Source organism: Gymnodraco acuticeps, unplaced genomic scaffold, assembly GCF_902827175.1.
Source record: "Gymnodraco acuticeps unplaced genomic scaffold, fGymAcu1.1, whole genome shotgun sequence".
NCBI classification, from domain to species: Eukaryota; Metazoa; Chordata; class Actinopteri; order Perciformes; family Bathydraconidae; genus Gymnodraco; species Gymnodraco acuticeps.
The window spans coordinates 2,531,067-2,672,068 of NW_022990023.1; the positions used below are offsets into that span (position 1 = coordinate 2,531,067).

General features: G+C 40.9%; 11 protein-coding genes across 30 annotated transcripts; 6 read left to right on the forward strand and 5 right to left on the reverse strand.

Moving 5' to 3' along the window:
* The first annotated feature begins 6,038 nt into the window (after positions 1-6,038).
* On the forward strand, positions 6,039-32,968 carry LOC117545005 (double C2-like domain-containing protein alpha). Of its 2 annotated transcripts, none has more exons than XM_034214644.1 (11): positions 6,039-6,710; positions 16,352-16,689; positions 17,416-17,495; positions 18,290-18,364; positions 18,578-18,687; positions 21,980-22,106; positions 23,886-23,945; positions 27,480-27,679; positions 30,093-30,174; positions 30,440-30,536; positions 31,601-32,968. In XM_034214644.1, exons 2-11 carry the CDS (start codon positions 16,356-16,358, stop codon positions 31,735-31,737), a joined length of 1,302 nt encoding a protein of 433 aa, XP_034070535.1. In that variant the 5' UTR covers positions 6,039-6,710; positions 16,352-16,355; the 3' UTR covers positions 31,738-32,968. The 2 variants fall into 2 exon arrangements, with proteins under 2 accessions (XP_034070535.1, XP_034070534.1); XM_034214643.1 differs by lacking the exon at positions 6,039-6,710 and adding an exon at positions 11,815-12,123.
* Positions 32,969-38,284: 5,316 nt separating this feature from the next.
* On the reverse strand, positions 38,285-45,908 carry prrt2 (proline-rich transmembrane protein 2). 3 transcript variants are annotated; one of them, XM_034214677.1, is made up of 5 exons: positions 45,428-45,908; positions 42,894-43,193; positions 41,892-42,199; positions 41,680-41,809; positions 38,285-39,960 (listed from the first exon to the last, which is right to left on the reverse strand). In XM_034214677.1, exons 2-5 carry the CDS (start codon positions 43,165-43,167, stop codon positions 39,944-39,946), a joined length of 729 nt encoding a protein of 242 aa, XP_034070568.1. In that variant the 5' UTR covers positions 43,168-43,193; positions 45,428-45,908; the 3' UTR covers positions 38,285-39,943. The 3 variants fall into 3 exon arrangements, with proteins under 3 accessions (XP_034070568.1, XP_034070567.1, XP_034070566.1); XM_034214676.1 differs by lacking the exon at positions 38,285-39,960 and having other exon boundaries at positions 41,393-41,809; positions 41,892-42,193; XM_034214675.1 differs by lacking the exon at positions 38,285-39,960 and having other exon boundaries at positions 41,393-41,809.
* A 109-nt stretch (positions 45,909-46,017) lies between these two features.
* kif22 (kinesin family member 22) lies at positions 46,018-55,488 on the reverse strand. Of its 5 annotated transcripts, XR_004568748.1 has the most exons (14): positions 55,198-55,488; positions 54,695-54,889; positions 54,485-54,609; positions 54,049-54,200; positions 53,707-53,916; positions 52,780-53,176; positions 50,893-51,013; positions 50,444-50,546; positions 50,064-50,244; positions 49,336-49,439; positions 48,902-49,102; positions 48,447-48,608; positions 46,949-47,008; positions 46,018-46,202 (listed from the first exon to the last, which is right to left on the reverse strand). XR_004568748.1 is itself a non-coding variant. In XM_034214615.1 (13 exons), exons 2-13 carry the CDS (start codon positions 54,880-54,882, stop codon positions 46,173-46,175), a joined length of 1,857 nt encoding a protein of 618 aa, XP_034070506.1. In that variant the 5' UTR covers positions 54,883-54,889; positions 55,198-55,488; the 3' UTR covers positions 46,018-46,172. The 5 variants fall into 5 exon arrangements, 4 of the variants coding, with proteins under 4 accessions (XP_034070506.1, XP_034070505.1, XP_034070503.1 ...); XM_034214615.1 differs by lacking the exon at positions 48,447-48,608 and having other exon boundaries at positions 49,336-49,424; XM_034214614.1 differs by lacking the exon at positions 48,447-48,608.
* A 186-nt stretch (positions 55,489-55,674) lies between these two features.
* On the forward strand, positions 55,675-57,927 carry pagr1 (PAXIP1 associated glutamate-rich protein 1). Of its 4 annotated transcripts, none has more exons than XM_034214670.1 (5): positions 55,675-55,866; positions 56,159-56,356; positions 56,897-57,227; positions 57,319-57,401; positions 57,550-57,927. In XM_034214670.1, the coding sequence occupies exons 2-5, from the start codon at positions 56,197-56,199 to the stop codon at positions 57,783-57,785; spliced, it is 810 nt and encodes a 269-aa protein (XP_034070561.1). In that variant the 5' UTR covers positions 55,675-55,866; positions 56,159-56,196; the 3' UTR covers positions 57,786-57,927. The 4 variants fall into 4 exon arrangements, with proteins under 4 accessions (XP_034070561.1, XP_034070564.1, XP_034070563.1 ...); XM_034214673.1 differs by having other exon boundaries at positions 55,681-55,882; positions 56,156-56,356; XM_034214672.1 differs by having other exon boundaries at positions 55,699-55,866; positions 56,156-56,356.
* Positions 57,928-58,771: 844 nt separating this feature from the next.
* tlcd3bb (TLC domain containing 3Bb) lies at positions 58,772-66,053 on the reverse strand. Its single transcript, XM_034214669.1, has 7 exons — positions 65,600-66,053; positions 64,012-64,213; positions 63,647-63,730; positions 63,058-63,283; positions 62,325-62,420; positions 60,958-61,067; positions 58,772-60,813 (listed from the first exon to the last, which is right to left on the reverse strand). The coding sequence occupies exons 2-7, from the start codon at positions 64,134-64,136 to the stop codon at positions 60,555-60,557; spliced, it is 900 nt and encodes a 299-aa protein (XP_034070560.1). The 5' UTR covers positions 64,137-64,213; positions 65,600-66,053; the 3' UTR covers positions 58,772-60,554.
* A 1,442-nt stretch (positions 66,054-67,495) lies between these two features.
* On the reverse strand, positions 67,496-76,067 carry maz (MYC associated zinc finger protein). Of its 5 annotated transcripts, none has more exons than XM_034214636.1 (7): positions 75,146-76,067; positions 74,818-74,968; positions 73,402-73,808; positions 72,664-72,911; positions 71,391-71,463; positions 70,884-71,055; positions 67,496-70,502 (listed from the first exon to the last, which is right to left on the reverse strand). In XM_034214636.1, exons 1-7 carry the CDS (start codon positions 75,176-75,178, stop codon positions 70,159-70,161), a joined length of 1,428 nt encoding a protein of 475 aa, XP_034070527.1. In that variant the 5' UTR covers positions 75,179-76,067; the 3' UTR covers positions 67,496-70,158. The 5 variants fall into 5 exon arrangements, with proteins under 5 accessions (XP_034070527.1, XP_034070525.1, XP_034070528.1 ...); XM_034214634.1 differs by having other exon boundaries at positions 74,773-74,968; positions 75,146-76,066; XM_034214637.1 differs by having other exon boundaries at positions 71,400-71,463; positions 75,146-76,064.
* A 939-nt stretch (positions 76,068-77,006) lies between these two features.
* taok2b (TAO kinase 2b) lies at positions 77,007-105,180 on the reverse strand. Of its 4 annotated transcripts, none has more exons than XM_034214583.1 (21): positions 104,622-105,179; positions 102,956-102,994; positions 102,069-102,209; positions 101,076-101,147; positions 100,879-100,980; positions 98,473-98,518; positions 98,250-98,346; positions 97,870-97,983; positions 96,884-96,975; positions 96,684-96,777; positions 96,269-96,350; positions 94,675-94,842; positions 93,300-93,506; positions 91,547-91,761; positions 91,077-91,254; positions 90,811-90,939; positions 90,081-90,305; positions 89,129-89,368; positions 84,095-84,307; positions 80,991-81,173; positions 77,007-80,456 (listed from the first exon to the last, which is right to left on the reverse strand). In XM_034214583.1, exons 2-21 carry the CDS (start codon positions 102,956-102,958, stop codon positions 79,467-79,469), a joined length of 3,591 nt encoding a protein of 1,196 aa, XP_034070474.1. In that variant the 5' UTR covers positions 102,959-102,994; positions 104,622-105,179; the 3' UTR covers positions 77,007-79,466. The 4 variants fall into 4 exon arrangements, with proteins under 4 accessions (XP_034070474.1, XP_034070475.1, XP_034070472.1 ...); XM_034214584.1 differs by having other exon boundaries at positions 79,467-80,456; positions 90,102-90,305; XM_034214581.1 differs by lacking the exons at positions 77,007-80,456; positions 80,991-81,173; positions 84,095-84,307 and having other exon boundaries at positions 85,405-89,368; positions 104,622-105,180.
* A 2,993-nt stretch (positions 105,181-108,173) lies between these two features.
* Positions 108,174-109,915, forward strand: cabp5a (calcium binding protein 5a). The gene is made up of 7 exons (XM_034214682.1): positions 108,174-108,328; positions 108,641-108,690; positions 108,932-108,962; positions 109,063-109,206; positions 109,345-109,454; positions 109,594-109,741; positions 109,825-109,915. The coding sequence occupies exons 2-7, from the start codon at positions 108,643-108,645 to the stop codon at positions 109,851-109,853; spliced, it is 510 nt and encodes a 169-aa protein (XP_034070573.1). The 5' UTR covers positions 108,174-108,328; positions 108,641-108,642; the 3' UTR covers positions 109,854-109,915.
* A 4,562-nt stretch (positions 109,916-114,477) lies between these two features.
* nif3l1 (NIF3 NGG1 interacting factor 3-like 1 (S. cerevisiae)) lies at positions 114,478-118,026 on the forward strand. 2 transcript variants are annotated; one of them, XM_034214647.1, is made up of 7 exons: positions 114,478-114,601; positions 114,958-115,526; positions 115,676-115,832; positions 116,727-116,850; positions 117,129-117,267; positions 117,562-117,645; positions 117,760-118,026. In XM_034214647.1, the coding sequence occupies exons 2-7, from the start codon at positions 114,968-114,970 to the stop codon at positions 117,942-117,944; spliced, it is 1,248 nt and encodes a 415-aa protein (XP_034070538.1). In that variant the 5' UTR covers positions 114,478-114,601; positions 114,958-114,967; the 3' UTR covers positions 117,945-118,026. The 2 variants fall into 2 exon arrangements, with proteins under 2 accessions (XP_034070538.1, XP_034070539.1); XM_034214648.1 differs by having other exon boundaries at positions 114,491-114,591.
* Positions 118,027-121,673: 3,647 nt separating this feature from the next.
* Positions 121,674-125,696, forward strand: tbx6 (T-box transcription factor 6). Its single transcript, XM_034214611.1, is given in 9 exon segments — positions 121,674-121,743; positions 122,338-122,548; positions 122,661-122,928; positions 123,033-123,176; positions 123,387-123,457; positions 123,541-123,599; positions 123,705-123,981; positions 124,325-125,414; positions 125,416-125,696. Coding segments are annotated over 9 exon segments (2,241 nt in total). The 3' UTR covers positions 125,467-125,696.
* Positions 125,697-131,665: 5,969 nt separating this feature from the next.
* prodh2 (proline dehydrogenase 2) lies at positions 131,666-138,212 on the forward strand. 2 transcript variants are annotated; one of them, XM_034214641.1, is made up of 11 exons: positions 131,666-131,748; positions 132,079-132,314; positions 132,964-133,154; positions 133,595-133,721; positions 134,088-134,159; positions 134,266-134,346; positions 134,462-134,605; positions 134,704-134,870; positions 135,444-135,554; positions 136,014-136,102; positions 137,559-138,212. In XM_034214641.1, exons 2-11 carry the CDS (start codon positions 132,081-132,083, stop codon positions 137,735-137,737), a joined length of 1,395 nt encoding a protein of 464 aa, XP_034070532.1. In that variant the 5' UTR covers positions 131,666-131,748; positions 132,079-132,080; the 3' UTR covers positions 137,738-138,212. The 2 variants fall into 2 exon arrangements, with proteins under 2 accessions (XP_034070532.1, XP_034070533.1); XM_034214642.1 differs by lacking the exon at positions 131,666-131,748 and having other exon boundaries at positions 132,079-132,321.
* The last annotated feature ends 2,790 nt before the right edge of the window (positions 138,213-141,002 follow it).

Genomic DNA, 141,002 nt, shown 5'->3' on the forward strand with positions numbered 1-141,002 from the left:
TTGTTTTCTACAAATTAAACAAACAAGATATTCAGTACAACTCAGTATGCTTTGGATGGATTTTGGACAGAGCTAGGCTAACTTTCTCCCTTCTTTGTGCTAAGCTAAAATAGACTAAGCTAAAATAAGCTAGGCCAAGATATGCTAAGCTAAACTCAGCTAAACTGCTGCTTAGGGGTGCATACCGGTTCCCGGTATTACCGAAATACCGGTAACTGGCAGCTACGGTATACCGTACCGAAATCAGATGCGTTTTTTTTAAATATAAAGGTACGCGTAATATCCTTAAACTCACGCCCAACCGTCAGCCAATCAGATTGCACGTCTTGCAACGGCTTCGGTGATTGGCTTGATTGCCAAGCAACACCCTTCACCTTCCTCCCGAACGTCTGAGCCTTTCGGTTAGCTTAGGTTTTTTCATTAGCTCGATGTCGGCACGAAAGCCATATGCATATGACTGCCAGTCTGAATGGTGGGGTCTGTAACCACTGCAAGAAGTTTATTTCTGGGAAAGGCGGCAACACATCCAACCTCTCAAAACATTTGCTACTGTCACATCAAATCAAAGTACAGGAATGTACAATCTTCAAGCCTGTGTTGTCAAACGTGTTTTTCATTGTTTGTTCAGTACTAAAAGGTTGAAGTCCCACAATTAATTGTAATATTCATTTGACATTTTAACTATATCATAAAGCGCTTCAATGTTTCCCTTATGCATGAAAGTATCACGATATGTATCGGTCGAGTATCGGTATCGTTCAGTGGTATCGGTATCCTAAGAAAGTCAACGATATGCATCCCTACTGCTGCTGCAGCTTTATGTTTGAAAGACAGGTGTAAGACTGATATCAATCATATTAAATGTTCTCGTTTAAATCTCTAGCAGAACGTTTATTTCCCAAAATGTTGAACTACATCCCAGTCTTTCCGGTCATCAAACCAGCCAGAAAACTTTTCTTTCCCAGGTCTTCCAACTTTCATTTAATGCGGACATAAATCTTAATGTATTTTTAATTTATGTCAGTCTTGCTCAGAAATGTGTCCTGTGAGCTTTGCATAAGTGCACCGCAGGATAATGAAAGGTTGCTCTTGAAGTTAATGTTGTAGGAATCACTCGACTTGGTTGTAACCTGACCGATTAATACATTTTCTTTTGAAGCATCCTTACTCCTCAGGCTGAACAATTCTGATTGAAAAGCTCCACTGGAATAGATAGTCTTTTGCTTAATGTTACTCGTCTTATTTGTCTTTTTCGACACTTAAACTTTGGTTTTACACATGGTTAATAATACATTAGGGTTGGTTGTAAATGGCGAGATAGCCTACTGATTGTGTACAAATGGTTTCAATGGAGATTTTGAAGACGTTGTTTGAAAGGAACATATTTTTTTGATGGCTGGATTGTCATGTGTAAATGTCTTTATAAAGAAAATTGCTCCACAGTACACTAAATAAGTGTCTCTCCACAACAAAAGGCACTCTTATTTTTATTTTTTCCAATAAATAATGAATCCCTGAGGACTTTCAAAAGTGTTAGGAGAGTGAAGAAGGTGTCCCTGAAATGTTAAATCAATATCTCAACAGAGCCGGAATAATTTCAGTCTCTACGGTGAAGCGTTTTCTAGATGATTAGATTATTTGACTGTTTTCCTGAAGAAGGCCTCCCTTGTTCATATAACTAGTCTTTCAGATATTTTCAGGGAGATAAAAAAAAAACATTTAAATTATTTGAAATGATCACAGCTTCTCCCGGCTACGGAAAGATTAATCTGACAGCTCATCTCTTCTTCTTCCCATCCTGTCATGTCCGTCATTCCTCCTTTCTGTTCCCTCTTTTTTTAGTCTCCATTCCTTTCTGCTGCTCAAACTTATTATTATCTCAAAACACTTCAACAGGCTTTCTGATTAAACAGCTGCAGCTTACGTCATGTAAAAAGGCAGCGAGATGATTAGGAAAAAAACGTTGCCTCTAATGTCAAGTAACATTTTGTTAATGTTTACCAATCAGGTTTTACATAATGAGGACCTTGTTTGGTATGCGTTATACTGCTGCCTGTCAATTAACATCGTATTTCCATAAAACAATATTCCTCTCATCACATGTCACCCACTGATTAGATCCGGTAAAATCCTCTGAATCCCTGTTATCTCAATGCATACACATGAAGGCCGGCATTCAATCTCCAGATAAAACAAGTATGCCAGATAATAATTGAAGCCTGTCTTGTCAAAGCCATTTAAGATACCATACTGCCTATATGTGGTGAAGTATTTCCACACTGCTGAAAGGTTTACAACAGCTTTGTTCGATTAGGGACACGTTTAAGGTTTTAATCAACTTTCTCTTTCAGTTGCCTGTGAAATAATATATCAAGGAGTGCAATATATCAACTAAGAGTGCAGACTGCTTCAGTTTCAGAGGCTTTTCCAGCACAAGGACAAAAACCAATTCAATAAAGAAATGTTCTTATTCAGCAGGGCACTCTTACTGAACAATGACTATATAAAGACTGCAAACCAAAATCATACAAAAACAGATTTTCAGATGCCCTTTCAAGCCTTTTTGCATATCAATGAAGTTGTAATAGAAATGTGTGAGTGGCTGGCTGCAAATCACCTGAGGCTGTATGTATGCAGGGAAAAAAGGAAGCAAGTCAATGCCATGCTGCCTTTGTAAGGAAACATTTAACAACTTTATACCTTAGCTCAGATTTAGAGATTGCTGAGGAAAAAGCTTGTCATCTCAAGATGTACGAAAAAGTTCAAGTGCTGAATAAATACAAAAACATTTACCGTGTTTTATAAAATCAACTGGGACTAAATTAGATTTAAACATAGCATGCAATGACACCACAAACGGCTGCCTGAGGCTTTCTGTGATGAATAAATAATGTATGCATGGCATTAAACCAGCTTTTAGCATTAATTCTTATTTTATTTCTATTGAAAAAAAAAAAAAGGTTGTATGGATAGTTTTTATTAGATATTTTTTAAGCCTTGAAGGCAAAAACTTTCCAGTGATTCATTTATTGGAAAAACAAGTCAGAAGGGTTCAGCACAAAATTAACATTGAATAGGCTAACTAGGCTAACTAATGTGCACTCTCCGAATGGGTCCTTTCGCAATGATGATGTTAATCAGGAACAGGCAGCTTAATTGCTAACAGTTCACAGGTAATACAAAGCCCGCTTTCTTTGTTCATTGGCTCCTAATAGGATCAAGTATAACATGCTCTGCTTGGTCGTGCATTTGAGAAGTCGACAGCGCCTCTCCTACCACACGCTTACTCTCTAATGTCAGTAAACATCTACGAAGAGGGTATCATTTAAAAGACTAGTTTTTACAGATACGACCAAAACAGATTTTCTTCTCTTGGGAAAACAAAACATTTTTAATTTATTGTTTTTATATACTGACATCTCAGGTGTTCTTGTGACCCCTTTTCATTGGGAACAGCTTAGTAGTAGAAAACTGATCCCATGTCAACAGTTTCTAGTAAACCTGGTTCCTATGTAGTGTTTTTGCACCACGCGTATGCTGATAGATAAAGATTTGAATCCAAGAGTCGGACTAAAGGCACGGACACACCAAGCCGATTATCGGCGTCGGTGGGCGTCACGGCCCGTCCACACAGCGGCATGCGTTGTTGCTTGCCGACAGGCATGTCTGAAGCTAGACCAACAACCAATCACCTGAATCTCCCTCCCCGGACACACAAGCAACGGTTTGATTGGCTAGAGCTTGTACTGGCATATGATTTGATTGGCTGACGCTTCCGTCGAAGCTTCAAAAGTTGAACATTGCTAAACTTTTGCAGCGAGCACCGCGAGAAAAGCTACGCTTTGCTCCCACAATGCAGTTCGGCGAAGCGTGTTGTCACCCCATTCAAAGTGAATGGGCAGAAGCGTTGAAACTTCAACGCACGCCGCTGTGTGGCCGGGCCGTTAGGCCGACGATGAGCGTCGACACGCCCTACTCAGATTGGTGTGTCCCGCACCGTCGGGTCTTTTCAGCCGGGCCGACGCCTTTTCGGCCGAAAATCGGCGGGCAGTCGGCCAAAGGCAGTCGGCAAAAGAAATCCCTCTGATTGGCGGTTCAGCTAGCGAATCAGTGCATGAGAAGGTTATCACGCAGTCTGTCTTCCAGTTGTTGCCTCTTTTGAATGACGAATACACTGGTAAGGAGAGTTATTCAGAGCAGTTCGTACGTGCTTCTTGGCCGTCGGCTGAAGTCTTTGCGGTGTGTTCCAGTGTGACATGTGGCCAAAACGCAGAGACGCGAGGCGACGCAACAGTTGGGGTCTGTCTGTGTCAGTTCTTTGTTGTCAGATTGGTGTGCCTTAAGAAAGGTTGCAGTAATTTGAGGAAGGTGAGAAGTCATTACTGTCTAATCAGGCTGGGCAAAGGCGAAAATCTTTAATAGCTGCCTCCCCTGAGTGATTTCCTCCTCAAGTTCAATAGAGAAATTAGCGAGCTGAAACCAGCTGTGAAGTTGTATTCATCCCTGCTTTTTTCAAGTTGATCACCGCCTGCGGGCTTGCTTTTATTACACATCTCCATGGAATTGATTTTTGTGCAATATAGCGCTTTATCTAATAAGGTATTTCCTAGCAAACAATATATTCATGATTGTATAAACTGTCCGCTGTATTCCTCTCGGTTGGAAGAACTACTGTCCTGCATACATTTTACTTTACCATGAGCAAATGTAAGACACATAAAACATGCACATTGTGCTGGAGGGTCCATTAACGTCTGCGCACTCATCTGCACAGGTCACAGTTGGTCATACACTCATGTAAACTTGTCCTCTGACCTTTGTTACTGCTCCTCCAGCCACTCGCTGAATCACTCCCAAACATATCTTAAGTGTCTCTCTGTATATCCTCACGCAACATGTGCGGGAGAATTCCTTCGAGGACAACAGCTTTAAGATGTGTTTTATGTTTTTTCTTCCAGCAAACAAATCTACACCTGCATGAGTGGACTCATAATATCTGCCTTAGTCAGAGACTCCCTGCCTTTGGATGTATAGCGCCATAGGGGATGAGGTGGAAAAATAGACAAGGTAACAAGGACAGCACGCCGGATGATTTGCAGATGTTCAGTACAAAGATGCACACGCTTCAGGCTAATACTTCCAATTATTGCTTCACACTTTCTCATCTGGACTTATGAAGTCATATCATCAAAGCGTGTATTTTGGTATGCCTACAGCAGGTGCTTTCCCTAAAGATTAGTATGGATTATCCAATCATGAGATGAGAGAGAAACACTGCGAAGACAGTTCGTTAGGTAGTCTGGACTTCTCTCTGAATGATGTGCTGTTTATACTTCATCTTATTGGATATTGACTCAATCGCCTCAAGTGTGTGGTTGAATAATATTAATCACCTGGATCAAGATAGGAGACTTTACATTGTCCTAAACCTTATTTGATTTTTGGGAGGTAAGTGTCAGCCATGACTGCATACAAATGACATCTGCAGTTATTGGATCTGAATGTTTTAAATGTCTTGTTTCTCTCCTATAACTTGTTGAGAGATTCATAGTATGAAGTGAATACTTAAAACGAAAGTTAATTATAAATCATATATGATCAATTATATTCTTGTATGAACCCATAATGAGAATGCTTCATATTTTAGGTTTTTCTATATTTACAGCATAAACAAAACAAAGTGGTTTGTTTAGGTTGAGTGTGTAAGGTCTATGATTTATGGGTGTCACTGATAAGGAAGAGGGCAGTTTCTTCCCCTTTTTTCTCACAGCAGATCACAGGGAGGGGGGCTCCTGCCTTAAAGGAGAAACACATTGAGGCCTCAAAAAGGTTGTTATGTCATAGCCGAGAATAATATTTTTCAAGTCCTACAGGGGTCATGTCCTTTTTACACACACATGGGAAGGTGTGTCTTAGGCCATAGCCAATAGAAGATGTTGGTTGGGAATAGAGGAGGTGTTTTTTGGGGTTTCGATCCGGTTTTTTGAGCATAAAGAGACTGGTTTTTTGAGAAAGCGAGAGAGAGAGGGGGAAACCCCTGGTATACTCTCTCCCGGTAGGCTCTGGCCCTCAGAGCTGGGTAAATAGCTCTCGGTAAGGTTGCCTGGAATGCGGGATTATTACGTACAGGATCTTAGAACTAATAACTCTAGTTAGACCTACCTGGAATGCGTGATTATTACGTACAGGATCTTAGAACTAATAGTTCTAGTTAGACCTACCTGGATTGCGTTATTTATACGTACAGGACCTTAGGACTAATAGCTCTAGTTAGACCTACCTGGAATGCGTGATTATTACGTACAGGATCTTAGAACTAATAGTTCTAGTTAGACCTACCTGGAATGCGTTATTTATACGTACAGGACCTTAGGACTAATAGCTCTAGTTAGACCTACCTGGAATGCGTGATTATTACGTACAGGATCTTAGAACTAATAGTTCTAGTTAGACCTACCTGGAATGCGTTATTTATACGTACAGGACCTTAGGACTAATAGCTCTAGTTAGACCTTGGAAAGATGAGAAATATGAATTAAGGTTTTAGATAAAAATATAACCCCAGCATGATATGTTTCGTATGATTATAATGTGTTAAAAGGTAAAAACCCTGTATTAGTTTGGACCTATTTTTCTTCAAATAAACTGATCTCACCTGTTGGATTGGGACAACTAAAAGAAAATCTGTGCTCTCCTCTCCTGCTTCAAAGGTAAGACTGCACCCTGCCACACTCACACTTAGGTAGGAACACACTCCATTTACTGATATCAAAATCCTTCGGGATCCCTTAAACAGATTAAAAAAGAGTTGTCTGAATTGAAACAGCAGTCTTCGGGGAGTTAATAGAGGTGAGATCTTGCTGACGTTGGTGGATCTGAGCCAAGCAGTAAACTTACATAGACTCAATAACTTCAGTCAGGTCAATTAGTAGGTCAGAGTAATTTACCGGAATAAATTATCAGGACCTCGCCGACTCTAAACAAACTTTGTTCTCAGTTATTTGGATGCAATTTCCTCTCCTGTCACCCTCCTGGCAGAACAACAGCGCCGGCATTTCTTTACAAAATGTTGCCATGAGACTTTTCATCCACTTTCATTGAAAGCATTTCTATTTCACACATTTATGGGCCAGTGACTCATGCAATACATCCGAGTATCTCATCTCAATGAGGGACAAAGCGGAAGGAGCACTGGGGCTGAACGCCGTGAGAAGCTCCAGTCCTTTTCTTTCCGATCAGTACACAGCGACCTTGCTGCCGCACGGCGCCAAGTCAGAGAAAAGACGACCTTGGTGTTTTCAGATTGTTTCTTTTATTCTGCCCGCCTCTGTTTGAACCTATTCATTATCTGAGCAAGTGCAGATGCCCCTATAAAAATCTATAGGAAACACATACTGCATGTTGTGAAGCAGTCAATATGTCGCTCTGTTTGGGAAGAGGTATTTTGTATTATGTCTAACATAACTTTTATTATACAGTATTTTGTTTGTGGCAAACATAGATTATAGCACAAACTATATTTGCTATCAATAGTTATCTTCTTGATGATTTTTCAGTAACAATAGATAAGACTGATTTTCATCTTCCAATTGTATCCGTCTTATGGTCTTAGATTTAAGTCTTCTTCAATTTAACTTGATCTTTATTTTAAAACACGGTAGGGCTACTTCAAGATGTATATTTCGAGCCACATTAACCACAGGAACTTCAACCATTTCTTTGAGTTTACGGTTTATTAAAGGTCACCTGTTATGCACTTTTTCATGTCTTTTATACACAAATATGTGTCCCATCTGTTTTCAGAGAGGAACAAATATTCTCTCTCTTTTTGTCCTGAGACATTTATATGAAAACCTGTCTGAAAATGAGCTGATCAGATTTTGGCCACTTTATGATGTCATAACGATTTTTTGGCTTGTGTAACCATTAGCCAATCACCAACCAAGGTAACACCCACGACCTTATCACCTGAATCTCCTCCTAGAGCACCATTGTGTTTCTTTGAACCAATCACTCTGCAGAGGGGCGTGGCCAGCAGCAGCTCATTAGCATTTAAAGCTACAGAATCAGAACTTTTGGAAAAGGGCTGAAACAGAGGGGTTTACGGCATGCTACAATGCATGATGAGGGACTGTGGATGGAAATTAGCTCAAAGCTAAATCTGGCTGTTACTCTTGATACATTTGAATGTTTTAAGTGTTCATTACTGTGCATTGTCCCTGCCAAATAAACGATTAAATAAAAAGAAATAAAATAAATAAATGATCTGTTTGGTATTTCGAGCCAAAGACCTATAATATATTGTTAAAAAATAGTATAATGGGGGACCTTTCAACATTGCGATCTTTTTCAGTGAAAAAAAATGCTTAAGCTGACTTAAGTAAACATACATCAAACATTTGAACTCAAGAAAAAACATTGCCCAGAACATTAAATCCCTGGAAAGGTCTCATTAATGAGTCATGTTAGGACTCGAAGCTATCCGCTCGCTGCCATTGCTACTGCGCTCAACCATTTGCTAGCTTTTGGCAAGACTAGCTGAGCCACTGCCTTATTAATGTAGTAAGGTATTGAAGCTCCAAAATGTATGATTACAAATTCTAGGGAACAAATACAAATGGATAAGTTAGCTTCAGCTAAAGACATCTGACAGCTGACTAAACTGAAACTAAAACCCCTGTTGTTTTAATTGAAATACTGTTACACTGTACATTCTGATTATGGTTTTAATAACATTTAAACAAACATGTAATTAGTATATGTCTTCAGGGTCTTTCTCTGTTTGTATTTCTAAACCGGTTCATTGGTTCAAGAACATTTGGCCACAGGGATGACATTGTGCCTGCTGGCTAACACTTGCATAATTACAGAAATGTGGATTTAATGTGCAATATCCTCATGAATAAAGAATATCAAATGAAATAGATTGAATATATACGGGGTCCTAAACACTTATTTAAAACAAGAAGTATAATTAATTAATGTTCTGTAAAAAATTGCGTATAATTATGTAAAAGAATATTCAACATTGTATTGTTTGTATAAAATGCATAAATGCCTAGTTGTGTCTCCCTTTTTCCCAGACACAAACAGAGCAGGTGTTGATCATTTTCTGCTATTTGGTGCTTTATGAAATGTACCTCAATGCAATAAATCATATTGAATTGAAACCATTCCCGTCTGTGTTAGTCGTCTGTGTATAACGCGGGCCGACTGATGTCATTTGTTCTTGTCAGAGCCATTGTTGACTCCGTTGTGGTCAGCTGTTTTTCACTGAAGCACCAGCACCCATCCCTGACATAATTGATGTGGAAAGAGCACGTAACGACTATGCATTTTTAATGAGGAGACTTTCAATCCTCATAAACAAGAGGCAGGAGAGTGGAGATATGACAAAGAGGAGGGAGGGAAGTGGGGAAAAAGCCCAAAAAGATAAGGGCTTAATTTATTCAGAAATACTGTGAGGGTATTTTTGACAGAGGTGGCAGGCTGTCTGTTCTTCATTGCGCTCTGTGTGTGTGTGTTGTGTGTGTGTGTGTGTGTGTGTGTGTGTGTGTGTGTGTGTGTGTGTGTGTGTGTGTGTGTGTGTGTGTGTGTGTGTGTGTGTGTGTGTGTGTGTGTGTGTGTGTGTGTGTGTCTTTGTGAGATTGTGTAAACGTGTGTGGCATGAGCTGTTTGCATGAAGGAGTGGGAGTCATGCATCTCTGGAGGCTTATGCATTATATTGCTATGTTAATGCATTCATGCATGTCTCTGCCATGGTGTCAATTGAATACAGTAGTAGGACCATAACGTGTGTGTGTGTGTGTGTGTGTGTGTGTGTGTGTGTGTGTGTGTGTGTGTGTGTGTGTGTGTGTGTGTGTGTGTGTGTGTGTGTGTGTGTGTGTGTGTGTGTGTGTGTGTGTGTGTGTGTGTGTGTGTGTGTGTGAAAGAGTAACTGGAAACTGGAGTGGGGGAGTATAAGATAATAAAGGAGAGAGACTCGATGAAAACTGAACAAAGGCATCAAGCATGTTTTGAAGATAACACAAAAACGCAGTACGTCTATTGAACAGCGAGTGCTGTGACAGCTTCTTCGTTCCTCTTTTTGTTAGACAGGGACTCTCAGAGAGTGTGGACTCGAAACTGAAGGAAAGAAGAACAAGTCATATAAAAAGAGACAGAGAAAGCACCAATTGTGCTCCTTCAATAGCCACAAGGGAGGAAATAGCATGTATCCTCTTGTCTATCAGTGACTCAAGAACCATTAGCTTAATTATATGGAGGATCTGAGACTGGAGAGACTGTGTTTGTTTGAAGCAGAAGAGACAGAGTGTATTAGTTTGGATAACAAGGACAGAAAGATGGAGAGATTTTACTTTGTGTCCCTCTCTACCTCAAACTAATACAAAGCCTGCATTTAATAAGAGGTGCTGTCTGTGTGTGAGTGAATGGATTAGTTTAGCATAAAGAGTGGAAGCAGGGGATTCAGTTTGGCTGGTTCTGTTCAAAATTGGAAAAACATTCACACAGTAGCTTGTTTGTTAAATCCATAAAACAATAACATATCAGAAGGCTGTTAGAGCTTTCTGCCCGACTGCTTGACAGGAATGTCAATATGGAAAGATTCTAATTAATGCCAACATTTCCACATTTGAGCTTTCTTCAAATGTTTTTTTTTATTTTGTTATTTTTGCATCCTTAAAAATTACCTTCCAAAACAACCATGCATTGTCAATTACAATTTGAAGTGTACCTTCCTGGATTAATTTAGATTTTGACACATTCAAAATAGGTTTTGAATCAAAGTCCACTTAGGCAGGAGGTCATGGTGGGTCAAACAAACGCATGTCCCATATGAAACATGATTTTTTATTTTTTTTTAAAAAGGTACAACTGTTAGTTAAATCATTTAACAAACATACTTATTTTAAGCCAAACAATTATATTTCATTCAAACATAATCAAGTTGTTTTGTTGCCAATGCAATCGTATGGAAATGTAATGTGTAGCAGACACGGTTAGCTGTACGGATTAGACTAGGATAAAATCACTGCTACGGTTCATGTAGAGTTTACGTTGAATTGCACTTTGAATTGCCTTGTGTTGAAAAGTGCTATATAAATAAACGTGCCTTGCCTTGCCTTGCCTTACGTTAGATATTTGATGGTTGATCTAGGTTGGATGAATAATTTGGTTACGGTCAATTAAAAAGGTAAACATGAATTAAAATAGCAGGCTATAACGCTATCTCCGATCTCCTGCTTGGATATTTGACATGCTACACACTCCCTACTTCCTGCATCACTACCTATAGAGGGCACTGAAGGTTTTCATTGGACTATGGTCAGAGCAGTCATTGTTCCTACAAATAAAGAGGTTTCATTCTGCATTCAAGCGACCCTAGCAGATAGTAAGACTGCATTACTCTAAGATGGTACTAGAACACTGCCAGCCTGATATTTTACTATTTAAAAACAACAAATTAGGATTCCTTTTAAATAAATATTGGATTTTATATGGGAAAATGTAGAATAACACCTGCCTTATCCTTTATGGTTAGTTGTAGTCTTCAAGGAATGTATGCAAGTCAATGCAATGTCCCCCCCAAGTGTTAAACACATTAAGTGAGTGTGTGTGTGTGTGTGTGTGTGTGTGTGTGTGTGTGTGTGTGTGTGTGTGTGTGTGTGTGTGTGTGTGTGTGTGTGTGTGTGTGTGTGTGTGTGTGTGTGTGTGTGTGTGTGTGTGTGTGTGTGTGATGGTGGGGGGTTGCAGGAGGGAGTGAGGTGAAACAGCCACATGCACAACAGACTGTCAAGTAATAACTCCCCGCTGCCTCTCTCTCTTCCTCTCTTCCTTTTGACTCCATCCTCCTCCTCCTCCAGGACTCCACTCTCCTCTCCCCCCTTCAGCTCCTCGCTTTTTCTTTACATCAACTTGAACTACTCTTGCATTTAATTCCTTATGATACACAAAGAGCTCCCTATCTCTCTCTCCCCCTCTCTCTCTCGTATTGTCTCCCCCCTCCTCTTCCCCTTTGTTTCGGCTCCTCTCTTCGCCACCTGTTAGTTAGTCTCCCTCTCCGCTCCGCACTGGAATCCCCTGTTTTTTTATGAGGAGTTTGACGCTCGCACTACCAGTGAGGTAAGTCAATATCTTTATGATTATCTTCTGGCGTTAATATTGTGATAAATGTGTTTTTTTCACTTAATTTCTCTGCGGGAAATTCACATTTATGTTTCTCATATCGTCTTGAAAAACACGTTTTCCTTCATCCTCTATAACTATAATTAAATCTACACTTGTACTTGTCTGCTTTGTCATGTATGTAAGAGAATTACAGCTAATGCAGTAGAGACCAGGCTTACAGATGTTTTATTCTGCATCATTATCACACAGCAGGCAGGTGCAACATGTGGTCTGTTTTAGTCTCTTTTTACCTGCTCCTTCACCTCTTTCCCACCTTCATACACACACACACACACACACACACACACACACACACACACACACACACACACACACACACACACACACACACACACACACACACACACACACACACACACACACACCACACACACACACACACACACACACACTTGTCACTGGCACATTTGAAGTTTACTCATCCCTGGCAGCCTGAAAATAACTTGGCTCTAATTGACAAGTGCTCACTGTCACGTGGTTAGCTATAAATTATGTGAGAAGAAGACGAGAACCAACAGCGAGAGAATCTCACATACCTACAGGTGGAATAACGCCGTCTGAGAAAGTCTTCACAGGTGAGGTAATGACATAAAGATGGGAGACGAGAGATGAAATGGATCATAAAAGGTGGAGATGAAGAGGTAGAAGATGGGGGTTGAGGGTTCATGCCTGATATATGACTCTAATTTAAAGTGAAGGAGCTAAAAGAGGAAGGGGGGGAAGAGGTCGCATGTTGCACAAAGATATTCTTGTCTTCTTCATTCCTCCATCTCGAACCTATGTAACATCAGGAATAAATGGGGGCCAAGCTTGAAATGCATGACTGTGTGCGGTTGCATAACCAACCGCCAAAGGGGCTAATGTACGTGACAAACAAGTCAGGCCATTATTATAGTGTCGCTTATAGGAATTATGTTAAGAAGTTAAACCATGTGCTCGGAGGCTAAAAGAGTCGTATGTAAATGAGCTTCAGCGCGTACGGAAAAAAATAAAAAACCCTGAGAAGTGTGAGGTGTAATCTGAGCCTTGTTATTTTAGAGGGTGACATTTCTCAGCAACAAGATGATGATGAAAAGGGAAGATGAGAGAGGGATTCCAGCTGGCAGCATGAGGGCGATCAATTATGAGCTCCTGCTTCCCCACCAGCTCTACTTGTGCTGCTGGAGCTGCTGGTGTTCAGGCAGCTCACGGCCACATCTGCCAGGACTGGGAGGCGACTGACTGCGCACATTATATCAACAGACACTCGCTCACAGGCCTGCAACAGCTGCATAGTGTGTGTGTGTGTGTGTGTGTGTGTGTGTGGGGAGAGAGATGAATTAATGATCTGACGGAAGTTATCATGCCTGTACGTCTGATGGCCTGCCTTTGTGAATGTATTTGCGTCTGCTTTGAGGGATTATACATTAGTCATTATAACAATTATTATTATCCACTGATGCAAATAAATGCATCTTTTAATCAACTCTGGCTACAATAATCATCTCCATTGCAGGGAGTTTCATTCATTTGTTTTCATCTTTTCCTTCTTCTCAATGTCGTGCAATCATCGGCTTAATTTAAGATAATTTCAATGTTGTGCCAGACTTTAAATCGCTTTCGGAAGCTGTGTTATTTTAAGATTAAGAATCAAATGTATGTGTGCAAAAGGCAGAAATGTCTTCCATGCACATCAGGGTGCCATTACACATGGTACATTAAACATATCACACCCAGACAGGACACATTCAAGCTCATTTACATAAACGACAATCAAAGCACCTCCTCCCTAAGTGCAGGAGAATCAACGTTATCTGTGCGCTGTTTAATTGAGCAGCGATGAATTCTGACCCTTTGGCGGCGCCTCAGAAGTCATCAATTCCCCTGGTTTGACCTTTGTGGCACCAAAATGGCTGCTGCTGATTTTCAAAAGGAAAGATGTCCATCATGGTCTGTCAAAGTCCTCTCAGTCAACAGTGGAGGAAGTTTGAAGGCTGACACACTTCATGGTGTATCAAACAGTTTGTTTCATCTGCAGCCAAGACAGAGCTGGATGTGTGTCACCCACTGTTGCTCTCAGCAGAAACTGGACAAACATGAGAAATGATCCTCGCTGCCTGTATCTCTGCTGAAGGTCAACAGTCAGAGGCAAACATTTCAGAGGAACTTTCCGCCAGGGCACCATCGGTCACATTGACTTAATCATGGCCAGTGAAGGGTCTGTATTTATTCTGTTTACTGGTCTGGACCATAGATAGACTGTATACATGTATGTAGTGTCCAAGACTTTACTAACAGGTTTCTGAAGAGCTGTGATACTTAAACTGTCAACTGCAGTTTCTATCATGGCAGTGAGTCCACCCTCTAAAGAGCGGTGTTTTACTGACATATTTTATTTAGTAGAACAAAACTCCTCAACTAGTGTTTACCACGTTCAGTCGTCCAACGAAAAACATGTTGACTTTGAAACAAAGGAACTGGAAGTTGTAAAATGCTAACTAATTTCCAGGTTTAAGGACTGTCTGAACAAAATCAACCTCCACGTCTTCTAAAGCTGACTAAATACCATGTTGATAACATTTAATGTGAATAAGAACCAAAGTGTTAACACTAGGGTTGTCACAATTCCCCAAGACCAGACTTTGATTTGAAGCTCTATGTTACAGTAGGTCACGCTTTGTCTTTAGATTCATCTAAAAAGGGAAATGAAGTCTTGTTTTGTAAAATTCAACAGATGATTGGTTTTATTCCCTCTCGTTTACATTTAAAACGACATATATGATAAAATGTTCTAATAAAACATATATTTGGGAAATGATAAACACTAAGGCCATATGGTCACAATTAAGATGGTAGAAGGGTATTGTACAGTAACAGCTTGAGTTTGAACAGCTACTTTCTCATTGCAATGTTATTAATTCACCACCAACTCTGGAGCACAGACAATCAATGCCTTCTGCATTTCCCAATCAACTCTGTCCTCCATATCTTTTTGGTCTCTATTCGTTTTTCGTTGCAAATGAGCACACACACAACTTTAGCTTCTCACGAACATCCAATATTGGAAGAACGTGATTCTTGTACGTGATCTGGGTCTTTACCCGTATCTCTTTTCGCATGTGCTTTGTTAACTGAACATACACTGTAGTTTTAATATGAGACAGAGGGATTCTTCCTAGTGTGAAGCCTGACCCCCCTTGTCAATGATCACTAGTGTCATGTGCAAACCACAACAACCCCATAGCACGTTATAAAACAGACAGTTTGGTTCTGGGAGTACAGTAATCTGTCAGAGTCGTATCGTGCGTAGGTGTCGTTGCAGACAACACAGAGGAAGTGCAAATATTCACATCTCAGTTTCAATCGATTGATGCGGAGAGAGCAGAAGGTAGTCCAGAGAGGGGGGGGGGGGGACTGTATTGAGGACAGAACGCCCCCTCAAGGCCTGCTGGCTTTAGAAAACAAAAGCTGTGTGAGATTTGCAATCCACCCCCCTCCTTTTTATTTTGGGAAGAGAGCAGACACATCAGCCTGGTGGTCAACTCCTCTCCCTGCTCACACACACTTTATATAATCACCGGGAGTCTTCCCACCACCCGAGTGGAGCATCCCAGACTCCATCCTGTAATTACCTGTCGTTCTACGGAGGATTGTTAAGCACTTAAGAGAACATGTGTGCCTCGGTGGCTCACGCACACACTTCTATTTATTCGAGGATGTAATCCTGTATTCTCGCTGATAGGCTTCATCATCATCATCATCATCTTTATTTAAAGAGACTCTTGGTCCATTATTACAAGACATACAAGCTACTCAAATATAAGATTTGAGTGTCAGATTATTCAGACAGATTCAATTGAAATGCAAATGTGTGTATATCTCTTCTGTACTTATTCATCTTTTAAGTAATGTCTTTCTTTTAGAGAGTTCTAATTATGTTGAAAGATGTTTCAGTGCAAGAGCAATTTCATATAAATGCTCCCCATTATAAGTTGTGTTCTTCTTGACTATATGGCATATGAAAACGTCCTATTAGTTGAGAGGATATTGAAATGAACCAAATTCCTGACTAAGCTCACCTTGATGAAATTGATAAAAGCAGCTCATGTCTGTGGATCAATATCTTCCCGTCTTTGTTGGGATTTATCTCTTCCTCCATCTTTCTCTGTCTCTTTCCCTGCAGCCCTATGGCTGTGCGAAAAGGAAAAACGTTAGCCGTCTCCATCCAGGAGCACATGGCCATCGATGTTTGCCCGGGCCCTATACGCCCTATCCGTCAAATCTCTGCCTACTTCCCCCGCTTATCGCCCACTTCCTCCTTCTCCGAGCCGCTCTCGCCCAATCAGGTAGCAGCTCCCACATCGCTCAGCCCGAGCAGCGCAGAAAAAGGTGGAGGAGCAGTGGGACGAGGGAGCAGCAGCCTGTTGTTACCAGGTGCGGCGGGCGGTGGGGGCTCGCTGTCAGCCATGAGTAGCATGGACACCTCCATCGAGATCGACAGCTGTGACAGCGATGATAACAGTGAGTCACCTGAAAGTCACAACCTGGTTTCACTAAAGCTGCTGGAGTCCAATAATAGCAGGTCACTCAGCGCAGATGTGGATTTAGAACAAAAGGCCTTGAAGAAATAACATTTGAGCCTTAGCTAAAGTGGTGTTGCTACACCTGTCAAGTTTGTGTTCTCACACAGTACATTTACTGTTTACAGTCATGACGGTAGCATCATAATTCACATGAACAATGACTCTTTGATTTCACACAAAAGGAAACTAAATCAGCCTTCTCATTTATAGAAAACAACATTAGACTTTGTCAACTATCCCAAGCAGATGTTTCCAGCTGAATCTAGAATGAGCTAATGCTTAAACTTTTTTATTTAGTTAAAAACACAAGCTAATTTGAAATGTTTCAATTGTATTTGGTTCAAAAGGAGACCTCTCTAAAGGTATCTTAAAATAATACAGTACAACATTCTGGGACCTGTAATTGTTTTCTTGTTGAGAGTTGGATGAGAAGATCAATACGGCTCTCGTGTTGCAAGTTGAATATGAAGCTACAGCCATTAGCCACAGGTTAGCTTACTAGGCCTTTATAAATGGAAGAGGATAAGGTTATTTTGAAAACATTTCTAAATGTGAATATCTTTCCGAGTGTCTACATTGCTTCAGACCATTATTTTCTAATGAAAAGAAAAGCACTTAAGCAATAACCAGAGTAACTAAAACATCTTCATCCACTGTCTTACAGCCGCCTTGGGGACGTTGGAGTTTGAGCTTCTGTACGAGAGAGCCACCAGCTCCTTACACTGCACAGTCATAAAAGCCAAGGTAAATACTCTGAAACTCAACCAGAGCCATCACAGGTACTTTATCTTGTGACAATAACATGTAAAAGTTACATTTGTGTCAGTTCAGTATTTCCAACAGGATTTTATGACAGTATAGTGGTTGCATAGTACCTTATACTGTATATGTTGTGCATATATCATGCAGTTTGTATGTGTACAATTGGGTAGTAAACATGACACTCACTCTTCTCTATTCACCTCATCTAGCATGTTGACACCACTTTGGTCCCACAGATTGCTGTCTTATTGCCAGCTGTCGCTTTAAAGTGGTGTTATGTCATTTAGATTTAGAGAACGTTTTTGTCAAATTTACCAGGGTTTGGCAACATTGGTGGCCTTAAAGCTGGATACATGATTGTCTCAACTCAGATTTTGGTTTCAGTCTTGCTCCTGACCAGGCTTAAGATTTAAACCCGGTCTTAACGAGAAGATGAATCAAGTCTAGATGGTTGAAGGGTCGGTCTTAGAACGACGAGTTATGAGTAACTTTGGTAAACAAGCTTCATATCAGGACAACAGGACCCTGAAGTTCCAAAGACTCGAGATACATGCATCTCTTATCAGTATGTAGCAGAAGATTCAGTTGTCACGGCTCCCTGGTCAACTGAATCTGTAAAATGATTGCTCCCTCACCTTCTCTCTAGCACTGTGCTTCAGATTCAATAAGTAAAGTCATTCTTCACCCCTCAGTAATCATTTAACAACGTACTACCGGTGTTCACGGCCAATTATTTTACATCCCTCTGTTAAATCTTTTCTCCATGTCTCCATCAGGGTCTGAAGCCGATGGATTTCAATGGTTTGTCTGATCCTTATGTGAAGCTGCACCTGCTGCCGGGAGCCTGCAAGGTCTGATTTCTATTTGCCTCATCCTTGTGCTTTTGTGAAAAGATATGCAGGATTTTGGAGTGCACTTAGTCTAGCTACAATTTCAAGCTGCATTATGAAAGTGCAGATCTATAAACACGCTCTGAAGAAAATGACATTGAAGCCAGTTCAAATGTGTTTTCCTGTTGAGTTTCTGTGCTACTAGCAGCTCTGAGATGACTGTTTTCTGCACAGGCCAACAAATTGAAAACCAAGACGGTGCGCAACACGCTGAACCCGGTGTGGAACGAGACCCTCACCTACTGTGGAATCACCGAGGAAGATATGTACCGCAAAACTCTCCGGTAAATGTTTGCTTCATGGCTATTTTCGGCCTCTCTGCTTTGTCTTGCCCGTCTGTAAGCTGCCTCTTGCTTACAAAGGATTTCTTATCGTCCATCTCCATCACAGAGGCTTTTATCCTTTCTCTCTGCTACCTCTGCTGATCCCCGTCTGTCACCTCACCTTCCTTCCTTTAGTGCCCACATCTCTCCTGTCCACTAGGATCAGGAAAGATCTCCCCTCACTTCTTCTGAAGCATCCTTCTCTCTTTGTCTTTCCTTTACGTCTGTCTCCCTTCCTTTCTCTCTTCCCAAGTTGCAGTGACAGATTGAGGTCAGAGAAAGCACCACGGGGTGTTTTAATTTCATTGACCCCCTCCAGAGGTGACGAAAGCTGCGAATTGTTTCTGCCTGTGACTAAAACTTTGCCAAAGCGTTATGTGGGAGTGGGATTTAAATAGGACCGACGGTTAATCTCTCGGGGGAAATTAGCGAAGCCGGCCTTGCTACCATCATACGACACTGTGTTAATTCAGCCGACGCGTTGAAAGATCTGCAGACAGGAAGTTTAACCTACCGAGTCATGAACACATGTTGACATCGCAGATACCAATGCACTGAAACTGTCTACAAAGTGACAGGTTGTAGTAATAAAACTGGATAATGTAATAGATATAATTAAACGGGGGAACATTTCTAAGGATTAAACCAACTCTTAACACATCTACTGTAGATATCCTTGCAATTTTACCTCTATTTTGTTGCGCTTTACTAAGCACAGTGTAAAAGTGAAAATCTATGGCTTTCTTCCAGTGTGTCTCTACGGACTTAACCAGCAGGGTTTCCTTCCAGAAAGAAAGAAATCCATCACAGAAAAGGGTAGTTTTTCAATGTCTCTACCAACAGCAGCTTTATTCGACCAGGACTCAATGCAACCACAGGATATGGCTCTGTTTGAAAAAGGGCAAAACTATTTTCTACTTATTTTTCTAAAGTGGAAAAAACGCAGCTCCGTTATGGAGTCTGCTTCCAACCAGAAAGTGCTGCAAGATTCTAAAGCCCCCTGTGTTACTTCCTGATATGTGGCTATATAAATAACATTTGATTAAGAATACAGTTTCACAAAAATTGCAATTGTGCATTTATATGATGTCATTAAGTGATGAATTACAATCCTTTTCATTTATTATTCATCTGTAGGCCAAATAACTTTAGCAAAATAAGAATCAGAGGCTATGGAAGTTTGCTCCTGTCAAGTGAAGAGAAGAAAAGATATAAACAAGTTAAGAATGATACAAATAAACATACTTAAAAATATCTATGAAATAGTAATGTATTGTATTTATCGTCTTATTTACAAAACTATGAGACAAAAGATCACAGTTATTAGAAATTAAGTCAATATTCAGTTTTATTATCTCATAAATTTGCCTTGAAAAGTAATACTTTTGAGCTATTCAGGCTAAATAGCTCTCACCATAAGCATTTCTATCATATCTATCTTTTAATCTATTTTCCCGGCAGCAACGACGCTCCATAAGAGCCGGATTAAAAACTGTCATTATTGATTCATGACTGAACTAATACCCATGCACTGGGACACTTCAAAAAGGACTGTGATATGATGAATTGGAAATGGGGGACCCTGATGTAAACAAGACGAAAGTCTTTCTCTGGTCTGCATCCCCTTAACAATTGTATGTTTTGAGCTGTACTGTACTGTACCCAATATACAAGCTGTTAATAAACTTTTCAATCAATCAATCAAAACTGTAAAGTATACAATCTTTAGTTGAACGTTTAAGATGGACATTTAAGGTGTTGATTCTATTATCGACCTGCTTTAACAACATGAGGTCTTTTTGATGCAGTAGGAAATGTAGCAACAGTAAACACATGCCGTCTCACATCATAACGGCTCTTGACTCTTTCACCTATCGTACTCTCACTCGCCACTCTTCGTCCTCAAGCCCTCTTCATCACAGCGGTCCTTCGCTCGTACATCTGACACACCATCTTCACCTCTCAGCTCTGATTCATCCTCCCGTTTCCTGTCTTTTCCTTTCCTCCTTTTGCCATTTGATTCTGTGACCCTCATAAGCTTCCAGATCCTGTGCATCATACCAGCGTCCCCAGGCAACTGAACTCTTGCACCTTCTTCAATTCTGCATTACCGTGTTTTATTACGGCAACTTGAAGGCAGCAGGTGATTGCTACGTGTTTTTGTTTATTTTCTGTGGTCATGAATTTGACTTAGAAGTTGAATAAATCCAAGAGCGAAGAGGCGTCACGTTCACATGTGGACTTCTCTGACAGATTGCATGTTTAGTTTGCTTCTTCCCATTGTCTTTCATTCACATTCACACACAGCAACGGAAAAGCCATCATTCTGGAAGTCAGTTATCCCGTAGAATACCGATTTTCACTTTTGCCCATAGACATGTACATTTGCATTAGGGATGCCAGCGATTATTCGAATATTCGTTACAGTCTCCATAATCGAAAATTATTTTTAAAATTCGATTTTATTTATAATTTTTTATTATTATTTATGTTTTTTTTTTTTTTCCTGGTTTAGTTTCAACCAAAATATAGACTAATGCTAATAATAGTAATAGTATTAATAATTGTAAATGGCCATTGGTCACATCACCAGTTTGTTTTACTGTAAACTTGGAGGAAGCCAGCAGCAGATTTTGATCATGGTCAGTTTCTGGCATCCCTAATTTGCATGCATAAATGAGTCCCATCTCACACACATACAGATTTAAACACAGTCTTCCATTTTTATCTCTCTTCCTCACCCACATCACTTCATCCCTCACTTGCTAGCTTTTGATTTCACATACAGCCTCACTTCTTCTCCTTCACTCCTCACCGCTTCTCATTTCTGGTGACATAATGGCAGGTGTGAACGTTTTCCAGTCGCATAAATACGGATTGACCTAACTTTGCATGATGCACTTTCGCACTATCTAATCCCCACAGGGGGGGGATATGTAATTACTTGAACAATGTGCATATAGAGATGCTGGATTTATGCGTAGGATCTTCTTAAATTCAGGTCAGGTTCATGTCACCAATTTCCTTTTCTCATTATAATGTTGCCACAGCATTAAGAATAATTAAATGAGTCATAATTTGCAATGTTGTTTAACTAACTCCACCACCCGTTCCTCACACATCTGTCAAGCTCTCTGTCCTATAATTAGCTTCTCGTATTCATGTTCTCCTCTTCTCCCCATCTTACCCTGTTTGAATTATGACCCCCCCCCACCCCCTCCTCCTCCCTCCCTCTCCTGTCTCTCACTCCCAGGGTGTCGGTGTGCGACGAAGACAAGCTGACACATAATGAGTTCATCGGGGAGTCGCGGGTGGCCCTGCGTCGCGTGAAGCTGGACCAGACCAAACGCTTTAACATCTGTCTGGAGCATCCACCTCCTGTGAGAAGAGCAGAGGGGGGGCAGAAGGAATAAAAAGGGAGGAAAGCGGGATGTGTAGTGTGTATGAGGGAGATAAATGCCTTTCTGGCACCGTAATATTCAAACTATTAGGGCTTCCTGTGTGACTCACAACCTCATCTTTTAAAGTGAAAACGTTGACAGGAGGAGGGAATTGAGGTGAAGAGGGAAGGCAGGAAATTGTTTACGTGCCAACGGGGATGCAACACTAAAATGTCAATATTTTTTAGATGCATGGGAAATACACTCCTGGGTCTCAGAATATATGAAATGGCAAGCATCTGTACAAATTAAAATTGGAAAAACAACACTAATAGGCCCACACAGATACATAATATGCAGCTACTTGGAATGAAATGCGCAGAAACTTCAGCATAACATCTAGATATGATTGTTGATTATATTATTCCACAATCTTAAAAAACCTTTGTTGCTTATATGCTCTATAACAGCTTCCTTGGAAGAAGGAGTTGTGTGGCTGGGATGCGCCCCTTTCCCACCGGACAAAAACACACACTAACATCTGGCTTTAGTGGAGAAGGATGCAATCAGCATTCACTCCCAGGACAATTGACTCAGCAGTAGTGGCTGCCCAAGCACCGAGGAGTTAATCGACAGGGATATAGACAATTAATATATTGTATTGACCTGCAACATGTCCTCAAAGCCAACAGGCTCCATGTAAAGAAACATCAATATCATTGATTAACTTGACGGAAACAAAAAAAAACTCAACAACATCTTTGTTAAGTCTTAAACAATCACATACTGTGGTGAGATAGTTTGAAAGAGCGATAAATAACGGATATAAAAGACTCGTTACCGCCAAAATTGAAACTAAGCATCCAACCTGATTCAACAAACAAAAAAAGAAAGGCACATTTGACTGATAGCACCTGGAAATTGCATGTTTTTAGCTGGTTTTCTAACATTAAAAACCTGTACATACAAAATAGTGAGCAAAGTAGTCAGATTCATACATTTCTTTGAGTACCGTTTGTTCATGACGGCTTTACAATGTCAGACATCAAAGAGACTTCCTGTTCACCAAGACAATCTTTGTATGATGAGTAGCATAAACGTATCACTTGATCTGAGCTAAAGGAGACAAACCAAGAGAAACAGACGGAAACTATCCCAACAACAGTGAAGCTTACATAGACGTTTAGCCATACAGGATATTGTGCATTGAGCCAATGTCAGCCGACATCAGTGCGAATAAAAATACAATATCTAAAAACAAATCTCAGGTAAACAGAGGACAGAGTTTCCTGTCTGTTCTCATAGCTCACAGACAGCTTTTTGTGCAGGCTAAATGTCAGCCGGATTATTTGTTGGAAAAGGGTACATAGAGAGAGTGGGGGAATAAAGGCTAGAGGAGATGGGGGGTTGCATGGTGGAGTGTCAATGGTGAGAGAGAGCAAGTGAGAGAGGTGAGAAACAAATGGATTAGAAAATAAAAGTGGCTGAGAGAAGGGGGCATGTGTTTGTTAAAGGGACGGGAGGCTGCTGTGTTTTTGTTCTCGGAGTTAGAAAGGGCTGCTGGTAATAGATTGGTCCTCTGAGGCCGATGGCCACTCTGCGATCAAACGCTGAAGCCCCCCCGTCATCCTGCGAACCAGACACTGTGTCGGGCCTGTCATTTTCAGAGTGGCTTCACCGTCTATTCCCGTTTAACCTTAGCTGCTCTAACCTGCTTGTACAGCTTTTCTGTCATTCATACCCTCCTAATTATTCATCTCTTCTACTCTTTGCCTCCAGCTGCCTTCACCGACGGCGATGAGCACGGCCCTTAGAGGAATCTCCTGCTACCTGAGAGAGGTGACCACACGACTCCTGTTATTTTTACATGAAAACATCACGAGCTTCTAGTGTCATCAGCTCATTAAATGGGCGATGTCACTTGTCATCAGGACGACAGAGTTGAGTTTGTAAGGCCTTCCTCTACTTCCTAATTGGCTCAGTTGGTTGTTATCATCTATTCATTAGGTGGATCTATGCAGGGAGGTTCAAAATGGCAGCCATCTATATTAGCCATAATATTTATGATGGAAGAAAAAAGGGAAGTCAGGCGAAATAGCATAAATGGCAAAAGTCAGCTTTGAGCGTGCCGGGGTGGATGGACAGATAAACCGAACAAAGAACATTGTTTGTTGACTCGTTTTAATTGTGTAACTTATACTACAGGGCCCCATCATGTTCATTCTCAGGTTCATATCTGTATTTAGTGTCTCTACTGTGACCGGTTTAAATGCTTTAATGTTCAAAAAGCTCTTTATTTTTCTCCTACTCCCTGTGCTGCAGCACCTCTTTTCACCCTCTGTCTGAAACCAGAGCCCAGTCTGCTCTGATTGGTTAGCTGGCCATCTCTGTTGTGATTGGTCAACCGCTTAGAGATGTCCTGCCCCTTTAGCCTATCATGTACAATGTGTTGGAGATCACAAGTGTGACAGTGATATCATTATGTTACAGAAGTTAACAAAGGAGTCCAATGGACGTGTTTCAGGCAGGGGGGGAGGGGGATGTGTGGGAGAGAAACCCCTTCTGGAGGGGACGTTGGGATTTTAGCCTTTGCAGACCATTTACATGCACCAAAAGAACCCTAGAGGAAAGGGAAAACCCACCCAAAAGCATAATACGCCCTCTTAATCCAAACTCTAATGTTGTCCTGAACCTAACCAAGCTGTTTTGTTTTAATTAAACAACATTAACTACATTTTAAACTGCAACCGTTTTACTGCATGAGGGTGCAGTTCGCTTCGTATTATAATGGTAATCATAACAACTAATAACGGCCATTTAATGGGCTGTAGCAGCAAAAACCCTGAGTATACTTTGGGTGTCTTTTTTATTGCCTATGAAATGAATTATATTATTTTGCTGATGTAAGCCAAGAACAACTTGCATGTGATTTACAGTAAAGGAGGAAAACTTCCCACACACAGGTCTGATTCTATAACTAGCAAGCCAATATCTTAAGAAATAACCTAATGTATTATTTTTGTAGACGCACAGCAGATTTGAGAGCCTTCTCATCACATATGGAGTAAAAGAAGTGTAGTCCTTTCACTTCATTAAAATAACTGGAGTTAAGCAGCTGCGTGTGTGTTACTCATCACATTCAAGGTTGTTTAATGTGATCGTCTTGCCAGTTCCATCCCTTGCAGACCCACCCACGTATTTATCTCTGTCCCATTCGTCTGTCGCTGTGTGTGGCTGGCTTCACATTGATGCCTGTTTTTTTCGACCTCCCTAATGAGTTGCTCTCCATCGATCTGTGAAGGTCTGAGCTGTTCTATCAGCAGATACCTGCTGCAAATTATCCTCACTAATTGCGAGTTTTAAAGTAGTCTACTCTGTCACGGCAGATGGCGAACTGGCTGTTGGCAGTAATGATGAGTCCCAAAGTAAAATAGGAACAAGGAGAAGGGGGAAAAATAGGAAAGAGATTAAGTTAAAAGAGAAAGGAGCGTTTGGCATATTGATCGTCCTGCCTGTGTCCACCTCTCGCCTCAAGATAAGACTTAATGAGAGATGGAAATGGATAAAAAAAGATAAAATAGATATTAAGAGATGGAACCCATTTTATATGATAGGCAATAAAACGGAGCCTTTTCTGTGGAGAATCAGAAAAGATAACCCGAAAAAGATGCACCTGCCGAGATGAAAACGGCTAATCCTATAAATACCACACATGTGTTGGTGCTGTCGGCCATGAGTGTGCGTCACCGTGCTGTGAGAACATCGTCTTCAGTTGTTTGCTTCAGGGATGTAAGTTATTGGATTTGTGTCAACGTGCTGAAATGTTCCAGCTCGTTGTGACAATTTCGAAACCGCTACTGTTGCAGACACCTACTGTTTACCACTCAATTGCAGAGGACATCTAGTCTCCTCTGTAGCGGAATTCACATATTATTCTTCCTACTGCCAAAAAAAAAGTAAATGTCTTTATGCAAAATATAGATATCAGCCTGTCATATCAGGACACGTTTATTTTTGGATGCTGAGATTTCATTATAAAGCCTTTATCTGCCAATACTGATGACGTGACGATGTTATCATGCATTCCTAGTTTGCTAGAAGGAAATTAGATGGTTTACATTACAGCAAAGGACACTTATACATTTTGAAGCAAGACTGTTTAACTCTATAGAGAAGAACATATTGTACTTCCCACCTTCTAAATAAATTAATCCATAAACAATACAACTCACCCTTCTCAGTTCAATGCACTCAGGGGTGTGCTGCTACAGCCTTGCATGTTCATTTATGGACTAAATAAAATAAACATAAACTTTAATCGATTTGTTTTGGGTCTCCTAAAGACATTGTGGGTGTTTTACGATCTTCTAGACATTTACTATTACACTGTGTTGAAGCTTTTATCCGGTCACCTGTAGCAACAGCGGTCACTGTTCAGTAAAAGTTACATACGCTTGCTTTTATTTCTGTTGCACTGACGCAGGATGAACTGTACTGTACTGCCAGGGTTTGTTTACTGACTGCAGCTTTAAACCTGCATACATTCATTTTTTTTGGCCTCAGTAAACACAAAACTGACATATTATTCAGTTGATATTTGAAGCGTGTTTGCAACCAGCTATGGTTTATCTACACATCTAACAGACACAAAGCCACATTAGCATTCATTTGAAGTTGTGTTTGAGTCCACAAGTGTAGTATTCACTCTACTTTAAGCTATGTTGATCTTTTTACCTAAACCTGAGGGAAATATCTCGCTTTTCAAAGCAATCATTTCAAAGGCTATTTTTCACTGAATTTAAATTCAAATTCAGAGGTACAGCTAGCTATAGCTTAGTTGTTTGCAATGGAAATCCTGAGTCCCAGGCTGCCTTCAACAATGCAACAAACAATATACTTAAGAATAAATGACTAAAGTAAAAAAGTGCACAAAAGAAAAACCCAGAGGGAACACGACAATCATTTGGCTTACTGAAGAATGCCAATACATTGCCTTATTACAAACTGGATGACCAGTGATCATCAGCGGAAAGAGAGATCTTGGAGATTGTTATTGTTTAACTGTTGAATGCTTCAATATTTCACAATAGAATAGAGTTTTTATGAGAGCAGTAAGAGTAAAACAGTAAAGTAGGCAGTAAAACAAATACAAATGACCTGGAAGTCAGTAAACCACATAATTCACTGATTCAAGTGACCCCTTTTACATTATAAAAAGTCATTTAATCTAGAAAAAAATAATGAGGACCGAAGCTAGAACAACTTGAATATTGTTGCCCGTTTCATCAGCAGGTCAAGGCTTGCTTTTAGCTCTGAACCTTTAGCCAAACCTTTTTTTCAATACACTCTTGTATCCCCTCTTTATCTCTACAGTGGGAGACTGAGCAGATGAGAAGTCTAGAGGAGAGAGGCCGTTTGCTGCTCTGCCTGCAGTACTTCCCCCCCTCCAGTGATGGCGATGTGAAGGGTGAGGCCAAGGAGAGGGCTCGTGGCGGGTTGTGTGTCGGCGTCAAGCGCTGCGCCCACCTGGCAGCCATGGACGTCAACGGCTTCTCAGACCCCTACGTTAAAACGTATGGACGATATCGAACCACTAACTGCATGCCAGGGTGTATTGGATTAGACAAGATGGAGACATGTTGCTTCCTGTGCGATTAATAATGAATGTACATGATGGATTGACATTTCATGACCCTGATTCCAGAACAATTTCCAAATGACCTATCCAGCACCAATCTCCCTCTCCATCTTGTTACCTGTGTTTGGCTTTTACTGGCCGCTCATATTGACCCCATGAATCACGTTTTGTCGCTCTCATGAGTGATGGCTGGAGTTAACCCTGTACAAGGTAATAGTGACAAACGAGGGCAGCTCTCACACAAGCGCAAGCCGTTGTGAAATATTTATGAGTCACTCACCGAGATAATGGTAACAGTTTGTGTTTACTGACAGCCATCACAATTGATTGAAAGGCAGTGACATGATCAATAGTTATGGGCGTTCTGTATCACTGAGGAGGGAGCTTGTGTTTGTGTCATAGAGGCCCTTCTGAGTTTCATAACTCACTGATGAAAGAAAAGCAATACTGTGTGTGCGTGCGTGCGTGCGTGCGTGCGTGGCTGTGTTTGGAGAGGGCAGGAGGGTCCCTGGTCTGAATGACGCTCGCTGACAGCAAGTGGTCAAATGAGGTTTTAAAATCGTCCTCTTCTTCACTGGGTGATCTCCTGAGAGTTCTGGTTTTAAAGTTCATTCTTGGAGGAGTAAAACCCATAACAACCTCCCATCACACACACATGAAGCTCAGCATGCCACCACTCTTCAGTAAACAACAATCTCCTTTCCCGTCACGAATTAAACTCTCCCTCCTTCTTTACATCCACCGAACCTACGCACACAGCCCTCACGCATCCACCATGCAGCTTGTTTCATTTTGGATGCGTGATCGCATCTTTGCCCTTTGGCAGGACATTTTCCCCAGATGCTTTGTTGTGTCTGAGAGCGTGTGGGAACATACGCTCTCAGAGCTGTGGGTGGTGGGTGGAAAGCAAATGTGAATAGAGATGTTGCCATGCTCCTTCCAGCTGGCTTAAAAATATCCTGAGAATTTTAGTGACACCTCTTGAAGGGATGATGAGCTTTTTCACTCAGTGCTGTGTTGGTTATCATTTCTCACATATGGTTAGTTTCACAAATAATGTATTAAACCTTAGAGGGAATAGCATGACATTGTGCGAAATAAACTGAATTCACTTTCCTGCTGAGAACCAGATGGATACAGCCAGCAGCTGGTTAACTTTGCCAAAAGCACTGAAACAGAGGACACAGCCAGCCTGGCTCTGTACAAAAGTACAATCAGTACAAGAAAAGTCAATACGAATATTTCCTTAAATGTCAAACTGTACTTTTATCCAGAGTACTTGAATATGTCACCCAATTACAAGCAGGCCTACTGTTTCATTAAAGACACTTCACTCTAGTTAAAGTACAGTCACTTTTTAAAGCTGCAACCCTAAAACAGCCAACAGAAGATAATCTCCAATGTATTGATTAGCATATCGATTAATGTTAAGCAAATGTGTCATTCACACACCTCAACAAAGTCTGTTTCCCTGCAGGAAGAGTGTGTTGTTGTTCACACCTGTCTGAAAGTCATTCAGGGAGTTTTGAGCCTCACGTTGTCCTGCAGCATCTGCTCCAGGTTTATCTTCTGTTGTCGTTCATTTTCAAAGCATTATTTATGCTGTCCACTCCCAGTAGCGGCATTGTCACAAACAGAAGAAAGCCCTCACACACCTCACTGAAGGTAAAAGTTATTCAGAGAAGGCCGAATCCATCCACCATGAGACATGTTAGCATTTAGCATGTTAGCCGGTCAGACCTAGCATGCACCTGTTGAGGTGTGCTTGATTTGCGCCACTCACGTGCCCACCGGGTGGTATAAACTGTTTATCCCTACGGTTAAATATACCGTCTTCTTCGTTTTTAACATTAAAATGACAAAAAATGACACATAGGCCTTCACAAAAAAGACTGTTAAAGTTATTATTTGCCCTCTTGTCTTACTGTTTGATTCTCTGTTGTATTTGCTTCCCGGGTGTGTTGCCTTTACTTTGCCTTGAATTTAGAAAGGTAGGCCTACTTAATAAGCAATTGTATTATTATAAAAAGGGCCTATGAATACTTTCAATGTTGCCTTCAAGATAATGCTTCTTTCTGAATCATCCATTAATGAAGAAGTCACTAAGAATATAGTAAGAGTGACATGTCAGGGGGAAAAAACATAATCTATCCATCATTGACAAATATTCCTCAGTGAACATAATGGTTTTCTGTATGAACCTGCTCTGCCTCTGACCTTTACATAGTTATCAGTGGTATTTGCAGTCCCCATTAGTGCTGTATTATTCCCTCCAGCATTACAATGACCTACCTGCAAATTATAATGTCCAGACTCTTATATGATGGTGTCTCATGTCTCTGCCTCAGGTACCTCAAGCCAGACGTTCAGAAGAAATCCAAGCACAAAACAGCGGTCATAAAGAAGACTCTCAACCCGGAGTTTAATGAGGTAAACCTCACTTTGTGAATGTAAATCGCTGTGGGAGTGTGAAGCACATTTTCAATGGTTGATGTAAATAAAACAGCTTAATTAAATCTAAATACTCCTCGGAGACGCTTCACTGCATGCAAAGTGTCTGCAGCCAATTACAGGTTTTACATTAATAGCTGTTGCCTCATTAGGGAGTATTTTAGAGATTTGCATGCTCATCAGGTGTAACCTTTTGACCTTTGCTCATGTCCACTGACCCCTTTTCTTCTTTGTTTTCACCCAGGAGTTCTTCTATGAAATCACCTTCTCAGAGTTAGCCACTAAGACGCTGGAGGTCACAGTGTGGGACTACGACCTAGGGAAGTCCAACGATTTCATAGGTAACTGCACATACAGCCAACAATTCACATGTATTACCAATTTAAATGTATGAATGTTGCATATTTAATCATATTTTTAGTAGACTTTTGCTTTTGCCATAGAACGAAAAGGACGTTTCCACCTCTATAGGTTTTACATTTTTTAAATAACTGCACAAACAATAAGGGGAAAAAGACAATAACAAAAAAATGTGATTAAGGCATACTAAACAGAATTATTTTTGGATAATCATTAGCTGCATGGCTTATGATTATCGGTCCACTAATGTTGTATCCATGGCAGATGTTACCAAAGATATTTTAAGCTGCGCTATTATCTTCCACTGAGTGCAGCACTGTGTGTAATTTGCAGGGTTAGGGTGTCAAAAGGGTGTCAGTGACATTTGGCTGCAAATTAGCATTAAACTATCATCTATAAATGGGAGAAATTACATTATATGTATCTCTATTTGTCCTAAAGAAGTTACAGAGCTTTTTATCCATCAATCATGTCACATTTTCCACACTGTTCAGCGAAAAGGAAAACAAGTGAAAACATATTACATGTGATGCACATTTGGAATTGCAATCAAGTATTAATACAGAATTGCTGCACCTATCATGAAGATGTTATACGTTTGAATACTGAAAATGTAAGCCTATTGGTAAATAAGTATATTTTTGCTTTTGGCATAGGGGAAAAAAAACCTTTCCAGCTTCTTGGGTCTCAATTTTTTAAATATTAAAACGCAGTTACTGCAAAAGCAATGAGGCTAAAACAGACAACAACATATGCAATTAGTGCTATTTAGCAGTACAGTAGAAAACAAGTCAACCCTATAACACAATGACGATTTTTATAGATCAAAAAGGGTAGGTTAAAGCTAAAGCTAATTACACCTACTCTTCCTACAATACCAATATAAGGAAAGATATTACAAAATTGCATTCTGATAATTCATTAGTATTGGTTCATTTTAAAAACCCTTGTTATCAAAACATACATTCAGCTCTTGAACTTAAATCCCCAAACATGAACTTTCTTTTGAGCCCCTCTCACTTGTTTTTGTCTCTGCTCTGGTTAGGCGGCGTGTCTTTAGGGTGTCACTCGCAGGGCGATCCTCTGCAGCACTGGATAGACTGTCTGAAGAACAAGGGCACGAAAGTGGAGCGCTGGCACACGCTGACCAACGAGCTGCCTGGATCCACGCTGCAGGAATGAACTGATCCTCTTTCACTGACACCGGAGAGACTGCCTAAAGAGAGACGTTTCACCGCATGCTCTGAGGATGTTCTGCATGCCTATGAAGGATTCACGTCCTGCTTACTGTGTGTCAAACGAAACATGAGATCATCATTCATGACAACATACCCAAGGGAGGTCACACTCAGAGATCAATACTGTAATGGAAGACCTAAATAGACCCAATGCAAATCTGAGAAGCCACTGCAAAGCTAACATCATGAGCATTTCCCTAATCATATTCATAGAGCTCCGTGTCCCTTTTGTGGATTTAATGTCAATCGTAATGCTTCAATTAACTAGAAAAATTGAAATCGTGCAAGAAAATATAATGAAGGAGAAGGCTGAATTATTCTGCATTATTCTTGCTCTTATTACATTCGGCTTGTTATTTTCATTCACTCACAGCGCACATACCTCTCCCTCGCAATAATGGTTTGCCAAATGCTTCCGAAAGACCTCCAAGGTGGTCTTAATACTGTCTGACACTTTGTATCAATCGATTATGATTGCCATTGGATTGCCTGCAGAAAACACGAGAGGCTGTTGGTTTCTTCCATGTTTGATGGTTTTGTGTCAGTGATTTGCATGTTTGGTGTTGATGGAGCAAACTAAAAGTCAAATATGTGCCAGGCTCTGCTGCAGGACGTTCATCATTGTGTTGCTCCCAATTCTCCTGAGGTGTGTTGCTCTGATTAACTAAAGAGTTGTTTTTCATTAAATTCAAGGGTAACCGATTGTGTTCTATGCTGTTCAGTTGTTTAATGTGTCAGCTCTAATATCAGAGTTTCTTGTTGGTGACACGTTGATGTTGACCTAGATTTGCTTCACAGTCTGTAATTTGAGGAGAAGAGTGTTGTAATTAACAGGAACATTGCAGAGCTGATTGGTTTTATGGAGAGCTGTGCATGGTCATACTCTGACACACCGTCGATACAAATGTCAGCTTCTGTTTGATATCTAAATTACAAATATGAATGGTGTTTAGAGCACAGTGTCGTCTGATGATATCTCTCCATGACTGCTGCTTTACTAGAGAGCAGGACTTTATCTGGGTCTCATGTGGTTACAGAGGCATGCTGATATTACCAGTGGTGTTCATATGTAAATATAAACTGTGATTCACTTGCTTTGGATGTTTGTCTTTTGGAACTTGAAGTGCGCATGATTGTTTCTTCTTTTTTTCATAAAAATGTTCATATTGACTTTATGTGCATTCCTGAATTTCTATTATATTTGTTCCAAAGTGGCCTCTTTGAATCTCTAATGTTTACGTGCAGCTCAGTGGAGATTCAGTAAAGCCGATACTGCCATCTAGCCTTCAGGATCTGCTGTTACAGCCTCTTCAATAACATCAAGTTATGTGAGAATAAGTTATCAGATCAGAGGCCCATCACAGTTTAAAAGCAATTAACAAAAGCCTCAGTGTTGCTTTAACACTCTTGTGCAAAGAAACACAACATGTATGATACTATGACTTCTTATGATTAGTCAGAAGAAATATATAAAACTATATATAGGAGGCGTGTGGGGCGCAGTGGATAGAGCCTTGGGCTGCAGTCGAATAGTCCATTTAGTTTAGGAACCTTCCTAACTGAGTGAAATGACCCGGAAGTCCCTCAGTGGCAGCCATGATAAGAGCCGTTCGAATTCTCTAGAATGAAAGGAAAGGAGGTTTCAAACTTCCTTTATAACCTCTTAGGAACCACTGGACCTCCCTCACCAAAAGGAGAGGAGAAAATGCTGCCCCACAATGCCTTGCAGCCGCAGCATTTGCGTCACACAACAGTCGGCCGTTCACGGAAACAACCGATTATGACGGAGAAATTATATCATGAAAGTTACGGTGCTTATTAAGCTTTTTAAAACGTATGTGGTAAGTTGACAAAGTGCTTTGTTTTGAACGTTCATCCGTATTATAATCAAAAAGAGAAATATGAACGTTAGTTTTTACTGAAATGATCAAATAAAGTCAACATTTCACTGAGCTGTGTGGGGTTTGTTCAACTTTTAAAATACGTTTGAATGGTGATATACACAGTGATAGATGTTAAAGACTAACGTTTATAATAAATACATTTGTATTGATTTTAAGATATTTTCATAGTTCATACAATCATACGTATTGGGATCATTTGTATTAATGTGGACCGGAGGGAGAGGGTGATGAGCTAAGTTTCACTTTTTTATTTCAATTCCAACTTTGGTCATGAAGAATATGTTTCTCTGTTGTTCATAAAGCATTTGCAACAGCATCAGAGCACGGTGCAGAGTCTCTAGATGAGTCCCTCGTTCTTATTATACATCCATGTTTGTAGTCCGCTGTATAGAAAACTGTAGTTTCCATAGTTTCCCCACAGCAGCAGACGCACATTCATGACGTCCGCTGGCGCATCATAAACACGTCGGATAGTGAAAGTGCATTCGGATTATCTAAAGTACCGCGGTCTCTTCTCCTAAATCCTTTTGAATTCTCCTATCCACTATCCCTTAACCCCGTGACGTTTCACTCAGAGGTCAAGGAATAGGAGATAGGGTTAGAATTTAGGAGCTGATTTTTAAACTATCCGAAAGCAACCTTGGTGTTCGGATCAGGGGGTCACAGGTTCAAACCCCACTGCAGTCAGCATGTCGTTGTGTCCCTGGGCAAGACACTTCACCTCAAATTGCTCCTGTGGGGATTGCCCACAGTAAATCGCTTTGGATAAAAAGCGTCTAACAAGTAACATGTAATGTATATAGAGGCCAGTAATAGTCATATTATTTAGAACCGCTACTAAAAACGTGATTAAAAGGGTATAGCTACTGAAATTACAGCATTGCAATGTTTGAAAACCCTCTATCTGAATACCTATGGTTGAAATTATAATATAGCATTTGCAAATACTGGATAAGTAAATCAGACACAAACCTCAAGTATCCAAAACAGACCAAAAAATAGTATTAAAACCAAAGCTATATTCTATTTACTGGGATGTAATTAGTTAAAAAATCATGTTAAGACACACCAAGATTGGATTGTTTAATTCAGATGCCATCTGTGTATCTATATATCTATCTATCTATCTATCTAGAGGTCAACATCAATGCATTAGGATGTTTTTGATAAACAAAATCTAACTCAGACACTCAAGTCTCAATGCATCATGGGATGCATTGAGACTTGAGTGTCTGAGTTAGACCCAGAGTAATGGACTTTGGGACAGATACAAAGCTCTCTGCCTCTGCAGTTTCTGATTATTGTGCATTTTCTCATTTATCCTGGAAACACTTTTGAAATTTGAGTAGGCTATTTCTGTTTCATCTTAGTCACAGTTTGTTCCTCAGTGTGCGCTCAGCCTGACAAACACCAGAGACACCTGTCCTCTGCAGATTCTCTCACACACTCTCCTAATGTTACTGATTAACCAATAACACACTTTTAAATGAGTGCTTGCTGAAACTGGGCCACACACACAATGAAGTCATTTGAAAGAACTTTGAGTAAACACAGATACTGAACATTGCAATACTCCAAGTCCAGATATAATAAAAACATGAATGAGTCTGCAGATAAAAGAGATAGTATCTTAAATGTGTTAGTAAACTGGGTGGACTGGACTTCTGTTTTACTTTCATGATCTAAACTGAGATTATTGTACAAAAAAAAAGAAATATGAGGGGACCTTTGAGGACAGTACACGTCACATATTAATCTAAAACAACACCAGAGATGCCGCCCTAGTGATAGGGATGTTTAATTGTATTTCAAATACACAGGCAAAAAAAAGACTTCACTTATAACATCCCAACAACTAATTTTAGTAATGGAGACAAGCTCTAATAATGCAGTTAAATAAGAGTTATTTTTGCACAGGGATTACATTTAAAATCCAGTGGTTTGGCAGATTTTTATTTTTTCATTTATTTAAAACCAAGCTGTGTCCTCTGCGGGGACAAGCACAGCCTTACTGCTGATGAAAAACACATAACAGATAACCATAAGAGCTTCTAGCAGCACATTACATCACAGAACAGTGTATTTCAACACCAAACACCCGGCTGTCTGGTGCTCTGTACTGGTTTGGATTTTTAATAAAAATCACATAATTGTTTTGGTTTGTGAGAAAGGCATGTTTAGAATTATTCAGCCCATGTTATTGAATAATTATTATAACTTTAAAATATTTCCTCCAGTTGAAGTAAGCTCATCATGGTCGTCTCATTTCAATAAAACTGACATCATGATGAACAAGTCATTATCTGGAAAGGCTGCTGCTGAAATAAAGAGAAAGTAAGAATAACGACGCCACCAGATGAAGACAAACAGAGAGCCTTCATAGAAATATTATAGTGATATTTCCACTCTGTGATGATAAGTGGTTTTCATTAAAGAGCCAATAATGAGCACATCAACGTCACCTAGCCAGGGTCGTGATGAAGAGTGAGGATGTGGCACAGTAATAACGAGTGGAATATGAGCCAACACATTTCAATTTAGCTTAATGTGTATTATAAAGCTACTACAACACAGTTCATGAGCGCATTTACATGGGTATTTACATTTCCTGACCCCTTTGACTCTCGAGTACATTATTTTAATAGATTTACTTTGTTACATTTCACCACTTTCAAAATGTACGTCAGTTTATTACGTTAGCTTCACAGTTTGGACAGATAAAAGTAATTTTCACTAAAGGACTAATAGAAACTGATATGAATAATTCATTGTGTTGACACTAACTGTGTCAGCTGGATAAAGTAGAATAAGTCCCTGTCTAAGTGAGATAAGTATTCTTTGGTGTGAAGCTGTGTCATATTTTAACAAGAAATCTAATATTTGTTTAACTTTTCCAAGTAGAAAATCAACAACAATCCTCCGGAGCATTAATTCACACTCATTTTTGTTCAGCCTCAGTTCTCTTAAATCTCTGTAAATTAGTCTGGCATTCAGTAACATGTAATAAAAGCTACAAACAGTAACAGAGGAGCATCGCCACAGGTCAGTTTATCTCATTATTGCCTCTGCTGGCGGACAGCGTGATCACGCTGCCAAGCTGACTCACAGCCTCAGTGTTTATGTGACCCAGCGGAATAATCCCTGACCCACTTACTGCATCTGGATCTGCCTCTGCCTGCTGCTGCTGATCCTGAACTGTATTTACCTAATGCGAAATTAGCTGAGCACAGAGAAAAATACCTTCTGCTGTCAAAATGTTAACATTGGCGTGGGGGAATGTGCTACTGTCAGACATTATGAATGCTTTCTGCAAATCTAGGTGAAACATATTTGACCTTAGTTCTTTTATATTCTGAATACAGTCAGGTTTAGTTTGTAAGTACAATTGTGTTTTATGTTCTTTATTACAACAAAGCACTTCAACAGGATCTATGCATCTCTTTCCCTTTGACAACATTATCTTAACAAATATCAGCCACAAAATGTAGAACAGACATTCATGGTTCTCAGAGGATGAACCCTTCTTATTTTGGCGATCATCTGACTTTTTTTCTGGGGGGAGAAGGGAAATGGTTGGACAATCATCGATGATATGATTTCATGATGCTGTCGTCAGCACGGGCCTCTCGTCCATTAGTGGATGGATTGTGTGTTGATGGTTGCCAGCAATTTACAAACCCTTGCAAGAAAGTTAAGGAAGGCATTGACCTTAAATGGTTAACGTTAGCATAGGTCGTCAGACACTGTGTCTTGTGAGAGCTTTCACAAATTGAGGGTTACCATTTAGACACAACCTATAGGAGCTTGCTTCCTTCTGAACGGGGATATGGTTAGTGGTTGTTGTTTGAAAGAAGGAATATATTTCCTACATGGAACTGCTTTCAACAAGTTATGTGGATTTGTTGAGTAACTGAGTCGTGATATCTGGAAAGCAGCATTACTGTCGAGTTCTCAAATGTATTTTTAGGTGCTTTGGCTAAGTGCCATCTACTGCCAATGTGAAGAACATCCAGCATCTCATACCAAAAATCGAGATTGAAAAATAGGACTGCAGGAAAGTCAACTGCTAATGTTTTGATGCAGAGAATTCTACACTGATAAATGTTCATCACTGTCAGATTGGGTGACAATAATTATTACAAACTATTTAAATACTACTCTAAGATATTCCCAACAAAAAAGTAATTTCACTGTGTTTGTTATGAATGATCAAGGAAGTGACATACTTAAGCAGCCAACAGTAATAGCTCTTTTTAAAGGGTTTTAAAACCTCAAAGATAATAATGAGGGATATTTGGCTTTGATTTGGTTCAAGTCATCTGAGGCTTTAGCTTTCACAACAGTCTTCTTCCTGGGCTCCGGGCCTCTCCCTTCAGCATTTGCTCTTCCTGCTGCTTCTGCTCCACTGCCTGACAACAGCAGGAGCTTACACACCATCGCAAACGGACAACTGCATTAATACTTCAACGTTTTTTGTAGTTGTAGTCAGCTAAGCTCTCCGGATATCACTCCCTTTTTGACATTCATTCTCCACAAGAACAACATATCGTTAATCTCCCCCGCTGCAAAACAACAATGAAAAACACGTTTCATGCATTGTGTCTTTATTATGAATGTGCTGCAGGAGTATACTATTCCAAGTGCTAGCGTAATCTTTGTAATTTACAACTTCTTTCATCAAATATTAGCAAAAATCCAAAGCATGCCAATAACCACAAAGATTGTAGAAGCCCGGTGGTAACACAATGTCAGTAACTGCGCCTATGTTAGATCAAAACTACTTAAACTCATATTAACTAGAGAGTTATCACAATATTGAGATTTATATCGGCAGAATACATCACTGTCGATTACAATTAAATGTACATTTTAAGTGGTAATAGAGGGAAAAAACTGCCGCATTAAATCATTACAGAAAGTTGTCTGCATGTGTGAGTATCTGTACATGATTCAAAATCCAGAGTTTTATAGATCATCGATGAAGCCCAGGTGCTTCAGATCACAGTGAGTAGATTAAAGGTTAGTTAAGAATATAAGAAGAATAAGATAGAATAATAAAGACAACCAAATGGGCAAATAATTATGGTTCTCATTGCCGTTGAGGTTTTTTAAAGGGGACAAAAAGCCACAATCTGTCTTGTTTGCGAGTATGGGCTACCTGTGGCTGCAGACTGAGGCTGGAGCCTTTGGCTGCAATAACAAGCAATTTCATTTGTTAACCAAATACAGATGCCCATATGCATACAACTATACCACCAACTGTCAACCGCGGCACAGCACTTCAAGAGCATCACTTATGCTTATGAAATTCAGTTTCAAAGTGATCTTTTACAAACATTATCAAAAGATATATTGATGATAATCATTAGTATAGTAGATGCTACAGTGTTTTTTGTTGAGTACCCTTCCCAGGCTCACAGTGGTCAGTGGTGTTGAGCGGATATACAAACAGTAGAGTTGCAGCAGAGTAAAAAAAACATGTTTCGTCTCTACAACAACTCTGTGTTTAGAGTCGGCTCTTCTTTTTGGCACATATATTTCCTTCCAGTGATGACTGTGCCTCCTGTGTGAGACTTTCCATAATCCCTTGCAGTTTAGCACCCGTAGCTAGTCCTTGGTAAGCCTCTTGTTCATCCTCTTTTGCCACCCGTACACATGATGTATGGGCGGGAGTCATGAGAACCACAGAGAAGAGTCAGAAACCAGAGGACACACAGAGATGCAAAGTGTTTCTCCTCTTCCAGGACTAATATCTGCTCTGCGATTCCAATGCAGCCAAACCAAATCCCAGAGCTTCTCCATGTTTGAGAGGATAATTGACGGCAAACAGATGTGTCCTGTCATCGGGTGCAGTGAAGGGCGGACATTTTGTTGCATGTGGCGCTGAAACTGGGAGGCAGTCCTTGATGGTTCACGGTCTGAAACCACCTCCACCCAATTTTCTGGTCCAGCTTGTTTGAGTCACTTCTCGAAGAGTTTCTCAAGAATCGTTCTGAATGACCAGAATACGAAGCGGCTGATTAGACTTTCTTCTCCCTTCCTCTGACTCAGAACAGCAGCATTTGCATATTTTATTTTCTTCCATTAGCAAAAAGGGATTTATATAGATTACAGAAATACAAGTACGCACTGTATATCGGGTGCATATTTGTCACACATCCAGGTAATGACTAGGCGGTAAAGACGGTGGTGCAGGTGCTGGCCGGACGGTCAGTTGCCTTATCCAGTTTCATCCTGGGATGAAACTCAGGTTTTCACATTTACTGAAGAAAAGAAAAGGAAGCGTATTAGTTTTAGAGAGTTATATTGTGAAACGACTTGATATGGATGGATAAACTTCACAGACCACAGAGGACAAGTTATGTAATGAGAAAAACACGGGTTGTCCCTGAGCCCTTAAAGTTGTGTGCTCTTCTAGTCATTAAGTTAATTAGAACATGTCTCGGCTTAATGAGACCCAACAGGCAGCATCAAAAACAAAGTACAGATGAGTATCTGCTTGACTGAAGGGGAAAGGCAAAGAGTCTTTTAACTGACCATACATGTATACATTTAATCATGATGTACAGAGGCGAAAAAAATATTACTCCATTTCTCATACACGGGTCAGTTACTGCAGGGGGGTTCCCATTATATTGTACTTATATATGTTTTTAAATGGTTTTCTAATGTCAAAAAACTACAGTAATATGAATCCAACATTCTTTTAGCAACAACATTTTTTTTATACACAACACTGAGGATAATCTAACCTACAAATGAATGTGCAACCATGTGAGCTAGCTTACCTGTGCTAAACATTGTTGCCTATCCATAACAGCAACCTAGTTAGCTAAAGCCATATATTATTGTAATTGTTTAGTATCGCATTCACTTAAAAAAAGTATAGTAAAGTATTTTGTATCCCTGGCTTAATAAGCAACTCCATTTTCTAAATTAAGGAGCCATTGTACTTTTAGGACACCTCTGATGATCAATTATAGTCACTGCTCTGTTATCATATCTCTTTATTCAGTACATTAAATGTACACGTTGACACATGATATGAAGACACACAGGGACAGAGAGCCTTCACATTATGTACCAGCAAACAGGGCGAGACATACATCTGACAGCCGACTGCACATATCACCACAGAGACACACACAGCTGGAGGCAGGAGGCTGCCGGGCCGATAAACAAACATGTCAGCAAATGTGTGTTTGAGTCTCATGTGATTAATGTGCTCTGATCGCTGTATAGCAATGACATGGTTCCTAAAGTGCCGCCCTGAGTCGTGCAGGCATTGTAACTGAGCGCGGTATATTGCCAACAAGGGTAATACTATCAGTGATTACAGTCAGATTATGCTAACGAAGGTTAATTTTATAATGTGTCGGGATAAACAGGGACAGCAGCACGGACAGGAAAATCAGTGTTAGCAAGGCTATTGATACAAATCAGGGGGATTCATCACTGCACACAGAGGGGTAACAAGGTGAGGTAAGGGTTTAGAGCAGCAACAACTCAAATAACAGAAAAAAAACAAGATTAATTTGTATTATAGCCCCATTTATATATCATGGTCTTGCAATTACCTTTAATGTAAATCTTAGTCTGTACGTATTTACAAGTGTTTATTATTATAGTCCTATTTCCCCTATGGTTATTGTCTATGTGATGTATTTGGAATGTATCAGTTTAATAACTGTTTCGTGCATTTCTTTTTCTTTATTCTCGTTTTCAGATTCAAGGCAGGTATATTTTGTATTTTCTTTATACTGTATGAACAACAGAGTACATGGATTGGTATAATAAGTTGTGATATTTAATACAGAATGTCAGAAAATGCTGTTTTCATGCATCCAAAGACATCATTTTAGGCTTTGAGAAACAGGGATGAAAATGTTTCACTATTTTACAGACCAAATGATTAATCGAATATACAAATAATAATTATTGCCGCTCTTTTAAGGTTCAAAGGTCAGATCTTGGAGACTCACTGGCCAGGTTGACGATGCAGGCGATGATAATGAGCGTCCCTCCAACTAGAGACACTATGGAGAGCATCTTGGCCACTCGTCCCAAACGCACAGCGCCGTCCAGGTTTCCCTGCTCGAGGCTGTTCTTGGACTGAAGGAGAAGGAAGAACCATCTGTTAACTTGAGACATGTTTATAATTTTTTAAAACACAGCTAAAAGATCCTGTTCTCACCATGATAGAGTAGACAAATCCCACAATGTTGATGGGCCACACGGGGCAGAAGCAGGCCAGCACGGACAGGAAGAGGTAGTCTTTGACCTTGGTGCGGTCCAGCGGAGGGTTGGTGGCGATGCTGGAGTGGCGGGAGATGGACGGCCTGGGCGAGAAGGCGGTGTAGCCGACGGAGCTCGCCCTGCTGCCCTTCCTCGTCTTGTTGTGGTGGGGGTGGGGGTAGGAGATGGAGTGTTGTCTTCTGGGAGGAGAGCAGATGACCGGAGAGGGGCTCTCTGCGGGTGCCGAGTGGATCCCGTTACCTACACATGAGGGACAGAAAAGGACGAGGAAATGTTAAAACACTGGAGGAGATAAATGTGTGAACTGCCTTTTAAAACTAAAATACCAACACTTTCAAGTTATCTAAACCAGAAGAGAGAATTGAGAAGTGTAAAGAATTCCCATACAACCATAGGAATTTATGTATATTATTTTACGAGCTGTTACTTTTGATTGGATGATTTGATCTTGATTATTTTATTGCTAGCTCCAGTCTGCTGCTGATGTGAAAAGCAAGCCGGCAATAAGCATATACGACTTGGTGATAGATGTATTTCAGATAGTCAAAGATTCTTAATTCTGTAAATGAAACACTAAATTATGTTGAAAATTAAGCATTGCCGTTTGATTGAGTACATTTGAAGGTTGCTTAAAATCAAGCATGTTCCAGGAGACTTTGGAAAGCCGGGTGGATTCTCTTAGCACCACAGTTGTTGATATTCTTCATATCCTTCACATCTTTCCTTAAACCCATGGTCTTTTTCACTGAGGTTTAGTAAAGGTGGTTAGATATAGGACCTGATATTTTCTTCTATTTAACCTGCTGCCCTTGACTCCTCCACTGAAACTTGACTTTGCCTGAGTAAGCTGACTAAGCAGCTGTTAAGCGCCCTCCTCCTCCTCCTCCTCCTCCTCCTCCTCCACCCGCTGCCTCAACACAGGTCAAACTCTGTCACTTACTGTTCTTCAGCTTCTCGTTGATGACAATGACCAGCTCGCCTTTGGACTTGCTGCGGGGGGGGCTCGTGATGACCGGGCTGCTGCTGCTGCTGCTGCTGAGGATGAGAGGCTCAGCTCTGACCCCCGGACATGGCACAGAGACGGGGGCTTGGCTCGACACCGAGTCCTCCTGGTCCAGCAGCGACGGCTGGTCCTCCCCGGCCCAAATGGCAGGAGCTGGCGTCATGTTCACAGCCATGCTGTCAGAGAGTGAAGCCTCTTGTTTGTGGTCCATTTCTGTGTGTGCTGCCAGTAGTTCACCTAGGGGTCAGAACATGGGTTTAAGCATATTTGTAAACAGAAGGTGCTACACCCCCCCATCTGCTTAGGGAGTGTCCACAAATCATTGTGGTGTTGTTTTTGCTGAAAATGTGTACTATTTCCTTTTTAAAATAGCAGTGTTTTGTCACCCTAAAATAACATTATATTTCATTTCAACAACAAAAAATTGTATATTCACATAAAAAAGATTAAACACTAGTATTAATGGTACATTTTGCAATACAACAACAATGCTCTCTCTGTATCAGGGGCTTGGAAAGCTAATCAAAAACCACCGAAGGATAAGATCAATGGAGGCTCAAGAACCAAAATAAAGGGATCTATTACATTTCTACGGAGCACATTGATATATTTGGCCAAGAGTAGCTCCTTCTCACCCGAGAGCAGATCTGAACCCTTTCACTCATAGAGGCTACTACAGTGGACAGCTTTTCAAAAGGTCTTTTCTTGTATGCATTGATTTTTTTTGCATAGTTGCACTATCAGCCACTACATAGGTGGAAAGTCAGTGTAAGTGCATGATACATTTTTCTAAACCAAGATGGACGACAGAAAGCCAGATGGACCGAATCACTCCTCGATATCTTGCCAATCCTTTTATGGAAAGCGCCCCCTGCAGGTATAACAATGTTGGTGACATCAAGTAACAACTAAGGAATCAAATAATTCATAAATTGTCAAAGTATTGATTTTATGTTTGTAGGAAATTATGATTAATCACCCGTCGTGTGTGGACGTCATGCATCACTGGCTATATTTAAACTACAATTCATACTGTTACTGTTGTTCTTGAAAACACTTCATTTGCAATATCTTTTTGGGCCGTAAATCAATATACTTATGTTATTATAATGTAATTTTAAGTTATGTCTTTAGTTCAAACGTTAGCACATATTGTCTACCTGAGTGGACACATAAATAAATGTTTTCTAAATTTGAAAAAACTAGATAAAAACAACCTAAAGTTAAAATCTTGTTTTTCCATGCCCCAAGAGCAATACAAATACTTGGTAAAAAATCCTGACTGAGGTTTTCATAATTCATGCATGAAAGGGTTAATATAACTTATAAATGTTTCGACAGTGACTGTCTCTACAGTAGGTACCAGAATAAAGAATGGCTTGAATATTTGTTAAAAAGGTTGTGTGATAATTTGGACAAGAGCTAATATAAAAGGTTTTCAATACCACAAATAGAATCATTAGTCTGTTTACAGGTCTTGGGGGAATAACACTATTTGTATAAACATTTGCAAACCCAATTTTTGTGGATTCCAGAGGGAGCTGTGAGGAATCTGCATTAGCTGCTGCTAGAAAAACAACAAACCAGATCTCCAATCAATCTGATGGCAGCCCACTAGCATTGTGGGTAATGTATGACACGTCTTGAAAAAGGCAAATTAGTGAACACAAAAAAAACTAAGTACAATGCTAAATCAGTGGATCACTTTTAAATAAAACATCTTAAATGTTTCTATGAAATGTTGTTTATTCAGATATTGAGGAGGCTGCTTCATTTTGTAAGTCAAAGATGCAAATAAAAAAATGATGCTTGGAAAGGTCAAACGTGTTAAAATAGTGAATAACATTCTTCCCATCAGTCTCCCTCCAAATACTTTCATACAGTCCCTAAAGTATGATTTAGCTTTAGCTTATTTAGTTTGGATCCTGGCTAAATATCATTATAAGGCTTTTTAAAATCCACCTATAGACTTCAGATAAAATGCTCGATCATGTTTTACTTTCAAATAAATACCAGGTAAACACAAAATACACGCATGTCCACCTGTAAATCAGGCCTTATATAATAAAGCAGACTATGTTCTTCAAGTAACAATGAAAGCAGGTCACAATGACACGAGCTGCACAAAGGCAGCAGCAGGGCTCTCCGTGCAGGTGTGTACATAACATTATTATTTCATCATGTATACACAGGCGCTAAAAGGTATATGGTTGCCGGTTGTTGGTACCAAACAAAAGGTAAAATAGCAAAAGAGGATGAGGACAAAGGAGAAAGACTCGGATAGAGTAAAGGAGGAAGAGGAGGGGGGATTCATTAGCCTGATGCCCGTCTTTGAATTCACTGGCTAAATTGCCATAAGCAGAAAAAACAAAACATGCAGCGTGCATCGGATTTCTGCATTCAGACTTACTTAGTAAGCGTTTTACACCTACACACAAACGGGGGAGGAAAAGTGAACATAAATCACTGACCTTTTTAATCCAATCTCAAAACAGCCGGAGCGTGCAGGGTTTACGCATTGTTGTTGTCATGTGTAAAAATCGTCAGACGCGGAAAAAACACATCTTTTAACCACGATGTGTGCGCAAAGGTGGGCCGTTTGTGTAAAATCCGATATATTATGTGTGCAAGCAGGAGAAGCGGTGGTGAGAAGCGGTGGTGTGGAGCCTGGATCCAGCGCAGTGTGCGGGAAAGATGGATGGACGGCGGGCTGGAGGAGGGTGTGTGTTTGTGTGTGCGTGTAAGTGAGTGCGTGTGTGTAATGAAAAGTGAAATCTGACAGGCGACGTGCTGTGGGAGAAGGAGGCGGAGGCTACATCATCCTCCTAATCTCACAAAAGATTAAACTACTGTTTGAGTGAGTATTTATGCCCTGGTGCTGGGATCACATCCGATGATAAAAACTGGTCTTCCAGTCAAAAATTAGCACTATTATGTCATCAAACCGGAAATAGGAGCCAACTACTTACAGCAAATGATCCGAGAAAAAACAGGGTACATTAGGTCATATGTGAGAGTGACCTTCTGATTTATTGATGATCATGAAATAAACACTCAAATATTCAGAGTCACGTGATGGGTTTATTTAATAGCAGGAGTGCGCCATCAGCTGGAACACTGTAGTAACTACAAAAATATCACACAAAAAAAACGCCAGATAAAGGATTATATACAATAGACAAGGATATATCATTTAAAATAAAAAACAGTTGAAAATCAATATCCCATGACACTCAAAATGTTTGCCTGGAAAGAAAAAGAGAAATGAATATTAGAACAGACAAAAAACAAGATCATCCCTAAAAAATCTGCCCAAGCATTCATCTCCAATGATTAGCAGATACAATATTCACCATCTCAGAACGCCAACATTTGCATTACCTTTATTGTTTTAAGTCAAAACACACTTTAAAAATGTGTTTCAGTTACATAGTAGTATTCGTTTATTTGTCCCCGAGGGGAAAATGGGTTGCAGCACATCACAAAGGCATTTAAAAAAGATACAGACACAGATTAAAAGGACAGACATAAAAAACAGATATCGGCAGACATCTTTGAGAGAGAGGGGGGGGGGAATAGTGCGTCCTAGCCATCAATTAATTATACAATTAAGTTAACCGTTTTAAAAACAGACAAGATTTATTTAGGCCTTGTTATGCCACAGTGAGAAAGGAAATTTAGAGGAAACATGACTTGCAGCAATTGGTCCGGCCAAAAGATCACCACGTTAGCATCAATGTGTTTAGAGCCCTATCCACTCTGCTTTGGGATAACCCAATATTTTTATTTCTTACAAAATGTATTATAAAAGCAAAACAATTGCATTTCATGGGTTGAAAATGGCTCCACAAGGCAACTACTGACTTCAATAAGCCCTGGCAAGGCAAATACTGACAGAGTTGACCTGTTGGGACTTAGTCATGAAATGTATATGTATTTTAAAAAGAAACATGTTATAAACATTTAAATATTGCACTGAAGACTTGGCTTACCTTCATGAAAGAGGGATATCTCTTTCCTGTCATACCCTCAACTTGTATCAAATCGTCCAACTGCAAAAAAAACGTACATAAAGTCAACACATAAAAGCTGAAATCAGAAGAAATACTTAAGGGGACCTATCATGCAAAATGCACTCTTCATGTCTTTTATACATGAATGTGTGTCCCCGGTGTGTCAGAAAACACAACCCTCTCTTTTCCTCCATACCCAAATCTCTAAAAACGGGGCTGCAACGGATCTGATACAGATTTGAAATATCTCTGACGTCAGAAACGAGGAGCTCCGCCCATTGCCGTTCGAAAGCGCTGGAGACGCTGTAGTACATATGCCAGGCCTGTAGGTGGCGCTGTAGTCTGCCACAAAAGCAGCAAAGACTTCTCACAGATTCAGCCCTTGCTAAAACAGGGCTAAAAAAGAGCAAATAGAGCGAAATGAGGCATGGCTAAAATGCATGATCTGTTTGGTATTTTGAAAAAAAAACTTCGCAGACATGTTTTATGGCCCTACAATATATTGTTCAAATATAGCATGATAGGTCCACTTTAAAGAACCCGTGAAGTGTGATGATCTGTTATGCCAATACGTATAGTAATGACCAAAATTGTCCATTGGAACCCATATCAAAAGATGTTGGAATAGCAACGAATTTGACGAGTTTTGAATTTGCCGCAGGGAAATCCGCAGTTGACCTCCGCCTTCGTGGGCGTGGCTTGCGATCTACTGCGTGACGTCACGAGATGGTTGCCGCCGAAGTGTTTACATTCATCACAGTTTATTGTTTCTCTGTTTCAAAGCCGAATTTATCAATGTTTTTGAGCGAGTATTTTACTGGAAAGTGTGTCGGAGTCGACTGGAAGTGATTGCCAATCGAGAAAACCTGACAGTGAAGAAAAAGGGAGGAAAAACACACGGGAAGCGATGCATTGCCACTGGCTGTATTAATGTCAAGTCTGCCGAAGCGATGTTTCTGTTCCCAAAAGATGAAGGTGAGCCTGGCTGGTGTCGAAGCGATGTTTCTGTTCCCAAAAGATGAAGGTGAGCCTGGCTGGTGTCATTGTTTCGTTGATTGTTCATGACAAATAAAGGCCACTGGTCGATTCGAGAGAGAGAGAGAGAGAGAGAGAGAGAGAGAGTTACAGGGTTGTTGTTAGCATCTGGTGCTAGCTCGGAGCTAACGGAGATTAGCTGTTTCAACAATAAGGAGAGGGAGAGTCCTCTCCTGTGGGACTGAGAGAGATAACGTCAGCTCAGGGAGGTAAAGGACTCTGAGTGATTAGATTGTAAACTGTAGCCTAAGTTATCTCAGTGGGTTTAATAATTTAATAGTTTAATAATACTCTAGCACATGACATGTACATAAGCTAATTATTTCCCAGAGGCTGAGCCCAAGCAGAGATTTTAAACAAGGCAAAGGACCCTTCAGTCTTCACGCCCCCCCCCCTATTTTCCAATCGACAGTGACAGCACAGTCACTGCTAACCTGCTAACCATTCAGTGTTCTGTAGCCGGTCAATGTCTTCCCCATCGTCCATGTCGTCGCCATCATCCTCCCCACTTGACGTCCCTGACGGCTCAAATCTGTAGGGTTCAATGATGTCCTGCGCTTCCTCATCATCACTTCCATCTTCTGTGCCACTTTCCTCATCTATCCTGTCAAAATCAATCATTTCTCTCGCACTTGTATCACTTTCCAAAGTCTCCGCCATGTTTACAATCACAACAGGGCCCATCTTGTGACGTCACAGCCGCTATCGTCTGCAACTTCCGGTAGGCTTAGACGGCCGATATTATTAAAATTAATAATGAATTAAAAATTATTTTAGCCATGAACAGGCACAATGATATGTAAGGAATGAAACTGCCATTTCATTTTGGCGCAAAAACATGCACTTCACGGCACTTTAAGTATGAGGTATTGTAGTACCAGTTGTAGCTCCACAAACCTTTTTGAATTGACCATGGATCTCCCTCCAGCCCAGGATGAGCTTGGCCTTCTTGTCTCCGATCAGTTGCAGACCCTTCAGCTCTTTGAGCGAGCCGCTGTTCAGAATCTGCAGGATTTTATGTTTGGAGATATCCAGCACAGATGTGTTGATTTGGGACTCCCAGCCTGTCTCTATGAAGTTCTCCTTACCCTCTGGAGGCTGAAGGACAAGAGATAAATAAAGTATTAGTTATTTTGAACAATTGGCATTTTAAATAATCGTAAAAAAAATAGAAATATCTTTCTAACGTTAATTTAATACATTGGAGATCTTGTAATGTCGGTCCAGGCAGAAAACAAATTGAACCTAATGCGCTACTACGTCAGCTTGTTGCTGATGTCTGCAGATGTGTCAGGATAATAAGCGCAGCAGAGTCACGCTCGGATGCTGACCTCAACCTGGTGGAAGAGCTTCTTCTCTTTCTTCTTGGCACAGACGGACTGTTTTTTGACGACTGCATGCGTCTGAAGTGGCAGGATCACTGATAGGGAGGAAACTACAAGAAATTAATTAAAGTTACACAATTATCTGTAAACAGTGAAAGAAGAAACACTTTTCCAACAATGTTGGCTTTAAAACTGTTAAAAGTTAATGTTCGTTCGGGGACTACTGCCATTTAGGAGCCAAAGCTGTGAGACGGGCATCACCGTATCCATCTCACTTCCCAAGCTGCTGAGGGGTTTAAAAAGAACTCCTCCTCATCGTCATTGGATACGTTTTCTGGCTTGAATATTGTAGACGGAGCTCTTGTGTCACGTTACAGCTCACCAATAACTCCAGTGATTCAACATTAGTGAGTGACTCTTGAAACAGAAAGATGCCAAAACCTGAGAATAGATTTTACAAAGTCATTTCTCGAGCAAAACCTCATTGAAGGGTATTACAAAAAAAGATACGTCACCCCTTAAATTAGCATTAATGTGTAACCTTTAAAAATGATATGCATCTGGTCATTTTGGAGGAGAAGTGTTCCTTAAAAGAATGTAGTATTTGATACAGCTATAGTCTTAACATGTTGACTTTTTGCATTCATCCCAATTAGATTACACTTTTATTATACTTCCTACTACTCTTATAAGTGTGGCAACAGGTAATTCCCCCCCCAGGAGCTCCCTCTGACCTTGTAGGGGCTGGACCACGGCCTGCTGCTTGATGCCGCGAGAGGCAGTCGACTGTTTGCTCTGCAGAGGAGCCAAGCTGTTCTTGAAGGCAGACTCCTGTTTGACTGCGGATCTTTCATCAAGCACCTGATTGTACAGCCTGGCCTTGCTCTCCAACTCCCTCTGCTTCTCTTTGAGCTCCTGCAAAAACAACAGTTGGCTATCAAATATCCCTGAAGAAGAGTCAACTGATCAGTATAAAGGTCTGACAGCATCAGCATCTGATGAACCACATACAGAGAGAAGACTAGGTGCAGATATGGGTCATTTAAAGCCATTTTATGCAGGGTAACACGACACCCAGGGTGATAAACTCAAGTTTTGGTGTAGATGAGCTCACCTGGATCTCCTCGCGAGAATCGTCGGGTTTATCTTTGTCTCCGCCGTTCATCACCCGCTTCTCCAGAGCCAACAGTCTGTCCATCACTGACGGTTCTGACGGACTGAAAGGAAGAAGCACACAAACAAATAAGAGGGAACAAAGGAAGACCATTAGGGGGATTTAAAAGCAATCACAAGTCAAAAGCTCAAGCAATACATGTTGACGATATTCACAAACAAAGGCAGCTTCATAAACCTATAAACAGGCAGGTAGACACGGCAGATGTTGCCAAAGGGAGAGCTGCAGAGAGTTGCTTTCAGGACAAGCTGTGAATCTTTGAACACCTTTTTTTTCAGTTGGTGTTTTTCAGATTTGATTTAGTATTTGAAATGTTCTGCATAGTCAAAGTGCCCTGCTCCCAAGGCTGATTGCTTTAAACAAATAGGTTTGCTTGGGCGATCTCTAACCTGTGTAAATGGGCTAAAATCGGGGAACCATCCTGTTTGGTTTTCTTCTCGTCCCTCTGCCTCTTCTTCTGTGGCTCGGTGGCAGACCTCCCCGCCTCCTGTCCGTCTCTGGCCCGCTTCACTGGAGACGAACGCAGAAGGGAAATGAAAAGTTTAGTATTCAGTACACTTGAGCAACACTGTTTGGGGGGTTCTCCAGAGGGCAAAGCAATTCAGATGAAACGGCATCAGTCAGGGATGCAGTGCCACGATTAAAGCCAGGAGAAAGACCATCAGGAATGCATTTAAAAATAAACTACAAAAAAACGTTTAGAAGGAATAAAAAACACTGTTTAAGCTTAGTTACCATCCTCTGGGATGTAACACGGATGCCCCCTATTGGCTTTGGATGACATTCCGTCAGTGCTTCCTCTTTAAAGGCCTATAACAACCCTCTATACCAGGGGTGCCCAACCAGTCGATCGCGAGATGTGTCTAAAAATAGAACAATATTCTGTTTTATCGTTAATGTCCTATAACATAATCTTCCTGTGCCAGAATAATGCACCTGAATGCATCAAAGCTTTGTGATTGGCCGGCGTGACCCCATGTGTCGGAGCATGGCTGGTGGGCAGGGCACTTTTTCGCTGACTTTGTCCGTGTCAACAGGAGTGACAGTCCGCACACACACAAGACCGCAATTATGGCAGAAACAAAAAAGCCCAAACTATATAATTTTCACTCCGAGTGGGAGGAGGATTATTTTTGTATCTATTCCAATTCAAAGTCCATCTGTCTCATCTGCAATGCGAGCGTGGCTTTATCGAAGAAGGGTAATTTAGGAGCGGCATTTCAAAACAGTGCACAAACGCTACGAGACGGAATTCCCTCCTAATTCTGCCCTACGCTCCAAAAGGGGAGGGGCCTGAGAGGACAGCTAAATGCACAGCAGTCCATTTTCACCAGGCCCAACAACAAGAGCAAGGCTGCTACCAGAGCATCTTATCGTGTCAGTCACGTTCTTGCGAAACACATGAAGTCTTTCAAAGACCGCGAAGTTGTGAAAGAAGCATTCATGAAGGCTGCGACGCGCTTTTTGGGGACAGTAAAAACAACAGTAGCATCAACAGGTTTTTGATATAATAAAAACTCAAGTTAGATACCGTTGTTAATCAGCTGTAAGTTTTAGTTTGTTTGAACTTATTCATTATAATTATTGTACAAAATGGTATAAGAATGCAAACTTAAATTGATTATAGTCTATTATCAATTCAGGTTAAGAAACTAGTGTTGCTTTCATCCTATTTTAAAGGCATTTCTTTTTATACTCTACTAAAATGCAACAAAAAAAAGGTTTGATTCTATTAATTTTGTCTTTTTTATTGCACTTTGGCAGCAGATTCCTGTGTAGCTTCAGATCCGAGTTGTCTTATTAGTAAGCCTAATTTATACTTTTGTAGCAACACTATTTTTATATAATGGCAAAGAAAGGGTTCAGAGTCTTTTCTTGTTTTCCTGTGTCATATGTGGCAGCACTGTTCAATGTTTCTTGAAAACATTACCCACTGTAGTGACGTGTGAATAAACTCCAACTCTGTATCAACAACACTGTTGTGTAGCTTCAGTTAAATACTTGTATGTGTGTAGATTAGAAAGAGGTAAGATAAAGGATCTGCAGTATGGAGTATTGATCGTACAAAGATCAGTTTTATACAAGTAGAAGTGTGTATTTACCTGGCAGTAGGCTGTCAGTAATGGCTACGCCTCTCTATTTGGACTGGTAGATCTCGGCAGACTGGCAACTTTAAAAGTAGCTCTCGGTTCAAAAAAGGTTGGGCACCCCTGCTCTATACCAACAAGCAATTAGAATTTTAAAAAGTCAAGGCATTCACACTGAGTTTTACTCACCTGGCAGCGCAGGCACAGCCACAGTTTCACAGATGAAGGGCTTATTGACAATGAGTTTAGATTTGGAGGCGAAATTGAGTGCACCAAAAGTATCAAAGTAGAACTTGTACTCCGGTGCAATGTTGGTGATCATGACAGAGTGCGCAGAGCCGCCCAGAGAGTCCTGCAGCAGCCGGGTCAGTTTACTGTCTCTGTATGGCACACGGACGACGGTGCTGGAGTTAAGAGAGTCCACCACCTTGCTGAGCGTGAAGAGGGAGAGGTTGATGGCCCCGCTCTCCTTCAGGCGGATTCCCTGGTTGCCGGTGCGCCGGTTGTCCTCAGACCCAGCCAAGTCTATCAGGTACAGCTTCCCTGCCTGTTGTCTGTGAGGTGGCGCATGCTGAGTTCGCACAACCTAAATAATTGTAAAGACCAAGATTAGAAGGGGTAAAGACACAGAGGTCAGACAGGATAACTACAGGGGAGCAGAGGGAAGTCCATGATGTGAAGATGGGCCTTTTGGATAAATGTGACACATTGGCCCAGTCAAATAGTCTTGTTGTCCAAGGAAGGTTGCTAATGCTAACGGAGTTAATTAATATGGACTATACAATCAGTTTCAACAATTATGAGCTGGTTTAATTTTCTAATTGCTGAGGAAAGGTGCTTGATGCTTACTTTCCCCCCCCATCTCATTTAGCAGGGTTTAGACTGGGACATCCTTTAAATGAAAATGAATATTGTAGTCCCTCAATTCCACGAGTTAGCAACATGCAAACGACACACCAATTGCACCCGACATCAGACAATTATATGGGCTTATCTAAGTGTTATCGCATGCTCTTAAAACCCTATGATCCACTGGATTCTTATTCGCAGGTCAGTTCAACAAAGAAAACAGCAACTCGTCAAGAGAATTATAAATGATCAGAGTTGAACCCAAACCTTGAGGAGGAGGACAGCATGGCTGCGGCTGGAGCGCTGGTTTATTTTGGTAGAAGCTGTTGTGCGATTAAGGCTGGCAGGTACAAAGTGTTTGTGAAAGTCTGAGAAGGAGGTGATGGTTGTGTGAGTGAGGCCAGGGATAAGGATGTTTTTGTCCTTGTCCTCTCTGATGGGTAAATCCTGGGAGCCTGGCGATAGAAGATCTAGCACCTGAGAAGATTGATAGATTGTTCAGTGTAAACTTTAAAAAAAATAAAAGCACTCGACTAAACAACCACAACAAAGAATAGGATAGGAGAGTTATAAGCGTATAAGGTGAAACTTACTGCCAAAAATGCATACCTTCTCATTGTAAATTTCCAAATAAGACATGCTAATGCTGTAGACCCAGCCTTCATCCTCATTCTTGGCGTTCACCATTTTAAAGACCTCACGAACGGCTCGAGGGATTACGCCCGGCTGATTCAAAGTGCCCATCATAGTGTGAGTCTTGCCTATGAAAGAGGAAGAAAGGAGGAACCACACAAAACATTATTTTTTAAGAAATGTAGATACAAAAAGTAGTGACTGTTAACATATTGTCTCCAAAAAACATTATAAATCAAAGCCGTTTCGCTGGTAATTTAATAATATTTAGTTGTAGCTCACCCATTCCCAACTATAACCCTACAGTTAATGATATCACATACTTTTATATCATTATCAATGGGACACTGGCTGTGATTCTTTTCAAGTTAACAAAGCAACAGTTAATAAGTGCATTAATGTGTTAACAAACCAGCTCCTGTTGGTCCATAGGCGAAGACACTGGCATTTTGTCCGGTCAGTATGTGTGGTAGAATGGGTTTCACTGAGAGGAAAACTTCTTGCTGTGTCGTTTGCTCACCATGAAAAACGTCAAAACTGTTGGACAATATTTAAAAACATTAACAAGACAATCTATAGAAAAAGAAAACATTAAAAGAGCCAAGATGCTGAGTACAATGACCTGTATTTGACTGTTTCTGTAGCATTTCTCCAGTTGATTATTTCCAGGTTCTTTGAGTCCAGGCCTCTCACACACGATCCCTCGTCTTTCTCATCTTGTGTGCCCATGTAGGGTCGAAGACGAACCACAACCCGAACCCTGGAAACCTTCTTGTTTGCTCCATCTGATACTGCCACACGCTGCGCCATGTCTGAACTGCTCAAAGATAAAAAGGCCCAACATTAGACAATAACATTTTAGCCCCTGTGTAAAAGGACAGTATGCTAATGCAAATTGTCTCAAAATGTTCTTACAGGTAGGTTTAAAGTGTATCGGATTTGCCCTTAAATAAAGCAATATCAAGCGTTTTACCACAGTAATGATAGCTTCAATTTGCTAATAACAAGCTAACATTAGCTAGCATCACATCACAGTTGTTTCTCAACACGAAGGTTACTTGGACGTTAACGTTACGGTTAGTCGCTACTTTAACTACTGTTTTACTCATGTTTCGTTAAGCTCACCGATTTGATATGTGGAATCCTTGTTCTAAAAGCGTGTTAATCAAAAAGTATCACTATGAGAAACATTGCGGACGCCGTGTTTGAACAATTGCGAACGAGACCCCAAAATATCTAACCGAAGCCTTTTTTAAATCAGGAGCGCTGCAACCGGAAACTACTGTCAACCAATCAGAACTCGACCAAAGACTGGCGCCTATTTAAAGCCGAGCGACCTTATTTATGAGATGTAATCGTGCATCAAATGTATTATTCATCGGGATGATATATAAACACACATATATAGCTTTTAAAATAATGTATTAATTTGAATAGTGAAGCAAAATACGTGTTTTACAATTTCGGCTGACGTGTTTGCAGCCCTGTTTGCGATTGCGCGCTGCACAGGAAGTCGCACCAAAGGTAGATCTACAAAACACACATATAAACTGCTGCCTGCTATTCACGCTGCTGATTGGACCATCCAAATGATGTTTTAATCAGCGGCGATACTGCGCAGTAAGGAACCCCACAGCCCTTCTAGTCCAAAATGGCGCTATGTTTACGTCTCTGCATAATCGTGTATTATCTCTAGCAAGTCTCATGGAGAACTTAGTGGATTTTATTGACTGGAAAAGATAATTTGACCGAACGTTTAGCTACAAGAGTGACCTACGACAAACCGGACATTCGGTAATGTTCATTTAAGGCACGTTTTTTTTATTGCACTTTGCTGTTAAGAAATAGCTAGGAAATAGCTATAGCTAGGTTCGCTAGCTACCTAAGTCAAATAAGAATATATTACTACTTAATGTGTTGCTTTGTTGACTACCTATCAGTCAGCAAAGTTAACAGCTATCAGTAGGTTGTTAGTTCAACTTTAAGGGCTTGATTGACTGCAAGCTCTCTTTCAGGAACTCTTACCCGACACATCTGAAGTAACTTTCTGTTGCACTGTACTAACATGCATGTTTCTGTTCAGCAGATCTGTGGCTACAAGGTTGACCAGCAGCAGTACGGAGGATGCAGGCGGAGGCCACGGACTCTGCCCTGAGGGAGGGCATAGAGACCCTGGGTGTGAAGGACACAGAAAAACCTGCAGAAAAAGAAGACAACACAGAGAAACAGGGCACAGAGATGACAGCTGTCCCAGGGGAGGTTTCAACGATCAAGGAGGAAAAAGGTAACTTCATTAAGAAAACACATGACAAAAAGACTGAGGGTTGTATAGTATCTGCAGATACAATAACCTTCAAGGCAAACAAAGCTGGAAATAACTTTATTAAGGAATATTAAATAACTATTAAGGAGAATGGATCACATTACCCCATGTGTTACCTTTATAAAAATAGATATATATACTTGGGAATAAAGCTTTAAATGACCTTGTTCCTTCCTACATAATTTTTATTTTATATGTCAGTCAGATCAACCAATGTATTCTTTAAAATGCATCTTATATGGCTCTGGATTTAAGGATGGCAAGCTCTTTTGGTAGTTTGAAAGGAATTTAAAGGCTGCATCTTTTTTTAGCTGGGTTGTTTTTTTGTTTTTTTTAAACCTTTGTTTTCCTTTCCATTATTTTCCCAAGTTGACTAAGAGCTTGAACCTGTGCCTGATATGTAAAAAATGTAGCACTGTGTTGAGTTGTACATGCAATAACTTGTTAGTGCTATAATTGTGGATGTGTTAAACTGATTTTCTACGCATGTTTGCCTTTCAGGTGATACAGATGCAATGGAAGTAGATCAACACTGTGAGGCGCTTCAGGCAGACACGGGGGTGGAGGCTGAAAAGAAAGCGCAGGCTGTTGGAGGGGATAATGAATGGGAAGTTGCGTACAGTGATGAGGAAATTGAGGACCCCAAAAACTGGATGCCCCCTACTACTGAGATCAAAAGACTCTATGAGCTTCTCTCTAAAGGGGAGATGCTGGAACTGAACTTTGAGCCCCTTCCCAGGAGGCCGCCCACTCCTGAACGCACCCCCTCCCCAGAAAGAGAGGACGAGGACGAGTCAGCAAAGGAAAGAGAAAGGGAGGAGAGTCAACACAGGTCAGTAAACCTACTCCTCATCATGTCATCTTTAAGGATTTAGATTTATTTACAGGCATTTAAAGCTTTTTGGAATTTTTCTTTTTTCCAGGCTTATAACTCCGACTGAGTTTGACTTTGATGAAACGCAAGCCACACCAAAAAATGCCTTCATGAACAGACGCAGAACACCAGGTAAAAACCGTTGAGATGTGGTCTTTTAAAACCCTGACAGTATAAGTTAATGAATGAAAGGTGATTGTCTTATGGAAGCACAGTCAAATAGATAGTTAAGTAGTTTGTTTTAGGGACATCCAGTTGACTTTTTTCCCTTTTTTCCCAGGATCTTCAGCTCGCTCCTCTGTGAAAAGGGAAGCTCGGCTGGACAAAGTACTGTCAGACATGAAGCGCCATCGCAAAATTGAGGAGCACATCATGCGTACGGGTCGAGATCTGTTCAAGAGTGAAAAGAAGAAGGAGGAGGCTCTGTCTCCAAACAGCCAGAAGGAGCGTGAGAAGGAAAAGGAACGAGACAGCAACCCAAACACCATCTTCTCCCCGAGACAGAGGAGATACTAAAGTATTCAGAGGAGATGAGGACTTGCCCACAGGCAAATAAGGCCAAGAGCTTTTTAAGGCTTTTGTATGTAACGAGTTTTGTATGTTTTCTATGTGTGTTTTGTATGTTGGCAATAAACATTTGAACCCTGGAGAATGTCAATGGTTGTAGTGAGGGTTGGTGATGTGGATAAAAGTCCTCTGCAATGGTATGTCATTCTGATCACAGTATACAAAGTGTATGAACTTTATGGATAACGAAAACCAGGGTTAATAAGGTTAATGATCACATTTATGCAAAAATAGAATAAAAAAAACATACAATGTTGCAATAATGTAGTTCTGCTCATTAACCTACAATGCCTGCTGTGGCCTAATACACCAAGATAGGATTATGGAGGTTTATCACTATAAATGTAAAATCCTAATTGTGTGAAATTCCTCCTATCAGCCAATTCAAAGTGTCTTTGAGTGTAGTTCCCAACTTTTCCCTAAAAGGAGCCTTTTTCTATCCCCGAGTACAATTATGACCCCGAAATAGCATTAAGATATCTCATAATTTAAGCATAAGAATAACATTGAAAATTGGTTTCTTTAGTTACAGTTCATACAATTTACACTGCATTGTTTTTATTTTACCAATCGTACTTTGTTGATTTAGGTGAGAAGAACCTAATATAGAAGCTTTTGTTTGGGTCACAAATTGTGTCTTTCCTTTGGAGATTTTAAACAAGTTTATATATTAAAAATTAATATAAAATGCAACAACGTTGTCTCATACCTATGTAATACCCAGAATGAACCCATGTAGAGCTGTGGCATCCTTGAAGGACACCTCCACTTTTAGATGTTTGAAATTGAATTGCTAGTAAAGCAGTCATTAGATAGATACATGAAGTGTGGCGCCCTCTAGTGGCTCACACTTGTCTGAAGTTCAACTAGGTTGACTAGATTATTTATAATTTAACAGTCTAAAAAGCTTGTGAAAAAAGAAGACTGGAGGCAGGTTCAGGACAGAGAAGTATATTTTAGCTAGGTTTGAGTAACAATACAGCCTTCACATAAGGCTCAGAAGCATATAGTATAATATGTATGCATAAATATGCATTCAAAACCACAAACCAAATAAATTAATAAATTAATACTTACAAATAAATAACAAGCATTTGTGGAATATACAGTACATCAGTTGAATGGTCAGTATTGTCAAGAAGCAGTACCTTATGAGTTCATGGAACGGGAATGGATGTTCTGTGTTCAACATGCCACAGTGGTCCAGATGTTTTTGCACACGCTGCCCTGTCTAGATGCTTTCGGAGTTGTGTTTTTTTTATTTACCCATTTTGCGGACAGTGAAGCTGCTTCAAACAGAAATGATAAAACTAGCCTGTTTGATCACAGGAGGTTCATAGAACCGGTGGCTCAAAGAAACGGCTAAGTGACTGAAGCAATGCACGAGGTGTAAAAAGCTTTAAACAATTTGACTTAATGGTTAAAACAAAACCAAATGAGAAACATAAGTTGCCATGGACAAATGTGCTGCGTGTCTATCACAAGGGAATGCTTCCCTCCAAGATTTTTCACTTGTTTCCCTTCAAACCTGCAACATCGCAAGTCCCCTGACAAAGATATAAATACTCAAATGTTATGGATCCCTTACTGACTTATTCCAGCCAATCAAATGGATATTTTGAGCATTATAACAACAAACAAACAAAAACACTCATTTCAAAGTGGCTGCTACTGTGCATCACTTCCTTGTATTAAAAAAACAAACACTTTGTCATACCAGTAAATGGAATGAAGTCATATCTACACTAAAACGAGAAGCACTGCCATAACGTCTGTGGGAGATCTGCCAACACTAAGCTGTGAAATGTTTTGTTTTAATGCTGACATGTAATTGTTTAGAAAACGTCTGTGGTAACAGCAGATGTAGAAATGAGACAAAACCTAAAAAGAATCAAATAAAAATTGAAAACCAACATTGAACTAATACTGACATGGAAATCAGGACAATTTTACACTGGCTATGTACACCGGTCACATTTTTCTGTCTGGAGCCTCTTCCTCCTCCTCCTCCTCCTCCCAGGATAAAAATAAATAAAAACCTAAACTGCAAAGAATGGGGAAAAGGGATAAGGCAGCAGAAAACAGTCTTATGAGATTATCTCCCTTCTAAAGATGAGTCAGTCTGCAGGTTGGTTACATTTTGTTAGAGTGACAGTGACTACATAGAGGATACAGATATTAAACACTAACAAGTCAAAATACTGCTTAGCCGGGATTTTTTTCTTTTTTGGAGGTCCTCTTCATTACTAAACTGAATTAGGCCTTCCATCTACAGCAAATGTACTAACATACAATATAATACATTCCTATGTTCCTGCTCTTCCTATACCGTGAGGCAGAGAGGACTCAATTTGATCTACGTGAGGGAAATAGCCACCTATGCTCGCTATACATCCAGGCAGATTCCTCTCAGGTCAGTGCATGTTTCTATCTGTCACAGTGCCGGATGACATCTTTAAATACTGAGAACACTAACACTCCACTAGTTTCCTACAACCTGAGACGCTGAAGTGCTTGAAGGCCGGCCACCAAATCATTTCTCTGTCAAGACTTTGAGTGCAGGCCGCAAACACTTCAGCGCCTTTGAGGCCATTGTCTGTAGCTTTCTTCATATTGCTACTTGTTCCAAGTCTTCCTTTCCCCCTCACAGCTTTCCTCCATTGACATACTCATTGGTACATTCGCCTTCCTTCCCTCCCTCCCTCCCATTCACTCTTCTCAGTGAGAGGACAGATCAGGGTCTGAGGAGCGAGCGCTGTAGCCGTTGGCCGGCTGCGGCAGTGCGTTGCCATCAGTCTGCCTCTCCTTGGCGACACCGCGGGATCTCTGAGAGCGGGAGGAGCCCGTGAAAAGTCGCAGGGCTCCCCTGCAAATGAGGGAGAACCAATAGAGCTGCGGGGCCATGAGCAGAGCGGCGCCGAGGTTACAGTGCCAGGGCACCGACAGGGGGACCATGTGGAAGGGAATGGACGCGTACCTGGATCCAAAGACATAAAGAGTTGTAAACGCGCGCTCTGAGAGTTTCATCCATCAGATAGAGATCATGAGGCTGAGCAGGTTACCGACCCAAGCTGAGCGAGGTAGCAGAACATGAGAAACAGAGATGGAGAGACAGACATACCTTCCATAGGCGTAGTAGAGGTAAGGGAAGAGGAGGACTCGACAGATGAAAAAAGTGATCAGCATAAGAGCCCCATTCACTTTGTGCAGGATAGTGTGTTGCTGTTTGTACTGAGAGCAGAGAAAAAGGTTGAGAGAGAGGGAAAAAGAAGAGCAAGCAGCACAGTTTGGTGAAACCTGACTGTGTTAATGTATTCTCCTTTGCATTGTTTTTATCGTAACATTGTTAATTCTATCTTCATGGACTGACATGTGGTGATGGAGGGCACGCTATGCCATGCTGCAGGTTGGACTGGAGAGTGTTTGTCAGTGAAGCAGTCCTTTTGTTTTTACATTCTCATGTGTTTACTATACTTTTATCTCCAACCGTCCACCTGCTTCAGTGAGAGAACACTGAGGACACGCTTATGACTCATTTGCACTGCACGGTACGGCACGGCTCTACTTATATCCACTATGCTCGTTTGGTTATCTTTAGGCAAATATTGTAACAAGTACTTTTTTGGTAGCACTTTAAAAAAGGTCTCAAGCAAGCTGAAATGATCCTCACTAGCAAGACACCGCGTATCCTCCATTCTTGAATTTATAGACAATCTGCTGTCAATACAGAACCTGATTTTAAAAATGGCCGCCCACAAAGCTTGACATTTAAAAGAAATGCAGGATTTCCATTTGTTTGGTTGCCAATAAAAAAATGATTTAAAGCGTTAAAGATGTTTTTAATGCAATTTATTCTGGCAGCGCTACCACCGAGTCGAGCTAACCAGCAGAGACATTACACAACTTTCAATAAAGAATTTAAAAAAGTTTCACTCATAACTAATTTGAGTCTCATATCCTAGAATAAAATGGCATCACTATTGATCATTTACAATTGTTTTGGTACAATAGTGCACAGCTTTTGTTTATCAAACAGCCACATGCACTGTTGTCAGGGACAGGGGGGGTGCTGAGTGATAGAGGGCAGAAGGACACGCTGATATTGTATCTGCCGAATATCCAGCCTGAATACTAGGGGCTATATTAACAGCTGTGGGAGCCTCAGATCAAGCGGAGCGCATGGAGGTAAAAACCTTCACCCGTCACTGAAACACCGCACACACATCCACACTAACCTAAAACAAATACTGAGGGGGGTGCAGCTCCTCGTATGTGTATCCAAGCAAACTGTGTTACCAATGGTGTTTCTGACAGTGATGTTCATGTAAGACACAGCCAACAGGCACCGATGGGGATGACTGGAAATATATTCTCCATTTAATGAAAAGCAGATAAAAAGACATGGAGAGTGAAGAAGAACTTTAGTGTGACACATGCGCATGCAACAGTGCACCAATATCTTCTTTGAGTACGAACCCGGATGCTTACCTGGATGAGTATTTTTCCTAAGCAGACAGAGGGAGTGCTGAGCTCAGCCATGAACAGAATACCCTGGAAATAATCTCCCTTTCCTTGTCTCCAGAACTACAGAAAGAAAAGGAGGAGGATTATTTGTCTAGAATGAAAACACAGCGTTGTTCCTTTGATGGATTTGCAATAAATACCACTTTGTAAAGAGATATCTAGATTCAAGGAAAACAAAAACAATTCTATGTAATTTGTACTTTTCAATAATCAGAGGGGGCTTCTTAATGTCTCTACTCGTGATACTACTAATCTTACGATTTAGAGCTGCACTGGTCGATCGATTCATCGTTTCTATAGCAAAGAAATGACAGCATTATTTTCCCAAAAGGGGGTTTTTGTTTTGCTTTTCGTGGCCTCAACAGTATACATAACTCAACATCTTTAGGCCTTCTGAAGTGTTACACACCACACCCCTAATTAAGACAACTAATACACGATTCGGCAGATAAACCAATGATAAAAATAGCAGTCGGCTGCAGGCCTCAGTAATAATGCTAAGGCAATTAGCACGATGTTCTACAAAAGGCCTCTTTTAGTTTGTCTCAACATAGAAAACATTTAACAGTCTACCCTAAACATATGATAAAGTTACCTGAGAGAAGTACTATTGAAGTTACAGATAATTCAATAGTACATTTCTCCCTTTCCTCACTCGAATCTCAGGCCAACAGAAAGAGCAACGTGTGACAGTTACCACAGAGACGGGGAAGCAGACGGTGACCATGACAACGTGGTGCAGCACCATGAGGAACTCGCGACGCAAATAGCTGGTCAGGGCTGTGCTCATGTGCTGGGGCGCTGCCGAGGCCTCCTCGTGCCCTTTGACTCGCAGCTTGTACCAGTAGCACATGAACATGGCGTAGACGTCGAACACGAAGTAGGGAACAGCGAACATGATGTAAGAGCTGGTCAGCCAATGCCTGTGCAGAGAGGAAGAGAAGGCGGGTTTTAAAACAGGAAAAGGAAAATATATGAATCAAACAGTTCAGGGAAAGATTTCCCTCAAGTGTCGCGGTTTTAATGAGAAAATAAAAAGCTCTTAAAACTGCGACTTCACCTTTACACACAACGTGACATTTACTGCTTTGTGTCAAGGCTTCAACATCAAGTTAAATGTTTGGTTTACATTCATAGCTGATATACGACCCAAATACCTAGCATGGCACATTTTAAAGCCTTTGAAATAGACCTTTCCGACAGCTGATTTGTTACATGCATTAAAAAGACAGGACAGACTGGTTGAGAGGGGTGGAATATATTGTCATGAGCATTTCTCCACTCACTGGTCCTCGAGAATGTCCTCGCAGGAAGAAGCAATGATGTAGCCAGCTGAAGAGGCCATGACTGCCTGAACCGACGAAACCAACCTGAGAGCAAAGAATGGCAAGTTAACAATGAATAATATAATGTTCATTAGCTAAGGATTTAGACTGTCTAGTTATGGTCAGAAAGTAGAGCCTTTATGCTTTTATGCAAAAATGTGCTGCTAAATTGTCTTGACATACGAATGCAGCTGCAAAAACCTGTCACACTCGAGTCTTGCAATAAGCAAACCTGCACATGAACTTTAAACTATTGGTATGGCACTGCAGTGAAGTTTTGAGGGGCCCATTGTGTAAAAAAAAAAAAAAGTTTAAGGAAGTCTCACCTGGCAGAGACAATGACTGCATCTCCTTCGCTCCATCTCAGTGCTGGGATTGACTTTAGACATTGTTTTGAAAGTAGGAAAAGGCCTGGAAAGAACATAGACCCAGCAGCTAGAATGGTCAGCATGGTCTCTGGTGATCTGTCTGAGAGGCAAAGAGTTTTGGGGTAGTCTGGTCTTTGAGATCCGTTGCTCTTTCCCCTCTCTGAAACACACACATGATCAGACAGTGAATAAACAGTCCATATTGATCTGACGGGTGGCTACTCCTTGTGTTTACATTTGGCTGTACTTACAGAAATAACAGACAAAGCACACTATCAAAGTCCAACATATGTGTCAATGTATAGTTCTAGCTTTTCTGGTCTTGCTATATGCAAAGTAAAGAGGAAGTGGGGTTAACAGATGGGGTGTCAAAGAGAGCTCAGAGACAATGTGGAAGATAGGTTAATAATTAATGTAAGGTGTCCAGAGGACGGATTTATAAATGCAAGTACAGTTGCTGAATATCAGCTGGTAGGCCCTTTAGTGCCACATGCTGCTCTATCCATCTGATCACACTCTACGCACACATATTTTATATATATATATATATATAAGGGCAACCATGTGTGTCAGTTCCATGCAGTCTTACAGTTTGTTTGCGTAAAGTCAATTAGCTGACTCCTTAAAAAGTTGATGTCCATTAGCAAAATACGCAATGCGTTTGTTTTAATATGGCTAAAAGTCGAAAATATCGACATAAGCATGGGAAGTCGGTGCTCTTAGTTCCGGGCAACAACATAAGCTAATGTGACCTTTGTGAAAAACGAACTACCAGCAAAGCTCTGACAGTTATCTCAGCTAAACACGTAGGGCATTTGACACCGACTGCAGGGTGACATGTAACCGTTATTGTGGCTCTTCAGTCAAATGGCTAACCATTAATGTAACACTTACTCGCTAAACTTAGCCAACATTATGCAAAGTTAAGTCCAAGAACACACGTTGCATTTTGTTGGTAACTTACTGAATAAGGGCTAACTTGGCACACTGAATGCTTTACATAAAAAACACCGGCTTGTTGAGATAACATGGAAACCAAATAGTAACTCAGTGTTGTTATTTGGTTTTCAAATTGTTAGCATGAGTAACTGGGTCAGCCTGAATGCATGCATGCAGATGTAGTGAACAGAGACGATATGGCTAACAATAAATGTCCTCCTTCGCTGTGATGAGCATGGCCAACTGTCTGAGCTGTTGAACCGCCTGCTAACAATGACGCTAGGAACCGTTAGCTCAGGCTAGCATCTCCCTAAATATGGCTGAGGTTGTCACCGCTGTCTACCATTCCGCTTTGACTAAATTCATAAAAATATATTTAGCAAGTTGATAACACTAATTAAATATACTTGATACTTGAATGCCCAATTGTACATGTTATGTCACACACCCATAGTAACGTCAACTATTTTGTCAGCTTGTTATTTGTTTGTAGCCAGTTAGCAGTAGCTAACTAAGCTAACCGACACCGTGGATGCTAATGGTGGCTGGCAGATTGGAGTTTACACATGTTTTAGAATAAATGGAAAGATATTAAAGCTGCATTTACACAAAGACTTTGCAGAGTCCAGTCAGCGGCTGGTTGAAACTCGTGTCCAGCAGAAAGCGTTAAACGTTAGAGATGTCCCAGGGGTCTCCGCCTCGATGATCCGCATGTTTGTGTGGCCACTTCAATGTCTGGAGGGTAGCAGCAGCGAGCTAACGATAGCTTGCAGCAAGTTAGATCGACATCTATGTGCGGGCTGCTCTTTAGGAGCATTGAAGATTGGCCTGCGTCTGGCAAGCTTTAGCAAATAGCTTTTGAAAAACGACAATCCGACGACAAATAAGACAATGACACAATCTGATCCGGGTGTTAGGGTGGTGTTAGCTCGTCCATCCGCTATGTCATTTCATCTGTCTCGGAGCAGCAGACCAGAGAAGCTGCTGTCTGTCTCGCAGATGCAACGTTGACTCGACGCTATGGGCTGCTGCGCCAGCTACTTCCTACAGGTCCAGGCAGCAGCTCATGTCATGACGAGAACATTTTTGCACCAGTCACTGCACTGACTTTCTGTAAATGTTTTTTTTGTCGTTTTATATGCTGGCAAATGGATGGATTCTCCATAAAGAGTGCATACATTCAAGCTGCATTCATGGTTTACAATTATCCAATCTGTCCACTGGGAGATTTCATTCACATAAAAGGACTGGCCTGAATTCATTTAATTCTTAAAACCAGTGAAAATATGTTTAAAATAATTAAAGATTGCCACATAATGTGCTTACTATGTTGTCTGTATCTTTGACAGGATAGTAATTTGACCTTTGAATAAACCAGCATTTGCAAATACACTGATGAATTATAAGTGCTTATCTGCATGAGCGGATTATGAGACAATGGCCCATATCACCTTTAATAGGAGCAAAACACAGAGTGTAAGTGGTTTAGCCTCTTTTTGTCATTGTTTTGTGTCTGTGTTGTCACTGCTCATCTCTGTGGTTTTGTGTGTCTTTGTGGGCGTGTTGTTTCTCTTTAATAGCTGTTATTTTTATGCTTGTGTAGCAATGTTGTGTCTCTCAGTTGTTGTTTACCCCTTTTCATAGGGGGCTTTCTGTGGTCTCTTTGTAGCTGTTTTGCATCTCTTTGTAGGGGTTGTGGTCTTTTTGAAGCCTTTTGGTAGTTGTTTAATGTTTTTTGTGGTTATTTTAGAGATTGTCCTGGCTGGGCCCCTGGGCCTTTTTAGTTATCCATTGATGCTTGTCTCAGTATATGTTTGTAGGCTCATACACCTGACATTTTGTAGGCATGCAAACCTTGCAACACATGCTGTCCCTAAGTATTAGTTTCCTTAGTGTATGCAAGGAGAGCACATACTGTATATGCCACACACAGGTATGTTCAGGTGAAATAAGTACACAGATATGAATATGTGCCAACATTTAAAAGCATCAAATCATAAATTAAGAATAAAAACTCAGGAAAATATGTTTGATAACAAGTATGCAGAAGGAGAACTTTAAAAAGAAAGTTTGCAAAGCATTTGACCTTCAACCTTTTCCACCACTGGGCCTGATAGGCTAGAAATGTTAATGAACATTTTAGAGATCGTACGAAATGTTTACACTATAAAGATGTAATCTAAAAGTCAAACCAGAAGCCTGTAAGACAAATTGAGTAGGCTACAATGTTACAGTTTTAGTCACAAAACATACAGAATAGGAGCAGTCTTGTCTCAAGTGTCAAATGTATTAAACACTTGCCTTAAATAAAAAGACCACACACATTTAGTTTCCGATTTAGTAGCTAAGAAAGATCCCAGCTTTATAACGTAATTGTTTAAGTTGATTCCATTAGATATTTTGGACCTTATTCGTGTCCGCTTCTCTATACAGTATTGCTGAGTCACACTTTGTAACGAAACAGATTGGTATAACACATAAGTTACAAAAATCACATCCTGTATTCTGTCAACTAATTTAATAGCCATGTAACAACTTTGTCAGGAATTTCTTGACGGAAAATATTGAATGCATTTATCACACGTTGATGATGATGATGATGATGATGGTGATGATGAGGAGAGGCAGACACCTTCCAGTTAATATAAACTTTTTTGTTTGTATTGCTGGGAAACATTCTGTTGAGTTATGTTTACGTGAAGTCACATTTTCCACATTTGGGAAGTTAACAATAGGAAACATTTCCACTGAAACAGTCAGTATGCTAATGTTATGCTAAAGCTGTGTTCTGTAAGTGTTACGGATGACGCTTCAGGTATAAATGTCAGAGCAGTAGGTGAAAAGATCAAACACACAACACAAAGCCCGTTTACTCTTTTTACTTTAAATTGTCCAAATAACAAAATAATAACATGGTCTCTACTTCATCTACAAAATAACATAATATCTATGACTGTATTAAGCATCGTCGTTTTTTTTGCTCTAACAACCTTTTAGACATGCATACTGTTGAGAAATATAAAAATATAAATATAAATACATCCCATTAATATTCTTAATGAATTCATGACTAAGATTTGAAATATTTCATCATAAAATAATTAAAATGCAGTTGAGTACGATAAGGCATTAAGATGTATAACAATAGCTGTACAGAATCTAGGGTAGAGGTATTATTTTTTTCTTAGTGTTATGGAGGAAAATCTAAAATTAACTTTTTAATCAATCAATACTTTTTCTCAACAGGAACAACACATTTCCAAAAGAAAACAAAAAGGAAGAAAGAAACAACTCTACGAATTTTAAGGTAACATAATAACACAAAACTGAGAAAGCACTCCAGTACAAAACCAGGAAATGTTTACAGCATACCAAGTGGTGTTATCGAACTCGCGTTGTACTTCTGACTTTATAAGCCCTTTCCTCAACACCACGTCACTCACAATACAACTGAAAGCAACCAAAGATATCCAACGGGACAAATTACCATTCTTTACGTGATTAATGTAGAACGAATGACTTGCGTTCAGAGCGTTATGTGCTATACAGAGTTAAATGACTAAATCTAATGCATAAGTTTCACTCATTGGACTGATACATAGAGAAAACAAAGACGGACTATGGCAATGACAGTTACAATCAAATGAATGGCCGACAATGTTAAAATGTTCTGAATAAAAATCAACACTTTTATAAATATTATTGTTTTACAGCCAACTAGGTGGAACTGCAAAACTGTTTATTTTGTCATGACAGCTCCCTAATAATTAGCATGACTGAGCTAGCTTATTCTCATGCAAACGGTAGTTTTCTGGTGCAAGAATTGCCATGTCAGAAGCTGAAGTGTTGGTTAGCATTTATGTTTCTTTTTTTGTCTTTTTTTTTTTTTAAATGGCCAGACCGAGAGAGGAAGACTCAAGAGCAAGAAAAATCCAATAAATCTCAAACCCATTTTGATCCTCGCTGAATCAAACAATAACGATTTAAGGTGCTTGACACTCCTGAACGCAAACCCTATTCCTATTTCTGTACCTTTAGAAACAAATGAACAAGTACATCCCATAATTCCATACCCACCGCAACACGTATGGCCTCCTGTCCTGATCAAACAGCCCTCGAGAGACTTAATAATCTGCCATTGCAGCTTTGCAAAATCAAATGTTGATTTTTTTAGTTTTTGTGAACAAACAAGCTAACATGCTAGACGAACCCTGACTTACACACGCACACCCAAACACACAACTTTCCTTTCTACTGGTTTGTTTGTTACGAGAGCTATTCTCTCCATACTACTTCTTAACGCAAGCCATTTGGATTCTTGGTAAGTGAGCTGCAAAATGGAGGTAAGATCAGAGCTGGTGTGAGATATACAGTACTTGGTGCACTTGTAGAGAGCAGCCAATGCCAGGGTTTAGGGAAAGGGGACAAAGAGAGAGGGGGGGCAGAGAGGAGAGAGTAATACAGTAGATGCTCACAATGCCACAGTTTCATTGGAGTCTCAAAAGCACAAGAGCACCCAGGAATATTTGGACAACACATCAGTGTTTCCCCTACCATTGTCTTGGAGGGGGGCTGCACCCCGCCAACGGAGCCCCACGCCCCCCCTGAAATTCAAGGTGTTTTAAAAAAAAAAAGTATACATTTCTTTTTTTTATATATATAGCACCAAATTGCAACTAATCTATATCTACCGTCACTTTTCACATTGAACATGTGCTCTTTTATTAAATAAACTGAACGCTTTCCTTTTAAGTTGTGAGTTTAGTGTTTTTGACCCTAAGAAACACTGATGCATTAATCAATAACAATAATCCACAGCTCCTCTCTCGGCTCCGGAGGATTTTAAAAAATCCCCCCCACGCTCAGACAGCACCCCCCCCCAAAGCAGTAAACCTAGGGGAAACACTGCACATCCATGTTTGTCGTTAGTGTCAATGAACCTTGCTACTGCCACAAAGGTATATTTTTTTCGTGAATTCATTGCTATTAATACCGTCCACTTTCCTCCGATGCTCTGCAGCTCTGAGGTGATACTGCCCTTGACTGGACTTAATCCCCCCCACCTTTTAATCCTTACCTATAAGTGGGGACATTACAAACATCTACCTGTAACTTTGACCTTTTCTAACCCTGCCCTCTGTTAAAGGTTTGAGGTTATTATTGCTGCTAACTGTGGGACTGTGGCGCTGCGATGCTCGAGCAGTCTGTGACAAGCAGGTCCACCACCGTGTTGCCTGTGACATAAACAGTTGGCACCGTCACCATGTTGCCAAGGGAGACGGAGCTGCTGGCAGCCACATTGGAGGTGATGGGGCTCGGGACACCCTGGTTGTTGCCATGGGTGCCCATGTGCCCCTGGAGCTGGGTGGGCGTCTTGCAGTGGATGCCGCACAAGTGGCAGACGAGAATGCCGCCGGAGGCCGAGCCACCGAAGCCCCCCGGACTATCCTTCCACTCCTGGCCGTGGTGCTTCTGGGCGTGGACACGAAGGTAGGTCAGCGTGGTGAAGCCTGATGGAGGAGAGCGGAGGCAGAAGGAAAAAGTTAATAAGAAAGTTTAATATCATTAAGGCCCTTTCACCCTTTGTCTTCTACCAACTCCTGAGGGAAATATTTCGCTCTTTAGCTGCTGAGTGCTCCACTATATTCAGCAGTTAGTTTCTAAATGTGTCTGCGTGCTTAGTGCTGGGAAGATAGCATGCAGTGTGTTTATCAAAGCGAGAACAGCTACATGCTATGGCTGGAAATTTAAAAAATGTAGAGCAGAAAACCATAGAGAATCTGTTTTAATGCTCCACAGAGTTCAGGATAACATCTTTGGATTTATCATGTGTAGTCATGTTAACATTAAATATGAAAATAACGATGTTAGACTCTTTTGTACAAACTTACTGCGGTTACAGAGGTGGCAAGCGTGATGCTGGGACTGGTTATGCACCCTCATGTGATCTGTGATGTATGCAGCGGACAGCAGCTTCCCACAGATGTGGCAGGGGACCTTCTCCTCGTGGCGAATCATGTGCGCACGCAAACGATCCTTCGTGGCAAAACTGGACTCACAAGTCTGACATTTTTTTGGAAAAAGGAAAGTGATTATCGAGACATTTTTAAACCAAAAACTTAAATACACCAATGTGTTCTTAGTTTGAAAATATGTGCCAATAGCTAATGCTTTACAACTCTTATTTGAAAAATAACCTCATATACTTTATATGTTCTGAGAATGTATACAGTATGTTATCTACTTGTAAATATCTGGCAGTGAGCTGCTGCGGTTAAAGATATTGGTAATAGTAATACTGTTTAAAAGAGGCTTTCACTTTATCCAAATCATTTTCCATAGTAATTGGAAAGCACGTTTTTAGCTGTTTGGAATTTAATAATGAGCACGGTGTATACCTGACTCACCGGGCATTTGAAGGGTCGCTCCGACGAGTGCACCTGTCTGACGTGACTGTTCAGATGGTCAGGCCTACGGAAAGAAAGAGTCAACATATTAGAATAGGTAGAGCTTTATATTTTTTTAGAATAAAGAACACTTTTTCTCTAGGGGACTAGGACCAAAAACTGATTGTGACCAATTGTGACCACGTATCAGCTGATGAAAACAAGGACAGACATCCTGTCTGAAGTGGGATTCTGTTTTATACTTTCAAATGTACCTTTTTAAAAAGTAATGGCACATCTTAAAATGTAGAGAATATTATTTCCTGAGCACTTTTATTAAGGAATAGTTCAATATTCTGGGAAATAGGCTTATTTGCTTTATAGAGTGGCGAAGTCACGCCCATCTACTTCCGCCCCATGGGACCTTATTTCTGAAAAATTATGTATTGAAGTCAATGGAGAGAGAAAACGTATCTTTCGATCCCGTTTGAATTGTGCCATGAATTACACATATGATGTTTGTCAATCTTAAAAAATAATTTCCATGTCAAAAAAGTCACAGTTTGTCGTAAAACTGTTGAAATATAAGACTATGAAAAATACGCAACTAGAAAGACTACAAATCCCAGAGTCGCGTACATTACACATTACTCGTGTTACTCACCAAAACCTTGTAAAGCCGGTCCCGCATACTGGCTCTTACGGAACCGACTAACTCCCCTTGTGTGTACGTACAGTTCTCAACATGGCCAGACTTGTAGTGATTTTCACCTATTTTAATACGTTTCACTTCATTCTGAAAGAAAGAGGTGAAATGTGCTAACGTGACGGCCATCTTGGTGTTGGTGACGTATGCAAGACCAGAGTTGTAGTTCATTGAGCGCTTCACACAAACAAATGTGTTACTTCACAATTTTACGACACATTTTAATTTTTTTGACTTGCAAAATTATCTTTTAAATTGACAAACATCATATGTGTAATTCGTGGCACAATTCAAACGGGATCAAAAGATAATCTTTCTCTCTCCATTGACTTCAATACATGATTTTTCCAAAATAAGGTCCTATGGAGGTCCACCGGAAGGGGAGGGACTTCGCCACTCTATATAAGATTGATAGCATTCTCATGTCTGTATGTTCAATCTAAAGCTACATTGTCATTGTTTACATCTTGTTTTTGTACGTATTAAAGGAGTGAGACCTAACAAATAAAAAAGTTTCTTCCTCCTCAACTTACTCAATCATCACAGTTTATGTTTTATAGACTTTAACCACAGTGTTACCTGGAGAAAGCTTTGCCACAGTGGGGGCAGACGTAGGGTTTCTCCACGCCTCCCTGGTGGGATCGCACATGGTGGCTCATGCGGTCCTTCCTCTTGAAGCGCTGCTGGCAGATGTGACAGGAGAACGGCTTCTCGTCAGAGTGGGACAGGCGGTGGCGGTTGAGGTGGTAAACGTCACGGAAAGCCTTCCCGCACGTCTCGCAGGCATGGTTTTTCCTTACTGGGTTTGGGTTGGGATTTGAGGGTCGCTGAGCCAAAACAGACAAGCAGAAAAACACACAGTTATTTACAGAATTAGTTATGTACACAAGAAGGAAAACAATCAGTGGTTTGTTGAAAACCATGCAGAAACTCACAGATATATCTTTGTTGCACATGTGCCAAATATTACTGACAGTTAATTCGGATGTTAGATTAACTACTTCCTGCTGGATTTTAAGAATCTGCTTTCACACGGTTTGTGTTACAGAGAACATGCAGGGGAGCGTGGGGGGGCTTCTAGCACGTTGTTCTCTCAAACTGGGGACCAGTGCCAAATACTGGGGTGGAATTCACTGGTCCCTGAGCTGGTTACTGGACATGGACAGTTTTGTATTGAACACACGGGTGAAATTCAGTCAAATACGAAGCGGGGGGGAGGGGGGGGACTTATCCATCCCTGTGGCCAGGCAGCTTAAGAAACAACATGCTTGAAGGTTTGGGGTTGACGACAGCCATCTCCACAAGGCCCTGACCCACCTGTACTGTCGCCCCTGTGGCCATGACGACAGCAGCAGGAGGCGGAGCGTGGGGGTTAACACTAGCCATTACGTTAGCCATGGCCCCCCCTTCACCATCCTGACTACCCAGAGGGATCTGCAGGGACCACGCCAGCACGCCGGGAGGGGCGAGAGGGGGAGGAGCGGAGAGGTGTAGCAGGGAGAGGGGAACAGTGGTCCTCTCCACCCTCCCTCCGGCCCCCCCCGCCATCGCCGACGGGGCCGCGGCGCCCTCCTTTGCCCCCTCCGCCTGCTCTCTGGCCCTGTCCTTCATGCGTACCCCGGTGTGGACCGACTGGTGCCGCCGCAGATTGTAGTTGTTCTTGAACTGCTTGTTGCAGATGGCACAGATGTGGGGCACGCGGCCGGGCCGGGACACGGGCTTCACTGGACCGCAGGGAGGCGGGGGGGGGGGGGAGGGAGAGAGGAAAATGTTAATTTCAAAGAAGGTGTTTTTTTTTATTTTTGTATATACTCATCATAACCTTAAATGCAGTTAAGGTACCAGCTATATTTATTCAATCAAGAAAATTGGTTTACAGAGTATACAAACAGATCATCAAATGGTGATATCTTAGTTGATTTCAAGTGATCATGTGTTGCAACAATGACCACATTTTACATCTTCACAGTCGACCATGTTTTGGTAATCTGCAGGTGAAAATACAATAAAGCCTCCGGCTAAAAAAGGAAATTTGAAGAAAAAACGTATATAGTTTAAATTACCAACATTTATTGTCTGAGTATTATCAATTCAGAAATAGGGAGAAATGTGGACCATGAGAGCCAAAGGGGACTTTGCTTGTTTGAACAATGTTGCAAAATCCTAAAATATTTATTTCACTATCATAGAAGGCAATGTAAACTAGAAAGCATGCACATTGGTGACACTGAAAGCAGTGACCTTTGGGCGTAATTGCAAAAAAAATGGCTTGCCTGTAGTAAATAGCTGCCTGCTAAATTTCCGGTAAGTGTTTAATCAACGTATTGCTTTTGCTCTAATCAGAAATTGGAGCTCTGCTAAGCACCAAAGCTTAATCTAGCCACTTAATGTTTTGAAAATAATTTCCAAAGTTGTGTTTCTAAATGTTTGGCAAATTTAAAAGGGGGAAAAGCACCTTTATCAAGCAAATAAACACTGAGATACCGATAACCCTGTCCGGATATCCTGGATGTATTAGTGTCTGAATTTCACATTGTTTAGAATAATCTTTTTGAATTTTGGGCCATGAAAATAATACAGATATTCTTTATTTGTTCACCTGCCATCACCAAAATAGAGGTCACTAGACTTGTATCACCTCATTGACTTTCATACTATGCAGATCAGAGTGAAGTGGGATGTATTTACTGTTGTCAGCTCCACAGGTGTAGGATGTAGTGCAGTGTCCCTCACCAGGCAGGGGTTCCTCATTGAGAGCAGCAGTGTCCACAGTTGAAGGAGGCTGTGCTATGTGCTCTGTGGGTGGGGTTTGGGGAGAACTCGTATGCACTTGCATGAGCTCTGATTGGAGGCTCCCCTCCACTTGGTTTTGGGTGGGAGTATTCTGGAGAAGCAAGTAGAAGGCCATCACCAAATGTAAACACAAGTCACAGCATTATCTTGAGGTGCTACGTTGAAATACGAGATGAGGTGAGGGCTGCTGGACACACACTGTGAGAACATGCGCGCAGTAAAATGAGGGCAGAAAAAGAGGCCTGTAATGCCTGATCAACAAGCCTACCTGGAAGAGAAAATTGCTCCAAGCAGCATCCATTTTGCGCCACAGCGATGGAGATTATAAAGTCCTGATTGAAATCGGGCAGGTCTGCCTTCGCATGGTTTTGATCGGCCCACCGGAGATCGAGGCGCACACAGTCGCCTGTCCTGCAGCAGAAACCACGGGCTTCTGGATTTGCGTGAAAAACGTGGATAAAGTCGTCTGCAAAAATATGTTTTTCTCATTGAGGTAGCCTAATGCTGGCCATTAAAATGCACGCAGCTGTTGACTAACTCAGGCTGCAGCACACAGGCAGTAGTGGAGCAGGCCAGGTCCAACAATAATGGCCTGTTTCTCTTTTCACTTTGGTTTCTAACTTTAATTCCCCTGCACACTAATCTCACTAAAACGCACACAACAAAACTGCTTGGTAAAAACAACAAAAATCGCATATTACACTATCACACTTTCGCTAAAAACATACTAAAATAAATGTTTTTCACGCAAGAGAACAAAAAAGGGTTATAACACACGTATCTGGCAGCACAGCAGGTCATGCTTTGTTTTTAATTTATGAATCTATTTTTTCCGATTTCCCCCCAATAGGCCAATCGGGTGTTTGTCGAAGCCTCGCTGTTGGTTCACGCTCTGACCCCGGAGAGAGGCGCTCTCGGCCGGCCGCAGCCTATCGCTCCACCTCGGCCGCTCAGCTGCGAGGATGTCATCTTTCTTTTTTTATCGCCCGCTCTCCCTCCTCCCTCCCTGTCTCTTTCTTCCTTTTCTTTTTTAATTCCTCTTTCTTCTCCCCCTCCTCTCCTTTTCTCGCACCGCTATGTCCCACTTGCTCTTAAAGGGAGAGGGTTTTCCTCTTTAGACACCCCCCTCTCATTTCCGTCCCCCTTCCCTTCCTGGTGTTTGTCGGCCGACGCTAAATGTAGATCTCCTCCTGCAGAAAACAGCCTGAATGACTCCATTAACGGACAGATGACTGACGCATCTTAAAGGGAGGTGCGTCGGCATGATGTCAGAGTCAGATATAGTAACCAGGACGAATAGCTGCTCAGCATGCACGCACAATGGACGAGCATAATCGGGCATAAAAACAGCCTGCTTTGTAAAATATATATACAAATACATATTGTGCATAACATATGGTATTCTTAACCTAATTCTTAACACACCTCCAAATCTTTATTTAAAAAAAACTCAATGCTTACTGGATTAGTCAATAATTAATCAACTATTATTAATAGGATAGTCATCTGGATATCAACTATTTTTTGGTTTTTAACTTCAATTAAATAATGTTGGATATCATTTTATTTTTACTTTAACAAGCAATTTGCTGAAATACAGCTGAAAGGCAGAACTGAGTCCAGTTTAATAGCTTTCACAGCACACACAGTATTTTGTTATGGCAATATTCAACAATGTTATAATATATTTGTACTTACTTGAAGCCCTAACAAACGATTTATCATGATCTTCAGTTAAAATCTCACACATTCACTATTTACAGACTCTTAAGTGTGAATATGAGAGCAAACCAACTCATTTGAGGGGTTTACTGTTATTGGAACAAAATAACACATTCATATGTAAACATGGGCTTTGGGACATTGAAATGGGTTTTTATCTTTTCTCTCTATTCATAAAATTGTTAAAAAGTATTGTACATAATTTCCCAAAGCCAAAGTTGACATATGCAAACGTAAAAAAATGAAGATATTAAAGTTGAATATCCTAAAAGACCAAGAAAACAAGCTAATTTGTGAATCTGAAAATGTAGAATGTATTTTTTTTTACCAACCGATCAGTTTCAGCCTTGTAATAAACATCTTAATAAATGATGCCATCCGATTAAAACATATCAAATCACGACGAGTTAATGTGTTAATATCAATTTATTATCTTTTTTTAAATTACTTTTTAAAGCACCCCATTTCTTTTCCAATACATGTGTCAAGACCCTTCTTCCTTTGTCCTTGTCAGGCTTGGAAAAGCTTGATTTGGAGTATTTGATAAGGGTTTCAACCCCCAACTCCCCCCCTCCCTTCCCCATCTCGAAAACTCTGCAAAACACAGACGATCCTGTGCTGCTTCTTCGTCTTCAACTTTCCTCCGGGCGCGATTCAGGGACTGAGACTCCCTGCCCTCGGCCTTGACCTCTGACACTGACAACAACCCGTCTAAAAACACTACCACAGCGACTTCCCGCAACACAAGGCCTGAAACCCGCCAGTCTTAGTTTATATAAGGAGTTCATGCATGCACTGAGATTCCAACCGAGCATAAAGTAGTAGGTTATACAGGGAATTGTCTTGAGCTGGTGTTTCTGTGTCATACAAACAGCAGGGTGATTATCTTTTTTTCATCTCAAATAACATAAAAAAGAACAAAAAAAGTCCAGTTTTTTCTACTTCAAGTAAAGAAACCTTCAGTGTGAATCACCATGAAACACTGATTTGTGTCATCTTCTTTTTTTGGGAGGACGTGCTGCTGCGGTCACTGCTGCTGTGCCGGCACAAGAGGGTGCAGGTTCACAGCAGCTCAGTCGACGCACGTCCTCCCACTTCCTCCTTTTCTTCTTCTCCTGTTTTTCACACATCAGTCATGCTGCACCCAGTGAGATTATCGGCAAGGATTGTGCCAACTCTTCCTCTCTTTCTGTCCTCGAGAGTTTACGCGTGGAACGTTTTCCCTACGCTAAAAACAAATAAATAGAAAAAGGAAAAAACAGCATTTACATTCCAGTGCCTAATTGTAAAATCTCTTCTCCATGAGTCCAGAGGAGGAGGTTAGTAAGTGGGGTGTTGCTGCTTTACGAGTGTCTTTTAAAAATGCAATTATTTTGTCTAAAAATAAAAAATAAAGTGGCAATATAACCAGACACATACATGAATCATTAAGGATTATTAATAACCCATTATTAATAATCCTTAATATCTTGAACACACACCATACCTGACAACAGTTTTTATCATTATTAATTACAGTCAAAAGTGGGCCCTTTTTTTTCTTCTTCGCGAGAGAAAATTGTGAACATGGTTACAACAACGATACATCAGGATTAGTTATGGTAATATTGACACCTATAGAAAATGCAGTTGGAGTTGTCGCTCTAAATCTTGAATTCAATACTCACTTGAATATATCAAAATTACTATCATTATCTTTGTTACTCTATAAAACCAATGACTTGTGTTTTTTTTTTTTATATCCCCATAAATATGTACAGTAAAGATCAAAAAGGTGGGACGAGCGATCTTCGGACAGGTACGGCACGTTTCAAATGTGGTCATGTTTACGAATGTTTTTTTTTGTACATCTATCTCATGCATTGGAGTGACTCCCATTGACACCTATGTTGTTCAGATACTCAATATGTCATGGAAAGTTGTTGTTTTTTCTTTTGTATTTTTACATGTCCTCACAAATGTTTCTCTTCATCCCAGCTGCATTTTTAGAACAGAGTCTTTTTGCCTTTACAAACATTCGGTGTTTAAATTATCTCGCAGTCATCAAATAAAAACTTTGATGGCACGACATCCCTTTAAGAACCCCTTAAAGGCATTGGTGACGTTCCAAGCAACTTGTTTTTGTGGTTTTTTTATACACTTAATACAAAAAAATCAACAAAACATCAACCGTTGTAAATCAATAAAAAGTGTTTTTAAATCCCCCCGCAGACTGGAGACTTCCTCTTTTGTGATTCTCCTCCTTTTTCCTTTCTGGAGCCGCAGTTTACGAGTGCTTGCTAGATATATCTGAACACTACAGATTACATACAAGTACATACACAATGCAGAAAAACACCTCTCCCTCCCCCTGTCCTCTCTCTTTCTCCATTCAATCAAAGAACATCATAGAAGAAGACATGGCTGCCGTCTACTTTCTCTGCAGCTCTGGGAGAAGAAACGGTAAAACATCCCTATTTCACACTTCCTGTCTCACTTTTATACAGGCAGTAACAAAGATAAAAACACTGAACACAAACCTCTTTTTTAAATATAATACCACCTTTATCCAGTGGTATTACAGGTGGTTACATTCCTCCCTCCCTTTATACACCAGTGGGAATGGGAGAAAGCCTCTCTACCCGCCCTGAGTCTAAAGGAGCAGCTCAGCAAAGTCAGCTTGTCCTCTCCCCCCCCCCCTACTGATCTCTGCTTCACTGTGCGTTAAGAGGAAAGGGTGATATCCCTAAATCCTCTGCGTTTGAGATATTCTGAGGAGAGATCAGTGAGATGGAGGGCATGAAAAGGCAAGCTGAGAGTATTGAGATGCACCCTGAGATAGCTACCTTCCTAGATCACTCCCCCCCTGCAAGATACCCCCCTCTCGACTAAGAGTATGAGAGGTGGGATCCGTTAGAGATGTGTGAGGTGACCGAGGTGCTTCGGCTCAGGACGCCGTCGCTGCCCCCGGCCCCACCTGGCCCCCCGCCGGACGCCGTCCTCCTCAGAGGCTGGGGGCTGTTCCTCAGGGCCAGGAGGCTGGGGGCCCCCCGCACACCCAGCCCTCCGGAGTAAATCCCCCCCTGTGAGGAGGAGGAGGAAGAGGAAGAGGAGGACGGGCCGGAGATGGAGGGAGGGGCGGGCGGCGGGGGAGGTAGCATGGCGAGGGACTGAGAGGAGGAGCGAGAGGGCAGGTGATGGGAGAAGGGCAGGGGGTGAGGATGGGCCAGGTCGCCGCCGGAGCCCCGCACTCCGGCCCACTCCCGCTCCCGCTCCTTCTCCCGCTCCCTCTCCCGGTCTCGATCCCGCTCCCTCTCGCGGTACAGCTGCGGCGTGCTCTGGTGGTGGTAGTGCTGGGGCAGGTGGTGCCGCTGGTGGTGGGAGGAAGAGGAGGAGGAGGAGGAGGAAGAAGAGGCGGAGGAGCGGGACGAGTGGTGCACCTCCCTCCCGTCCCGCCCCAGCCCCTGCAGGGCCAGTCCCAGGGCATGGGAGGAGGAGGAGGAGGAGGAGGCCTCGCTGCGGCGGTCCCCCGCCCCGCTGCCGCTCCCGATGCCGCTGCTGCTGCTGCTGCTGGCGTGGCTGCGGCGGGGGTGCGGCTGGGGGGGATGGTGCTGCGGGGGGAGGTGCTGCGGGGGGAGGTTGTGCGGGTGTATGCCGTGGCTCCAGTGGCCGACGGAGCGGGAGCTGGGGGGCGGGACGTTGGGGTAGCCCCCCTGCATGGGGTACGCCTCACTGGGGATGCCTGACAGCGCCATGTTGCTGAAGCCCAGCCGCAGGCTCTCAGAGTCGAAGGACTCGATCTCGCTGGCCTGGCGCTCCAGCAGCGTGCGGATCCGCTCCGAGCGCTCGTTCTGCAGGGACAGCATCTCCTCCTCGATCTAGGAGAAAGTTTAAAACATAATGTAATGTTTCTTTTCAATTGTAGCATTACTAAAAGGTGTTAACATAATTTCCCAATCCAAGATTTAAATTTTCCGCAAAAAAAGAGAGAAAACTTGAGAGAAGACTCACCACAAGTTTGTTGCTTTTTTGAGGCTCTTTATCAAAACACAAAATCTTTATCAGGAGATTGAGATGCCCTGTTGTTATGTTAAGTTCACTTATTTTCTAGATATCTACACAGACAGGAAATCTTTAAAGTATAACTCCACTGGCGAAGACTATGTGACGATTATGTTTACCTATGAGTACCTTGCGGTTAAACCCTTAACCTTATTAAAGGTATAGTTGTAGAAAATATGAAGTTAATTGTCTCAACATCGGACAGCAAAAAGTGTTATCTGATCCAACAACGTTATAGCTAGGTTGCCTTTCAGTTTCCAATCTTCTCTGCAGGCCCAACTGGATTACTAAACCTCACCAGAGGCCTTTATTAGATAGAGCTTTGCTTCATAGCAGTGATTGAGTCTCACCCTCTGCTCCAGCAGCGCTCTGCGGATGGACACCCTCTGCTCCAGGTCCTTCACCTCCCGGTCGTGCTGCGTGTCCGTGTGGATCTTGATCTTGCTCTGGTAGGCATTCAGCAGCTCCAGCTCCTGCTGCAGCTGCATGCGCAACACTTTGTACTCCGCTTCCTGGGTCTCGTCCAATCGCAGCTGAGAGACAGAAAATAAGAGGTATATGAATAAAAGATGCATTTGGCACGATTGTATGGGCGGTATATTGTGCTTTAGTGCTGAGGACACGAAGGTAGAGAAAGGGAGATGCACACAGAGAGGAGAAGAGCAGGAGTATGTTTGTGGAAACAGTGTTTTGATATGCTGTATTCAATAACTACCTCTCTGAAAGGTCCCAATGTGTTCACTTTGATGGACTGTCTTCTGAGTGGTTAAACATTGCTAATGGTGTTCCTCAAGGTTCTGTTTTAGGTCCACTTTTATTCTCCATATATATCAACAGTTTAGGTGAAAATGTGAATGAAGCTACTTTACATTTTTATGCGGATGATACCGTGATGTACTGTGCAGGTCCCTCCATTCAGGAGGCTGGTGTTAAATTACAGGCTGTTTTTAACATTATTCAGACTCAGTTCTCTGAACTAAAGCTTCTTTTAAATGTTGAGAAAACCAAGGTAATGCTATTTTCAAAAGCTAAAAAAACACCAGAGCCTGCAGAGATATTGTTACTATGCAAGGACAAGTACTTGAAGTGGTTACCTGTTATAAATACCTAGGTATCTGGCTTGATGATTGTCTTACTTTTAAACTTCATGTCAATAACCTGCTTAAAAGCTGAGGGTTAGACTAGGTTTCTTTTTCAGAAACAAGCCCTGTTTCTCTTTTGAAGCCAGGAAAAGGCTAGTCACTGTGACCTTTTTACCTGTGCTGGACTATGGTGATTTGTTGTATATGAATGCACCTGCCTATTGCCTGAACAAGTTAGATGCCGCCTATCACAGTGCACTGAGATTTGTCACAAATTGTAAAGCACTTACTCATCACTGTAACCTGTATGCCAAGGCAGGTCTGCCATCACTTACTGTAAAGAGGCTCAGTCATTGGTACACGTTTATTTATAAAGCTTTGTTGGGTAAACTCCCATATTATATCTGCTCTCTGATAACACAGAGAGTTGCAAGCAGCTATTGTCTGAGATCGCATGATGTAGTATTGTTAGATGTGCCAAGAGCAAGGACTGTCTTAAGACAGCTTTTATGTGCGCAGCTCCACTTGCTTGGAACAATCTTCATCAAGAATTGAAACTGAGCAATCTCATTCCTCTGCATGTTTTTAAAGCTAGGCTAAATGAAATGCTCGTTGATACTATGGGCACTTGTAAATGTCTATAACTATGTAAATGTATCCTGTAAATATAATGTACGATGTCCTTTATTGTTTTATGTTTCATGTGGAACCTATATGCTGCAGGTCTCCCTTGAAAAAGAGATCTATGATCTCAAGGGACCAATCTGATTAAATAAAGGTTTGAAATGAAATGAATATGAGGAAGTCAAAAGTATGTGTACAAATTAAACAAATTGTCAAATTAAAAGCTGATAATACTGATAAACTAAAATGTTTCAAGCAGAAATAGTGGAAGTCGGTCTGTAAATAGGAAAACTGCCTTATATTGATAACTTATATATTAATGATCTTAATAAATCAGTGTAATATTATAAAATGTTGCACTTCTTTAACCTGCCTAGCTAACAGATACAAAAATGTTCCATAAGAAATTCTTCACTTAAAAGCAATATTGTGTTTCTGACCTCAGCATTGACTTTAATCAGTGAGTGGGAAACCGGCCCAAAGAGACTTTGGCCGCAGGGCGAGAAGAAGATGTGCGGACGAACAAGGGCAGCGGGGATTTGGCTTACCGGGCTTACATGGCACGATGAGAGGTAATTAAAGTGGCACAGGGCGTTACGTCACTGAAGGGAACGAGACCTTTCCTCACATCACGTCCTCTTCCTACGATGTTTCATTCATTTAACACCCGAGATTTGTCTATGTGTGTGAGTCGCACGCTTACAGGGCAGGGGCGAGCTGGAGAGGGGGGGGGGGGGCTGATCCCTATGTAAGACTGTTTAAAAAGTAAAACCCTCACCAGGGAATCAACGAGGCACATATACTTCGTACTGTAAAAACGTACAAATGCAATGCTCTTGAACTTTACAAAAGTATTTGAACAATTATTGTTTAAGTTGCCAATTTAAAAAAGTGTAATGGTTTCAGCTTCTCAAAATGTAGTATTTTCTGATGTGCTTGTAATCATTTTAAGTTTATATATTTCTTTAACAGGGACTTTTTCTTAGCATTGATCCATTTAAGACCGTTTTCATAATAATACTTGCATGTTTTTGCATAAGTAACATTTATAATGTGGAGTTTTACAATTGTAAAATTCCACCCCATAATAATATATCATTTCAGCACTGATGTTATGCTTTATATGTATATTGTACTACTTTCTTTACACAGTTTAAATGGCACTTTAAGAGTGTTATCAGCAATTGACACCAATACAGATAACATGAATGTAATTTTAATAGGGTTAAGGTAAATACTAATACATTTAACTGTACCGTCGATATGCTATGATGCAGAATAAAGTCTGGAAAAAGACAATGCTACATTTGGACAAACTATAGGGTGCAACATTTACTGTTTCCATAACTGTCTTTATGGTTCTACCATCAATACGTTAGTATAACTGTAAACTGGGAAATAAAGCTTTGATACAGGGACACTATTGTGACATAATGTTGCTTTATGGCCCCTTATGCAGAAACAGTTTTAGTAACCTCTGGACCTTAAACTAATTGTCTTTTTACAGTATTCAAACATTTATCCCCTTAACTAAGATTTTACATGTCATAGTCCCTAAAATGAGAGAATGTAATGGTAAGGGATGTTTTGGAAGAGGGCAATACAGGCATAAGGCTGGGAAATGTGGGTTTAGGTGGAGGCGCACCAGGAGGTTGTTGTTGTCGGGCAGGATGGCAGGCAGCGTGCGGGCAGGGCGGACCCCCTGTGGTGCGAGAGTGAAATGAACGACGACCCCTTGCCTTACTCACAGCCTGAGTGGACAGCATGTCGTTGATGGAGTGGTCGTACTGCTCGGCCAGGATGGCCAGCTTACGCGTCTGCTCGTCCTTCAGCCGCTTCAGCACGGCCTTGTGGTCCGACTTGGGCGTGTTCTCCAGCAGGTGGTTCCTCAGCGCCTTGTACTGCCGGGTCTGGATCTTACAGGTGTCCTGGAACTGACGCTTGATCTGCAGCTCTTTGGACTGCAGGAGAGGAGAGAGAAGCAGCTCGGCTCAGGTGCTCATTTATGGACATGGAGATGGATGGTAAACACAGAAAATGATGGGGAAAAATATCAAACTAAAGAATATTTGTAACAAATCATGATGAAATTATTGTTAGAAAATGTTACCATAACTCCAACTAATGCCTTCCATAGGAAAATCACAACTGTTGTATAAATACCTGTCAGGTGTTGAATCTTCCACAGTGACCGCAGCATGGCCAGAATGACATCAATGCCTCTCTATGGTCTGCTTTGTTTTATATCTTGCTGTATTATTATAATAAGTGTTTTGGGTGCCTCCATTGGGTAAAAAAAAAATGGTTGTGCAATATTATTGTTTTTCAATGCAATAAAGCAGTTTTAAACTAAATTGATAATACATGGACGCAATTATTTGAGTGTAATGAAGTCCATTTTTAGTCAATGCCTTAAAACATGAATCCTAATTATGTAAGAAAGTGTTAAAAGGTGTTTTTTTTCTTTTAAAGGTATTTTGTTTCATTAAATAAGGAGTTCCACTTATAGATGCAAATGATTGAATAAGACCGTTTAAACCCAATGTTTTGAAACATTTCAGGTCACTAAATGTAGTTAGAAAAAACATTACGCTTTTTTAAACATGGAACGTATAAGCAGACCAAAATACATTTGGATTTAAAGATGCCTCCTTAATTTAATTAATTTGTATCGACACTTAAAATGAAAAATGTGTTGCATTTCCTAAAGAATACAATATTATTTAACCTTTTAGTTTGGCATTATAAGAAATTTGCTTCATCAAATAACACAGAAATCGTGTGAGTCCTATGAACGATTGTATACCAGTTTAACACCCTTTAACGTATGTAAGCTTTGTTATTAAAAAGCCACAGAAGCTGTTGGCATTATGTTTGGTGGATATCCGACAAAGGGAAGGGCATCAGACGATAACAGATCAAATGTGAGATAGAGGAGGAAGGGTGAAAGGGATCTTTAAATAAAACAAGATTTGTTGATAAATGAGGGGGGGGGGTAAACAAATGAAGACAAGGTAATAATGGAGACAAAAATCATAAAAACAAACGGGACAATGAGTTTCACACAAAATAATTTATTTTTGTGTAAAGAAAAAAAAAAAAATCTGGATTTATGACAAAATATTTCTCTCTGCTTGCGGCAAACAGCCATACAGTACGCCAACACTCATGCAGCTAAAATGAGAATAAAGGGACAACAAAATGGCTGCCAAACAGAATGCAGTACTTTTCTTATAAATACTGCATAAATAAAATATTTTAAAAAAAAGTGATGTAACTGTGGAAACGGTGTCACAACAAAACAGAATACACACATGTAAACAAACACAGAGGAACAGGAGATAAACGATACTGGACCACACATGAAATTCAATGGCAAATAAGTTACATTCAAAAAAAAAAAAAATGGTGTCTTTTTTTTTTAAAGCTAGACTTCTCAATGCAGGTCACCAAAAATAAAGTGCCCTACTTTCTTCTTTTACCTGGATTAAGATCAAGGTTTCCTACTCAGAAATAGCCCTCCATTTAAGTGGCTCAAAAGTCCTTCTCCTGTGATATACAGTACAGGGCCTTTAGTCTCCTACATAATTAGCATCGATAGGTACTAATGCATTTGAACTCATTCTAAAAGTTCTCTCAGATCTATGCAATGTGGGCTTCATTTGACTTCATTTGATCTAAAACCAGAGCATTTTGGTGTTTAGTCTTTAAGATTGCAAAAGCATTAGATGGAAACGCTGCTATAAACGCTCACGTGTCTTTTTTGGTCTGATTGGGTATTCATTGTTTGGTTTGATTTTTTAAAGCAAAAATACATATCAATGCCAATAAACCTCTGGTTCCAGCTTCTTAATTCAGAGGATTTGTTATTGTTCCCTGTCATATAATAGCAATGCAAACATAACATCTTTTAATCAAACAAAACAAGATACCGGAAGACATCACGTTGGAACACTATGTTTTTATATTTTTTTTGTAAGTTGCATACGGCAAAAGTGAAAATATTTGCACTTATCTGAAGTAATCTGCTCTTCTACTTTTGTTTTTTAATTGTCTTTTGGAAAGTGCAAAAATAAACGTGTGCCATTACTGGATATCTTATTTTCATATCATGTTTAACCGCTTAATTTTTACTTTCACATTCAGTAGTTGCATCAATCTTTGGACTTATTTTACGATTGCATGTCTCAAACGATTGTCTATATGGCTTCATATAAATTAGGCTACATTGAAATATTAAATACGTTTTCTATTATATTTCACTACTTCCACGTATATTCTGCATTCTTATAATCCCACTATTACTTTAGGATACGCCACTTCACAAGAGACATTAACATTCGTGCCAACAGTTGTAACTAGGCACTCAACTGCTGAACATGAATAGGATTACTGACGGTACAAATATCTAAATGTTTACATGGTAAATCATAACAAATATTATTGCATAAAGAGCAATAACAGTATATCTAACTAGAGTGTAAAATATATGAGTTCACCAGCTGTAAATAATATCCTTTGGTTGTGTTATCAAGCGTTATTGTTCCCGCTAACTGGCCCGAAGTTTTAATATTTGAAGTCCAACGTAAGCAAGTATTTCACACTTTGGACCCCTAAACAGATAAACTACGCTGTATTCGATCAAACGTCTCGCAGTGGTCCAAGATTTTTCTGTTCAGCTTTTTATTGCACTTTTTACCGACTGAGGGCTAGTGTTAGGCTGACGTTAGTGAAATCTTTAGGTTATTTTCATATCTTTTCACAGTTTTCAGCTTTGGGGAGTGAAATTATAGCCAGCTTTGCAACACTGTAATATTTGTTCTACGCACCGAGATAACAGTGCACCCTTTGAAGATAAGACCACTATGAAAGAAAAACTACAGATTGCACAAAACTGGTCTTAAAAAATAACAATAAAATATGTCTTACAAATTAAGAGCAAAAATAATAACAATAACAACTTTTACAAAAAGCACAATAATGGAACTTCACTGGGTTTGGTACAGTAATGGTGGGTTCAGCTGTTTACATCAGCACGGCCCACCACAGTACGGCTTGTGTGCACACACGTTGGGGGAACTGTGTCTCATCTTTTGGAAATGTGACCAAAAACCAGTTTGGGAGTTATGTAACAAAGAGAGTCGTGTGGTCCCAAATCAAAAAGACACACACATGATGGTTGGACAGGGAGCATGGTAACACACACACACAAACACACACACCACCAGAACATGTTTTACACTCTATCCATTGGTCTCTCATTATCTACTCTATCTCCATGGCCGGATTTTCCCCCTGACAAACCTTCCGGATGAAGTTCGTCTCAACCCGCACTCCCACCTCACATCCTCACGGAAAAACCTCTCCTCCTCCCTCCTCTGTCTCTCCCTCTCTCTCCCCCTCCTCTCCCTCTGCCTCCTCTCCCTCACCTCCCTGGGCAGCAGTCGGGGGAGCCGGCTCGGGTTCTCCCTCCTCGTGAGGCCCAGCGTTTGGAATTTGATCCGGACACTTAGAGGCATCTTTTTGAGGAGCCGTTCGGCAAACTTTAGCACTACGGAGTTAGCCAGATCTGCCAGGACCCCGAGGGGCCGCCGGCTGAAACGCTTCACCCAGAGGAGACCTTTGGCCAGGGGGGAGGCGTTACTGCAGCGAGCCTGGTGCTCTAACGGCAGGCTCTTAAGGGGGACAGGGATTTTGGATTGGCGCCCGCCCCAGTTGCGCCCCGCTTTGGGAAACATTTCATAGAGGTTACGCTCTGCCATGCCGCCGAAAACCGACTGGCACATGGCGAACAGAGGGCGAGGCAGGCGGAAAAGAACCCGCATATAGAGGCGGTTCACTTTGCGGGGTGCGTGCTGGAGGAATTCTCGGGCCGGCCTGACTATCAGCACCACCACCAAGTAGAGAGAGAGGAAGAGGGAGGGAGAGGAGAGGAAGGAGGCAGAAACCAGGATCATGGGGATGTAGTAAATCCCCAGACTGAAGGAGAGCCCTAAACTGAAGATCCCGCTCGCCCACAGGCTGAGCGACAGGTAGGTGGAGAGAGAGAGGGAGCAGCAGGAGCGCAGGAAGAGGTACGAGAAGAAGAGCGCCAAGAGGGCGAGCTCCGTGGAGAGGATGAGAGACGCCACAGAGGGGAGGGGGGGGGAGCGGCGCAGGGAGAGGAGGAAGATGGAGAGGAGCAGCAGGGTGAGGTTGGAGGGCTGGGCAGCGGCGGAGAGGGAGAGGAGGAGGCAGATAGCGTGGGAGAAGAGGGAAGGGAAGGAAGTCTGAGCGGGGGACGGGGGGGAGACGGGGGCGGGCTCCTCCTCCACGTCGGGGAAGTAAAACTCGGAGAGCTCGTCGATGCGCTCGCGGAGACGTCTCTTCTCCGGGGACAGGGACGAGATGAACTCTGAGGGACAGCCGTCGGCCACGCCCCTGCCCTCCTCTTCCTCCTCGTCTGTTTCTACATGTGTTTTACCTTCCTCCTCTTCCTCCCACTGCCCTCCTTCTACCTCCCTCTCTTCTGTCCCCTCTTCACTCACTTTCCACTCGTCCTTCTCTTCCTCGTTTCCCTTTGTTTTAACGTCTCCATCTAACTTGTCTGTCCTTTCTAACCCAGGGACACCCTCGCCCTCCTCCACACCTGCTCCATCGCGCTCAACATCACACATCTCCTTATCCTCCCTATCAGTTTCTATCTCCCCTCCCTCCCCGTCCGTTACTCCGGCTCCCCCCGCCTTGCCGTCCCAGCGGCCGCCCGGCCCCTCTGCGGACTTGCCCTCTCCCTCCTCACTCACTTTGAGGCTCTTGGGCTGCTGGCGGACCTCCACGGCGTGTTTCTGCCGCAGCTCCTGCTCGCGCCTCTTGTTGTACTCCATCTGGTTGGTGAGCTCCGTCTGGTGCTGCGTGCGGATCAGGTCGGCCCGCGTCCGCTGCACCAAACCCAGCTGCCGGAACTCCAGCTCCTGGGTGGTCTCGTGGTGCCGGAGGAGCATCGCACAGTCCAGGTCCTTCAGGGTCTGCTTCTTGTTCAGCTCCTAGAGAGGAAAACAAGGTGAGCAAGAGGCATGGAGGGTATCGTAAAATATCAAAATAATAATAAGAGGAGAGGGAGATTCAATTCTTCTACAGGTCTGTGTGAGGAGAATATAATAATATCTCACTATAGGTTTATTAATAGTATTCTTTTTTTTATATTTAAATACATTTATATAGATAGAATATGATCAAACTAAGTGTATTTCACCCAATCTGTGTGAGAAGTGTGTATTCAACTCTACAGTCTTTCTTTTTTTTAAAGGGCAGTTTAACCCGAAATTCGAAATAAATAATTCTTCATGTTTGTTTTTTTAACAATGTTGATATTTTTTTGGTGCGAATTACTCTTTGGATGGTTTTATCATTATTATATTATTTTTTTAGCCAGCTTCAGCCGCCATTCCTATCATTGCACAGAAGGAACGTTGAAATATTTCAAGAAGAAATAAGAGCTGATTGAGTGGTGACTAAAAAGTGACGGCGAGATATTTCTTAACTAGGCATTACCTTAAATATGTGATGCTTACAATCGAAAATACAACTTTATAATAGATTTCTTGACCTTAAATTCTTAGCATGGACTTTGGGTAGGGTTCAAAGTAAAGAAAACGGGGGAACTGATACATCCCAAATAAATAAAACTAATAACTGTTAGAAGTCTACCTGACTGCTGGCTGCTTAAAGTACATTTGAGGAGAATGTAATTAATACCATGTCAATCTGACACGATACCTCTCGGAGCAGGTCCTGCTCCAGGTTGTGGCGTGCCAGCAGCATCTTCCTCTTGTACTGGCGACACTGCAGCTCGTAGTACTGCCTCTGCCGTCGCAGCAGCCCCGCCTCCTCCTCCGCCTGCAGCTGCTGCAGACACTCCTTCTGATGCACCAGCCACTCCTGCTTCTCCCGCTTCGGGGTCGACTGGTTCTCATTCAGCTCCTGGAGGGGAGACACACAAGAGGCAATGAACGGACAGTACAGTAGTAGTAGTAGTAAAGGATGATTAAGCTGAAGGATCAGGGCTGTTTGGATTGTGTTGGGAAATCTAGGGTTCATTTTAAATTACGTTTAGTTATTTTCGTGTGAAAACAAAATAAAAAGGTACATTTTAAGTTAATTGAATGATTGCTTTAGTTGGATAAAAACAACGTAGAGCTAATTATAAAATGTATGCAAAACAGGATATGTGTGTGAGAGTGATAAGCGAGGTGATATTTTGGCTACATTACATTCTGAAAAGACTTAAGACTAGAAAGTCCCTTTTTTATTGATTCAAACTTGTATTAGTTGAATAAAACTAAAATGGCTACAAGTCAAATAGAACTTTGGCCACCAAAAATAAATGAAGGTTAAGTGTGTCGTAAGTGTGAGTGCATTTTATTTAATAAAAAAAAACTACCAGGAACATTTGACTCAGAAAAAGAGTGGTTCGTGTGAAAAGCACCTCTTTGAGCTGCTCCTTGCGTGCTCTGTACTGCCTCTTCTGGGACTCCAGCAGCCCCGTCAGCTCCTTCTTCTGCTGACCCAGGATGTGCTGCTGGAACTTCTTCTCCTCAGTCAGGACTGCCTTTGTCTGAAAACCACAAACAAAAACTCATTAACATCATGAGTTATGAGAAACACAAGCTTATAAAATCCATGGCAAGATTACTGGACTTCTCTTTAGTTTCAATAGCAGTTATCCTCCTCCCTCCTCCACCACCCGCTCACCTCCTTCTCCAGGATGGCCTGGTGCTTCTTGGACAGTTTCTCTCCCTCCATGGAGAAGCTGTTCCTCTGGTTCTCCAGCTCTTTGTCCAGTCTCAGCTGGTGCTCGTCCATCTCTGCCTTCAGCTTGTTCTCCAGGCCCATCAGCTGCTTCTGGTGCTGCCGCCGCATGCGCTTGTACCTGTGAGGACACGAGGCAGGAAGTTAGCCAAGAGAATCCTTGAACAGACCCTTCATTTGAGTAAAGTGGTCTTTTATTAAATCAACTTTAATGAATGTAATCTATCATTGTATGCGTCCTTTTGTGTGCAAACAAATATGGATTGAAGCAGATTATCTTGTCAGTAAGTCATAAAACAATCATACACAGCTGCCACTGGAATCTAATTATATTAAAAGAATAAAACGAATAATATTATTATAGCCAACTTGTTGAACATGCATTGGCTTTATTTTCATGTGTGTCCCCTCACCCAGACATCTGCTCCCTCAGGGCCGAGCCCTGCTCATGCTCCTGGATCTGCCGAGTGACGAGCGAGGCCGTCCTGATGGTGGCAAAATGATCTCTGTTTCTCCTCCGCCTCCCTCCTCTCTCCCTTTCTCTCTCTCCGCCGCCACCGGCAGACGGAGCGTCTCGTAGCGGGTCGATCTCCGGCTGGTAGGGATCATCGTAGATGTTGTCATGGCTCTACACAGCGGAGACAAGCAGAGAGCAAAACAGGATTTATTCAAACAGGTTTGTGCTGCTATAAAGAAAATGTATTCAACTGACTAGTCTTACCTAAATGTCACACTAGTACTACATTTTAAATACAGGGCATTAACTTTATTTAGGGCTCAGTGAAGATACACTCACTTCACAAAAAAACTAGGGCCGGGACTCGATTAAAAAAATGTATCTAATTAATTAGAGGCTTTGTAATTAATTAATCGAAATTAATCGCATTTTTAATCACATATAAATATTTGACCTGAGAACAGTGAGAAGCAATTTTTTTCACATGGATTTTAGTATACCATTAGGCGCATTCACACCGCAGTACTTTTCCCACAAAGGTTCATGAGAACTTAGTTCATGAGAACTCTTTGAACCTGGGGGTGGATTAGGCAAATGAAGCCGCTGACGTCACTTCTTCTTCTTCTGCTTTGGGTTTACTGGCAGGCCGCAAACCACTTCACGGCGTATACTGCCGCCCAAAGTCCCCGGCCGGAAGTCTCCGGAGTTGGGGACTGGCTTCAGTAGAAGCTGCTGGGACTCCCAGCAGCTTCTACTGAAGCCTTCCGAGTAAATCGCCAGAACGCCGACACCTCCTCATCTCCACCGCTCCCATGTTTTATTTTGTGTTGCCATAAGTTAGACTCTCTGCGTTTCTGCGCTGGGCTAATGCTAATGCTAATAATGCTAATGCGAGGATAATAAAATGGCGGCTTCACAAAACTTTTTGGGAGTTTGCAATCCGCCCAGCCAATCAGACATATAGCTCTTTTCCGCACGAAAGTCCCTGCTCTCTAGCAGCTCTCTGCTCTCTAGCAGAGACTTTCGTGGGGGTAAAAAGGTTCTCATGAACTAATTTTAGTACCGGCTCTTTTTGGTGTGAACGCGATAAAAGAGGCTAACGTCCACGCTAGCTTCCACGCTAGCTGCTATATGTTTTGCATTGAGGTGATACTTGAGGCTTGATGTGCTGCGGTGATATGCGAATTCCTTTTTGCATAATTTGCACACAACCGTGCTCTTATCGACGCTTCCATCCGTCCGTTTTTTAAAACAACATTTCCCACTGTTGTTCACTGTGGTTTGTTGTTGTCTGAAGTCACGAACGTTAGTTGGTGCTCCAGTATAATCGGTACGCCTGAAACTCATCCAGTGAGAAACGTTCCGCGGTGCAAAAATAAGTGCGATTAAAATGCGTTAATTTTTTTAACGCGTTAATTTTTGTGTAATTAATTAATCTTAATTAACGCGTTAAAGTCCCGGCCCTAAAAAAAACTAAACTTTGGCAAGCTTCTTTCGCTTTCATTTCGTGTAAGGGGTGCAAAACAAATGTTATTCTATAATGATGTTGGTATGAAATAAGTGTTTGAAAAAAAAGGTTCTCTCTCAACATAAGCCATGTCAAACTGATGCAAATGGAGCCGAATGTGTATGAGAGTGGTTTGGGCAGGACAGAGTTCTCACACTGCTCTCACACATTCCCGGCCACACAGTAATGTATTTGGACTGACCAGCGGTTTGTGCAGGACGGAGCTGTTGGAGGTGACGGTGTGCTCGCCCTCCTGCATCATGGCCATCTCCCCGCTGTCGTCAGAGCCGTCGGCCAGGCTGTTGACGGAGCTGCTCTGGGAGCTGGCGCTGATGGACATGGAGGGCAGAGAGTGGGAGCTCTCCATGCTGTTCACGGTGCCGGTGCGCAGCATGTACTGCTCCGCATCCTGGAGGGCAGAAAAGGAGTTTAAATGATCTAGGGAAATACAAAGCTACCACTTTATAGGTTAACAGTCGCAGCGGTAGTAGTATATTGACCGGTTTAGTGCATATACAAATGTGCTTTCCAATGAAAAATATTCTGAGCAGACGTGCAGTAAAATGTGAAACTAAAAGCGAGACACAGGTCAACACTTTGGAGAAGTGCAGACCCCACATTCTCAGAATTCCTCCATTTCCTTTTCGGGGGAACAACCGACTGGAATTAAATGTTGATGGAAACAAAAGCCTTTGTAAGAGGAAGTGAGAGGAAGGGGCCCTAAGTTCACATAATGTATCGAGAAGTACGATACAAAGGCAGGATGGATACTGAAACCAGCTACCCGGACATGTGCGTACATAAAGGGCAGCGATGACTTATTCGTTTTCTTTGACTAGATTCCTACAAGAGGGGTCTTAGTTTTAAAGTATCATGAGTATCTGTGACCTAAGATTTTCAATGTCATAACTACAATGTAGCTATGCACACATGACAATAAAAGCCTTGAAACTTAAAGTGGACCTATCATGCTATATTTGAACAATATATTGTAGGGCCATACCTATATAAAACATGTCTGTGAAGTTTTTTTTTCAAAATACCAAACAGATCATGCATTTTAGCCATGCCTCATTTCGCTCTTTTTTAGCCCTGTTTTAGCAAGGGCTGAATCTGAGAGAAGTCTTCTTCGCTGCTTTTGTGGCAGACTACAGCGCCACCTACAGGCCTGGCATATGTACTACAGCGTCTCCAGCGCTTTCGAACGGCAATGGCCGTGGCTGTCTCCTCCTGATAGGTGGAGAGTTCCCCATATAGGCGGAGCTCCTCGTTTCTGACGTCAGAGATATTTCAAATCTGGATCAGTCTGTATCAGATCTGTTGCAGCCCCGTTTTTAGAGATTTGGGTATGGAGGAAAAGAGAGAGGGTTGTGTTTTCTGACACTTGGTGAGTTTCCTGACACACCGGGGACACACATTCATGTATAAAAGACGTACAAAAGTGCATTTTGCATGATAGGTCCCTTTTAAGTTTTGGGGAAGCACTTCTAATTTCACATGTACAACTAAATGTGAAGTGATGAACAAAGCCTCAGCACTCTTGGCCTCCTCCTCCCCCTCCTCTGTCCCAGTCCTACCTCTTCCTCGTCGCCTCCTTCTGGTGCGGGTCCGTTGAGCGCCTCATGGAAGAGGATTTTCTTCATCTTGCGGTACTGGAGGTTGTCCAGCTCACGAACAGCATCCTTGGTGCGGGCGATCAGGTCCATCACCGCGGTGACGGGACGCTCTCTGCATAGGAAATGGTGCTGCAGGATAGAAGGGATGAGAGAATGAGTGAACAATTAAACAGCCACAGGGTGCTTAGGGTCTACAAATCAACTTCCTGGTATATTAGGAATAACCAACATGAACCCAAGATGGGAGTTAGGGTGCAGGGCGATTATTGTTTAAGATATTTATATTGATTTTCCTTTATTCTAGGATTCTGCTCATGAACCCGTTGCACATGAACTTAGATACTCTGCCTACATGCTGATGAGGATTGTCCCTCCCTTTTATATTTTCCTTTGAGGGCAATTTTTTTGTTTCCCCGACATCATTAAGCTGACCCGCTTGTTATGCCAGCGCATGCTTGAGCCAACTGGAACGAAAACGTAAACAGAGATGACTACTGTATTTATGTAACCTTTAGATGCATAAGTGTGTATCTTTTTACCCGGTGAGGTGGTTTTCTTGAAGTATCTTTGTAATCAAAAACATTTATCATTTCATATTCCAGCTATTCCTCAAAAAATCATGCCATTCAAATTTTAAATTGACATTTTAAGAAATTGTAGTTTTTGTATTACTACCCCAAGCTTCCATAAGTGGATCAAAAATAACAATAACAAGTGACACCTCTCAGGAAGATTATTTTACACAGCAAGATCTGATACCTGTCAGTCAGTCAGTATAATAATACATTATATTTGTATAGGGCTTTTCAAGGACTCAACATCGCTTTACAATATAAGGGAAAGTTAGGGTGGGGGGTATAGGACTATCAAACTTGATCGACCGGCATGGATTGATGGGGGGGGGGGGGGGGGGGCGCTATGAGTAGACAAGAGGAGAAGAGATGAGTTTTGAAAAGGGACTGGAATACTGTGAGGGTCTCAGAATAGCGGAGATCTTTGCATCAATACGTTCAAAGCGGTTTTTTTCAAAATGTAGAAGAAATGTCTAAAATTATATATAGTGAAAAATGAAATATAAAATATTTCTAGTGTGAACCAAAATATAATACTAAATATTATACAAGTGATTTTTCTTAACCAAAATGACAGAAATGGCATAAAAACACATTATTCTAATACGGGTGCTTTTTGACCCACTTATGGAAGAGTGTAGGGTCCAGTCACTCGGGCATCTAAGGGTTAAACACAGCTGGTTCTAACTGAGGAGAAAGAGGGGCCCTATATTTAAGGGGAAAAAAACTAAAATTGAACACCTGGTGTACAATATGGAATTAAATGTAGATGAGAGCAGTGTTTGTGCCGTACACAAAATGTTCATCAGAGTAGTTTATAAGATGAAAAACATGTCATATTAATCCTTTCAATATAGATCAATTCGTGCCGTGGCTGAAAGCGCTTTTCTTCAGATTCCCTTTGCTCTATCATAATCTCGGACAAAGAGAGAATCAAAGGCTGCCGCCTGCCTTCATGTGCGACAACAAACACCACTTTGTACCTTGAGCAGCACATCAGAGGTAGGTCTGTCCTGGGCGATCTTCTGCAAACAGGAGTCCACAAAATTGCGGAAATAATCCGACCTGGAAAGGATAAAGACTGTCTTTATAAAAGCACCATTCACTTTGTGATGTTATGAGTGAACGCATTATTGAAATGTTTCAACTGCAACACAGATCCATGAAATCAGGAGTAATCACTGTGCCAAGTTCTTTCATATCGGTAGACTTCCTGGAAATGTGTATAAAATTAAATATCCTTTGAAAATGTCTATGTTGTATAAGCTTCCAACACATCAGAAGCTATTTTCCAAAAGCAACATTTAGAATATGATATCAAGCAACATAACACATGTTTTCTCTTGGCACATTAAATCAGCAACAAAAGGACATTAAGGCAGTTGCACCAACTCTCACCAGTGATTAGACAGCAACACGGGGCTCTCATTCTGGGCGATGTGGTATAAGGCACTCATTGCATTCATGTTGAACAGAGGAGGCTTCCTTTCCGCTAGAGGGACAAAGCACAACATTGCGTGACAGAGAAAGGCAGAAAAAGGATGCTTTCAGCTCTTTGAACACACACACAAGTGGAGCACTTTATGAACATCTCTTACCCAGCTCTATGGCGGTAATGCCAAGTGACCACACATCCACCTTCCCATCGTACTGGCCCTCGTCCATGGCCAGGATCACTTCAGGGGCCATCCTGCATGGAGGACACAACAAAGCAATTCAGCCTTTTCCATTTCTTTGAACCTGGACTATCAGAGAGCCTCAGGGCTCACTGTCCCCACGTCTACACCACATCAAACAGCAGGGACAAAACCAGGGTTAGGCCGGCACATATTCAATAACTACAGAAACCTGTAGAAGATGAATAGTCTGATGACCCGGTGAGAAACGCGCAGGTACAGCCGGGGAAAATGCTGATGCTAAATGCTGTTTCCAGCACCTCAAAAATACATCTAGTATATACAAATAATAATCTGATGGACTCGCACGCTCCCTGGGAGGGCCAGCTAAAAAGGTCAATTCAAAGTAATTACATTTTAATATCAAAGACATTTCTTATTTTAACTTAAGGGTTATCATTCTTAAGGTCTTAATACAATCGACCCTGATTAACCAATATGGCTCAATGTTCAATTCTCACTTCAAAAAAAATCAACTTGCCCCTTTACAAACAGTTTATGAAATAAATGTAATTGAAATGATTGACATCGCTTTAGCTGATAAACTCCATCTTTACACGCTGCCATTTGTCTTACAGATGGGTACTCCACATATGCAATGGAGTTCTCCACTGAGATGAGCAGAAAGTGAGATAGTTCACTCCTTACTTTTAAGTTGACTGTTTTTAAATCAACCAGATTTGAAAACTTTAAAAACACCTTTCAGGTATACTATGATACAGGGAAATACTTAGTAACGCTTAACAACGACATTTAAAATAAGTGAAACCGATGACTTTCTTAATAAAGCAGATTCACAAACACGGTGTTTGCTGGATCATAATCTGGTGCAATCCTTCTGAATCCAAAAGGAGTAACTGTCCTCATCTCCTGAGAAACGGTGATGAGCAATACATTTGATATTTTACCAGTAAGGTGTTCCCACAAAGGAGTTGGCCGGGGCCATGATGGAGGCGGAGCCAAAGTCTCCCAGTTTGACCTGACCCGGCTCTGTGAGCAAGATGTTTCCTGCCTTCACATCCCTGAGAGAGAGAGACATGATCAGATCAGAGAAAATGACTGGCCGGGGGAATCGTGAGGAAGACAAAACAAATAGGGGACATATGAGAGAGACAGTGTCTTGTCAGATGTACTCAAATGTGTTGCTGCTCAGAGTGTGAACACTGTTGCATAAGCTGGTCTCAGCAGCACAGTTTGTGCTTTCGCCCTGTATTTGTTTTGTCTCTTGTCATAAGAAATGTGGGGGAGGAGAACAGATACAGAAAGTGAGAAAATAAACGGGGGTTACCTGTGAATCATGTTGTGAGAGTGAAGATACACCAAGCCCTGCAATGCACCATGGACGATGGCAGCTATTTCCACTTCCTGGAGAGGTTTCTTATGGACTGGGATAAGAGAGGCATTACGGGATATTAGGCATTGTTTTTTCGAGAACAACTGACTGAACACACTTGAGTAGATGCTAATTAATTCATGTTGGCATCTTAATTACTTGATTCATTCCTGCTTACCTTCTAAGAGGTCAGAAGCTGAGCCCAAGCAGTATTCCATCACCAGCTAGGAGACACAGAGGGAGATTAAACTGCATGCTTTTTGCACTTACAGGGTATATGCAGGGATCCTGAAGTCAAATGTAAGACCTTTTAAGACCCTTTCCATACATTTTAAGACCTCATCGCCACTTTGAGTTTTAACCGGTTACATTGGCGACACACTTTACCTCACATTGACTATATACAGTATTGATTGTCCTTCCTCCTTATCTTCCAACCATTTGGACGCAGACTTGCATTTCCCCATAACGATGTTGTTTAACAACCGGCGTAAACGGACCTTTGCGCGCTATCAAGCAGTGAGCGTGCGATGTCCTGTTCAGATGACGTCAAACCCAACGGGATGCCATCAATAAACTTCACAGAATCACACTACACACCTACGCAATGATTACATTCAGGCAGACTGTAGAATACAACCTCTTTGGACCATTGATATACTTATTGAAAACAAAATGTAATACCTTGGAAAATGCCCTTTAATACTTTTTAATAGCATTAATGTTCGCTAAATTGATTTATCAACTTTTAATACTTTTTAAGACCCAGCGGACCCCCTGACTTAAGGACTTTTCCACACAAAGAGCTTTTTTTTGGACGTGAAGCAGTTTGGCCTTGATTTGAGTATGTTATTTAATGGCGCGTTGGCCTAGTACCGGCTAGCGGGTCCTAATTCACAGTTTTTCTGGCCCCATAAAATCGTGGTTCTAGGGCAAGGAACAACCAGGCTGAGTCGGGCTGAGTATGCTAAACTAGAGAGAGAGAATCGCTGGCAAGGGGGCTACAACTACAACAAGATGAACATATTTGACTGTGATTTAATTGTAATACACGTTTCAAAATGATGCCGAAGTAACAACATACTGATACCGGTTAGTAAAAACCATGAATTAATGCTTTGACAAGTCTGCAGACAGACGGCAGGCGAGGCCGTGCGAGGCCTGCAGTGGAAACGCGCCATAAGTGTATTGGCGCATTTCCACTGCAGGCCTCGCTCGGCCTTGCTCGGTTTGGTTAGGCCTTATTAGGCCCGGCTCACTTTAATGCTGCGCTTCCATTACAGTTTAGGAACTGGGGCAGTTACTATAGTAACGCAGTGTAGGCGGAGCCGTGACGTCATCTTCAACGAGAGCCCCGGAAAAACAACACAGCCGTTAGCTCTTAGCACTCAGAGCTCATAGCTCTTCATATCTGTTCAGAAACTAGATAAAAGTTAAACAAGTACAAACCACAGACTGCCTGTGTCATGGCGAATACAGTCGCTGGTTTATTTATGTCTGTATAGGCCGTTGTTGTGAGTGTGGACGGTCGGAGCATATATAACGTTAGCTTAGCCAAGCTCCATTTAGAAAACACGCATTTTAAAAGGGTTTTTCGCCTGCCGTCTGTCTGCAGACTTGTCAAAGCATTAATTCATGGTTTTTACTAACCGGTATCAGTATGTTGTTACTTCGGCATCATTTTGAAACGTGTATTACAATTAAATCACGGTCAAATATGTTCATCTTGTTGTAGTTGTAGCCCCCTTGCCAGCGATTCTCTCTAGTTTAGCATACTCAGCCCGACTCAGCCTGATTGTTCCTGGCCCTAGAAACACGATTTTATGGGGCCAGAAAAACTGTGAATTAGGACCCGCTAGCCGGTACTAGGCCAAGTGGAAACGCAACCAAAAACGGGCCCCGCACGGCTCGGCACGCTTAAAGCGAGCTACCCGCTGCAGTGGAATCGCGCCATAAGAGCTGCTGTTGTAACAAGGTAGGGCCAATAAGTGCTCTCATGACTAACTCCTCCATATATTAGAAGTTGTTGCCGTTTAGCCGTTGCAAAACAACATTTTAATTGCTGCAGGAAAACCAGTTTGCACTCCTGCTTGGGACATGCACAGACAAGTTATGTTCATTGAATAGGTAGCTTTAATCAAATAGACAAACGTATTTGATATGTTGAACCCATTTACTCAAACTGAGTAATGGTGAACATTTTAAAATATAAAAACAGATATCCAACTATTTACTTAAATACCTCAGCAGAAGCTTTGAAAAAAATATGTAGTATAGCGCTAATGATGACAAAAACACTTTACAATGTTTTTTGTTTTTTTTAAAAACTAGAGCACCTTTCCCAAGGGAACAAGAGCCTTTTAGGGAAACCTGTGAATAGATGCACTGAAAATGCACTTTGGGTGAACGTCTGCATTGACAGAAACCTGTTTGTTTATAAGAGGCTTTTACATTGCATTTGACCACACTATTTCACCTACGATGTGTAGCTAAAGCAAGTTCTTTGTGTATTGCACAATCAATTTACAGTAAAGGTTTGAAACATTCGTATGAAAAGAGCCCACGCCCACACACACACACTCACCCATGCTGTGTGCTCCCTCAGGTAGCAGCCATGGTACTCTACAGTGTTGGGGTGGCGCAGCTTCTGGAGGAACTTCACTTCCTTGATGATATCCTGCCATTTCTGAAAAATCAAAGCCAAAATCATTGAAGAGCAAACTGATAAACTGATTTGAAATCTGCGATTGGATAACGGCTGAGGGGGTCATCAGGTCTTACCTCATTGGACTGTTTGCCCCCATATGACATCTTCTTGATGGCCACTACCTCATTTGTGCGGATGTCATGGGCCTAACGTGGAAATGGAAGAGACAACGGATGAGAAATACCTTCTTTTGAATATTTAGTTTTCCCATCCTGAGGGATTTAGCAGCCATTGTTACATCAGACCTAACAGAGAAATCAACATCACATAAAACTAGAATTTCTACCGAGCCTTTTTCCCTCTTCTCTCCTTTCCTGTTGATCCCTTCATACATCACAAGCTGCTTTTCACCCTCCATTAAACAGAGCTTTTTCTTCCACCTCTTGTCCTTGACTCGCACCATGTTGTTACCTTCTTCTTCCCTCCTGCCGCCTTTCACACGATAGGTGCATCCACCTTGTGTTTTGTTGGCAGTTCATCACTCTCTTCCCTCCTGTCTAACAGATACCATCTCACAACATCACTCTCCATCAGCTGTCAGCTTAGCTCCTTAACTTTGCTGTCCTTATCATACCATCAGCAGCTTTAAACCAGGCTAGACTCACCACAGCGATAACATCTCAACATTCATTTCATCTTTGCTTTTGCTTCAGCTAAGGGGAAGTTTTTGGGCTGTACTATAATTTGTAGCAACAATCTGATGTAGCTTGAGCTGCTACAACTAACAATCCCTTTGAGAGCTGCAAACAGTTATTGTTTTCATTGTTTATTTTGTGTATTTGATTAAATAGATATAAATAGAGTAATTGTGAGTTGCCTTTTAGAACTCCATCACATTTTACAGTTGGATATTTGTATCAGCAAAGTGTAAGGAGCCAACTTAACCTGATTTATAAATTAAAAAGATATGTTTGTAGAAATGTTTGATTTATTAAACTCCCTTTCCCGGTCAAATATAATTCTGCAACCTTTAAATGATGAGTGTATCCATATCAGCCAGCTGAGAGATGAACGACACAGTTTACACATTACTATGACAGACCCAAACACTAAGGAGAGGAACTCACGAAGTAGACCGCTCCGAAGCTCCCATGGCCGATCTCCCGGAGGTCGGTGAAGAGCTTCTCCGGGTCATCCCTGAAGAACAGCTCCGCCACATCGGGGTCCTTCAGGCTCCCGGCCCGCACAATCGCCGGCATGGCCAGCGCCTGGTGAGCGAGGAAAACACACACAGGGTGAGCGTCTGTTATTTGGAAGGATCACCAATGTTTGTGTTAGAAACACAAGCGGATAGAAATATGGTCACACACCTCCCTATGCATGTTATAGCTTTATATTATTATTATTATGTGTGTCTATGTTGTTATTTATATAAAGTGAATGTGTTGAAATGTTTAACTTGTTCAGCTCAAAAAAGTCTGAGACATAACTCGACAGACAGGCGCATATTATCTGCAGCATGGGTCTTCAACAGGGGGTCCTCAGGGTAACTAAAGGCGGGGTCACTCTCCAATAAAGGCTAAAACTGGCCTGAAAATGCACATTTCGCTAACATGTATCCAACATATTATAAGCAAAGAAAGATGGGCCATTTCATATAAAGAAAATTAACTGACTTATTATTTTAAACAATATTGAATGTTCACTACTACCGGGAAGCTGGGTGCAATGACGACAGCTAGCTAACCGTTGCTAAATCAATGTGTGGCACCAACCCTGACGGGCGAGACACTAAGGTTCATGTTTCTTCAGCTTCATTTGATCTTCAGCTTCATTTGAACTGTTTAAATCTACAAAAATGCAAATGTGTTGGCATGTAAAATATCAAATTGTCCATAAGCGTCAAATGACCACACACTTAACTCATTCATCCATAATCCTCCATCTGTCACTCTAGCAGAAATATAAGAATAAACAATAGCAGCAAAACTGTTAAGAAAAAAATGTTAATTACCATAATTTACCCAGACACGGAATATTCCGTGTTTAGCTTCTGTAGATCGCATTGGAAATGAGGGAGAAATGAATATATGAATATTATGTCTTCAAGCAATTATTTCATGATGTTTAAGACTTCAATATGCACAAAAAACACATCATATTTTCATTGTATGTTAAACAAAACAAATAATTACCGACAAACAATACATTTGACTAGTCATTCAGCAGCCAGCCCATATCTCACTTAGACATGGGGTACAGGGGTGTTTCTAAAATACAATGGAGATACAGTACAGAATATTGTCTGAGTGAAACTGGTGTGACATTTCTGAGGCCAATATGGAAATGCTATGAGCTAAAAGTACAATGCTTACCAGTTTAGCATGAATATGATTTGCCTATCAAGTTGTACCTTTGGATAAGTAGCACTACAGCGTCTGATAGCTCTTATTATTGATCTGACTTTACAATATGAACTACACTTCACTATATCTTGTATGGCGTTTTTTCGACTCATTAAATCCAGCAGAAAACATTATATATCATGGTTAAAAAGGCTGAAACATGTCTCTCATTAGGTTCTGAATGTGTTACATTCCTTTCAATACAGGATCAAAATGAGTAACTAGTTATTATTAAATGACTGCACATTAATCACCTTATTAAATGTGTGGGCCTACTAATCATTTCACTCACAGCCTTTTTAAACCTGAATGCATAGTAGTCTACAGTACAGGTATAGACAAGATTATTTTTGCAAAGAGAAAATAAACACTGGTTTACCATTTGTGTAATCGAGCCTCCCACTTTTAAGCGGAGACAAATATAGAAACACACACTTATTCTAACATATGAATTGTACTTGTACTGCATGCTTATAATGATGGTTATAGTGCAGACTGCAATCATCATTTGTGTGATGCACTGTCTGTCAGTTTAACAGCCTGGCACGGCGTATATCATGGGACATTAGGATCTTGTCAGAGTGTAATGTAATATGTAACACATGCTCCATATGTTTCATAGTGATCATTAAGTGAACGACTGGGCCTTCGTGTTAGTATTTCCACACACTTCAAAATGAACAAGCATCACATGAAACGTTTCTCTTAAGGCCATTTTTGCTTCAGTCAAAGAGGAAGCTTGAGGTTCCCTTTGAAAATGAGAAGTTCTTTCAATCTTGCAACAAAGCCTAAAGCAAGCTCTCAGTCTATTTATAAGAATCCCAGACACACACAGGAAGCGGCAGCAAATGCTGGAAATGTGGGGTTTTATTCAAAATGAACCTCCCCAATCTATAATTTTACAACCCTGTGCATATTCTGGGGGAAAAATGTTATAATCCTTGGTTGCTGTGACAGAAAACTATTTATTTCTATAGGGGTTTGCCATCAGGAGCTCAGCTGGGAAAGCGACATGGCTTTTTGCACTTGGCTGGTCAATTAGGCTATGTAGCTCACCAAATAAATTACATGTATTCAACAGTGGACAACAACAACTCAAGACTGGTTAGGTTTTCAATATGCAGGCCAACAACAAGCTTTCATGCCAATGTCAACGTCTCCAGTATCTGAAGATTTGTTTAATTAATTATGCTAGGTTCTGTTTCCCTGCAAAAAAGGGATAGAGAGGCGCAGTCGGCTGCATTAGCATGCTGAATGATTTATAACATGTCTTACCGTGGCTTCTGGGATCCACTGTAGCTAGCCCTGGAGCTAGCTAACCGGCCTGGCTGGAAAATATTGGTCTCACTCCCCTTTCCTCGGCACTGGTGTCTATTCAACACGAACAAACCACATTCTGCCTGTCGACGCTTTTACTTAAACTCCTCTCCATCCTGGTGCTCCCAGTCAATTGGACAGCTAGCCCGTCTGCGCAGCTTGACATGAGTAAAGTGCCAGTCAATTAGAGTGACAGCTATCTGACTGACGGCTGCTAACAGATAACTAGCCGGGTAGCTAACAAAATCAGAGGCTAGCTCTAGTTGCTGTTAGCAACACCGCTAACTAAATAACGTAACGCCAAGAACTGCCTGGGACGTTTTCAATGGGGAATGGATTTATTAATTTCCACGGGTCCACTCCGTGCTCCACTTTGTGCTGTCATTACGTTAGTGTTGTCGGCAGATTTAATCTCCAGTTCGTGTTATCCCCATTTTGCTCGACTCTCCATCCGTTTTTGTTCAGGGCTTCATGATGGCGGAGCGGGGCGGGAGCCGAAAGGAAACCGGAAGTGCTCTTCTTCGATGCTTCCATATCAGGCACAGGAGCTGCACCCACGCCCGCGCGTGGCCGAGGAGCTTCAGACGTCAACACAAGTTTAAACCACCATTAACTGTGGGACAATATTGGGATTATTTTGGGTAATAATAAGAACTTCTTATTGCACTGTGCTCATGTGGAATTGTGCCACCTACTTTAAGTCGTTGAAGTATATGATTAAAAAAAATAGAAAATGATGTAGCCTAAAGCATACCGTTTGTGCTCCTCATCTGTTTACCTGAAGTTTCTCTTTTTGCTGTTGTTAGTTTTGTTATTTTCAGGACATTGTTTATTGCTGAAGGTGGAGGCAATTCATTTAATCTATAAGAAAACATCCTAATTGATAAGATGAAAACCTATATATAGCCTACTGAAATGTGTTTGTTTATGTTCAACTACTCTCTCGCTAGTACAACTATATAAATTGCAATTTCTATTGATTAATAATTCCTCTATGGAGATTTGCTATTATGCTCCACTTTGCATATTGCAAACCAAGACATATCTGCTATGATATTTTGTTTACTTATATAACTCTTATTAGCAGTCCAAGTGTAGAGTAATTGTAATTGGTGTAATATAATCCTTCTTTTATATTTATTGGTATTATTTTATCTTTAACTGCCTTTTTATGTAATTAATTTCAGTTTGGAAGTTTTGCATCTGTAACATTGGAACTATTTCACATCCTATCAATCGCTGTTACAGCCGCTCTAATCCACTCAGTGTAATCTCAGTGTTGTGCACTTTTATATGTGTTGAAAAAAACACAATAAAACCAAAACCTCTGTATCTTTCTGTTTTTTATTCTAATTTTCAAGCTGTTACACTTTACAATTTCTTATCCACATCAATGTTATTTTACAAAATGTAGGTTAATCTCAATTAGGACATGCATGCTATCTCATTCATGCCTTCCATTCATTTAGAAATATTAAATATTTCCAGAGAAAGAATCACCTTTGAAATAAATGGAAGAAATGTTCAGCATATAAAAACCTTTTAATGCATTTTAAACCTGTGTACTTATTTGTACCTTCAGGCAGAAACTCCATACCTTTAAAATGTTCCACATCTTTCATACATAATGGGCATTATTCAACGTTTACAGCAATTCAATCAGGCATTTGCTTTTCAAAAAACCTTAATACATTTCCATGTTTTAAGTATTATTCGACTTTTCACTCAATTCATGTAAACCCATTCAAACTCCTACTCTATCTTTTTTTACACATAAGTAAGTAAATCAGCAAAGCTTTGTAGATGTAGCTTTTCAACATCCAGCAATGGATTACCTTTGTATGAATTAGTTTTTATTAAATAGGTTTGACTGTTGTGGGGCAGAAATGGTCAACAAATAGCTGTGCTTTCGCGCGCTTTTATATCTTAATCCAGATTCTAATCCAAAAACGTAACCTATTTTTATTTTCTATCAATATAATCTATTTATTTTTTAAATCAAACCATACATCCACCACACAGCCCTCCCTTTTCCTCTTCTCAGTGTTAATTCATGATTTCCTCCAGTCCTCCACTCCAGACATCTTTCCGCCGCTGTGGGTTTTGCATAACTCTGCAATGTAGAGGGGGAAAAGATAATAAAACCATTACGAGTTCTCGCTCCATAGCCCAGCGGATTACGCTCCTTATGCAAACAGATGTTGATGAATTTACACAACAGAGAATCAGGCGGAGGAAAGCTCAGAGAGGAGGACACACGTAAACTATCCATGGCTGTGCACAAGTGTTTCAGCTCAGCCTGTTACTGCAGACATCATGACAGCAGGAAGTCAAGACTGACCCTGGGGTATTAACCGCTGACATTTCATCATGGTTTTTCATGGAAAAGATAATCTTTTAGTTTCCACGCAAATGTAACCAATACTCGCATAGATTATCACACAATGGGATAGCTTTGACTGGCCTTTGGCTCTTTAATACATCGACAATCTGTTTCACTGCCATTTATAGGAAAACAGAAGGAGCTGATACAACGACAGAGTAACCAAATTAGCCTCTATTATCTTGAATTGATTATTTCAATCAAGAGTACAAACTGTCAACTTTATTAAATGTTAAATTATTTATCAAGATAAAAAAACGTTCTCTTCCAAATGCAAAGATGTGTTCCCTGTTTATATATAGTCAATTAAAATCGCTAGTTTTATGATCATAAAAATCATAATCCACTCAGGATACTCTCTGTGTTGTGCACTTTTAGCTGACACAGAAACACACACAATAAAACCAAAACCTCTGTATCTTTCTGTTTTTTTATTATCACTTACAAGCTGTAACACTTTACAATTTCTTATCCACATTAATGTTCTTCTACAAAATCTTTATTTTACTTCCCACGGCAATTTTTTTTGCATGTAATTAGTCCACATCTTTCAATAAACTCAATTCAATCATCATAAAGTTAATCTCAATTAGGACATGCATGCTATCGTTTAGAAATATTCAACATTTCCAGAGAAAGAATCGCCTTTTAATAAATGGAAGAAATGTTCAGCATATAAAAACCTTTTAATGCATTTTAAACATGTATGTACATATTTGTACCTTCAGGCAGAAACTCCATACAACCTTTAAAATGTTCCACAACTTTCATACATAATCGGAATGATCAATTATTATTATTATTATTCAACTTTTAAAGTGTTAAATCCACCGTGTTGAACTGCAGTGAATTGGCTATACTGTTATACTTCACAGTAAACAAAGGAAACAGAAACTCTATGCCTAACCTCTGACCTGACAGTATCAAATCTCTTCTGTCATGCTCAGATGGCAGTGTGTTATTTACAATATAAAGTTTACGCTCGGCATCTCTTTAGGTCATGCATGAACCTGATGCCCACCCATCACACCGCTGGCTCCTCCCAGAGAGTACAACTGGATGCAGCCACACCCTCCAACCCCCTTATACAACCTCCCAGCATCCCGCAGCAGGGCACACAGGGTCTCCACACACTGAGAGAAAGGGCTGCCACCTGGACCACGATAAACAGAACCGATACTGAGAGGAAGATAACATAACAGGAGGAAAACACCTTGGGTCGGCTGCTGGGTCTTGGATTAGGTGAAGCTATTGGCTGATGAACAGCAATCACCAAAAGAAGGTTTGTACCTGGTGTCACTTTTTTCCTTTTTCTTTGGCAGTTGATTTCCTGTAATTGGAATAGTATTTGCTCCTGTTATTTTGATCAGAAAACACACACTCGTACCATTTTGAGAAAAGGGCTTTATGCAGTCAGACAGTGATAATTATGGCAATCCCTCTGAGGGAACACATTCCACTCAATCTATCCTAATCCTAATTTGCTGGCTCTGGCAAACACCAGCCAGCTGTGCTTCATCTGTCAGAAATTGTAAAAAGAAATTGTCATATTCATAATTACAACTTCAAATTGTTTTTTTTGTGTCTTTTGCAGAAATGAGTTTAGGGGCCGCGTGCGTTTTCTTGCGAGGAGGGAAGAATATTGTAAGTACATTTCTAATGGTGTGATGAAAGGTCTTTAACCAAAAATAAAAAGATGAGAGAAACCGAAATTGAGCATGCTGATGCCAGTGCTCCACCAGCCAATACACTTTAATCCACAGTCTAATCTGTGCACAGTTTAAATCTATTGTAATGTTCTGTATTGAGCCAAAAAACATCAATTTTGTTAATTGAGTCTTACTACAAAAGACCAAACCAATTGCTTTTCCCTCCCTTTGTGCAGACAAGACAGCTGGCTGAAGATGAGATTGAGGGTAAATACAATTTTCCTATTCTTCATATTCTCATGTTGGTAGATTAAACTCTTTGCATGTACCTCAATCTGACTGGGTGAATTTCTCTTTGCTGCTACAGAGCTTCGGGAAGCATTCAATGAGTTTGATAAAGACAAGGATGGGCTGATCAGCTGTAAGGACCTGGGGAATCTGATGAGGACGATGGGCTACATGCCCACGGAGATGGAGCTGATCGAGTTGAGCCAAAATATCAACATGAACCGTGAGTCCCACTCCCCAAAGAGAAACATATCTAAAAAACGTTTTTCGGCTGTAAACTGATGAGAAATCTCCAGTTAGAGGATCATTTGCAGCGATGATTAAGAAAAGTCCTGAATAGTTTCTTTGGATTTCCCTTCAGTTGGTGGCAAAGTGGACTTTGAGGATTTTGTAGACCTGATGGCCCCGAAGCTTCTGGCAGAAACCTCCGGGATGATTGGGATGAAGGAGCTCAAAGACGCCTTTAAAGAGGTGAGAGTAAAACGTTTTCTTTACATGAACTTTCCAATTTCCTTACATATTTGACCAATACATCCCAATTCAATGACTGAAAGCTAGGGATAAATAGTGATCTCATTTTCTTTTATTCTTCTCTTGTTTCTATGGTCAGTTCGATACGGATGGAGATGGAGAGATCACAACGGAGGAGCTGCGGTCGGCCATGGGCAAGCTGATGGGAGAGCACATGAGCCAGAGGGAGATAGACTCAATAGTAAAAGAAGCAGACGACAACGGAGATGGCACAGTAGACTTTGAAGGTAAGAAGTATCAGGGAAATGGACTTCAATGATAGAGCAAATGTAATCACAATGATTTTATAAACTCTTTTTCTCTGCTGCAGAGTTCGTCAGAATGATGTCCCACGAATGAGCAGCTGAAAGAAGAAGAAATGACCTTTGCACCTCTACGGACACGCTTTAATACTAATACTGTCATTCTATAAAGCTCTTCAACAGATTATCTTTTTACATATTAAGAACATATACTAATTTGTGATTTGAATAAAGTGCTGCTAAGAAAAGTGAAGCAATGTGAAGTTATTCTCAGAGAGAATTTTACTATGCAACTATTGAAAGTGTTTATCAAACTAATAATGTTTTGCCTGATTATACCTATTTTATAAGTCATTTTGGATCGTTTTGTTGAAATGGTTTGAATTTTTCAAATGTTTGTATTGTTAATTGTAGACTTTGATTGTTTATGAACTATTCTCACAACATTCTTATCACTAAAGCAATGTTATAATGAAAATGTAGATATAATAGTTATCATCTACTTAATAAGAAATCACTGTGTATAACAATTGTACATATCAAGTATTTAGCCTAGCCTTGTTGTTATGTTTTTAGAGTACATTATTTATTTATGGATACAATCCAACAAGTAAAATCCTTGTCACAGATATCTTCCAGATCTCTAAATAAAACATCTAATGTAATCTTTTCCATTTTGTATATTTTGGTTTGAATGAATACAACAGGCTTCATGTGTGGAACTGGAAAGGAAGCCAAGGACACTGTGCATGTATTATTCAGCATCATGTCTGCAAACATTTTAATTTGAACTATTTGGTACAAGGCTATCATTTGCCAAATTTGCCCAAAAACTAAAAATACTAATTTGTGCATGACTTCCATAATAAATCCACATGCATAACAGCACAAAACTCAATGGTTATATAATAATTTGGCATAACAATCTATGGATTTCGTGTACCAAAGCAGGGATTTGGAAAGCAACAATATCAGCAATGCTGCTGCGCTGTGGGTAGATGAGGATTGAGTCATTTATCTGCCGTGGCTTTGGTAGGACATCGGGATAAAGAGATTGTGTGACCACTGATTCGATAAGACTGACGCTCCAAAAACATCATAACTCTGACTTCCTGATTCGTGCAGAACAGATTTGTCGATATTAAGTGGAAAAAATGTTGGGAAAATGTGCTTCTACCAGAATATAGCCTTTTGAGTCATTCTTGCAATTTGGCTGTTCTCATACACATTTTTAGTGTTTGGGGAAATTTGTTTCAGTAAACACGCTTTATGGTGATGGTTAGAGACAACTTTTTCATATGATACTAATACTGATATTCAGTATCTGCCAAAAACCAATCCGATAACGTATTTTTCCCTCTCTTATACAACCAAGCTGTTAACAATACATTTGCCCTTTGCTTAACCCCAGCCATTTAATAAACATAATACTCAAATGGTCAAACGAATATTTTATTTTCAGAAAACATACATAACCCACAACATGAGTCATTATTGCAAAACTGCTGCTTCCCCTTTATTGAAACGTTTTCACGCACTCGTGAAACATTGTGCAAAATCTGAGCATTAAGAATAACTTTAATAAAAAAGAAATGTGTAAAACTCTGGAAATATGCAAATCCGGTCCAATACTGGCCAAAATCAATGCATCGGCAATTACCACATTACCAATTAATCTAATCCGCTAATACATTCCTTAAAACATCTGTCTATAACTGTCATTGGGTGTAGGAACATTTAGTTTTTTAGGTTTTTTTTAACCCTGGAATTGCATCAACTTTTGCACAAAATTGATTAAATAAAACATGATTTGAATGTTTATATTGTGCTGAACAATAAAAAGAAGCAGCATTTACACATTCAAAAGTCCTGTTTTGGGTTATCTATTTCTTTAATTTGGAGTAGAATATTTTTTTCCCAGTGTGAGCATGATGTTTTTAAAACATCTTCAGCAAAGTGCAGCCATACAAATGTTTTATCTGACTGTGACGGACTGATTTGTTGTGGGTTTAGAGACATGTTGTGTGTTTGTGTGCATTACTGACCCAAATACCATAAAGAGTTCAGCGAGTGGATTCAGCCTCATCAGATTCAAACCATCCTCTCATTCTCTATCAACAACATTGAAAATGTTATTTTTAGTTAAAGTCAGCGGCAGAGGTTTTACTTGAGTAACATTTTGAATGCAGGACTTTTAACAGAGTATTCCTACACTCGGGTACTTCAACAGCTTAGTTATTTAAGAGAGGGGGAAAAGATGGCAAAGGACTGATGTTGGCAGATATTCTTTTGGTTTAAACATGAAAAAGTGATATTTGGCCATCCCAAGTATGAACCTGGACAGCACCCAGGCAAAGTATCCTAAGCATAGCATACTGTAGCAATTGTATTTGCACTAATACATAGTTATTATGTGGTCTGGAATAGCAGTTTGTGGTGAGCAAACACAAAAACATACAATTTGACTAAAATCTGCCTCAGAATTTCCACAGAATTCACTCCCCACCCGGATAGAGGACCTGCAACACAATACATCTCCAGTGAACTGACAGCACATCTGAGATTAAACACCTGTGGGGGATTTAGGGGTTGTAGACGGGGATACTGTGCACCCTCACAGATGTTTTTGTATGGCAAATTTGGCAAAACTTCAAATGGACGGACAGATGGGGAACAAGGGTTACAGTACCAATTAACAAAAGTGAAGCAGTTCATGAAAAAACAGACCTAACTAAAGAAACACATCTGTCAGTTGTACTCCACAGATTGCATGCAAGGGGATAGAACTGTAGCAATATGCTTGAAAGATAAGTCACACATTGTCAGTTTTATCTCTCGTCAGTCAGACAGACAGGAAGAATTCATATTGTTTCATGGTTTTATAATAAATGTATTGTAAGGGTGGGTGTTCCTAAAGAGGGTCCAACTCATCTGAGGGGTACCGTGCAAAGAGACGCCAACAAGGTCATAGTCAGATGATGTAATGCTCGCGTCCAGCCCTTTGCCCTCATCCTCTCTGATCCCTCTTACATCCAGCATCGACCTTTATCGCATAATCCACAATAATCTCTCTCTGTCGCTCTCTGAGTCTGAGGTAGCTACTCTGCCCAGCAGCAGCAGCTTGTCGTGCACTTTTAATATGAACCGCTGTTTTAACCGTTTGCAATCGTCTCCTAACATTGATAACCATATGTTCAACTTTGTTTGTTTGTGCAGATTTGTTTATTTCAATCTCAGTAATCTGAGTGTAGGCTGCCTGGAGGGTATCTGCTGCTGCACCACCTGTCCTGGATTCCATCAAACTCTAGTATTTTCCTGTTTGCATTAATCTGTGAACTTGTTTCGTAACATTACATATGATCAGTGTTACATCATACCAGCAACTAAACTGCTTTAACATGTTTTTGAGCTGAACCAATTTACAAAACAAGAAACAAGCAATTGTCGGAAGTTTTTTAGAAATGTTAAAGATATAACGGACTATGACGGACTGATTTGTTGTGTTTGTGTGCATTACTGACCCAAAAGAGTTCAGCGAAGAATTCAGATTGATCAGATTCAAACAATCCTCTCATGTTCTATTTACAAAATGTAACATTTTATTTTTAGTTAAAGTCAGGGGCCAAGGTTTTACTTGAATAACATTTTGAATGCAGGACTTTTACTTGTAACAGAGTATTCTTACACTCTGGTAATTCTACTCAAGCACAAGACTGGGTACTTCCTCCCAGGGCCGTCCCTCCCTACAGGCCGATCATGCAGGCTGCACGGGGCCTCACATTGCGCAGGGGGCCTCGGCTTGTGCGCAGCTCTCAGCGCAGTTCTCAGCGCAGCATGTTTTGTCTTGACTATATTACAACTATATTATAATAAAATAATATAGTATTTATATTATTGTATTGATTATGATTATTATTATTATTAGTAGAAGTAGTTTATTTGCATTAATTATATTTGAATCTTTTTGAGGCTAGTATTTGGCAGGAAATGCAGACGTATTCACCTGTAAACGCATACTGAACGACATACATGCGCATCTACCATTTGCCTCACTGTATAAAAAAGTAACTGTTGATAATAATAATAATATTAAACAGGAATTATATTTGCAAATGACTTTGTTTCCAAACATTTTTTTTCCACTCCTGTCGGTGCTCCAAATTGGCCAGGGACGGCCTTCCTCCTTTGGTCAGGGGTCCAAAGCTTTTAGCTTTGTCAATCCCTACTCTCCGCTACATTACAATTTGGAAACTCACATAAATCACTCTGAAAATTGTTCTACGAAAATGGAATCACATCTTACAAAAGATATAAAACAGTAACATTGCTACAACATTTGGATTATTAGACAAAGCACCATAGGAACTGAGATACAATGATGTATCTTTCCTAAAAAGCAGAAAGACACACAGACTGTATAGTTGTTTAGTCTCTCTTTTTAGTCGTTACACATCTCTGTGAGTAGGTTATGTGTCTCTTTGCAGTTATTTTGTATGATATCAAAGTGGTTTTGTTGTCTTTGTAGATGTAGTGTGTCTCTTTGAGTGAACGTTTTATTTAGGTGAAAGCCAGGGGAGTTACTGACATTTTAAATTCCTAATTTATCCACCATGTGAATTATTGTTTACACTGTGACATAACTAGAACAGAGCCATTTAAATCGTTTTTCCACCAGCAGTACTGCAATTACATATTTAGCTACTTGTAAATCATCAAGCGCCCGTCACTTTAACAAACGGAAGCCGGACATGGACATTCTGCTTCGCTCTCTGTCACTTCTGGAGAAATGTGTGCAACAAGAGAGCGCTACTAGTCTCCTGGCGATAGAGTGAAAGGCAAGCGAAAGTACGATAAGTTCACTCTTACACAAAGTTATGTTTCTAGTGTGTTTTTACTTATATCGGTGTGGACTGAGTGTGTATTAGTTGCTAATGTTAGCTTACTAGCTAGCCCTGCTGTTAGCTGCATGCTTCCCCAGCAGTCAGTGCCACTCATAGGTCATGTTAGATCCATAAATAAGGTTTGAAGTAGCGGCACTGCACTTTATTCATATAAAACAACCCTAAAGTTTGGGTTGCATGCCAGGTAATCGTCATACTCTTTGTCATTATTTTAGATATTGGACTAGCATTATAATTGTTGCTAACTAAACTCTTATTTACTTAGCTAGGACTTATATTCGTTGTTTTCTGTCCACACAGGTCTCCACTGATGTTGACTGGATGTAGAAGCCCTTCTTGTAGATTGTTGTCACTCACCTATAGAAGACTTTGTACCAGGATCTCTCCATTTTCATCTCTCCCTCCACCAACTCACAGTCACAGCTTCTTTAGCCAACACACTTCAGTCCCCCCCTTATCTCCTCACTTCCCTTCCACCCGCTGCCTCTCTCTTTCTGCTCCCTGTCCCGGCCTGATGGAGCTGAAAGAGGTCCTGCAGGTGTTGGAGCAGCTCGCTCCTCTGTCTCTGGCCGAGTCCTGGGACAATGTGGGTCTCCTGGTGGAGCCCAGCAAACCCCGGCCTGTTAAAACCATCCTGCTGACTAACGACCTCACAGAAGCTGTCATGGATGAAGCCGAGGCCATGAGCTGTGACCTCATCATCTCATATCACCCCCCGTTGTTTCGGCCTTTCAAGCGTCTGGTTCAGAAAGATTGGAAGCAGCGATTGACCATCCGGGCTGTGGAGGCCAGGATGGCGATCTTCTCCCCTCACACTTCGTGGGACAGCGTTAAAGGAGGAGTGAACGACTGGCTGGCTGGGGGATTGGGTAATATGTCATTTTGAGTTGAAAATGTGTCACACTTGCATATTTAATGAAGGCATAGGCTAAAATGTTGTGACACCTTACACTGACCCACTCGTCTGACCCTCATCTTGTCACCCTGGGTGTCTTATTCCGCCCTCTTTGCCTCTCAGGTAGCGGCCAGGTGTCCGTGCTGAGTCAGGCCCACGCAGCCGCCTCCCACAGCCACAAACTGGAGTTCACAGTCAAGAGCACAGAGGAACTAAACGCTGTGATGGAGGAACTGAAGGCTTGTGACAGTGACACAACTCTACAGCATTCAGCCGGCAGGTCATGTACATGTTTGCATAGACCAAAGAAAAGTGTATAAATAACTAAATAAGCACCTCACATACTCACTTCAAAGGAATACTTCACCACTAAAATTATCAGTTGTATATCTTTTTCTCACATGGATCAGACAGCGAACAAAGAATCAAAAAACAGAAAGTCTCACTGTTCAGGCATGTGAGAAAAGCAAAGATTTTTACATGGGGTTGGTAATTGTTAAAGAAATTACATTTTTTTTGTGTGAAATTATCCTTTAATTAAGGACCATCTTTCTAGTTTTGCACGTTTTCACTTTTAACCAAAATGTCTGTATAAAGACTTGTATATTGTTCTGGGTTTGATATCAAAGCCTCTTGTGAATCCAATGCAGTTGTAGAGATGACTTTCACACCTTTGATACGTTTTTTAAAAAACAATCTACGTTCACCCAGGCATTTTAGCACCGTTTCAGAAATGAACCCTATCGATACTAACGCGCTGAAAAAAGTATTACACATAACCAATCATGTAGACTGGGCATGCCTTTCTAAACAGGAAGCAGATTATCTACTAAAAAAAAACAAAGGAGTATTTTTGTACTATTATAAAAGCTTTTGTTGATAGCGTAAGATCTGCCTTTATCTTCTCCGACATACAGCCAGTGCCTTTACCAAAAGCTGGTTACATAACTTCTACATCAAAGTAAAGGCTATAAAGGAAGCACTCTGTTTGATTGATTTTGTCCAGCTGATTGGGAGTTTCACACAATAGTAAAAAGAACAGAAGCTTATGTTGATAAGAACATAGTCAGGGGCAATTTGAGGTATACATTTTTTTGAAAGTAATAGGTTTAAACATGCAAAACCTATAAGTCCTTTTGGTGAATGACAGGTTGTTTGTCCTCACTATTAACAGACCAGACAACAGCTGGATCCATGTGAGTGTGACCTGCAGTGACTCAGCGCTGACCCCTAGTGTCCAGACTCTGTTACGACACAATGCTACCAGCCTGTCCTTCAGCATCCTCAAGTTAGAAAAGGTACAGAACACACACACACACACACACACACACACACACACACACACACACACACACACACACACACACACACACACACACACACACACACACACGATAAACCAAGAAAACATTACTTTTATTCAGTATAAACCAATCAGGATAGAAAAAATACTACTTTAGGATGGAAACAAAGCTCTATCTTGATTATTTCACAAAATAGTTGTGGATAGTTATATACTTATGATGTGATATACATGCATAGTGTTTATTTCTTGTTCACCTTCCACTCCCTGCAGCCTCCTCTCCCGGGTCACGGCCAAGGACGACTTAGTGTTTTGGACGAGCCGGTGACCGTTTCAACAGCCATCCAGAAAATGAAGTCCCACCTGGGTTTGAGTCACCTCCGTTTGGCTCTGGGATCAGGACAGACACTAGGTAAATACCTCTCAGAAAGACAGGAGGTTATTGTGCTGGTGTTATTAGTTGGATAAACACGTAAACAATGTAAAGTATGTTGAACACCCACCCATTAGGAGAGCCTGGGAGCTGTAGTTGTTCTGAATGGTCTGCAGTTTCTCTTTTTTTAAGTCTAAAGCCTGATTTTGGAATATCATAATAAGCTCTGCCAGAGATGATATCAGCCTGGACTTGGCTTCTTTGGGGTTTAAAAGCTCACACATTGAATAAAACCCTAAACGTGTCCTTGAATTGTATTATGGTATGTTTCAGAGTCCTCTGTGGGTACCGTGGCTGTGTGTGCTGGATCTGGAGCCTCAGTACTGGGCGGAGTCAAGGCAGACCTCTACATCACAGGTACATTTAAATAAAAATATAATTTCAATGTCATAAAAAAAATGGTTTATAACTGATCAGTTTTACTGTCAATGTATTGGCTTGATTACGCCTGCTGATGTAATGATCATACAGGTGAGATGTCCCACCACGAGGTTCTGGACGCCGTGGCGATGGGGACTAACGTCATCCTTAGTGACCATAGCAACAGTGAGCGGGGTTTCCTGGCGGTGTTCAGGGAGAAGCTGGCTGTGCGTCTTCCTGACAGTGTGACTGTGGCGGTGTCCAAGACAGACAGAGACCCTCTGGAGGTGGTCTGACCAACGGGGAGCTACACTTGTTGTCTGTCGGATACATGTTCACTGTTTTGATCGGATAAAATAAAAGATATTACCAAATCACCTTCTCAGGCTGCACGATTTCAAAAATAAAAAACGATTATAGTGACTGATATTACGGTATGATTGACAATATTAGATAATAGTAATTCAATACTACTATGATAATAGTACAATATAGGATCTGTACCAACCATTTTATTTTTGATTAATTCTGTAGAATACCGTTTGTAATGCTAGACTTCTCTGCAACACCACAATACTTCATTTAGAATAATTTCCTATCTTTTTCTATTTGTGAGATTCAAATAGGTGTGTGTGAAATGACTGCATTAAATATATATTTTCCATGCAAACTCTTTGTCAAGCAACATCTAAGCTATCTAAAGAGTAATACATGTCTTCTGTGCCTCTTGTCTTAATGAAAAGTGCTTATTTCTGGCACAATCTTAATAAAAATGGGTTCTTGCCTGTTGGATGAGACAAAATATGCAGTGAAAGCAGATAAAGCGTGTAATCTGACAACGTGTTTTCTGCATGCAGAGGATTTATTTATGGACAACACAGTATGTTTCAATCCCAATAATCTGTGACATCAAAAATCCCTCTTTGTTGTGGAGAGACGGCCACAGACTTCCCCTAAAAGCAACAGTGTGTGTGCATCGTGCACAGAGCAACACTAATCCTCGTCAGATTACAATGCTTGTTGCTCCATTGTAAACATGCTCGAGGACAACCCCCTGTCATGAAGGAAGTGTTCGAACAGCAGGAACATCTGAGCCAGCAATGAACATTTCAAAACGAATGCCTTTGATAGTGTCCTTTCTTCCTGACCTGACCTTTAGGCCTCAGTGAGCAAACAAAGGTGGATATCAAACCACTTAGCACATACATGTCGGGAGCAGGCCTATGGTAATCCTTAATGCACTGTCAACAGCACACACCACCTGCCCCCCAATCCAGTAATGGTACAAAAACAAAACAACTAACAATCCTCATCATGGCTTGTAACAGAGTCTGGTGGCTGACACACCTGTTAGTTCGTAAAAACATTAAGAGACGTCACACACATCTCGCTGCCCTCATCAAGGTAATGACCTTTCTCTCAGTGTGGCGTTCACACCTCCACTTCCCCTTCTAGCTTTTATCCCCTCCAACACACACACAGACACAAATGGAGAAGGAAAACAACAACTACAACAACATTTATACTTCACTCCTGGAAACGGTCTCCAGCTGTCACTCTTTAAAGTTGTCTATGAGCAGGTAGATTTGCTCCTCAAAGCTTTTAAAGAAGATTTTCTTGCTTTTCCAAGTAGTTCAGATGAATCCTTTATTTAAAAGCCTCTATGATCTGTTCCTAGAGTTCTCAAAAAAGCCTCTCTGTCAGTCCTTGCATAATCAAGTCTCTGAGGAAGATTTGTTGTGATCTATGTTTCTTTAAGGACTTTCATTTAATTTCAAACCTTTATTTATACAGATAAATCCCATTGAGATCATTGATCTCTTTTTCAAGGGAGACCTGCTCAAGTAGTTCCACATGACACATAAAAACATAAATAGAACAACAAAAGGACATCATACAGCATCATTTACATAATTATCCACATAAACAGGTACCAATAGCTTCCGATTGAGTAGCATCCAACCAATAGCTTCCGATTGAGTAGCATCCAACCGAGCTTTAAGTTTTTTGGCAGGTAAAAAGCAGCCTACTATTTCATTTAGCTGGAGACATCTCAAATCCTACTCTACTAACAGGTTTCAATACATACAATGGTGTACTTCTAAAGCCACACAGGTGCACTGTAATTTTAGAGATTTCATTTAATGTTTCTCTACCCAATGACATTTAATTTGAAAAAAAAGTACCTTTGAAGTTTCCTGAAGGTTTAGGTTTGAATAATCCAAATGAAGTATTATCTAAGGCCAACGTTTAGTGAATTTATGAGATATCTACGGACACAAATAGACAAATTGTAGTTCAATAAACACTTAAATGTGTATATAGGATGTTTTCTTTCAACTAGTCTGAAAGACAACATGGTACGATAGCAAAACAGTTAAACATCTCAAAAATTAAAAACGGTTTTGGCCTTTTTGGCCTTGCAGTCGAGTAATCTTACATTGTGGTATCACTGCATTTGCAAGTGAAGGATCTAAATATCCTACACAACAAACTAATGTACTGCCTGGTACCAACAGAGGTTTGTCTGTGTGGTCCGCATTGTCTCCTTCACCTGAAACCCTGTCTGCACACCAACTTTTCTGTTATGTGGCAGCATATTTTGCACTTGAATCAATTTGGACACAGTTATAATTTGAATACTCCAAGAAATGCTTTCGCAGAATCAGCTGTAATACCATGCTCTTACCTGAATTCAAACGTATTCATATAAACTTCTACACACTCGTGTTTTTGTTGGGGACAAATTGCAGCCGTCGGCCAAACTGTCTTCCTCTTCCACCTTCATTCAAGCCCGACTCCCTGCTGAGAAGAACTAACAGGCAGAGTGCTGAGAGGAAGAAACATGTCACCAAGCCATCAAACAGCCACAGGGGGGCTGCAGTGAAGCAGATTTATGTGTACACCTAAAAAAGGCATTTAAAGTAGGCAGCATTTCGAATAATTATTACAGACAAACTTAAAAGTAAGACTACAAATTGCAGTTGTCTGTTTTGATATCACATGAACACATATATACACACATGTACTGTACCTATTCAATGCTGAATTAATGACTTAAAGCATAGTATTTATATTTAAATGTATTGAACACACTGCTTCTGTAACAAAATCATTTCCCAAATTGGGATTAAGTATATATCTATCTATCTATATTGAAACATTTGCTATATGTATAACAGATTAATCAGAGCCAGTTGTTCATGACATGCAGTGGTGGAAGTCTTCAGCTCCCTTTTAAAGTAGAACATCAACATCACAAAGTAAAAATACTCCGGTCAAAGTCCTCTAAAAGTACAGAAATATAGGAAAAAACACATTTAAAATGTAAACATTTAAAAGTATAAAAAATGACATATAATAAGTTATTTATTTTTGTATAACATAAACGTAGTAGCCATATTTTAACGATGCAGATGCAGAACTACTTTTGTTTCCTTCTTGTTGTAAAATGCTTCAATGCAAAGTATCTACAGCAGTAAAAGAGTCATAGTGAAGTAAATTGCACAATATTTGAATCTGAAATGTAGTGAAACATATTTATAAAGCCCTCAAAAATACAAATAACTCAAAACACTATTTAAGTTTAGGTATTTATCATACCTCTAGTGACACGCAATAACACACATCACATAAATGTTCCTCCAGACACTAAAGTAAACCCTAGATGTTGCGAATCACCTCTCTATATGACCGGGTTGTTTGTGTTTGTGGAGCAGGGACAGAAGGCAAGATGAGGGTGAAGTGTGGAGAGAGACAGGGAGGCAGAAGAAGAGCCATTTGGCCTCAAGTGTGAAGCTCCACACACCTATTTAACAGAGCAAGACACCACTGCGGGCATTAGAAGCAAAGGAAGCAGAGGGATAGGAACCGATCTGAAGAACATAACTAAGAAGAGGTTTCCAGTACAAGAGGAGATTGACCCCAAGGGAACAGAGAAGGAGTCAGCAGGAGCTGAAGAGGGAAATGTTACTTTGAAGCAGCTGAAGAGGACGAGTAAAGAGACAAACACACAGACGAGGAAGATGCTGAGCATGGAGATGTACCCCAGTTTGACTCTGGGACCTCAGAGGATCGGAGACTGCTTTTACAGAGGTGAGGAAGAGTGTGTGTTTGTGTGTGTAAGGCAAAAGGAGAATGGACATTTCACTTTTTGAATACTTTCCGTCAAACTAAATGAGCGCTAAATCAAGCTTATTCAGGTGTGACATTGAGGAAATAGGGAACATAGTCAATCTAATAAATATGTGGTTTCAAGGAATTGACTAATGTGTTTATAATGTGTTACAAATAAAAATGTTACACAGTTCAATTACAATTTTCTTTACATTTTAATCAGTTACAGCGTAAATGTTTCTTCATCTTGATCTTTTTCAGTTATCTTGAATAATCTTCAATACAAGTTTGAGAATCATCACTGTTGAGGCTGTTTAAAACATGTGTTAGATAACAGATGATCAAATTGAATAAGTTACATTGCTTGAATAAAATAATTAAAAAAGTTACATTCGTCTATTAATTCACTTTAAACACATTAAATAGTATTCTGCTACCTTTTATATTTCAATTTCCAAGACTATTGTACAAATGATCAAACGTAAAGGTACACGACAAACATTTGCACGCATATTTGCTTTATTTCAACCATTTATCTAAATGTTTTTTTCCTGGATTTATGTGTTTCCACAGATCTGCCGGCTCCAGCTCACATGCCGATGTTTCCTCCCGCCGCCTGTGACATGGCGGCAAAAGCCCTGCCCCAAAGGATGCTGCCCCCTCCCCCGAATGACCCTACCACCAAAACCCCAAAAGATCAGGTGAAGATGGAGCTGGAGAACGCCTCTCTATGGAAACAGTTCACCACAGTTGGCACAGAGATGATCATCACCAAGAAGGGCAGGTGAGAGAACATCAATCTATGACTCCTCCTCCTTTGTCTTTACTTTGACTCTTTTGAATTCTCCAATCTGACTGTTTCTTAAATCTTAAATCTTTGCCCCCCCTTCTCTTAGACGGATGTTCCCCGGGCTGAGGTTAAAGCTCTCTGGCCTGAACCCATCTCTCCGCTACCTCGTCCTCCTGGACATCGTCCCATTGGACAACTCCCGCTATCGCTTCCAGGGTGGAGCCTGGCAGGCTGTTGGCGGGGCCGAGGCCAGGCTGCCGGACCGGGTCTTCATCCACCCGGACTCACCTGCCACAGGCGCTCACTGGCAGAGCCGCACCATCTCCTTTCACCACGCCAAGCTCACCAACAACACACTGGACTCCCAGGGACACGTGCGTACCAAAGACTGCACACACAAAAACACACCACCCGATCTTTAAGGGTAGGTTTGTCTTTATGGTGCATTTTGAGTCAATTTCCTTTCTTCTATTTCCAGATTATCCTGCACTCGCTGCATCGCTACCAACCCAGGATTCATGTGATTGAAGCCAGAGACGTGCTGAGGTGGGGCGGAGGGCAGCACTCCTTCATTTTCCCTGAGACCCAGTTTCTCACAGTCACCGCCTACCAGAACAACAAGGTACCATTATACTACATTTATATAAAGGAAAGGGGAGAATATGAGTTGCAAAGAGTGCAGTCCAAGATTAAGAAGGATTTATATGCGCCAATATCTTAAGCAACAATATTCATCAGAGCAAAATAAAAGATTAAACGCAAAAGAAACAAAGAACCAAAAGCAGAAGTCCAGGGAAGGTAAACCAACTGCTTTATTTTTTGTTGTTTTCAGATCACAGAGCTGAAGATCAACTCCAACCCCTTCGCTAAAGGCTTCCGAGAGGATGGCATGAACAGCAAAAAGTAATTCACAGCAAATAGAAACATAGATCACACCTTTGCATACATGATGTTGAGGATCTAAACTAATTTTTCCCTTCATGCAGACAAAGAGACGCAAGACAGAAGCGCAAAATATGTGACGGGACAGAAACCTTGGATATTGGTAAGAAACCTTAATGATTCATTTGCTTATTATTCTAATATGACTATACTTACAATGCCATGGATTGCTTTATACTAATAAACTACTTTATTTTGCCTCCATTAGTGAACTGTGATCCATGCGACTCTACTGACCTTCAGCCACAGCAAATGACCTCGGCCACAGACCTGCAGGCCCTCGCTCTGGCCTCTCTGCCCCCCATGCCCAACCCCTCCTGTGGGTTCAGACCAGAGGAAGCCCCCTATCAAGCCTCACTGATCCAGGAGCAGCCGCTAGATCTCGACCAGGCATTTATTGCCTCGCACATGTCCGATATCGGCATCTCCATGGCCAACGGGATGCAGGACATGCCGGGGAGTGAGGTGGCGAATTTGATTGAAGGGTAGGTGTACAGAGAGACAGAGGGATGTGTTCTTGTGTAGCGTTGCATTTTAGAAATATGTCCATCATCGGTTCATATGCAGATCAATTTCTCAAATTCCAGGGTCTTAAATTGTCTTGTTTTTCAATTATATTGAGATAAATATGATTTTCAATGCAGAACATCTCCATGTTTGAGATGCTTGAAACAGCATCTCAAACACATTAAATGTAAGTTCTATTTAATAACTTGGTTCTTACTTTCTCTGTTTGATTACATTTGATTAACAAACATTTGATTAAATGTTACTAATATTGCAACAAATCTTGTTATTTCTAATATATGTTTTTATTCTCCTCTACAGATCAGACACACAGGCTTACACCTCCAACTTCCCTGCTGTTCAGGCCAACTCCTCTTTCCCTTTAGCACCTCTTCCTCAGTCCTCCTTCCTCCCTGTTCCTGACTCATCAGATACATCCAATCCTCAGACTATCGACTACACCCCCATCCTCTCCTCATCCCCTACACTCTCCTCCTCCTCCAACACTCCCTTGCTGCAGCAGACCACCTTCACCTTCCCCACGCCGCCTCCTTCTAACTCCTCCTCACCGCAGCCACTCCTTTCCTCCTCTCCCTCCTATCACACCATGCCTGAGACAATCAGCCCACACACACCTGCAGACGCCTCCTTTCATGCGCCCCCTTGTCAGTCAGGTCTGCAGGATCAAATATCAGCTCATTCTCTGCTCAATGACCAGCCTCTGCAGGGAGATTCAATCTCCAGTGCAAGTAATTCTCCCATTGATCAAACGTCAGCGGTGTTTATCTATCCAAATAACCTTCCTGTAAATCCTGCTCCAGTTACCGCTCTCTCCAACTACAACCTCCCATTAGCCCCCAGTCTCCCATGCTCCCTTCCCACTCATGGTACATCTTTCCCCTTCCCCTCTGTCTCGCCACACATGCAATCATTTCCAAACATGTCTTCCAACCCTTCCCATCATGCCTTTAACTTCCAAAATCTTAGCCACCAAACCCAAGCCTTCCCTCCCTCATCCTTCCCTCATCCGTCATCCCTCCCTCACCCTCACCCCTACCCTTCCTTCCAGCCTTCCTCATGCTTGGCTGTGCCCTCTTCTTTCCAGCAGTCTGTCTCTTCAGCTCCTTCAATGCCACCAACAGCCTATCCTCAAAACCTGGCCAATCCCTCCAACTCCTCGTACCCTCAAGTTGATATTAGTGGTATCCCACAATTCAATCCTGCCGCCCACTATCGCCCGGAGATGGTACGGCACCACCCATCTCTCCTGCCTCAGCTGGATCCATCACTTCCCTCCAATCTCCCCTCCTCCAATCCTCCCCAGTCGCTCTATTCTGCCTTCCCGTCATACCCTCTTCGGCTCTGTCAGGACCCCCACCCATCCCTTTCACTCCCGTTCAGGCATCTGTACAGACAACACCAGCATGTCCACGCCCACCCCCAGGGGTCTTACCTGGATATGAGCACAAGAGCTGTGTATTAGTATATAGTAGAAGATTAACGGCTTGATAATGGCGCTTTTAGGGGGTTTAGCAATGTGTAGCATTAGTTTAAGTAGTCTAATGTACTGTTTGTGTGTGTGTGTTCACAATAATTCAGCAGAGGAATGAAATTTAAGTTTGTATATATAGCTGTTGAATTTTTTTTAATGAAATATCCATTCCAGTGTGAATAATAAAAAAAATGTCCACGACTTTTTGCGATTCTATTTTTTCCACTGAAACACTAGACATGCTAAAAGTGAGCTAGCTAGCCAGGTTAGCTGTTTCTGATCTTTTTGCTAACCTACCTAACACAATGCTATTCCTTTTTAGTGTAAAAACTGTCAACATCTTTAGTCGTCGCCAATCTCAAGCCCTTCCTTTGACGTGTCTCTTTTTTACTTGGTGAAATAAAATACTTGAATAGCCAGTTACCTCTTTTACCTGCTAGAGCAGGGGTGCCCTACCTTTTTTTAACCGAGAGCTACTTTTAAAGTTGCCAGTCTGCCGAGATCTACCAGTCCAAATAGACGGGCGTAGCCATTACTGACAGCCTACTACCAGGTAAATACACACTTCTACTTGTATAAAACTGACCTTTGTACGATTAACACTTCATCAAATACTGCAGATCCTTTATCTTACCTCTTTCTAATTTTCTACACACATACAAGTATTTAACTGAAGTTACACAACAGTGTTGTTGATACAGAGTTGGAGTTTATTCAGACGTCACATACTACAGTGGGTAATGTTTTCAAAAAACATTGAACAGTGCTGCCACATATGACACAGGGAAAAAAGAAAAGACTCTGAACCCTTTCTTTGCCATTATATAAAAAATAGTGTTGCTACAAAAGTATAAATTAGGCTTACTAATAAGACAACTCAGATCTGAAGCTACACAGGAATCTGCTGCCAAAGTGCAATAAAAAAGACAAAATTAATAGAATCAAACCCTTTTTTTTGTTGCATTTTAGTAGATTATAAAAATAAATGCCTTTAAAATAGGATGCAAGCAACACTAGTTTCTTAACCTGAATTGATAATAGACTATAATCAATTTAAGTTTGCATTCTTATACCATTTTGTACAATAATTATAATTAATAAGTTCAAACAAACTCAAACTTACAGCTGATTAATAACGGTATCTAACGTGAGTTTTTATCAAAAACCTGTTGAAATGCTACTGTTATTTTTATTACGCATCGGCAGCCTCCAGGAATGCTTCTTTCACAACTTCGCCGTCTTTGAAAGACTTCATGTGTTTCGCAAGAACGTGACTGACACTATAAGGTGCTCTGGTAGCAGCCTTGCTCTTGTTGTTGGGCCTGGTGGAAATGGACTGCTGTGCATTTAGCTGTCCTCTCAGGCCCCTCCCCTTTTGGGAGCGTAGGGCAGAATTAGGAGGGAATTCCGTCTCGTAGCGTTTGTGCACTGTTTTGAAATGCCGCTCCTAAATTACCCTTCTTCGATAAAGCCACGCTCGCATTGCAGATGAGACAGATGGACTTTGAATTGGAATAGATACAAAAATAATCATCCTCCCACTCGGAGTGAAAATTATATATGTTTTGCTTCTGCCATAATTGCGGTCTTGTGTGTGTGTGCGGACTGTCACTCGGACAACGTTAGCGAACGAGTGCACTGCCCACTGCTCACAAGCCACGCCCCGACACATGGGGTCACGCCGGCCAATCACAAAACGTTGATGCGTTCAAGTGCATTATTCTGCCACAGGAAGATTATGTTATAGGACATTAACGATAAAACTGAATATTGTTGTTCTATTTTTAGACACATCTCGCGATCGACTGGGAATCTCCCCGCGATCGACTGGGAATCTCCCCACGATCGACCGGTCGATCGCGATCGACTGGTTGGGCACCCCTGGTTTAGGACTACACCATGTGCTCTGTTTGACAAACCCCGTGATAGTCCTCAAGCTCTGTGATTGGAGAGTGTGCTCCGAGGGTTACGCCGAGCCTCGAACAGCACTTGAAATGGGATGGAACCACGGCAGACTGTCCAAAACTGGATTTGAACGGGTCCACCGTGTCCCCCCCTCCCCCCGTCCCCAGAACTACACATGCTGGCTATTCTGTTTCGCAACATGTTCTCTATCTATGGCACGTCTCTACTGGGAGTTGTAGTTTTAAAAGACGTTTTCGTATTTCCCATAATAAGAAGTTGCCAGTATTAAACTGTGTACATCCCTGGAGGTTTAGGGGGTAGAAAACACTCAAATTTAAAACATATAATTAATAAATGGGTGAAAATTGCTTGTGCCCATAATGGGCAGCATTAATATATATACACACATGCCAGCTAAGGTCAGAAGAGCTTTATTTAACAGCTGGTCTTATGTTTGTGACCCCTGTTGTTAATTGATAACATTACATTACATTACATTAATTGATAAGCCTGAAACATGCACTTGTCAAGGTTCAGAGGCAAATTATGCAAATATGGCAGTAGCCATCGATCAGCTTAAGATAAGATATACTTTGTTGATCCCAAGTTGGAACATTTGCGTTACATCAGCATGTGTAACAGTTGTATGCAGTGGTGTTTATTTGTAAATCATTTAGTATAATCACACAAATTCTGTGTTTTATATTTAACAATTCTGTGTTCTTTATTTATTGATTGTTCAATACCTGACAAGGCCGGCGATGAAATATCTACATACATCTTATAAGAGTATAATACATTATGTATAATATCAGTTAAAATAAGTGCTTCAACATAGTTAACATTGCTGGAGGTATGCACAAATATTGATAGATGTCTTGTAATGCACTATTGAGGAACCTGCGACCCAAGTTTTTCATTCAATGCATAACTACACCATAGTTGTGTGGGCCTATATGATATGTCAATAAACCTTAGAAAATCTTGAAATCTTGAAAGGGATGTGCAAAATAGTCATTATATACAGTCTTTAATTAACTATTAGTAGAGAATAACGAGTAATGAATATACTTTATAGGGATCCTATTCATATCTAATAATAAAAATAATGAAATTCAATAACATGCTTTAACCACTAGGTGTCCCTTTATATCAGCTGTGCACATTTATGGTGTAAATACAGCCTATCTACCAATTGGATCAAATATAAAAGTCAGCCGAATTAGTGTTGATACTGCAAGGAGACGTATTGTGTGAAAAATAAATGTAAGATGTTGTTTAATGGCTGATATATTTATGATCCACGTCACGTTTTCAGTTCCTCATGTTTGTCTAGAAGTCTTCTCATCAGGGCTCTATAAATACAGAACTACGGCAGATATGTCATATTTAATGCAGCCGAACCGTGTATTACAATTAGGGGTGTTGAAAATAATCGTTTCTACGATGCATTGCGATGCGGACGTGGACGATTCGGTCTCGATGCAGTGACGGAAGATAATCGGTTATAGCGTAGTAACGTTGCTTCCTGATTTTCCGGCCGCGGCTTTACTTTTTGTCACTTTAATATCAAATCGGTCGGTGACGCAGAGATCAGGGAACAGACGTGACAGCGGTACAGCAACACCAAACACGGAGCAGTCTGCTTTATCCACCAACACAAGAACACCAGTCCAGAACCAACAGCCTGAAGGACCCGCTCTGAATCACTCCGTGTCGCTGCGGCACAGAGAGACAGGGATTTATGTTTTTCAAAAATAATCGCGTTACAATCATGTCAGGTTTTTGGTGGATTTAATTAAGTCTTGGATTGCAAAGTATGAATGTCCTCTAGCAATTTTCAGACGATATATACGTACGTGTGTAAAGTTTGTGAAGGCAGGAGGAAAAAAGCTTCCGCGATCACCGTCTCCTCTGTTCCTCTAAGCCCCGCCCCCCCTGAAAATAATGAGTGACAGGCTGATAGTGACCCGATAGAAACTTTATTATTCACTTAATCACTGAGATATAATGAAGCTAACTTAATCTCCTACATTCATGGGATTTATGTAACAGTAAGACAGAGAATGTAAGTGTGCACCCACATGCAGTATTTTAGTTGTTATATGCTGTTGTAAATACTCCTGTTGTCTGCTGTGTTCAGACTCAAGTCCTGTGTGTGATGCCACATTCAGGACATTCAGTGTCCTTTTTTAACAGAAGGCCGTTGCTAGAAGCTGCAGCTAGACTGCAGAAGCATTATTTTTTTTGTTTTTGAGGATGGAACAACTTCACACACAGATATAGAGAGGCTAGACCTATACAATTGATTTATTTTGGTTTATAAATGAATGTCAAGACATTTATGTTATTGATTTCTGAAGCACTTTCTAAATAATAAAAAGAGAGTTCATATGTATTTACTGCATGTATGCATTAATGAAAAATAAGCCATGTGCAGTAATATAGAAAATTGAGGATGCAACGCATTGGTATGAATCGTGATGCATCGGGATGCATCGGGATATCGAATTGAATCGAATCGTTGACAGGATAATCGAATCGAATCGTGAGACCAGTGAAGATGCACAGCCCTAATTACAATGCCATTATGTGATGACTTTCAAAGAGAAAAGCAAGCACACTCAGAATAAAGTTTTTTAAATTTTTTTTTAAATGTTTTCGGTCTGTTTCCGGTATTTGTTAATGACGATGTGCTGTGAGATGTGAGACTGGAATTGCACAGGGGAAAATAACGTAGGCTATCTTTAGATGCGGATTTTGTTAAACTAATATGTTTGTGCTGTGGACCAACACTATACATTGACGGGGAAGGGGGTAGCAATAAAGATAACACCATTAAACAGTTACACAACATAACAGAAATAATATCGATAGCAGCGTCCCTAGCAACCACCTTGGTAACAATGAAAACTTCCTGAAGTAATCTTCGTAATAACTAGCAAACTAAAGATCATGTACATCCACTGCACACATAATCTGAAATAACAACTCATATTTCTCGCATCAAATGACATCAAAACGCATTTTAATGGCCAAACTAACTTTAAAATAGGCATTTTCCACCGAGAATAAAACGAAGTTCGGCCATGTTTTTTTTTTCTGCAGGGAGAAATTTGAAGATCACGTGACATAGACGCCAGCCATTGGATGAATGGTGAAAACAGAGCACATGGTGTAGTCCAAACGATAGCTGGGGATTCTGGGTAGTGTAGTGTCTTCTGCCATCCTTTACTCCGAAAAAATATTTGTTTCTCCGAATTGAAGGGGAAAAATACAAAAGCATTGCACACAATTTAAACCAATCAATGTTGTGTAATTAACAAGGATAATCTGGTGTTTTTTAGTCGATGAGTAGTGCAGATATCACTGTAAAATCAATCGACAGTAAGGGGAATACTTACTTCCGGTTGTACAATTCTCCGTTATCCAATGAGAATGGACGCTCACATTGCCTTTAAGGGCAGCCGACACAAACGAATGCCGTGCTTCCATGAGCGTCATTACCAGTAGAAATACATTGCTTTTAAAATCGTGCTGTGCAACACGAAAAAAAGGGGGAAATCGTGTTGGTGAATACGAATCAATAGATTAAAAATCGTGTTGGTGAACACGAAATGCCATGAGACTGGGTTGGAGTGACATGTGTGTGAAGTTAGAGGACTTTCTGTCAGGTCAGAGAAACTGTACGTGACAGCAGGCAGCAGTTAATAATTTCCTCTCCTGGCTGCTTTTTTGTGTCTTTTTGGAAATATGTCATTCTCAACCCCCCTCAGAATATAATTGACCTCTCTGGGTGTTAGTCACTTTCCCCCTGGGTTTCTTAAAGAGTTCTTGATTTAATGCAGGCATGTGCATTCACACAAGCTTGAACAAAAATGTAGCATTCCTTATTTCAAAATCCCTAACGGATCACAGCATTAACTATTTTTCAATGTTAGAAATGTAATAATTTTAAATACAAATGTATAATCATTAATGCTAAGAGTTGAATTCTTTAACTTGACCCACTTTAATTGCCATCATCTGACTGCCTGATCAAAGCCTTTTACAGCCACATTTGTTCCAAAACTGGCAAAAAGAAATACAGATCCTAGTAAAAAATAATTTCATACATGACCAAGTTAGCTTTTAATGTGATTTCGGCTGCTTTCAAACCTTTACATATACAATGTATCTGTCAAATTTAGGGAGCACTTGTGTGTTGATGCTAAGGGTCAACTTGATGTTTACCTAAATGTAGTCACTTATTAACCCGGTAGTAAGCCAAAAATGAGGAATATATCCATTGCACCTGCTTCGCTTTCCATCATTTACTGAGGGACTTTCGAAAAGCTATTCAAAGGAGGTATTTATATTGACCTTTTCATTTTATAAATTATTGTCAATTTCAGATGGAGGGCTCTTTTGATTTTGCTTTGTTTTAAAAATGTATTCTCAGTAAATGTAACTATCATTAACTGTTAATTCACTGAATGATCTGAACACACAGGCTCTGATAATGTCTCTCTGACACTAGTGTTCTTTGTACTTCTATTTAACACACACAAAAACCCTTCATATACAGCTTACTCAGGGAGCAGATATCACACAACAACATTTACACACAGCACTTAATCATTAAAACATCACCTAAAGGCTGATTCAATAACATTAAAAAACCTACTCACTTTTCCAGGGATGATGATGTGCTCTCGTTTGCGTCCCTCACTCCTTCACCCCTTGTCGCTGAGGCTTCTGGCTACTACGGCCTCCAGGATGACGGTGGCGGTCAAGCAGCCCGACCGTCTCTCGGCGACTCTGACCTTTGAGGATCCGAGTGCCTTCAGGGTGAAGAGCTTGGGAGAGCTGCTCCGAGCTCTGGGAATCTTCCACCTCTGCTCCTTCTCTGTGCTGGTCAACAACAGTGGGAAGGTAAGACGTGAGTTGCCATTGATCATTATTTGGAGTAAAAATTAAGTGAATAAGACTGAGAAATGTATGGATAACAGGGATCCTAGTCTTTGACATTCACTTAACACGAATATTGTCAAGGTACTGTCTGTGTTGTCTTGTTATGATTCCTTACTGTGGTGTTATATTGCACACTGTAAATTGTTGTCTTAATACAAGAGAAATATGCTGAATAAAGGCTTCTCTGCAGTGGTGGAAGAAGTATTTAGATCCTTAACTTCAGTAAAAATGATTACCCCTCAAAGTCCCTCATTAGAAATGGTTTTGAATTATGTAAGTACATTCAGTAAAATGTAACTTTTTTGTTCGGGTGCAGGTAACCATTATTTAGTATTATGTAAGTATAATTGGTTTGTAAAGAATCTGCAAAAAGTGAGAAATGCCACAAGTGACAAATTCAAAATGCTTGTTTTGTCCAACCAATATCACAGAATTCAATACATTTAATGAAATAAAAATGCAGCAAATCCTCTGATTTGTAAAGCTAAAGACATTCAAAATTGACTTACTTACTGTACATTCCATCACTGTTTCTGTGTCACTACATTATTTCCGATCTTCTTCTCCATCACCCTCCCTCACCTCCTCTTCTCCTCCTCTCCTCTTCCAGCTGATGTCGGTGGCGCGCAGGCTGCTGGGGAGGAGGGCGTTTTCCTCCCTGTTGCGTCCCACCGTGTATGCCCAGTTTGTGGCCGGGGAGAATGAGAGTGAGATCTCTCAGTCCATGGAGAAGATGAGCCTGCTGGGACTCAGGCCCATGCTGGCCGTACCCATCGAGGAGGATCTGGGAGAGAGCACAGGGCACGTCTAACTGTTAATAACTCAGTGAGCTCAGGCTCGACCAAACAGAAAATGTGAATACAAGTACTAAGACAAGTAAATGGGGTTGCGTTTAACAGCTAAACGATATCAAAGAATCCTATTTACAAACTCTCACACTACTTACAGCATAAAGCAAATCTAATTTATCAAGTTCTTTGCTTACGACAAAATGTTGCTGTCTACAGTATGTGATGACGAGGCTGGGCATGGCATGGTGATATTAAAGGGTATACAAAAATTAAAAAAAAGATTATAATGGCAGATTAGATGCTGATTTAGGAAGTATCTCTTGTAGATGATTGCCCCTGAGCTCAACTTAAAACACACGTCTTCTACTCTGCTGTTTTACAAGTAAGCTGTTATTGCATGTTGGAAATTGAAGTACATTACAGACTTATGTTGTTATGTGTCACCACCAGAGAGAAGAAATATGACGATAATATGGAGGCCATGCTGGAATGTGTACAAATATCCCACAGTAACACCTGGAGCAGAGACCCCATGATGCAGCTGAAGGTCACAGCGCTGCTCAGCCCGGAGCTGTGTGTAAGACAATGCACTCCATCATCATCAAAATGTTACCAGGACATATTTAATTACACTATTACTAACATATTATCTTTACATTTAACGTTATTATGCAAAAAATACCTTTTTAATGAACTTTAAAATGCTAAATCTGAAATCAATAAAGGGGGCATTTAAAATTCTTAAAGCAATGACTTATAAGTTTTGGTTACAAGCAGACCCATATGGGATATTCCCAGGTTTTTTGCCCCCAAGCGATAGCTATATGTAGTTAACAAATGTGGGAAAAATAGATAAGAGTACACATTTCAGTGTTTGATGTTCCCACAGCTATTCCAGTTAAACTTTAGACATTTTGTCTTTCTCTGTACTGCTACGGTAAAGGTGAAACTCACAACCCTCATCGCACAACAACCATACGACCTGAATCTACTTGTTAGAGCTATGGATGGAGAGGTATATCCACAGTTAATCTAAATAATCCACTTTGTTACAGTTCAAATACTGTACATATACAATGCTTCTGTGAAATGACATGACCTCTGACCTTTCTGCCTCTCAGCAAATCAACTTCCCTGGTTTAGATGAAAGTGACCTCGCCCATTTCCTCTGTAGCCTGCGGAGACTCAACCAAATAGCAGAGGTACAAAAGTCAAGGAAATCTTTATTACATGGGAAGAAATATCAAACTGATTGTGTTTTGTAATTCTGAGTCACTACTTTGCATCTAAATCAAATCTGTTTTTACCTTTTTTTAGGCAAGTGTGAACAAAGTCAGAGTCCTGGTGGATGCAGAGTACACCTACATGAACCCTGCCCTCTCTCTTGTCACCATGGCGATGATGAAGAAGTTTAACAAAGATGGGGCCTGGATCTGGAACACGTATCAATGTTATCTGAAGGCAAATATCTTGAATGTCACAAAATAGATCATTTTAGCTTATGTATGTATTTTCTAACATTATCAAAGATCTGTATATATATGTCTATATGTCTCCAGGAGTCCAGGTCTCCCCTGTTAGAAGCGCTGCGTCTGTCAGAGACTGAGGGTTTCTGTCTGGGGGTCAAGCTGGTGCGAGGAGCCTACATGGACAAAGAGAGGAAGCTGGCAGAGAAGCAGGGTCGCCCGGACCCCGTCCACAAGTGCTGGGAGGACACCAATGACAGGTGGATCAGAGGCAGCAGTCATTATTCGTTACAAGGCAAATGCATTTCATATTAAGGGGACCTATCATGCAAAATGCACTTTTGTACGTCTTTTATACATGAATATGTGTCCCCGGTGTGTCAGGGAACTCACCAAGTGTCAGAAAACACAACCCTCTCTTTTCCTCCATACCCAAATCTCTAAAAACGGGGCTGCAATGGATCTGATACAGACTGATACAGATTTGAAATTGTTCTGACGTCCGAAACGGGGAGCCCCGCCTATATGGGCAACTCTACACCTATCAGGGGAATGAGAGGTTGCCGTGGCATGGTAACAGCATGGTAACAGCATGGTAACACAGCATGGTAACATGACGCTCGTGCCTCGCCCCCCATGATAGGTCCACTTTAAACTAGATAACAGAGCCTATTACTTAGGTCGTTTTTACCAATGCACCTGGATAAATCCTAAAAGCCTGGATTAAAAAGAACTGAACTGCTATCCATTGAGTACATTTGTCCTTATAGAAAACAGACAGATTTTGTCCCCCACAGTAACATTTATTGAACAGTTTGCTTGTGTTTGTGCAGTTATAACGGCTCGCTGGATGTGATGCTGGAAGACATTTCGAAGAACCCGGAGAGCTCCAGAATTATTGTCGCCACTCACAACGAGGAGTCAGTGAGACGGGCCGCCAAACGGTATGACCACATTAAGTCAAAATCACACTTTAACATGAGAATTTACACAAAAAAAGTGCAATGATAAATAGTTGGAGTACTCCTTTAATCTTCTCAAAACCCCTGATTTATATTGGGAACACTAGTCGGGTCTCAATCACCAGGTTGATTCATACTAGTATACTGTATGTGTGTAAGCATATATTCCTGTTACTAACTGGCAGCATTTTGGACGTCTTTTAAAACATTTTAATTATCCAGAATTGTTATACTGTTTATATTTGATATCATATTTTTCATTTTATTTTTTCTTGGAACTTAATTTTTTGTTGTAAATTCTCTGTTCCACTTTTTAAGTATTTTTAATTTTGTCTGAACACACTGATGTTTCTTCTGTAACAAAATAATTTCCCAAATTGGAATCAATAAAGTATTTATCTATCTATCTACGTATCTAACTATTGTGTATTTTATTTTCAGGATGGAAGAGTTGGGGATTGCCAACGATGGAGGCTCCGTGTGTTTCGGGCAGCTGCTGGGCATGTGTGACCACGTCTCCCTCACATTGGGTGAGCTCAGTTTTCTGCAAATTATCCAGTGTTTTTTATTCAACTAAAACGTAATGCAAAACATGTATATTTTATCCTTTTTTAAATGCTATTTTATTGCTATTGAGATTTATATTTCTAGTATTTTAATTGTTATTGTATGCCATGTCTTTTTATGCTGCTGCAAAACAAACATTTCCCAACTTGGGATCAATAAAGTACTTCTTATCTTATGTCTGTTTGAGGGTGTAGGCAGTGCTTGAATTGGAATAAAAAAGATGCCAGTACTCTAAATCAGCAACTGTTTCAAGTCAATTTATTTATACAGCCCAAAAACAAGTATTTGGCTCAAAGTCATATAGTATATCCTATAATGGTGGTGGGGTTGTCTCTTTACTGTATATTTTAGGAAGGCTCACTGTACTTAAACAAAATGACTCAGGATTTGGAAGCTCCTCTTTAGTTTTTCAACTGCTGGGCCCAGAGTAAAATGCGTTGGTGAGCACAAACTAGAGGGGAACAGCAAACACCAGTGTGATTTTGGTGATGTTGTGACTGTCCTGGACAAAGATATAGGGGGGGGTTCCAAATCCGGCAGGAGAAATACCTGCTCTGCTGAACATGTTATGTAGAGAACAGTGCAGATCTTCCCTATTGACACCAGGAAAAACCTAGTCTAAAATAAGGAACATTAATAGTGTGATATAGGCACAGATATAAGATCAATAATACACTTTATTTTAGGGCACCTTTCAAAGCATTCAATGTCACCTTAAAATACAATACAAGATAAAATATGAGTGGCATTACAATACAAAAATATGTTGAGTAGGAAACCACAGATGAAAATTACATTCAAAGGAGCAATTAAAGCAAGTGAAGCCATGTTGAACACATTATCTTTTAGGCTTGCTTGAAAATAATGTCTGACATATGTTATATCATTACCGTCATATCATTGCTTACTATTCGTGGTTATCAGACACTTAAACAACAGAGAAGGTTTTAAGAAATAGGACTATACTGACAAATCACATTATCCTGTCATTGTCTGTTCTGTAGGAAGGAGGAACATAGCAGAGTGGGACTACACTCAAAAACGGAAGTTTGTTCCAATACGAAGATTGTGACTATCTGAAAAGTGTCCTTAAAACGAGCCTCCTCGCAATTGTATGCACATTATTTATTCAGCCGTTTGCTGTTTAATCTGATGGGAAATATATAATTTAAAAGAGATAAAAAAGCTTATTAAACTAGACGAACGCTCAATACAGGCGATGACGTCACGTTTGCGCGTCCCCGCGAACAGGTCTTCAATCTACTGCATAACACCGGTACCACAAGGGTAAAAAGTGCCGGCCCGGTACTGCGTACCGGTGAGTACCGGCCCAATTCAAGCACTGCGGTGTAGGCCTGGAAAACTTTCGTTGTAGGACCAAAGCTCTGACTCCATACTCTCTTGTCCTTCTACCGACAGCTAAGGAGGGTTATGCCGTGTACAAGTCAGTGCCCTACGGCTCGGTGGACGACACACTGCCCTATCTGATGCGTCGGGCTCAGGAGAATCAGACCGTGTTGCAGGGAATCCGCAAAGAGAGGGACCTTCTGAAGAAAGAGCTGTTCAGGAGGCTGACTCTGAGGGGGGGCCGCTCATAGGACCCATGCAAGGATGGCAAACAGAGGAGAGACACACTGGACACAACCACATTAAGAGCTCCCCATCAGGAGATGATGTAGAACAAGGGAGCAACAATATACATTTATATATCTGGAGTTGTTAGAGATGTAATAGAGCTTATATGAAAGTTACAACCTATTGTATGCTGATGAAGGGAATGCAAATGAAGCACAACATTTGAAATGGGTAAAATTGTTTTGATCAAAATGTATGTAGCCTATACTATTCGGAAATATACCTCCATGGCAACTGAGAACAATAGGGGCAACAGTGTTTTAAGTTCCATGGAAAAGATGCTCAAATACATGCTGCTGTAAATTAAAAACTTGAGATGTGTTTTATAATAAAGTGCGTAAATGTAAGGAATACTTTTTCTTTATTTTTGCGTGCCACTGATACACAACTCTAGACTTATGGTAAAAGCACTGAAATAAAGGTAAACTGTTAATGACATATTTGAAATGTATTTTTTGTGCTGTGAGACTCACATGTTGCCAAACAAACACTGATAGTGGTGGAGCAACACATCATTATTAACAAGATAATATGGAGGTGGAAGTGTATGGGGGTTATTCCCTATCTTTATTCAAGAGCGTGGTATTTAAATTTGAGAGCATACTTTATGTATTTATTTCCCTCAAGCCCTGTCCTCACACTCAAATAGTGCCTGCTTGCACTTAGATTTGCTCTGCTTGTGCTCAAAATGTACGCTTGCACTCTGATATATTGCTGTTTACAGATTTTTTCTGCTCTCAGATTTATTCTGTGCGCGCTCGAAACTTCTGTGCAACAATCCTGTCAAAATCCTTCAACCAATAGGAGGCCAGGTGTCCTTGCGGGTGCGTTCGCTTTACTTATTACAGCGTCCCGTAAGGGCGGTTACTCTTTGGTTTATAAACTCCAGCCCTCCACGGCTTTATAACATAGCATGTACTTCACTTGTTTGATTTACAACTTTTTTTTTGGGGGGGGGAAGCACAGTTAGTATATATATACCAGCACCTTACATAATAGCTACGTTCAGTGGCGTACTGGGACTAAAAATCAGCCCGGGAATCTCGACCGGCCCTCGTCATCGCTAGTAAATTGTCAACGGGGGGAGAGGGGATTGCTAGTGAATTTTCCGACCGGCCCACTTCTTCCTCCAGACTGTTGTTCTGCTCCAGCACTGTTGTGCTACGGCTTGGTTCGGTCCGACGCGAAGCGGAGTGTCGACAACCCCATATTGTATAGATATTCGTATATCACGGCCTGAAGTGAGCTATTGCATTTATAAAACGGTTACCACGTGTGGCTGGCAATGTGAAAGAAAAATACACACTCCAATTTAAATAGTTTTTATTATTAAATAATGATGTTCAATATAAAATAGTCCCTCCGTTGCCTTCTACACAAAACATAGTGCGAGGTGGTTGCTATGCAACAACAATAACAGCTAGAGAACATATTAGACAGACAGCATTGTCGTCGTTTAGGTGCTTTTTTTTTCTGGAGATAGGCACTTCTCAATCCACTCCTCCATAGTAAGGCCACCCCGGAGGTCGAAGTTAACCTTAAATGTTTCCATTTTAAGCTTTGTTAGTTAGTTAGTTTCGTGACGGACGTAATGTAACAGTTGTAACGGCTCTCAGACGCGGAGGGATACTGACTAGTGAAAAGTAACTACAATTATACCCGGGATATACGCTCATTATATCACGGTTAAGAAACATCAGATTGCTTGATTTGACTTGTTCGTTTTATAAACATATACTAACTGTGCTTACCCCCCCCAAAAAAAAGTTGTACAGCGAAGTGAAGTACATGTTATGTTCAGACCCGGCGCCAGAACAAATCTGAAGGGAGGGCATATGATTTTCATGGGAGGGCACACAAAACCGTCAGGTGCTGCGGGCCTGCGGCACAATATATATCAAACAGCAAGGCCAACAGCAGTGCGTAAAGTAAAGTACGCACACTTATCGCAAATACATACACAAATAAAGGACAACATAGCAACCACTTTGAAACATTGCGTGCGTGGCAGCACAAACACTGGTAAATCACGAGCAAGGCACACTGGTTAAGGATGGCAGCTTCCTCATCGTTGCACTCGGAGAGAAATAGAGACGGACACGATGAACTGTTTAACCCGCCTTGGGCATGGTTTATTTCTATGCACTGCAGGTGCATCCTTTCGCTCAGCCGAGCTAATTTAGAACATTATTTTGGCCAACTCTGCATCTTTGTACTGCAGCGTATACTCAAACAGCGATAGGAAGAGCCCACTGCCTGACTCGGACATGCTGTGGAGTGAACCGTGGTCACCTCTGAGAGGGAGTTGGTTGACGGCTAAAAAAGCTATAATATCAACGACAGCTGACACGTAATAACGGTTCCGTGCCAGCTGATCTGCACCAAAGTATTAATTTCCTTATTTGTTTCCTCGCGTATCTGTCTCTCTCTCTCCACAAACTCTCACATGAAATGTGTTCTTTTGATGCAGCATGCATTAGCAGTCCTTTATCAGTCTGTAATGCGTGTTTCCAGTCGCAAAAACCTTTGACAGTAAAAGCCGCATCAGATGAAGATGTATTTACTTTAAACTGTCTACAGTGGAAACAAAAGGCTGCGTCTGCTTTTAACGAATATTCAAGCCATGGTCTGTTGCAAAAGGTCATGCAAAAGTGCGCTTCTTTCCTGAAAACAATCTCCCTGGATAACGATCCAGTTTCACGTGGTTGGGTTTATTAACCCCAAGATCATCTGGGGCTGTTGGTCTTTGAGCGGTTGCTTTTCAGCCAATTTCTGATGTCCATTTTGTAATTCAAACAGAAATGGGAGTCTACACAGAATGCACAATAAACAAACAAATCCAGAAGGCAGCAGAGTGTGACGCTGTGATTGGTCTAAATGTGCGAATCACAAATCACAACAGACACATGAATTTATTTGACATAGCCTGCGATTTTTTGTTTTAGTTACTATCTGACATCAGATACATCGTAGCATAAAAGTTCACAGTTTATTTATAATTAAGAAAATAAAAACTTAAAAAAAAAAAAAACGTTATAAATAATCAAAAACGTGTATATTGGGGGAGGGCAGGAATGTCAAATGGGAGGGCCTGGCCCTCCCACGGCGCCGGGCATGGTTATGTTATAAAGCCGTGGAGGGCGGGAGTTTATAAACCAAAGACTAACCGCCCTTACGGGACGCTGTAATAAGTAAAGCGAACGCACCCGCAAGGACACCTGGCCTCCT

Bases quoted from the DNA above. Each gene is read 5' to 3' on its own strand.
- LOC117545005 (XM_034214643.1), top strand. From the start codon at position 12,092: ATGAGGAGTTTGACGCTCGCACTACCAGTGAG. The intron at 22,107-23,885 runs GTGAGAAGAGCA...CTTTGCCTCCAG, and splicing joins GTCTGGAGCATCCACCTCCT to CTGCCTTCACCGACGGCGAT. The intron at 27,680-30,092 runs GTATGGACGATA...TCTCTGCCTCAG, and splicing joins TCAGACCCCTACGTTAAAAC to GTACCTCAAGCCAGACGTTC.
- prrt2 (XM_034214675.1), bottom strand. From the start codon at position 43,167: ATGGACCACAAACAAGAGGCTTCACTCTCTGACAGCATGGCTGTGAAC. The intron at 42,200-42,893 runs GTAAGTGACAGA...TCTGTCCCTCAT, and splicing joins CAACGAGAAGCTGAAGAACA to GTGTAGGTAACGGGATCCAC. The intron at 41,810-41,891 runs GTGAGAACAGGA...CTTCTCCTTCAG, and splicing joins GATTTGTCTACTCTATCATG to TCCAAGAACAGCCTCGAGCA.
- kif22 (XM_034214612.1), bottom strand. From the start codon at position 54,882: ATGGCGCAGCGTGTGGCAGTATCAGATGGAGCAAACAAGAAGGTTTCC. The intron at 49,440-50,063 runs GTCAGAGGGAGC...AATTTCTTGTAG, and splicing joins CGTGGTCCAGCCCCTACAAG to TTTCCTCCCTATCAGTGATC. The intron at 48,048-48,901 runs GTTTGTGGAGCT...CGAATCGACCAG, and splicing joins TCCATGGTCAATTCAAAAAG to TGGCCTTTATTTGTCATGAA.
- pagr1 (XM_034214670.1), top strand. From the start codon at position 56,197: ATGCAGGCGGAGGCCACGGACTCTGCCCTGAGGGAGGGCATAGAGACC. The intron at 57,228-57,318 runs GTCAGTAAACCT...TCTTTTTTCCAG, and splicing joins AGGGAGGAGAGTCAACACAG to GCTTATAACTCCGACTGAGT. The intron at 57,402-57,549 runs GTAAAAACCGTT...CTTTTTTCCCAG, and splicing joins GAACAGACGCAGAACACCAG to GATCTTCAGCTCGCTCCTCT.
- tlcd3bb (XM_034214669.1), bottom strand. From the start codon at position 64,136: ATGCTGACCATTCTAGCTGCTGGGTCTATGTTCTTTCCAGGCCTTTTC. The intron at 63,731-64,011 runs GTGAGACTTCCT...CTTTGCTCTCAG, and splicing joins GCAGTCATTGTCTCTGCCAG to GTTGGTTTCGTCGGTTCAGG. The intron at 62,421-63,057 runs GTAACTGTCACA...TTCTTTCTGTAG, and splicing joins TCTGCTTCCCCGTCTCTGTG to TTCTGGAGACAAGGAAAGGG.
- maz (XM_034214634.1), bottom strand. From the start codon at position 75,178: ATGGATGCTGCTTGGAGCAATTTTCTCTTCCAG. The intron at 71,464-72,663 runs GTAACACTGTGG...TTCTTTCCGTAG, and splicing joins TGTGGCAAAGCTTTCTCCAG to GCCTGACCATCTGAACAGTC. The intron at 71,056-71,390 runs GTATACACCGTG...AAAAAATGTCAG, and splicing joins TCAAATGCCCGGTGAGTCAG to ACTTGTGAGTCCAGTTTTGC.
- taok2b (XM_034214581.1), bottom strand. The intron at 93,507-94,674 runs GTAGGACTGGGA...TCTGCCCTCCAG, and splicing joins AAGGAGGCGACGAGGAAGAG to GATGCGGAGCAGTACATGCT. The intron at 91,762-93,299 runs GTCAGTCCAAAT...TCCGCTGTGTAG, and splicing joins CCGTCCTGCACAAACCGCTG to AGCCATGACAACATCTACGA.
- cabp5a (XM_034214682.1), top strand. From the start codon at position 108,643: ATGAGTTTAGGGGCCGCGTGCGTTTTCTTGCGAGGAGGGAAGAATATT. The intron at 108,963-109,062 runs GTAAATACAATT...TTGCTGCTACAG, and splicing joins GGCTGAAGATGAGATTGAGG to AGCTTCGGGAAGCATTCAAT. The intron at 109,742-109,824 runs GTAAGAAGTATC...TCTCTGCTGCAG, and splicing joins TGGCACAGTAGACTTTGAAG to AGTTCGTCAGAATGATGTCC.
- nif3l1 (XM_034214647.1), top strand. From the start codon at position 114,968: ATGTTGACTGGATGTAGAAGCCCTTCTTGTAGATTGTTGTCACTCACC. The intron at 115,833-116,726 runs GTCATGTACATG...CACTATTAACAG, and splicing joins CTACAGCATTCAGCCGGCAG to ACCAGACAACAGCTGGATCC. The intron at 117,268-117,561 runs GTAAATACCTCT...GGTATGTTTCAG, and splicing joins GGGATCAGGACAGACACTAG to AGTCCTCTGTGGGTACCGTG.
- prodh2 (XM_034214641.1), top strand. From the start codon at position 132,081: ATGATGATGTGCTCTCGTTTGCGTCCCTCACTCCTTCACCCCTTGTCG. The intron at 133,155-133,594 runs GCACGTCTAACT...TGTCACCACCAG, and splicing joins GATCTGGGAGAGAGCACAGG to AGAGAAGAAATATGACGATA. The intron at 135,555-136,013 runs GTATGACCACAT...TTTTATTTTCAG, and splicing joins GTGAGACGGGCCGCCAAACG to GATGGAAGAGTTGGGGATTG.